The sequence below is a fragment of the Rhinoderma darwinii genome, chromosome 1 (genome assembly GCF_050947455.1).
Source record: "Rhinoderma darwinii isolate aRhiDar2 chromosome 1, aRhiDar2.hap1, whole genome shotgun sequence".
NCBI lineage: Eukaryota > Metazoa > Chordata > Amphibia > Anura > Rhinodermatidae > Rhinoderma > Rhinoderma darwinii.
In genome coordinates, this window is record NC_134687.1 from 76,666,498 (window position 1) to 76,810,676 (window position 144,179).

The 144,179-nt window shown below is 43.6% G+C and overlaps 1 protein-coding gene across 3 annotated transcripts; it reads right to left on the reverse strand.

Annotated features, from left to right (window-relative positions):
- Nucleotides 1-9,514: 9,514 nt before the first annotated feature.
- Nucleotides 9,515-112,358, reverse strand: NMU (neuromedin U). Of its 3 annotated transcripts, XM_075849614.1 has the most exons (10): nucleotides 112,129-112,358; nucleotides 58,073-58,128; nucleotides 54,944-54,988; nucleotides 54,792-54,851; nucleotides 53,573-53,602; nucleotides 53,426-53,476; nucleotides 31,883-31,957; nucleotides 29,726-29,779; nucleotides 27,339-27,377; nucleotides 9,515-10,011 (listed from the first exon to the last, which is right to left on the reverse strand). In XM_075849614.1, exons 1-9 carry the CDS (start codon nucleotides 112,283-112,285, stop codon nucleotides 27,342-27,344), a joined length of 564 nt encoding a protein of 187 aa, XP_075705729.1. In that variant the 5' UTR covers nucleotides 112,286-112,358; the 3' UTR covers nucleotides 9,515-10,011; nucleotides 27,339-27,341. The 3 variants fall into 3 exon arrangements, with proteins under 3 accessions (XP_075705729.1, XP_075705730.1, XP_075705732.1); XM_075849615.1 differs by lacking the exon at nucleotides 53,426-53,476 and having other exon boundaries at nucleotides 9,516-10,011; XM_075849617.1 differs by lacking the exon at nucleotides 31,883-31,957 and having other exon boundaries at nucleotides 9,516-10,011.
- Nucleotides 112,359-144,179: the final 31,821 nt, after the last annotated feature.

Genomic DNA, 144,179 nt, shown 5'->3' on the forward strand with positions numbered 1-144,179 from the left:
TATCTCTTCAGTTATATTGGGGGGTCTATAGATTACACCAAAAGTAATTTTTTCAGTGTTTACTTACCTTTGTAATTCCACCCACAAGGTTTCAACCTCCTCACAGTCTTCACCCTCTAATGTCTCATTTACACTCACCTTCATATCGCTTCTCACATACAGACATACACCACCACCTTTCCTATGTGCCCTGTCTTTCCGAAACAGTGTAAAACCCTGTAGATTTACAGCCCAGTCATGTGAAGAGTCCAGCCATGTTTCAGCAACACCAACTATATCTATATCTTCTTCCAGTATTAAGGCCTCCAGCTCCCCCATTTTGCTTGCTAGACTTCTGGCATTTGTGAACATACACTTTAACTTGCCTTTAAATGTTTCACTTTCACTATCAGAAATGTGATTATTTGACATTTGGGCCTTTTTATTTTCACTGCTGTTTTGTAACGAAAGGATCTCCTTATCTTGTTGCCTAGTCCTCTCCCCACCGTCTGTTTCTCCCCCCACCAATATAGTCTGACCCCTCTCTAACCTAACTACCCCTTTATTTCCTACATTGGCCTCCCTCCTCAGCCCTAGTTTAAACACTCCGCCACCCCAGCTAGAATTCTCTCCCCCAGCACAGCGGACCCCCTTCCATTTAGGTGCAAATCATCTGCAGAATACAGTTTGTACCCCAATGAAAAGTCAGCCCAGTGCTCTAGGAACCCAAATCCTTCTCCTCTACACCAAGACTTAAGCCATGCATTTAACTCCCTGAGCTCCCGCTGTCTTTCCTGTGATATGCATGGCACAGGCAGTATTCCTGAGAATACAACCTTGGAGGTCCTTCCCTTCAGCTTGTAGCCTAGTTCTTTAAAATTATTCTTAAGTCTCCTCCACCTACCATTTATTCTGTCATTGGTACCGACATGGACCACAACAGCTGGATCATCACCAGCCCCTCCCAGCAATTTGTCCACCCGTTCCACCACATGCCGAACCCTGGCACCAGGGAGACAGCAAACCATTCGGTTGATGCGGTCTTGGCGACAAATTATTCTATCCGTCCTCCTGATTATAGAATCCCCTACAACTATTAATTGTCTTGGCTTACCTGCATTACCATCCCGCCGACTACTAGCTGGGCTGTTCTCCCGGCTGTTAGGGAGATCAGTATCCACTAGGGCTGCCTTTTCTGAGACTGACACCCTCGCATCATCACCCAACCTGGCAATTTTGCTTGGAATGCCAGAAACCGGATCGGCCTTCCTTGTCTTTGACCCCTTTCTACTGCCCCTAACTACATTAACCCAGCTACTTACCTGATCCTGCTCACCCATGTCTTCACCCTCCAGTTCTAACCCACTAACTGCATGCTCCGTGAGCAGCAAGCTCAGCTCAAGATTGTCTATCCTCCTCAGTGTTGCATTCTGCTCCACCAGATCTCTAATGCGAGCTTCCAGGTGAACAACATGCTCACATCTGCCACAGAGATATTCACCCTGGAACTCCGGCTCCAGTCGTGTATACATATGGCAAACTGTGCACTGAAGAAAACCTCCAATCTTGCTATCCATTATCCAAGTTACACCAAAACAGCGAACAATTGTCAAAGTAAAAGAAAAGAAGAGTACTTACTGGGGCTTCAACTCCTCTTTTGAACTCCGGTTTTAGAACTCCACTTAGTTCACAAGCCACTTAAACCACCAAGCTCAGAAAGAGCAAGCTCAAAATGAGGTCTGCGGACTAATTTATACCACCTGTGTCCAGTTAACCCCTTCCCCCTAGCCAGCTGCTCAGCTGGAACGAATCTGTGTCCAGTTAACCCCTTCCCCCTAGTCAGCTGCTCAGCTGGATCGAATAGAAGTACAGCAACACAATCCGGTTTTAGAACTCCACTTAGTTCACAAGCCACTTAAACCACCAAGCTCAGAAAGAGCCACTAGAGAGATGAACTCTTGCCCAACTGTAGAATATGTGTTAGTTCCTAATGTATTTAAAGGGGCATTCCCATGTTAGAATGTTATGGCTTATCGCTAGGATAAGCCATAACACTATGACAAGTGGGGGTCCGAACTCTGGATACAGGGCCCAGCAGACAGTATCACACACATGTTAGGATTAGATACAGCAGTGCAGCAGAGAGTATTACACATGATAGGCTTATATACAGGGCCCAGCAGACTGTATCACACATGATCACGCAGCCTGTATTTAATCCTATCATGTTTGATACAGTCTGCTGGAGCCCTAGATTCCACATGATAGGATTAGATTCAGGGTCCCAGCAGACAGTATCACACATCATAGGATTATCTACAGGGCTCAGGACAGTATTCTTTTACTAACCCTCCTCCCTCCTGAATCGGATCTTCTTCATGTCCGGGTGCAGCGTTGGTCCTGACGCCATTCAGCGTCACCACGTTGTGCGCCGCACATAATATTGTGACAGTAAAAGACGTCAGGATTCAGTGCTGCACCCGGACCTTACTCGGGAGCGAGGTGTGCAAGTATACTGTTACTGTTTTAACAGGGGCCCGTGTATAGGGGTGGAATCCGGACAGTTCACCCCGATTCTCCTGAACCGTTTGTAAAAATTACAGCCGGTTCGGAGAATCGGGGTGAAGCGGGAACCTGGAACCGCACCCCTGCACTCAATTGTATCTGCGTTTTGGGGACGCGAATAATATTGATTCGTTTAGCGATGCCTGGTGTGGTACAGGATGCCTCGCCATTTGGTGATTTAGCAATGATGCAGCCAGCACGATGACGTCATTGAGCCGCTTCGTCTTTACCCTGGATGAGGCCTGGCATTGCTGGAGGATGGCGCAGGGACAGGTGAGTATGTAATGTTTGTTTTTTCTTTTTTAGTGGATAGTGTTGGGGGCACTATCTACAGGGGACTCTACAAGGGGCACTATCTACAGGGGGCCCTATCTACACGGGACTCTATGGGGGGGTCCAATCTACAGGGAACCTTATCTACATTGGACTCCACAGGGGGCACTATCTACAGTGGACTCTATGGGGGCCCTATCTACAGGGGCCTCTGTCTACAGGGGGCCCTATCTATATGGGACTCTATGGGGGGCCCTATCTACATGGGGCCTTATCTACAGGGGACACTATCTACAGGAGACTCTATGGGGGCCCTATCGACAGGGAGCTCTATCTACAGGAGGCCCTATCCACAGTGGACTACAGGGAGCTCTTTCCCCTTGAGCTCTATCTACAGGGAGCTCTATATACAGGGGGCACTATCTACAGGGGACTCCAGGGGGGGCACTATCTCTATGGGGGACACTATCTACAGGGGGCTCTATGGGGAGCACTATCTACAGGAGGCTCAATGGGGAGCCCTGTCTACAGAGGGCTCTATGAGGGGCACTATCTACAGGGGGCTCTATGAGTGGAATTATCTACAGGAGCATTGTGAGTGGCACTATCTACAGGGGGGCAGTGTGTGTGTGTGTGTGTGTGTGTGTGTGTGGTGCTTTACTTTACAGTGTTTGACACAATTTTATTCAGGGGCAGTGTATAGTACTATTATATTCATGTGGACAGTGTATGGTGCTATTATATTCAGAGTCACAATGTGTAGTACTATTATATTCAGGGGCACAGTGTATGGTGCTATGATATTCAGGGGCATGGTGTGTGGCACCATGAGAATTTTATCTTCGTTTATAGGTGCGGAAATGTTGGAAAAGTGAGGAGCCGAAGACATCTGAGCGGCAAACTCTGCAGAAATAGGTAGTGGCCAGGAGTGTTGTCATGGAGGTGTCGACTGGATGGAAAAGAAAAGAGAAAAAAACTACTCCAATATGAAAAGAGTCACTAAATTTAAATGTTTATTCTCCTGTGACTGATCAGTACTGTAATCACTGTATGATCTGCAGAGAGATGATGGGTGTATCGTTCTTTTTTGTGAAACAGCAACTCCCAGCATATCCTTACCATTGTTCAGGCAATACTTGGAGCTGTAGTTTTATGTTGTACAAGCTTATATAGCAGGGATTAAACTGAATTTGCAAATTATCTCTATACTGAGCTGTATTTTTGCTTGTGCTGTATTCATGTGCTGAGCGTGGTTCTGGTGATGTGTGTGTGTGCGTGTGTGTATATGTATGTATGTATGTGTATATATATATATATATATATATATATATATATATATATATATATATATATATATAGAGAGAGAGAGAGAGAAAAACATAGAACACAGTAACGGCACCCGGACTTCAAGGTAGATGAAAGCAGGGTGGATTTATTCACCTCAAATATACTGTATACTATATATATACTGAGCTTGGTTCTTGATACATGTACCAAGCTTTGTTCTGCTGCTGTATTTAAGTACTGAGCTTGGTTCTGGTGCTGTAGTTATGCACTGAGCTCTGTTCTGGTGCTGTGTATATGTACTGAGCTTTGTTCTGGTGCTGTATAGTTGTACTGAGCTTGGTTCTGGTGCTGTATTTATGTACTGAACTTGGTTCTGGTGCTGTATTTATGTACTGAGCCTTGTCCTGGTTCTGTATTTATGTACTGAGCTTTGCTCTGGTATTGTATTTATTTACTAGGCTTTATGTACTAAGCTTTGTTCTGGTGCTGTATTTATGCACTGAGCTCGGTTCTGGTGCTGTATGTATGCACGGAGCTTTGTTCTGATTCTGTATTTATGTACTGAGCTTGGTTCTGGAACTGTATATATATATACTGAGCTTTGTTCTGGTGCTGTTTTTATTTATTGAGCTTGGTTCTGGCACCATATCTGTGCATTAGCCGGGAGATTTGTTGCGTCATACTGCGCACGCCGCGCTGTCCTCCACCCTTCTGACGGTGCACAGCCTAACCTAATGGGCTGAGCACGCTTAAGATATTGAATGTAAGGTTTACTCGCTTCCCGACGCCCGCAGCCATGGATCCGTGAGTGCTGGTCCCCATCTCCTTCCTAGGAGACGCCAGCGCTCACTTCCGCTCCGGTCTGCTGTGTCCCGTAGGGTGCACGCGCGTGCACGTGCCCAGCCTTAAAGGGCCAACTGCCATGATTTCCTGGTCTATAAGAAGGCCCCAGGCTTTATGATCCTTGCCTGAGCGTTGTTAGTTTTCCCAGTCTGTCTTGCAAATGGCCCCTTCATATTTCTCGTTCCAGTTCTTACCCGTGCCTTGTTACCTGTTCCTGTATCCTGTGCTGTTCTTGTTTCTGTGCCAATAAGTGTCGGAGTCGTGTCACGTCCTGTGTCATCTGCCACGTCCGGAGGAATCTGCCACGTCCTGTGTCATCTGCCACGTCTGGAGGAATCCGCCACGTCCTGTGTCATCTGCCACGTCCGGAGGAACTCGCCATGACTGGCGCAACCTGCGGCACCTGTGTCATCCGCCACGTCTGGCGTTACCTGCTGCGCCCTTCTCCATCTGTACCAGAGCTGCGGCCACTGTCTGGACTACCCAGGTACCCTTGTGCGGGACATTGTATTGCTGGGGTTTCCTGTTGTTTGGCCAGCTGCCTCCCCGCTACGGCGGTACGGCCTAGTGGGTCCACTGACCCACCTCGTGACAAAGGGTCTATATGTAATGGGTGAGTTTCATATAATGGGTGTGGGTAGGTATGTAGACTTATGTAGTTATATACATAGTGTGGCAATCCAGTTTAAATATTCTGGACAAGGAATTTCTTAATCTAAAGTCTACTTTAATCTATGGTGTATTTGGAATATGGTAATTGTTTTATTTGATTATTAGAATAATTTTCCATGGCGCGATACAACGCAAAACCCCTCAACCCCACCCTGTCGACTATGTCTTTGTCTGCAAAATAGAGAACCTATTGTTAAAAATTTAAAGAATCCCACCCCTTCCTGTGTAGTTTACTACATAGGCCCCAGTTACTACAGTAACTGTGGAGAGAAGTGGTGCAGGGGGGGGGGGGGGGGGGCTTCAGGGCTCGTTCGCATTTGTGACCCCTATAGCTACGCTACTGAATATCTACCTTGTCTAACAAGTTCCATGAACTGAATAAAATTTCATCCTGATAGTGGTACAAAAAACATTTGGTTTACATGTTCTTAATTTCCCAATTTGATTTGTTTTATACATAAGTAAACAACTCGACGCTCTGTCAATGTGAGATAGTGTATTACATTTACATTGCATTGCTCAAACACACGGTAATAATTTTTTTTTTAAAGAGGAGCCCTAATGGCAAAACTGATTCAATGTGTTATACCTAATGCAGGGCCTGAGGGGGCTTTGCATGAAATAGGGATTTCAAAAATACTAAAGAGAGAATACACCGCCTCGTCAAACCCTTCACTAGGCATAACACCGTTTTCCCTGGAGTATTCTTTTAAAGACGGAATATTGAATCTATTTGTATTGGGGCCTCATCAGCCACAATATAATTATGCCTGGATCTTACCAGTGATGGAAGTACATGCTCAATTAATCTACAGGGTGGGCCATTTATATGGATACACCTAAATAAAATGGGAATGGTTGGTGATATTAACTTCCTGTTTGTGGCACATTAGTATATGGGAGGGGGGAAACTTTTCAAGCTGGGTGTTGACCATGGTGGCCATTTTGAAGTTGGCCATTTTGTATCCAACGTTAGTTTTTTCAATGGGAAGAGGGTCATGTGACACATCAAACTTATCGATAATTTCACAAGAAAAACAATGGTGTGCTTGGTTTTAACGTTACTTTATTCTTTCATGAGTTATTTACAAGCTTCCCTTTGTTTACAGCCATTGACATGTCGCAGAGGTTAACACGTGAGGAGCGGATAGAAATTGTGTTGATGTCTGGTGAACGCAGTACCCGGGTCTTTGCAGCAGATTTCAATGCAAGACACCCTACGAGACCACCCATCTCCCATGCTACAGTTTGCAAACTGCTTGCCAAGTTTCGTGAAACTGGTTCAATGTTGGATTTGCCCAAATGTGGACGCATGAAAACTGTCACTAATGAAGAAACATCAGTGGCTGTCCTAGCTTCATTCAGCAAGAGCCCACAGCGTAGCACTCGCCGCATGTCACTGGAGAGTGGCATCAGTCAAACATCCCTTTGGCGGATATTAGCTACTCACAAATGGCACCCTTACAAACTCCAGATGCTGCAGCATCTCAACGAGGATGACCCAGATCGGCGCACTGAATTTGCAGAATGGGCAAAACAAAAATTGGAACAGGACCCTCAGTTTACACAGAACATTTTGTTCAGTGATGAGGCAAACTTTTATGTGAATGGTGAAGTTAACAAACAAAACCACCGCTATTGGTCTGACACTAACCCACATTGGATAGATCCCTCCAAGACTGTTGGAACACAAAAATTCATGGTATGGTGTGGTATATGGGGTACAAAGATAGTGGGGCCATTCTTCATCAATGGAAACCTCAAGGCCACGGGATATCTGAAATTGCTACATGATGATGTGTTTCCCTCTTTATGCACTGAAGCTGGCATGTTCCCTGAGTTTTTCCAGCAAGATGGTGCACCACCACATTATGGATGTCAGGTCCGAGCATTCCTAGATGAACAGCTTCCTGGAAAGTGGATTGGTCGTCGTGGGCCAGTTGACTGGCCCCCTAGGTCTCCCGATCTGACCCCCTTAGAATTTTATCTTTGGGGTCATCTGAAGGCAATTGTCTATGCTGTGAAGATACGAGATGTGCAGCAACTGAAACTACGGATACTGGAAGCCTGTGCTAGCATTTCTTCTGCGGTGTTGCTATCAGTGTGTGAAGAGTGGGAGAAGAGGGTTGCATTGACAATCCAACACAATGGGCAGCACTTTGAACACATTTTATAAGTGGTCAGAAACTTGTAAATAACTCATGAAAGAATAAAGTAACGTTAAAACCAAGCACACCATTGTTTTTCTTGTGAAATTCTCGATAAGTTTGATGTGTCACATGACCCTCTTCCCATTGAAAAAACTAAAGATGGATACAAAATGGCCGACTTCAAAATGGCCGCCATGGTCAACACCCAGCTTGAAAAGTTTCCCCCCTCCCATATACTAATGTGCCACAAACAGGAAGTTAATATCACCAACCATTCCCATTTTATTTAGGTGTATCCATATAAATGGCCCACTCTGTATAATTTGTCTTCTGAACCCAGTGTAACATTACAATAGGAAAAAAGGAGTCAGGTTTACGCTATGTTCACACAGGGTGGATACACTGCATAAAAGCACACAGCGTATCCGCCCTGGCCGCCGCTGGGATTCCGGCCCAAAAAACGCCGGAAATTGTGGTGCAGTTTTTCATCTGGAGTGTACGCTGCGGAAAACTGTGCATAAAAAAAAACAAAGTTTGATACTTACGTAGCCATGGCTACACGGTCCCTCTGTTGTCCTGCAGGCCGGCCTCCTAGGATGACATTTCATCCCATGTGACCACTGCAGCCTGTCATCCCAAGAGGCTGGCCTGTACGAAGAAACACAGAATTCTGGTATAAGTATAAGATTTATTTTTCTTCTGTTGCATTTTTTTGTGGCGGAATCGCTGCTTTTCCGCCGCAAAAAAAAGCAACATCTGCTATTTGTTGCAGGTTTTACCGCCACATTGAATTGAGCGATTATGCATATACAATTGACATGCTGCGGATTAAAACACTGCAGGTTTTTTTCCCCCACTTTTTTGCCTGCAGCCATTGATTCTAATGCAAGGACCGCAGCCAAAAAACGCTGCAAAAAAACTCTCAAACTATTGCCACAGGTTTTTTCTGCTTTCCATTTATTTCTATGGGAGGTCAGAGGTGGGAACTGCGCGAAGAAAGAACATGCCGGTTTTTTCTTCGAGCGGCCAAAAGCCACCCTGAAAAATAAGTGCCTCTGTCTCCCATTGAAACCAATGGGGGGGGGGGTGATTTGGGCATTTCTTTTGCGTGGTTTCCAAATTTATCAGAGGTGTCTGCTATATGATAAATTTGATGCATCTAGTTAGACATGCTATAAACTTTTCTCTTTCTTATATCACCTATTCGTTTCTGCCAGATTTTTGGGCCACAATGTTGGCGCATTTTTGGCACACATTGTCGCATTGTAAGCCTTGCTTTTGCTAGACCATGCCCCTTACACGGTAAGTCACGTCCCTCTCTAGATCATGTAGAAAAAGGTGTCTAAACAGTTATTAACTGTGAGGCACAACATGTATGCCACAATTCTGGTGCATTTTGAGTAGTAAATCTGCCCCAGTGTCTCTATATGAGAGCAGCTTGTTAACGTCAACATGTTACTTAGAATGAAACAAGAGGTAGCAGCGCCCGATTGCAACTTTATCTTCTATTCACCCACACTGCAAAACTTGGCTGCAGACAGTCTTGGCCAAGTTATGAAAATATTCAAGCAATGCTGAAAGGTTCTTAGAACCATGGAACCGAAAGACGCCCATCATGAACCAAACGGTGGCTCTCGATGATTCCATCGTTTCTGCTTTTTATTCGGCACATAATTATAAATTGATGGTTGATGACCAGACCATTAAGTACATGGTGTTAACTTGTTAAACAGCAACTTCTTCTCATTTTTTAAAACAAAATGTAACTTTATTTAGCTTAGATTTTCACTACAATAAGGCATAAATAAAAAGAACATGAGCTGCATTAATCTGTTTGACACTAACACATGTAACATAACAGCAGTTTAAACAAAAAAAAAAAAAGAACAAGTCTAAAATAAAAATGTTTTTTAAAAACAGTGGTCAGAGAAGTGCATTTATTTACAAGACATAATAGACACATCTAGCAATACTTTCAAAGTGGCAGTATTCTGCATGCAGAGTTCTTCAACTGCACCTGTCATTAGTTATTTTCATTATACACCATAGTAATACACACTAGAACACTGAAAAACAATGTTTTAATATGCTTTTAATATAATTAAGAAATTAAAGAAAATTTGGCAGTATTAGCCAAAAAATAATTTATAATAATATCCTTTACATTCTATAGTGAAAGATTGTTACAGGTGTTTACATTATGGGGTGTCCAAGTCTTTGTAGGTAGGTTTTCATCAACTATCTGTAAGAGAATAATAACAATGTGGTTAAAGATATTTTTCTGTATTGTAATAAAATGGTCATAAAAATATTGTTTACTGCAACATTGTATTTGCGAATATGAAACGGTAAATATCGCTTACATTTTCTTTTAACAATGCCTTAAAAGTAAGCTTAAAGGGGTGATCTGGTTTAGAAAAAATGATTTTCAAATACCTTACTAAAGCATTCTGAGTTTAATAGAAAGGAGCACCTACAAAGAGCAAATATATACTCTGTGGGACCAAGCATGTCGGTGCATTAAATAGACAGATCAATGGTGTAATGCCTAATTTCCCCTGTGGTGGAGCTGCTGAGGAATTGAACACTTGCTGCTGAGTTCATCCACAGACTACACCGATTACTTTTGGTCTAAGCAGCAGCACATCCAGTGATCTGCTTCCTTCAGAGGAACCTTCTAACAAAATGCTTACAATGTATATTTGTCTACATGTATGCACTTGAAATATTATATTTTTTCTAAAAGTGTTGTCAGTTCCATTTTTAGTAATAATATTAGTATGAAGCTTTCCCTTTGGAAGCCGGGAACACGTGCAGTTTTGATGCAGTTTCTGGCTCAGTTTTGTCAGTTTTTAGCTCAGCCAAACACAGAAGTGGACACAAAAGAAAGGAGATGTGTCAGTCTTTTCTTTATACCTTTCCTTCCTTTTGGATCCACTTCTGACTTTGTCTAAAAAAACTGCATGAAAAATTACATTAAAACGATGTGTGAAATTCTGGCCTAAAGGGGTTTTATGTTAACAAAGCCTAATCACTTTACAATGAAAATTTTAATATTTCAGTTCCTCGCCATTTTCAAGATAATTTTTTTCAGTGAACAAAAACACTCCTTATATCCAGAAACTGAAAACCTGTACAGAGCTAATCCTGCTTACAGCTGAAAGGTCTATAAAACTGTATCAGACCTCATCATTTCTGATTGTTTGCTACATGTATGTACTGTATCAGTGTAGTAAAATGTATCAGCCTGGATTTCTTGAAAAGGCTTAACATCTTACTCATCCTCCTACCTCTATATTGTACCTTGCATGGGCCCCACTTTTCTTTCTAATATCCTGCGTACACTCCATTAACATTTGTATTACTGTATGCTGCATTGTTTTATAAATTTGTAAAAAAAAAAAAATATTACTGATAAATATGCCATAGCAAGTGAAGGCACTATATAAAATACAATAGTAATAATAATACAAAAATAAATATAAAATAATGTTTCTCATTCTTCATGAGAAACAAGAAGTATTCCGGTGGATTATAACGAGGGCGATCTGGGTGGTGGCCCAGGGCCTACTAAAGGTAGGGTTGCCACCAGACCGTTAAACCGCCAGCCCAGCAATAGCAAGTGCAGGTAATGTAGCATAATAAAATGTATGTGCGCAGTCAGGTTACTTCCGATTTGGATTGGATACTCTGCCTTTGTTAGGCCAGCAAATTCAGGACTAGGTCAAGTGTGAGATTAGTGAAGGTGGGTCATTGCAGCGGGCAAGGGAGCAAAAAACCAGAGACCTTCACATTCAGCAGTCAGTCATATAGTAGGCACACACTATCTGCCTGTGCAAACCTGAGAGTCAAAAGCAGAGATCAGAGGAGGAGGATAGTGACTGAGTTACAGTGTCTGTCTGAGGCTCCCTCAGCAAATCACACTCAGCACAAAACGCTACAAAAACGGCATGTGTAAATACACTGTGAACCTGGCCAGTACTTGTAGAAAAGGTAGCAATCCTAGCTGAAGGGCCCACAAAAGAAATGGCCCTCATTATAACAGATCACAGCACTGGGATACGGGTGGATTAGATTGTTGCAAATCTCGGCAAACTCTGCGTCAGAGCCTTGATGAGCAATGATCTCTATAGGGACAAATTAGTGCAGGACCTGCAAAAGGGCCTGCACACATATGGTCCTGAAGCCAGGGGGCGGAGATGCAAGGCTCCACAGCGGAGGATGAGAAGAAGACTGTGAAAGTGAGTGTAATGTTATGTGTCGATGTGTGTGATCTGGTCTTGAGTCTGTTGTTATTCTGGGGTCTGGTCTGGGTTCTGTGGTATGGGTTCTGTTGTTATGGTGGAGTCTGGTTTGAGGTCTGTATTTATTCTGGGGGTCCTGTGTCAGGCATGTATTTTTTGGGGGTTCTTATCTTGGTTCTGTAGTTATTCTTGGGTCTGGTCTGGCATCTGTATTGATACTGGGTTCTGGTCTGGGGTCTGTATTTATTCTCAGGTTCTCAGGTTTGTATTCATTCTGGAGTCTTGTCTGGGTGCTGTATTTATTCTGGTGTCTGATCTAGAATCTGCAGTTGTTCTGGGGTCTATTTTGGGGTCTGGTCTGGATTTTATATTCTGGGGTGTTTTTTTTCTGGGGTCGGGTCTGGGGTATGTATTTATTTTGGGGTCTTGTCTGGGTTCTGTAGTTATTTTGGAGTCTGGTCAAGGGTCTGTATTTATTCTGGGATCTGTCTTTCTAATCTGGGGTCTGGTCCGAGATCTGTATTTATTCTGGGGTCTCGTCTGTGTTCTGTAGTTATTCTGGGGTCTGTATTTATTGTGGCATCTAGTCTGGGGTCTGTATTCTGGGGTCTGGTCTGGGGTCTGTAGTTATTCTAGTGTCTATTTTGGGGTCTATTAATTTTGGGGTCTGTATTTATTTTGTGCTCAGCAGTCATTTATTCTGGGTTCTGTATTTATTTTGGGGTTTGGTCTGGCGTTTGCATTTATTTTAGTATCTGAGTATGAGGCCTGTATTTAGGAGTCATATGCACTACTTGTGATTGTGAAGGCATTAGGTTAGTGCTTATCGCACTGCTTCTCAGAATGTCCCTGATGTAACTACTCAAAAGTAGGCAAGTATGATGTGTGTGAGTCTATGTGTGTGTATATGTCGTACGTGTGTGTGCTTGTTACAAGTGTAAAGGCGGCCATACACCTTAGATAGCTGCTGGCCGAATGCTCGTTTGATCTGTGACTTTTCATTCCGACACCCCATACAAGTGCATGTGTACTCAGTGGGGAGACGTCCGCTGCCGCACCCCACTGACAGTGGTCTATCTTTTGCAAGAACAAAAGATCTTTAATTCCCCCGACATCTGCTGTCATGGGAGATTTGGGACACCGCCATACACAGAAGATGGTCGGCTAGTTTCCACCGAAATTGGTGGGTTTGTCCAACGTTCATCTGATGTGTATAAGCAGCTTATGCCTGTCCCTGACTGTCCCTTTGAGTGTTAGTGACCACACACCTGGCCTTGACTATTCCTATGGGTGTTCGTGACCACACGCCTGTCCCTATGAGTGTTAGTGACCACACACATTACCCTGGCTGTCCGAATAGCACTTTCAGCTCCGGTCAACCTAGTTGTGAACCACATATCGGGCCCCAGACAGTGCTGAAGAGTGAGGAGGTGAGTAAACCACTGGACAGCAGGTCCTTGTCTCAAAAATGTACCCATTAACTTCTATAGACCACCAGGGATGTTCTCATTAACCACTTCACTACCAATATTCACCAAAGATAGTATCACATACAGAGGAAGATTTCCGCTCAGGATAAAAATCAAATGTGCTACTTTAAGGTTTTGACATGGATTTTTCGCCAAATTTGACCACAGATTGTACCCTTTGCACTGAAGAGTTAAATCTAAGGCCACATCTGAGGCAAAATTCCATGACATGTAGGGCATGTACTATATACTGTGAATTTTTTTCAACAGCATACTGTATGTATAGAATCCATGTAAATTCTATCCACAATGAGTTTCAGACATGGAAATTTTCCCCTATGGAAAACTTCAAAGTATGAACATGTGTTTTGCCACAATTTTCAGGAACACCGCAGCTTTCTTTGCCAAAATTTCAAAAAAAATTGAGACTTGTGGACTGTGGGACCCCGCTTAAAAAACAGAATGGGGGCTGTCAACAAGTAGAGGCAGCTGAAAACTACACAATATGACTGCCAGAGGGCCCACATATGATTTAGGTAAGGAAAATATACAGTATATATCTGTTTGTGGAAATGGGTGCCTGTCTGCGTGTAAAAGCATGCCTGTTTATGTAGGATTATTAATATAAAATCATACCTGCGTATGTAGAAGTATGAGTGTAAAAGCATGCCTGTGTGTCTAGAAGTGTTGGGGAGGGTTCCTCCAGCTCACCTTATCGTAGATGTGTGGAATCGCGCACGGGTCCTCGTGTCGGCACACGTATAGATACAAGGAAGGACAAAAGAAATGGATCCAGCGCTGTGTCTTTTTGGTCTTTAAAATAGGAAACTATTTCCAAGTTTTATTGGGTTAATGAAAAAAATAAAAACTATAGTGATACAGATATTCCCAAAGTGAATGGAGGGATTGTGGCAGTATGAGCGGTGGGCAGTATGAGTAGCTGAGTACACACACAGCTACTTGGCTTGCAGAATTTAAGCTGTGGAACCCGCATCGTAATTCCGCAACAGAGTACAATACAATTCAAGTAAATGGAGTTTTAATAAAATTCATTGACTTACAGCATACAAAATCTGACGTTGATTTGGGTGAAATCTGCGGCCAATTCGGAGGGTTTTGAGGTAAATTCATTGGCATATTTTTTTTACACTATGTGTAAGTCCAGCCTAAAAGCATGCCTGTGTGCATGTACAGTAAAAGCTTGCCTGTGTGTGTGTAAAGGCATATCTCTGTAAGAGCACGTGTGAGTGTGTAAAAGTAGACTGTGTGTTTGCCTGAGTGTGTATGTGTGTGTAAAAACATGCATGTGAATGTGTGAGCAACTGTCTGGATCAGGGGTCTCAAACTCGGCCGGGTAAGTGGGCCGCATATAGAAAAAATGGGAAGTTGACGGGCCGCATTACTTTCAAATTTGATACAATACAAAATTATTGTTAATCAATTCGTTATTTGAACTACTATAACACTATATTACTATAATAATAATACTACATTACTATAATAATAGCGCTAGGTTTAAAATTTGAGATATTTCTCCACGTGCTTATTTCAACAATCCAGCTTTCCAGTTTAAGTGTCGCTAAATGCAGTCCGGCGGCTCAGTTAGCACACATGTCATGATTGGGCAGCCCCTTTTTAGATAGTGCTGCAGTGCCCTCGGTGGATGCTGCCGCAGTGCCCTCGGTGGATGCTGCCGCAGTGCTCTCTGTGGATGCTGCCGCAGTGCCCTCTGTGGATGCTGCCGCAGTGCCCTCTGTGAATGCTGCCGCAGTGCCCTCTGTGGATGCTGCCGCAGTGCCCTCTTTAGATAATGCAACACACCCCTAGATAAGGCCAGTATCCTCTTCAGATACTGCCACACACCCACTTGTAGATAATGCCACAGTGCCCTCTGTAGAGGCTGCCACAGTGCCCTCTGTAGAGGCTGCCACAGTGCCCTCTCTAGATGCTGCCACAGTGCCCTCTGTACATTCTGCCACAGTGCCCTCTGTAGATGCTGCCACAGTGCCCTCTGTAGATGCTGCCACAGGGATGTCAGGGGCTTGCCCAGAGCTGGAGTCCCGGAGCAGAGCCGCTTCAGGCACTCTGCCTGGGATTCCAGCTCTGCTCCTGACATCACTGTCCGTATATGGACAGAGATGTCAGGGGCAACCCCAGAGCTGGAGTCACAGGCAGAGCGCTAGTAGGCTCTTCCTGGGACTCCAGCTGTGCTCCTGACATCGCTGGGACTCCTGCTCTGGGGAAGCCCCTGACATCATTGTCGATGTATGGACAGCGATGTCAGAGGCTTCCCCAGAGTCCCGGAGCAGAGCCGATAATAGCTCTCTGCCCGGGACTCCGCTCTGGGGAAGACCCTGACACACTGTCCATATATGGGCAGCGATGTCAGGGAATTCCACAGAGTCCCAGAGCAGAGCCGACACCAGCGCTCTGCTCGGGACTCCGGCTCTGGGGAAGCCCCAGACATCGCTGTTCATATGTGGACAGCGATGTCAGGGAATTCCACAGAGTCCAGGAGCAGAGCCGACACCAGCGCTCTGCTCCGCTCTGGGCAAGACCCTGACACACTGTCCATATATGGGCAGCGATGTCAGGGAATTCCACAGAGTCCCGGAGCAGAGCTTGTACTAGCGCTCTGCCCGGGACTCCGGCTCTGGGGAAGCCCCAGACATCGCTGTTCATATGTGGACAGCGATGTCAGGGAATTCCAGAGTCTCGGAGCAGAGCCGATACTAGCGGCTGTGTGTCCCGCGGGCCGCAGATGACAGCCCCAGGGGCCGGATGCGGCCCGCGGGCCGCGTGCTTGAGGCCCCTGGTCTGGATGCTGGAGATCCTGAGGTTTTGTTTTTGGCACTATAATTTACTATTAGGCTCCTCTTACATCACATTTTACATATTCTTTCTCCTGTACGCTTTTTTATATCAAAAGGAGAATCAAAATGTGTCTCTTCTATCTTAAGTTACGCTCCAATCTCCCGAATGTGATGTAAAAGGGACCTTAGGCCCCATGCACACGATCGTAAAAACTCCCGTAATTACGGGCCGTAATTACGACCCGTAATTACTGGCCCATGGACTTCTATTGGCCACGGGTACCTCCCCGTATGCTTACGGGAAGGTGCCCGTGCCGTTGAAAAAGATAGAACATGTCCTATTTCAGGCCGTAATTACGGCACGGGCAGCCCATAGAAGTCTATGGGGCTCCCGTAATTACGGGTGACTACGTGTGTGCACCCGTAATTATGGGAGCGTTGCTAGGCGACGTCAGTAAATAGACACTGTCCAGGGTGCTGAAAGAGTTAAACGATCGGCAGTAACTGTTTCAGCACCCTGGACAGTGGCTACCGATCACAATATAGATAAAGCTGTAAAAAAAAAAAAGACGCTCATACTTACACAGGACTCCCTGCTTCTTCCTCCAGTCCGGCCTCCTGGGATGATGTTACAGCCCATGTGACCGCTGCAGCCAATCACAGGCTGCAGCGGTCACATGGACTACCGCGTCATCCAGGGAGGTCGGACTGGATGTCATGAGAGGGACGCGTCACCAAGACAACGGCCGGGTAAGTATGAATTTCTTTTACTTTTATTACGGAAAGGGCTGTCCCTTCTCTCTATCCTGCACTGATAGAGAGAAGGGCTGCTGATTAGTGCAGTGCAATTTTGCAGCCAAAAACATGGCCGTAAATACTGGTGCAATACGGGTCGAATACGTGTGACCAAGGACCCGTATTTATGCCAGTATTTATGGGTGGACAAAAATACGGTCGTGTGCATGGGGCCTTAGTTTGGGGCTATACACAAGGTGCATGAAGAAAGCAGTGCATTTCTTTGACTGTTGCATGCGATTTTCCCATAGATAATAGAACGCATGTGTGTAGTCACAGCACAGCCCCAGCCTTGTCCAGACATTGCTTAATCTTATTATTTGTTTTCTTTGGCAATGTGTTTTACACACATTATGACATATTACTGTAACTTAAATTGGTTATTTTACTGTGTCTATGTATTGAGCCTGGTTCTGTAACCAAATTGATGTACTCAGCTTAGTTCTGTTACCATATCTGTATCTATGTACTGATGTTGGTTCTGTTGCTGTATCTATGTACCAAGCTTAATTATATTACCATATCTAAGTACTGAGTTACTTAGTTCTGCTGTCATATTCATGCAGTAAGCTTGGTTCTGGTACAGTATATATGCAGTAAGTTTTGTTCTATTTCCGTATCAAAGCACTAAGGTTGGTCCTGGTGCTTTATTTATGCATTCGCCTTGGTTCTGTTACTGTATCTATGTACTGAGCTTAGTTCTGGTACCGTTTTTATACAGTAGGCTTGGTTCTGTTACTGTATCTATCTATGCACTACACCTATGTATTTATGGGGTGGAGCAAAAAGCTTGACTCACTGGAGATTTGGGGGGGGGGGGGGGCTACACTTTCCATACAGCCCAGGGCCCATGGTAACCTAAGGTGACATTCAGATGAACGTATCCGATATGCGTGCGTAAAAAACGCAGGGCTTTTTTACATTTCATGTCCGTGTGCCCTCAGTGTGCGTTGCATATTGGCATCAGTGTGTTTTGCATGTGGCATGTTTTTCCTGTCCTTTTTTCTATTTCTCTACATTTCTATGGAACTGATGCGTGAAACACAGACAGCACACGGATGTCATCCATGTGCTGTCCGTGGTTTTCACACACCCATTGACATCAATGGGCGACTAGGTGCACAAAAACGCACCAATATAGGACATGCAGTGAGTTTCACGCAATGGACACTCGCTGCGTGAAAACTCACGCATGTCAGAATTGCCCCATTGAAATGAATGGGTCCGTGTGCTGTAAGTTATTTCAACACACAGCACACAGACGAGTATTACACTCATCTGAATGAGCCCTTAATCTGCCCCTGTCTGGTTCATTAAATGGAGATAATACAATTAAAACATAATTTTAGGGTTACAGACAAAGCGAGCCTGCTCTCAATAAATAGCCAAACAGAACACCACTATCTGGCACGGTATAGACAGAAAGTCTGGACTCATACCCTGTTGTACACTAATCTAAACAAGAAGCTTAAATAGCTCAATGTATTAAGTGTAATGATACCCTACATCCTGTAGATGTAGACCGGCTGCAAAGTCAAAAATCATTAGATTGGCCATTTTTCATATTTTTTTTTAACACAGCAGTATACACGACAAATAAGGATAGGACACTTATTCAATAATCTTTTTCAGTGGATATTGATTCTGTACCCTTACACGATCAACATCCACTGGAGAAGATTGCTATCTAAGGACATGAAACTTTGCTGATTTAAAGAACTCTGCCTCTGTCCACATGACAACACTTCCTGTCCCTGTTGAGACTACGTATTTTAGGGCCCTAAGTCTCATAGCTACATATCGGAATCCAGCCTTTAGTTTTCAAGCACAGGTAAGGCTCTGTGCACATCTGTGTCATGGTTTCCATTTATAAGAGAAAACACGGTGCAGTGCTGGTTTCATCAGACCCAATTGACTTATAATAGGGTCCGTCGTGGTGGCCGTCTTTTTGAATGGAAGAATAACGCTGCAAGCATCGCCATACTTCCCATCAAATCTGATGGGATATGTGATGAGGCCTCCGATGTAAATGTGAACACAGCTTAAAGGGGTTGTCCACTTTTGAAAAACAATACCGCATTACTTATTAAATATTTATTAAAGTAGTTTTTAAATATACTTACCTTCTCAAAGTTGCAGATGTCTTCTAATTCCATCTAGTGTCACGTGACTCTGCCACCGTCGGAACTTTTCTCTTCTGCTGACGTCTCCTTCAATCCTGACTTCCGGACGAGCTCCTCTTCCTGTCTTCTTGCTTCTTCTCTTCTGAATGACGTCTTCTTCCCCTTGCGCCGACGCATGCGCATTAGAAGTAAGTTTATTGCGCCTGTGTTCGACGCATCCTAAGCCTCCTCAATACCCGCCCCGTTCTTTCTCAGATTACGTCACAATGCGAGCACTATTTTATTTTCATTTATGTTATCCCTCAGTGTTCGTATTGAGACGTAATCTAAGAAAGAACAGGGCGGGTATTGAGGAGGCTTAGGATGTCTCAAACACAGGTGCAATGAACTTACTGTTAATGCGTAAGCGCAATGAAATTGCTTTCATTGCGCATGCAGTAAAAATATTTGAAACACATCACTATATAAACAAAACAGCATAAAGCTGATTTAAATAAATAAAATTGTTTAAACTATAGTCAGGTGACAAAATTACAAGGCAGCAGCATTGCAATGGTTTTTGTTAAAAAAAAAAAAGTAGTGGAAAACCCCTTTAACCCCTTCACGATCAGCGACCTACTATTCCGTCGCGTTAATTGCATAGTTCGCGCTCAGCGCCGGAATAGTACGTCCTGGGCAAAATGCATCGCCATTTTCCCCCGGCATTTCAATGAGCTGTGATGCCTGCTGTTTCCGACAGCAGGCTATCACAGCTCAGTGTGCAGGGAGCAATCATAGTGGTCCCGCCTTCGCGATCGCTGCTATTGGTTAGTTAGTGACGACCGACCAATAGCAGCGATCGCATACATAATTTCCTGCTCTGACCTCAGATCCTGCCACACCCGCTCTCTGTTGGAGTTAGTTAGTCAAAGAGAGAGGTTGTGGAGAGAGTCAGTCCGAGCAGTTAGAAAAAATAACATAATTTACCAACTTGTATCCACTTCCCATTCCTGTCCTTGTGTTTCCCTTGTCATCCACGTTTTTTGGTCAGTGATCTCTATCACTGACCACTTTTGAGTCTTCAGGGCCACATTTCCCTGGTCCCTGAGGATTATTTTTTTTTAATTTTCTTTATAAAATATAATTAAAACAAAAAAAATGTACGTTTAGAAAGTCAGCAGATAGTTTAGTATTAGGGTTATTTAGTGTCAGGGAACCGTCAAAAAGCATAGTAAGATATAGCGTCAGAGTTGGGCAAGTTCTGGGGACTGCTCTTGAATGTGGGGCTTCTGAAAAAGCCGTCCATTAGGACCTACTGGAGTACAGACATGTTATACCACACCCCGATGTACAGCATAGCCATGTCCAGGATGCGTTATGAGGCAATACTTTGCTTCTTACATTATGCTGATAATGAGCAGTGAACACCCCGAAATGACCCCAGTTTTGACCATTTGTATAAACTGAGACCCCTATTAGACCATTTCAGTGCCCAGTTTGCCCAAGCATACACCCCCGAGAATTGTATTTCTATTGATGAGTCCCGGGTACCTTTTAAAGGGAGGCTTCAATTCCGCCAGTACCTGCCGAGTAAGAGGGTAAGGTATGGCGTGAAAATGTATAAGCTGTGCGAGAGTGCATCAGTGTATAGTACAAATTTAGAATATATGAAGGGAAGGACAGCAGTTTTTAGCCTCCAGAATGCCCCCCCTTACTGGGAATTAACACAAAAATTGTGTGGGATTTGGTGCGCCCACTGCTGGACCAGGGTTACCACCTCTAACTGGATCATTTTTATACCAGCGTCCCACTCTTGCAGTGCCTCGCTTCCAGAAGTACTGCGGCTTGCGGCACCGCTAGAAAAAACCTGAGAGGCCTCCCTAAGACTCTGCTTGGGCAAACACTCAGAAGGGGTGAGAGCAGGGCACATTCTAGAAGCAACATATTGTGTGTCACGTACAAGAACAAGAGAGATGTCCTCGTATTGACAACAATACATGGCCACACCAGTACCAGTACAGAGACCCCCAAACCAGACTGCATCCTGGGCTACAATAGGTACATGGGAGGGGTGGACTTGTCAAATCAAGTCCTGAAGCCCTAAAGCGCCATACAGAAAACGAGGGTGTGGTATAAGAAGCCGGCCGTGCACATCATACAGATAGCATTGTACAATGTGTACGTGCTATGTCGATGTACAGGCCAGACGGGAACTATCCTGGAATTTCAAAAGGTGGTTATCAAGAACCTAATGTTTAGGGACCAGGAAGGGGGGGGGGGCACCCAGTACTTCTGGAAGCGGGGCCACACGCATCGTACCACTGCAACTCTTTCCAGGAGATGTTCCCCAAACTGGCAAGAAGGGAAAAAGTCAAAAGAGGTGCAAAGTCTGTTATAAGAGGGGGATAAGGAAGGACACAATATATCAATGTGACATGTGTCCTGAAAAGCCAGGGCTCTATATAAAAGATTGTTTTAGAATTTATCATACATCCCTTGATTTTTAATTTACCCTGATGCACTCCGCACAGCTTATCCCCCTCATCTTTCCCTTCTGAGCCCTGCCGTGTGCCCAGGCAGCAGATAACAGCCACATATAGGGTATTGCCGTACCCGGGAGAACCCACATTACAGTTTATGGGGAGTATATCTCCGGTGGCGCATGCTGGGCACAATATAACGGACACTGAAGTGGCATATATATATATATATATATTTTTTTTATTATTTATATATATATATATATATATAAAATTGCAAATCTCACTCTGCACCATCTGCTGCGCATTATCTTTTACACAGTACCTGTGGGGTCAAAATGCTCACTACACCTCTAGATGAATGTCTTAAGGGGTGAAGTTTTTAAAATGGGGTCACTTCTCGGGGGTTTCAACTGTACTCGTACCTAAGGGGCTTCTGCATACATGACTTCGCACCAGAAAACTCCAGTAAGCCAAATGGTGGTCCTTTCCTTCTGAGCCCTGCCGTGTGCCCAGGCAGCAGATAACAGCCACATGTAGGGTATTGCCGTACCCGGGAGAACCCACATTACAGTTTATGGGGTGTATATCTCCGGTGGCACATGCTGGGCACAATATATCGGACACTGACATGGCATATCTATATATAGAAAATTGCAAATCTCACTGTGCACTATCTGATGCGCATTATCTTTTACACAGTACCTGTGGGGTATAAATACTCACTACACCTCTAGATGAATGCCTTAAGGGGTGTAGTTTTGACAATGGGGTCACTTCTCGGGGGTTTCAACTGTACTGGTACCTCAGGGGCTTCTGCATACATGACTTAGCACCAGAAAATCCCCAGTAGGCCAAATGGTGGTCCTTTCCTTCTGAGCCCACCCATGGGCCCAAACGGCAGTTTATCACCACAAATGGGGCATTGCCGAACTCAGGACAAATTGGGCAACACAATGGGGTATTTTATTCCTTGTGAAAATAAGACACTTTGACCCAAAACTACATCTTATTGGAAAAAATTTCATTTATTTTTAATTTCACAGCCCAATTCAAATATGTGCTGTGAAAATACTGTGGTGTCAAAATGGTAACAACAACCATAAATGAATTCCTTGAGGGGTGTAGTTTCCAAAATGGGGTCACTTTTGGGGGATTCCTACTGTTTTGGCACCTCAAAACCTCTTCAAACCTGGCATGCTGCCTAAAGTATATTCTAATAAAAAAAAAAGAGGCCCCAAAATGCACTAGGTGCTTCTTTGCTTCATGGGCTTGTGTTTTAGTCTAGGAGCACACAAGAGCCACATGTGGGACATTTCTAAAAACTGCAGAATCTGGACAATACATATTTATTAGTGTTTCTCTGGTAAAACCTTCTGTGTTACAGAAAAAAATTGAATAAAATTGAAATTCAGCAAGAAAAATGAAATTTTCTAATTTCTCCTCCACTTTGCTTTAATTCCTGTGAAATGCCTAAAGCATTAAAAAACTTTCTAAATGCTGTTTTGAATACTTTGAGGGATCTAGTTTTTAAAATGGGGTGTTTTATGGGGGTTTCTAATACATAGGCCCCTCAAAGCCACTTCAGAACTGAACAAGTACCTTAAAAATAAGGCTTTTGAAATTTTCTTAAAAATATGAGAAATTGCTGTTTATGTTCTAAGCCTTGTAACGTCCAAGAAAAATAAAAGAATCTTCAAAAAGCGATGCAAATCTAAAGTAGACATATGGGAAATGTTAATTAGTAACTATTTTGTGTGGTATAACCATCTGCCTTACAAGCAGATGCATTTAAATTCAGAAAAAGGCGATTTTTTTTCTACATTTTCTTAAAATTTTGCAATTTTTCACAAATAAACACTGAATATATCGACCAAATTTTACCACTAACATAAAGCCCAATGTCTCACGAGAAAACAATCTCAGAATAATTTGAATAGCATTGCGAAGTTATTACCACATAAAGTGAAATATGTCAGATTTCAAAAATGGGCTCTGAGCCTTAAAGAGAACCTTTCACCAGTCTTTTCACCCGAATTGGCAAGGGGGCGTGTCACTGCTATGGACAGTGTAAGAGCTGTGGAGAGGAGAGCGCGCTCTCATCTTTTCAGCTCTTGTGAGAGATCAGTCTTGTATTGTTTGCCGAACTGGCAAGGGGGCGTGTCTCTGCTACGGACAGTGCAAGCACTCCCCAGCTCTTACACTGTCTGTAGCAGAGACACGCCCCCTTGCCAGTTCGGCAGACAAAGTACAAGACTGATCTCTCACAAGAGCTGAAGATATGAGATCTCCTCTCTACAGCTCTTACACTCTCCGTAGCAGAGACACGCCCTCTTGCCAGTTCGGGTGAAAAGACTGATCTTCAAAGCTGAAGAGAGAGAAGTGTGCACATTCTCTGCTCGCTCTTGCTGTGGCACTGTCCATATCTGATTGGACAGTGTCACAGCCATAGTAACACGCCCCTTGCCAGTACACGCCCCGTTGACTGTTCAGGGGGTTATTTAAATATCGGGCGCCAAATATAACGGCATCGGTATCTAAATAACGGTAGGAGGTAGAAAAAAAAAGTGTCCCAGGGTTTGTGCAGCCCTCCCCATTACATTTTGCACTCAGCTGCACATGTATGGGGAGGTGAAAGGTTCTATTTAAGGCCAAAACAAGGCTGCGTCCTTAAGGGGTTAAGAAAATAAAAGACAACATCTGATTGGTTGATATGAGGCCCAGCGTCTATTGTGCTTTGGCAGTTCAGTATTGTCATGGAGATACAGGCACAGGAACTTTTCTCACAAGTAGCCTCTGATAAGTCAGCATAGAATTGAGATATTTAAAAAATGTCTTCACAAACTCGAATGTTCCTGTAATTCCCGGCCACCCCTCCATTGATTCTCCGCCTGGATGCAGTGGCCAGCGGCCGCCTCGCCAGGTAAGATGGGGTTAGGGGGACTCCTGTTCTGGTGATAGGTGCAGTTCCCAGAGTTTTGACCCGCATCTATTAGATGTGTGTATCACTGGGGTAATAACCAGGTATGCTTATGTACTTTATTTTCTTCTGAGGGCTGATGATTTTGTGTAGTAAAAGGCGTAAATATACAGTGTATATATAGTACCAAAAATATTTAAATGAAGCAGCACTTGTGTAATAAAGTGGTGTGTGCAAAGCAACTAGTGCTTAATCCACAGCTCAAAATACCATACAAGAATAAAGATTGCAGCACTCCAGCCAGGTCCAGCAAAAAAAAATAAAACAAAAATCGTTTTTTAAATAAGGGCAAGTTCACACAGAGTTTTTTCACATGTTTTTAGACGCGGAAACCGCGTCGGAAAACGCGCCAAAAAATGGCAGAAAATGCCTCCCATTGATTTCAATGGGAGACGGAGGCAGTTTTTCCCGCGAGTGGAAAAACCGTCTCACGGAAAAAAGAAGCGACATGCCCTATCTTCGGGCGTTTACGTCTCTGACCTCCCATTCACATCAATGGGAGGAAGAGAAAGCGTATTTCGCTGCGTTTTTTGCCGACGTCGCTCTATGGCTGCGGGCGAAAAACGCTGCGAAAATCGGCGTGCAGGTAGAGCAAAATCTGCCTCAAAATTCCAAATGGAATTTTGAGGCAGATTTTCTGCCTGCAAAAAACTCCATGTGAACCCAGCCTTATTAGAGCCAAGCAATGTTTCAGTTCTACCATGGAACTTTTTTCAATAAAGTGATACATGTGAACAAAGTATTTAAGACATGTGAGCTAGTTACATCATTAAAGGGTAACTAAACGTTTGACAAACTTCTGACATGTCATAGTGGCATGTCAGAAGTTTTGATTGGTGGGGGTCCAAACACTGAGACCCCAACCAATCGCTAGAACGAAGCAGCTGACGTGCTCGTGTGAGCTTTTCAGCCGCTTCGTGTTTGTTCGGCTTTTTTTGGAAATCAATGTATCGGAGTACGGACTCAATAGAAAGTCTATGAGCCTGTACTCCGATACATCGGCTTCCCCAAAAAGCCGAACAGAAACAAAGCAATTCAGCACTTATACGAGCGCTTCTGCCGCTTCGTTTTAGCGATTGGTGGGAGTCTCAGTGCTCGGACCCCCACCAATCAAAAACTTCTGACATGTCATTATGACATGTCAGAAGTTTGTTGAACGTTTAGTTACCCCTTAATAATAATTAAAACATTAAAGTGACAGTGCATACAATCACAGGAGTACATATACATCATAGATATGATCAATGTATAAAGTGCATAGTGTACATAAGGGCAGATACAGACGGACGTTGCGTTTTTGCGCGCGCAAACGCAGCGTTTTGCGCGCGCAAAAACCATTTGACAGCTGCGTGTGTCATCCGTGTATGATGCGCGGCTGCGTGATTTTCGCGCAGCCGCCATCATAGAGATGAGGCTAGTCGACGCCCGTCACTGTCCAAGGTGCTGAAAGAGCTAACTGATCGGTAGTAACTCTTTCAGCACCCTCGACAGTGAATGCCGAACACAATATACAGCAACCTGTTAAAAAAAAAGAAAAATTTCGTACTTACCGAGAACTTCCCGGCCATTGCCTTGGTGACGCGTCCTTGGTGACGTGTCCTTGGTGACGCGCCTCTCTTGACATCGGGCCCCACCTCCCTGGATGACGCGGCAGTCCATGTGACCGCTGCAGCCTGTGCTTGGCCTGTGATTGGCTGGAGCTGTCACTTGGACTGAATTGTCATCCCGGGAGGTCAGACTGGAGGAAGAAGCCGGGAGTTATCGGTAAGTCAGAACTTCGTTTTTTTTTACAGGTTCATGTTTATTGGGATCGGTAGTCACTGTCCATGGTGCTGAAACAGTTTAACTCTTTCAGCACCCTGGACAGTGACTATCTCCGGACGGCGCGTACCGGAAATTTTTTTGCCGGGTTCGGCCAAAACGAGTTCGGTTCGATTGTCCGGGTTCGCTCATCTCAAAGACACTCCATTTGGATGTTTGGAAACAGAAAAGCACGTGGTGCTTTTCTGGTTACATTCATCCTTTTGACAGCTGGTGCGCTGTTTCAGTCGGTTCGCACGGAAGTGCTTCCGTGCGACCTGCGTGGTTTTCACGCACTCATTGACTTCAATGGGTGCGTGATGCGCAAAATACGCGGAGATATTGAACCTGTCGCGCTTTTTGCGCAGCTGACAAACGCTGCGCAAAAAGCACGGACTGTCTGTACTGCCCCATAGACTTGTATTGGTCTGTGCGTGGCGCGTGAAAACCACGCGGCCCGCACGGACCGAATACACGCTCGTGTGAATCCCCCCTAACAGTGGTAAAAAAATATTAATAGGTCATTAATAGGTCATTACTAACTATTGTTTACATCTGTAGTGGAGGAGAGACAGCAATTCATTTACCAATCCATAGGGAATCATGGAGATCATGTGTAAACTTATGTGCAAATGTATTGGCTGTTCTTCCAAACGTTCTGATTGGTTGTACAGCTTAGCATGTTGATTGGCTCTATAGCTGAGCATGCTCAGTTCAGTTCTCAGAATTCCATTACACAGCACATGATCTCCTTGATTCCCTATGGATTGGTAAATGAATTGCTGTCCCTCCTCCACATGTTTTTAATATTTTTATCACTGTTATGTACACTATGCACTTGTGTTATATGCAAGAGAGAGAGAGATCTATACATATATAAATATACCTCTTAGCGGAAACCTGCTGATCTCCTTCCATTACGTGGCTGGAAGAAAAAAACAAATTGTATAATAAGTGCTACAGGTTACATGGAAAACTTTCTGATTAGGCAGGTAACGTACACATCAGTGACCAGCCTATTTTAGGCCCTAATAACGAAGCAATTTATTTATTTATTTTTTTCGTTTTTCTATAGTCGCATTCAAAGAGCTATAACTTTTTTATTTTTCCGTCGACATAGCCGTATGAGGACTTGCTTTTTGCGGGATTAGTTGTACTTTTTAATGGCACAATTTTGGGTATAATATTTTTGATTAACTTTTATTAACTTTTTTTTTTGGGGGGGGATAGAAAAAACCCTTGAAATTCCACCATTGTTCTATGCGTTTTAAATTCATGCCGTTCACTGTGCGGCGTAAATAACATGTTAACTTTATTCTATGGGTCGGTACGATTAAGACGATACCACATATGTATAGGTTTTTTATGTTTTATGACTTTTGTACAATAAAAACACTTTAGAACGAAAACTATTTGTTTCTGCATCGTCGCTTTCCAAGAGCCGTAATTTTTTTATTTTTCTGTCAATGTAGTGATTTTTTGGGCTTGTTTTTTGCGGGACGAGACGTACTTTTAATTGGTACTGTTTTGGGGACTTTTATTAGGACTTTTTTGGGGGGCAATGGAAAAAAACATTATTGTTTGAGTCATTACGGTCGAGGTGATACCATATATGTGTACTTTTATTTATTTTTTACACTTTTACTAAATAAAACCACTTTTTATGGAAAAAATTGTTTTATTTATTTTTTTACTGTAATTTTTATCAATAATTCCACATTAATTATTTTTTTTAGTCCCACTAAGGGACTTTACTATGCGATCTTCAGATCGCTGCTATAATGCTTTGGTATACTTAGTATACCAGAGCATTATTGCCTGTCAGTGTAAGGCTGGATTCACACGATCACATTAACGTCCGTAATGGACGGACGTATTTCGGCCGGAAGTCCCGGACCGAACACAGTGCAGAGAGCCGGGCTCCTAGCATCATAGTTATGTACGATGCTAGGAGTCCCTGCCTCTCTGTGGAACTACTGTCCCATACTGAAAACATGATTACAGTACGGGACAGTTGTCCGGCAGCGAGGCAGGGACTACTAGCATCGTACATAACTGTGATGCTAGGAGCCCAGCTCCCTGCAGTGTGTTCGGTCCGGGACTTCCGGCCGAAATACGTCCATCCATTACGGACCTTAATGTGCTCGTGTGAATCCAGTTTAACTCTGACAGGCAATCTATTAGGACGTGCCTCTGGCACGTCCTAATAGGCATATGCCCAAGGCAGACCTGGGGGCTTTTTTCAAGCCCCCGGCTGCCATGACACCACATCGGAGGCCCGCGATTGCATTTGCGGGCCGCTGATGGGTGACAGAGGGAGCTCACTGCCTATGTAAACAAGTTAAATGCCGCGGGCGCTATTGACCGCAGCATTTAACGGGTTAAACGGCCGCGATCGAAGTCGAACTTTGATCGCGGTCATTGGAGCAGGAGTCCGGCTGTCATTAGCAGCCGAGCCCCGGCTCCAGCCTGCATGGGACATCCGTGCAGGGCTTAGACTGGGCCGCCATGAAAAGGCAACAGCCTAGCCTAAGGCCCCTTAGTGATCGCCGTGAAAAGGTGTATTGGTGGTCACTAAGGGGTTAATGAGAAGTTTTATTTTTAGAACCTCATGTTAACAACCATATCGTGAAGTAGGAAACCGCTGAGGTTTCAAAAAAAAAACAAACATGTTTTGTATGTGGTTAGACTTAGATGACCAGGATCTGACAGAGTTTATAATATTTGTCTGGGGTTCGCTATTAACTCAAAGAAGTTTAGGGGGGCGTTAGGGCCCCTCATTCATACCATGTCATGCAGTTGAGGTATACTTTTTTTTAATTGCCAAAAAAACATATACTCTACTGTATGTAAAAAAAAAAAGGTATCCAATGGTATGAATTAGTTGGATACATCTGCCTGTTGACTTTTTTTTGCGTTATTAAATAGCATTGCAGGCCGCACTTAATGTTAAAGAATCTTTTGAACCATGCAAACATATTGGTATGTCACAGTATACATTTGTATGCTGTTTTTGATATACAAACATGGTGTGAACCCAGCCTATAGCTGGCCCTACACATTAGATCAAAGTTGGCTGAACTTTCTAAAATAATTCTAGTTCTTAACTGGTGCGGCTGCCCCTTTAATTCTAAGGATTGGTCATTATCAGGAAGCGATGGCAAGTCCTAGCCTCGAGTACTTCAGGAAATATCAATAAACCTGTTTCAATATCATAGACCACAAAGACTTTATTTGTATTATAAATTAATAAAGTATAAATTATTAACATACCCTGAACAGAAAGTAGCCCCTGCTTAAAACACCTCCTGGTCCCTGGACCTCCTCCTTGAGTAAAAAAAAAAAATCATGAGAAGTTAAATGCATATATTTGGGTTCACTTTGAATGCTGTATCTGTATATATTTACTTCCTTGCGTATGAGTTGTCAGACTGATTGGCATACCATTATAGAACTGTGCGAGCCACAAAAAGGGCAATAAAACGAAACATAGTAGTCTGTCATTTGATAGTATACCACCTAAGAAGAAATGCCATATTCTCACCTCCTCAAATTTATAGCAACCAGGTCAGTGTTAGATCCATGGAGACACAATGCACATATGCAACACAAACCCATGAATATTGAGATAAATCAACTATAAATGACATAATATAAAATATCAAATAAAAATATCTGTCTGCAGTCTTATATCTGGGTTTATAGTATACACTCGTATCCAAGGTCAACTGAATATGTAAGTTGACCATAGACTTAGGATAATTGTCGGCTCACTGATTATTTAGGCTGCTATCTTTGGTTAGCTTTAGTGTAAATACAATATGCAAAGGACATTTTGTGATGTAAAACGCCTTTTTCTCTATGGTTATACTGTACATATCATTGTCATAAGTATTCAATATAACAAACTGGCACTTTGGTTCACATGCCATGGTTATATTGCAGTGCAGCTTCTTTGCCACTTTCTTCCCCAGAACTAGGATAGCATTAAATGGGAAAGAGAGGTGTAAAGCTTTCTAATATATCTTGCTTCCCTTTTGGTCCCAATCTCTGTTAAAAAAACCTGAAATAAAACAAACCTGGAGGCAGCAGATAATTCTAAGGCTGGGTTCACACGTGTGTTGCTCTTTCTGTTGTTCTGATCCGTCAGAGAAGAACAGTTGGAAAAACGGAAGCGCCGGTTCCGTTGACGGATACCACTTGTGGCTGTCGGAACTCATTGACCTTAATGGGAAACAAGCATGCTGTGCTATTGTTTCCGGTATGCTTGGACGGATCTGTGATGGAGGCCCCTAACAGACCCTCCAACTCAGATCTGAAATAGGCCTTAGCATGCTGCAACCATGACCTGTGAACCCAGCCTAAGGCCTCATGCAGATGAAAGAAAAGGGTTATGGGAAACATTTTGACTTGTTCACTAATAACAGATACTAGAAGAGCATGAGAGGGACATGAGGGTCATAGGGGGTTAGCAAAGCTATACTATGACATAAATGTAAGTCCACAATTGACGAACAGAAAATTGAGAGTAAAATAAGAAATCTAAATGTTGCCGCTATGTTGTTGTGTATAAAGCTGGAAATCAGCCCAGGCCCTTGGTTACACAGAGAATTTTTGCTGATGCCCATTCACTATTTTTCCCTGCACAGCGATGCTCCTGACCACCCGCTGGCCGTGATGCAGTTCTCTGCACAGCTGGTGGCGGTGAGCGCCACTGTGCAGGCAAAAACATTGAAAAACTGTGGAGCTAAACCAGCACTGCAGCCCCTCCATTTAGGATTGAGGTCCCAGCAGTTGGACTCAGACCGAACAGAAAGTGATGGCATATCCCAGCGAAAAGCCATACATTTCTGTGATGGGAATAACCCTTTAAACATTGAAACGATCATTTGAGTTGCTTGTTTACAAAAAAAACAAACAAGTTGGGAATAATCTTAGATAACTGTTCACATTGTAAAAAAATGCCTGCCATTGACACGTGACTGCATCATATTTAAATATCACTATCATTGGACACTCTTCGTCAGTAAATCTGTTTCAAAACTAAGCGTATGGCTTCCTGGTCCGAGGCTCTCAGGCTACGTCCAGATGTAGCAGTGCTCTTTCCTTACATGCAGATTTTGTCTGTCAACACGATTTGAAAATTCACAGCACGCTCTGAAATCCATGGTGAATTTTCTACCCTACATATTGATGGGGAATTAAAACCCCAACCACATGTATCGTACGTACAGTACACTGTCATGGATTTTCGATGCGGAAGGCGCACCAAAAATCTGTGACAAATCTGCAACTTTTGAATATACCCAAATAATATGAGAATACAAGACATTAAAAATATAGTACATTAAAAGTTGTTAATGTGAAACATAACACTAACTTATGGCAAACAATGTGACAAAGCAAAAAAAAAAAAAAGATGTTACATACTTCAGATTTGAATCTCTTCATCCTCCTGTCATGAAGCTGAGGAACGAGTTGCAGCAAAGGATGCAGGACAGACGACTGAGAGGACATGAAGACAGACAAATGAGCAACAATGGACTCCTGGATGCACAGAATGTCTTCATCACCATTACACGGACAGATCATGCTGAACAAAAACACTGAACATGTTCCCTTACGCCAGGCAACCCAGAGGCACAAAAGATGATTTGCCAGAAAGTGTCAGTTCGCTGCTTTCATATCTGACCTGTACTACAAAAATGACAGCAGGAACCTGATTGGATGCTATGGGAAATATATTTGTCTTTGAAAAGGTTTTCAGCCTGTAGTACTTTGAGTGTTGTTTGCTTTTAAATCTGTCAGCAGCATGACACTGAGATGTGCCCATCGCATGTGCCACTGAGGCGGGACTTGATGTGCAAGTAGTCCTGCACTGCACGCTGCAAGCCCGCTCCTCTGCTCTGAGCTAGGCCGATCACTCAGAGCAGAGGGTGGCACTTGCGACCGCCCCGCCGGGGGATTAGAACTTTGGTTTCTTGGTCATGTAACTTGCATAGCCAATAAAAAAATTAACTTTAATGTGTCCTCCCCTATAGCACCCTGTCAGCTGTTTTAGAGCCTCAAAACAGATTTCCTTTAATAAATCGATTAGAATATATTATTGAATTACTTATATCACAATTACCTAATAAAGTTTTAATCCTTAAAGGGACACTAAATGTAAAGTCTGTCTTATATACGTATGATGTGCCGTTGAATGCAATCTTTAGTTTTCTATGAGCAGCCTGGGGAGAGACTGACTGTAGTGCAGGATTGGACTGGCCCACCAGAGCACCACGGGATCCTCTGCCACAATGATGGGACCCAAAGGTCCAGCAGAAGACAACCCCATTTGAAGTCGACTTTGGAGTCAATCATTTTCAACTAGGGTCTATATTGAGTTTATTCTCAAAAAACATATTAGAGTCAGACCATAATAATGACATCATTAATTGACGATGACGTGTGTGCAATAATAACAACAACAAAGATTACATTGCAATTAAATGTGGAGAAGTTCTTTATAGATGGATGGATTATAAAACAGAAAAATGTACAAAACAGTGACAGCCTATACTCAAAATGTCAGAAGTGACTACGATTCCCTAGTCACAAGGCCCTTTGTTTTAAACAGTTCTAGGAAACAAAGTGGCCAGTTTATTATGATTTGATGCAAATTTGAATGAAGTTTATTCCACAAATATTACGGATTTCAGGTTACTTGTGGGCGCCCACACATTTCTGCTGCAGCAGCCGCTGCAAAAGAAACACGTTATTACATTGTGCCCATTTATATAAATGGGTGGCCCTGTGACACATGGACGTGCTGAGTCCTCCAGAGCGAGAGCGCTCTTTGCAGCAGCAGCTCTCTGCTCTGGCTTATTAAAGGGATCTCAAGCAGTAAAAAACAGGAGTAAGAGAAAAAAAGAGAGAGACCTCCAGCTCACCTTGTTGTAATTGTGGTACCAGAGATAGTCGTGCAAGGATCTTCGTGTCGGCACACAGAAGGCAGGACCAGAAAAAAGGGAAGTTTGGATCCAGCACAGACGATTGAATAAAATGGAAAAGCTTTTTCCAAGTTTAATGTGCCAAGAAAGTTTTGGCTACTAAAAACAGGGGTGAAGAGCACGGCGTGCTATCCTGGTGGTGTAGGGAAGAAATGGTTGATGATGATTGTCTGAAGCCATGATTAAGGACGCTTGAAGCGTCAGAAACGCGTAGGCTTTCTACAATCATCATCAACCATTTCTTCCCTACACCACCAGGATAGCACGCCGTGCTCTTCACCCCTGTTTTTAGTAGCCAAAACTTTCTTGGCACATTAAACTTGGAAAAAGCTTTTCCATTTTATTCAATCGTCTGTGCTGGATCCAAACTTCCCTTTTTTCTAGTAAAAAACAGGGACTGAACTCCCTGGGGGGAATTTTTTAAAACTGGCATTTGATACGCCAGTCTTAATCTAAAAAACGCTAAATTAAATCTATACCTGGTAGAAGCTGGTATAGAATTGCGCCATAATTTACAGCAATTTTCTAGCGTAAATTATAGTAAATTTATCGGGATGCAGTGGCCCAGCCCCTATTCATTAAGCCCCGGACACTATTTTGAAATGTGCTGGAGGTAACGTAAAAGTTCAAAAGTGGAAAAAATATTGCACCAAAAAAATTGTTTTCGCACAAATTGCAACTATTCTAGTGCTTAATAAATTCACCCCATGGTCTGTGCTGGTAAACAGCTATCGGATGCCTGAACTGAGTAGAGGATTGTTAGACTTGTACAGATAGACAGTCGTGCAACACTCATAATACAGATAATCTGAATTAGAGACCAAGTCAGAGCCCTGCCTCTCATAGTGCACTCACTACAAGGCTGGAAATGACAGTGTATGAAGATGGGCAAAAGGTGGCCCAACAAAGTGTTAAATATTTCATTATAAAAAGGCCACTAGACAGCTAGATTAATAAATATATTATATTATTTACACTACAATATATATTATATCTGTGACTAAGTAAAACTGCTAAGCAGATTGGTATCCAAATATTGCAAATGAAAGACATTAAACTTCTAATAATAAGTACTACCCATCTTTCAATTAGTAACATACCAAAGAACAAAGTTTATAAGATTTTTTGTGAAGCGGAAACAAAACACAGTTAAAAAATATTCCAAAACAAAGGTCATAAATGATTTTTATCCGGATACTTTGACAGAAGCAATTGATAATAAAGCAGTCTTATAATTATTCGAGTAAGTCAGTTTAACAAGTCAGATATTCATGTGGACAGAGATCATCATTTAATTATTCTCTATATAAATATTTATTTTTCCCAGTATGCTCTGTCACATTGTACGAGCTGCGCCACTTAAATAGAAATTCTACAAATTCAAATCATCCTGGCTCCAGGCAATATTAATATTTAGCAGTGTTTGCATCGAGCAGGTACCCAGGAGAACAAATACTAACAAGGACGCCTTCAGACATCTGCCAACAGCATTGTGTTATACAGACAGAAAACACTCACATCTTGTTGTACAAAATATGAAGTGAAAAAATACAATTGCGCAATAAGCAAAACAACTTTTGTGTCAAGAATTAAATTTTAGGTCTTCTCGTTCTTGTAGGAGCTCACCTCTCCACAGACCTGCTACTCTCTACCTCATTCGCTTCCTTACATTTATCACTAGTCTTTCAGGATTTCAAGGACAATTCACACTCTGAACACGTCACAGGCAACTGCTTTACTTGTTGGACATTTATCCTCATTACAGATTCCATTGTCAGATGCTCATTACAATGGGAATGGTTTTTTTTTCAGGTGTTGCCCCAAACCAGCTGTTTGCTGAAGCCTTAAAGAAGACCTGTCACCTCTCCTGACGTGTCTGTTTGAGTTAATAATTGTATACCCCATGATAAAACAATTCCAGATCATCTTTTCTTAGAACTGTTCGTTCCACTGTTATTCCTCCTAGTAATATATGAATAAATTGACAACTGGGTGTTACCAGTTGGGGGTGTGTCCCTATTCAGAGGGAAAATGTCCAATCAGTGCTGACAGAGGCAGACTGCGTGGGGACACGCCCCTTTGACAAGGGGAATGGTAACACCCAGTGGTCAATTTATTTATACATTTCTATGAGGAATCACAGAGGAATGGCACAACGCAGAGTTCTAAGAAAATAAGTTCTAGAATTGTTATTTCATGGGTAGTACATTTATTTACTAAAATAGATATGTCAGGAGAGGTGACAGGTCCTCTTTAATATTGATGAGATGCCATCTTCAGACAACACTATCTTATATGTCCTATTAGATCACTTTGCGTAAAATCGAGGGGGGAGTTGTTGATCAGGCTTCGCCTATTACCTAATGCTATCTGTTGTCCAATATTTTCTATGGACAAAATGGATATTTCTCCTATGCTAAGAGATGGAAAATTGTTTTAATTGCTACAAATGCCCAAATAAGACATATGACTAAGGAGTGTCTGATAGCAGGCAACTGTTGTATGAAGTAGCTGTGCAAGGCAGTGAGTGGTAATAGTGAAGCGGGAAGCTTCTACTTTTGCAGGTAGGTGGAAGTGAGTTTAGCAGATTTGGATATTTACTACCATTAATTTTCTATTTTCCATTATCTTTTTTATCTTAATTTGTAAACACTGAAGGTTTTTAAAGGGGTTATGCAGATCATAACTTTACTCTATGTACAAGCAGTAGTACATCGATTACATAGAGTACAGCGGGGCCAGTCACATGAAAAAGAGTCGTGTCATCATGGAAGACTGTGCAACTAGACTAACAGTCCCCCGCCAGCGCTCTAAAAATCGATTAAAATCTCATAATCAGTGTGGCGGGGGACCGGAATGAATATTAGAGAGTGTACTCACATACTGTGGTGACTATACTGATAATACTTTTCAGTCCCCACATAACCCCTTTAATGAATCCAAAGGATAATAACCACAATAGTCCAATGCTTGTCTCATCTACATAAGATTCCGATTTAAGAGAAGCAACTAGCAACACTATTGGTATGTAATGAAAGTGAATGAATTACTGTTTCACCATCTGTTTTACTGTTTCATCCTTTTTTTTTGCTTCTGTTTATTCCTAAAGCATGACTATAAAGTGCATGTCTGTCAACACTTTCATCAGTAATACTACCTGGTAATGATTTAATTAGTTTGCGGCTCCCAGAGCAGTTGACATTTTCCTTGTATAATATACAAGTGTGGCAGAGCAGAACTCTAGCTTTCATGATGTACCCATGGCCGGCCTTAGCTATGTTCGACCAGTGCGGTCGCACAGGGCGCCAGCCGCCACACGGCAAGAGGGGTGCCAGCGGGTGTGTGTATCCCCGCGCCGTTGCAACTACCAGCGGGGATACACACAGGAACTGCAGTCGCCTTTCCACCAAGGCGCTTCTTCACTTAGTGGCCGTCGCTACCACTGTAGCAGCCATAGTGGCTGCTAGCGGTGACACCGGGCATGAGGGTGGTGTCGCCGCTAGCAGCCGCTGCGGCTGCTATAGCGGTAGCGACGGCACTATAGCAGAGCAGGGAGAAATCTCCCTGCTCTGCTGTCTACTAGCGCCACTGTAGCTTCCTGAAGGAGCGGAATCCCAGTGTGGCCGGGGATTCCGTTCCTGGAGCGCTGCTTGATGTTTCTGTCCATATATGGACAGTGACATCAGGGGAAACTCCTGAAGTGGAATCCCCGGTCACAGCATTGCAGACTCTATGACCGGGGATTCCACTCTAGGAGAAGCCAATGACGTCATGGACACAGACGACAGGAGCTTCTCCTGTAGTGGAATCAACGGTCATAGCGTCTGCAACGCTGTAGACGGGGATTCCGCCTCAGGATTTTCCCTGTTGTCACTGTCCATATATGGACAGAGGCATCAAGCAGCGCTCCAGTGCTGGCCGGGGATTCCGCTCCTTCAGAGAGCTACAGTGGCGCTATCTTTACTGGAAGGGGGGGTTGCTATCTACAGGGGGGCTGTGCGCTGTGTAGCACTACCTACAAAGGACAACTGTGCAGGAGCACACAAAATACCCAGCTTTCCCGAGTATCAAAAAAAGGTGTGGAAATAAACTAAGATATAACTTTTATTTAATCTAGCTAAAAAGATTAATCCTTTACTCAGACTAAATTAAAGTTATATCTTAGTTTATTTCCACACATTTATTTGATAGCTGGGAAAGCTGGGTATTTTGTGTGCTCCTGCACAGTTGTCCTTTTTTGAATGCCTATTGCCCGCCAGCTATCAGGGTCATTTCATAGTCCTTGCACTACCTACAAGGGGGCTGTGGTCTGTGTGGCACTACCTACCAGGGGGCTGTGGGCTGTGTGGCACTACCAACCAGGGGGCTGTGGGCTGTGTGGTACTACCAACCAGGGGGCTGTGTGGCACTACCAACCAGTGGGCTGTGTGGCACTACCAACCAGGGGGCTGTGTGGCTCTACCAACCAGGGGGCAGTGGGCTGTGTGGCACTACCAACCAGGGGGCTGTGTGGCACTACCAACCAGGGGGCTTTGGGGCACTACCAACCAGGGGGCTGTGGGGCACTACCAACCAGTGGGCTCTGTGGCACTACCAACCAGGGGGCTGTGTGGCACTACCAACCAGGGGGCTGTGGGGCACTACCAACCAGGGGGCTGTGGGGCACTACCTACCAGGGGCTGTTGGCTGTGTGGCACTCCCTACCAGGGGTCTTTGCCACACTTCCTACCAGGGGGCTGTGCGGCACTCCCTATAGGGGGCTGTGTGGCACTCCCTACAGGGGGCTGTGTGGCACTACCAACCAGGGGGCTGTGTGGCACTACCAACCAGTGGGCTGTGTGGCACTACCTACCAGGGGGCTGTGTGGCTCTACCAACCAGGGGGCAGTGGGCTGTGTGGCACTACCAACCAGGGGGCTGTGGGCTGTGTGGCACTACCAACCAGGGGGCTTTGGGGCACTACCAACCAGGGGGCTGTGGGGCACTACACACCAGTCGGCTCTGTGGCACTACCAACCAGGGGGCTGTGGGGCACTACCAACCAGGGGGCTGTGGGGCACTACCAACCAGGGGGCTGTGGGGCACTACCTACCAGGGGCTGTTGGCTGTGTGGCACCCCCTACCAGGGGTCTTTGCCACACTTCCTACCAGGGGGCTGTGCGGCACTCCCTACAGGGGGCTGTGCGGCACTCCCTACAGGGGGCTGTGCGGCATTCCCTATAGGGGGCTGTGCGGCACTCCCTACAGGGGGCTGTGCGGCACTCCCTACAGGGGTCTGTGCAGCCCTCCCTACAGGGGGCTGTGTGGCACACTCTACAGGGGGCTGTGTGGCACTCCTTACCATGGGCTGTGGGCTGTGTGGCACTCCCTACCAGGGGTTTTGCGACACTTCCTACCAGGGGGCTGTGCGGCATTCCCTACAGGGGGCTGTGCGGCACTCCCTACAGGGGGCTGTGCGGCACTCCCTACAGGGGGCTGTGTGGCCCTCCCTACAAGGGGGCTGTGTGGCGCTACCTACAAGGGGGCTGTGTGGCGCTACCCACAAGGGGGCTGTGTGGTGCTATCTACAAGGGGGCTGTGTGGCACTACCCACAAGGGGTTGTGTGGCGCTACCTACAAGGGGGCTGTCTGGCGCTACCCACAAGGGGCTGTGTGGTGCTACCCACAAGGAGCTGTGTGGCGCTACCCACAAGGGGCTGTGTGGCGCTACCTACAGGGGGAATCTGTGAGTGGGGGGCTGATGGTCATTTTACTGTGAGTGGTGGGCTGATGGTCATTTTACTGTAAGTGGGGGGTTGATGGTCATTTTACTGTGAGTGGGGGGCTGATGGTCTTCAAGTGGTTTCCACCTCTGACCTCCAATTGAAATTAATAGGAGGCAGAAAATACCTGCGGCGCCCGTTTGGAGCTTTTTTTTCCTGCGTCTTTTGCATTCGCTTCAACTGCTTAAAGGGAATGTGTTGCCAGCAAAACATGTTTTTTTTTTTTAAATTAACCCCTTCGCGCTCAGGTCAGTACTATTACGTCGCGCTAAGTACATCGTTCGCGCTCAGGTCAGTAATAGTACTGACCTGAGTAAACACGGCGCCATCTTTCCCCGGCGCGTGTCTGAGCTGTGATACCTGCTGTTTCCGTTCAATAGCGATCGCGGCTTCTTAGGGGTTAAGCTGCCATCGCCGGCCTGCTACACGATAGCGGGCCGCGATGGCTACTATGGCAACCAGAATCCTAACAATGGACTCTAGCTACGCCATCGATGGAAGCCTAGTGGGTCCCGACAAAGTCAGGACCCACTATGCTTGCTGTCAGCGAACAGCTGACAGCTCTAATACACTGCACTACGTATGTAGTGCAGTGTATTAGAATAGCGATCAGAGCCTCCTGCCCTCATGTCCCCTAGTGGGACAAAGTAAAAAAAGTGTGAAAAAGTAAAAAAAAGTTGTGTAAAAAATAAGAAAATAAAAGATTTAAAAGTAATAAAAGTAAAAATCCCCCTTTTTCCCTTATCAGTCCTTTATTATTAACCCCTTCCCTCTTTAGCCACTTTTGACCTTCCTGACAGAGCCTCATTTTTCAAATCTGACATGTTTCACTTTATGTGGTAATAACTCCGGAATGCTTTCACCTATCCGGGCGATTCTGAGATTGTTTTCTCGTGACACATTGGACTTTAAGATAGTGGTAAAATTTGGTCGATACATTCAGTATTTAATTGTGAAAAACACGAAAATATAGTGAAAAATTGCAAAAATTAGCATTTTTCTCAATTTAAATGTATCTGCTTGTAAGACAGGCAGTTCTAACACACAAAATTGTTGCTAATTAACATCCCCCATATGTCTACTTTAGATTGCCATTGTTTTTTGAACATCCTTTTATTTTTCTATGACATCACAAGGCTTAGAACTTTAGCAGCAATTTCTCACATTTTCAAGAAAATTTCAAAAGGCTATTTTTACAGGGGCCAGTTCAGTTGTGAAGTGGTTTTGAGGGCCTTATATATTAGAAACCCCCAAAAAGTCACCCCATTTTAAAAACTTCACCCCTCAAAGTATTCAAAACAGCATTTAGAAAATGTCTTAACCCTTTACACATTTCACAGGAATTAAAGCAAAGTAGAGGTGAAATTTACAAATTTCATATTTTTTTGCAGAAATAAATTTTTAATACAATTTTTTTTATAACACAGAAGGTTTTACCAGAGAAATGCAACTCAATATTTGTTGCCCAGTTTCTGCAGTTTTAGGAAATATCCCACATGTGGCCGTAGCGTGCTACTGGACTGAAGCACCGGCCTCAGAAGCAAAGGAGCACCTAGTGGATTTTGGGGCCTTATTTTTGTTAGAATATATTTTAGGCACCATGTCAGGTTTGAAGGGCTCTTGCGGTGCCAAAACAGTGAAAATCCCCCAAAAGTGACCCCATCTGGGAAACTAGACACCTCAAGGAAATTATCTAGGGGTGTAGTGAGCATTTTGACCGCACAGGTTTTTTACAGAAATTATTGGAATTAGGCCGTGAAAATTAAAATAAACATTTCTTCAAAGAAAATGTAGGTTTAGCGATTTTTTTTCTCATTTCCACAAGGACTAAAGGAGAAAAAGCATCGCAAAATTTGTAAAGCAATTTCTCCCGAGTAAAACACTACCCCACATGTGGTAATAAATGGATATTTGGACACACGGCAGGGCTTAGAAGGGAAAGAGCGCCGTTTGGCTTTTGGAGCTCAAATTTAGCAGGAATGGTTTGAGAGGCGATGTCACATTTACAAAGCCCCTGAGGGGATAAAACAGTGGAAACCCCCCACAAGTGACCCCATTTCGGAAACTACACCCATTGAGGAAATTATCTAGGGGTATAGTGCGCGTTTTGACCCCACAGGTTTTTTGCATAAATTATTGGAAGTAGGCTGTGAAAATGATAATCTAAATTTTTTCAAAGAAAATGTAGGTTTAGCTAATTTATTCTCATTTCCACAAGGACTGAAGGAGAAAAAGCACCGTAAAATTTGTAAAGCAATTTCTCCCGAGTAAAACAATACCCCACATGTGGTAATAAACGGTTGTTTGGACACACGGCAGGGCTTAGAAGGGAAAGAGCGCCATTTGGCTTTTGGAGTCCACATTTAGCAGGAATGGTTTGCGGAGGCCATGTCACATTTACGAAGCCCCTGAGGGGACAAAACAGTGGAAACCCCCCACAAGTGACCCCATTTTGGAGACTACACCCATTGAGGAAATTATCTAGGGGTATAGTGAGCGATTTGACCCCACAGTTTTTTTGCAGAAAATATTGGAAGTAGGCCCTGAAAATAATAATCTACATTTTTTAAAAAAAAATCTAGGTTTAGCTAATTTTTTCTCATTTCCAGAAGGACTGAAGGAGAAAAAGCACCACAAAATTTGTAAAGCAATTTCTCCCGAGTAAAACAATACCCCACATGTGGTAATAAACGGCTGTTTGGACACACGGCAGGGCTTAGAAGGGAAACAGCACTATTTGGCTTTTTGAGATCACATTTAGCAGGAATGGTTTGTGGAGGCCATGTCACATTTGCAAAGCCCCTGAGGGGACAAAACAATGAAAATGCCCAAAAAGGGACTCCATTTAGGAAACTACACCTCTTGAGGAATTCATCTAGGGGCGTAGTGAGCATTTTGACCCCACAGACGTTTCATAGAATTTATTAGAATTAGGCAGTGAAAATAAAAACAGTCCTTTTTCTTCAATAAGACGTAGCTTTAGCGCAAATTTTTTCATTTTCTCAACAAATAAAGGAAAAAAAGAACCCAAAATTTGTAAAGCAATTTCTCCCGAGTACGGCAATACCCCATATGTGGTCATAAACTGCTGTTTGGGCAAACGGCAGGGCTCAGAAGGAAAGGACCGCCATTTGGAGTGCAGATGTTGCTGGATTGGTTTCTGGGCGCCTGTGGGCCCAAAACAGTGGAAACCCCCCAGAAGTGACCCCATTTTGGAAACGACACCCCTCAATGCATTTACCAAGGGGTGTAGTAAGCATTTTAACCCTGCAGGTGTTTTGTAGAAATTAGTGTTCACTCGATGTTGCAGAGTTAAAATGGGATTTTCTTCCATAGATATGCCAATATGTGGTGCCCGGCTTGTGCCACCATAACAAGACAGCCCTCTAATTATTATGCGGTGTTTCCCGGTTTTAGAAACACCCTACATGTGGCCCTAGTCTTTTGCCTGGACATATGACAGGGCTCAGGAGTGAAGAGTACCATGCGGAGTGGAGGCCTAATTTGGCGATTTACAAAGTATTGGTTCACAACTGCAGAGGCTCAGATGTGAAATAATAAAAAGAAACCCCTGAGAAGTGACCCCATTATGGAAACTGCACCCCTCAAGGCATTTATTAAGGGGTGTAGTGAGCATTTTCACCCCACAGGTCTTTTCCATAAATGAATGCACTGCGGATGGTGCAAATTAAAAATTTATATTTTTCCCTAGATATGCCATTCAGTGGCAAATATGTCATGCCAAGCTTATGACACTGGAGTCACACACCCCAAAAATTGTTAAAAGGGTTCTCCCGGGTATGACGATGCCATATATGTTGAAGGAAACTGCTGTTTGGGCACGCTGTAGGGTTCAGAGCCGAGGGAGCACCATTTGGCTTTTGGAGAGCGGATTTTGCTTGGTACTAAATTTGTTTGAGTATTGCTGGTGTTTTATAATGTGGGGGTACATGTAAGCGGGGCGGAGTATATAAGGGGCATAGTCAGGTGGTATGAAAAAAAATTAATAATCCATAGATGTGTGTTACGCTGTGAAGCAATCCTTTCCACACAGGCCAGTGTCGCACTGATAAATGGTGTAATTTCTTATCCCCCTTTTGGTCCACACTCTGCACCTTTGTAGTTTGAGGAATTTTGCTGGGAAGTGTTGTCCTGGTATAATACGGGCACCGTCGCTTCCAGCGGATATGTTTGGGCCCTCCCTTTCCTGGTTCCCTAATTTTAGGTCCTTGATAAATCGCCTCTTCAAACAGAAGAAATGTTCCCCTCGGGCACAACTGCAGATTTTTTTATTTCCTGACTTATTGGAGCCATAACTAATTTTATTTTTCATAGACGTAGCGGTATGAGGGCTGGTTTGTTGTGGGATGAGCTGTAGTTATTATTGGTACCATTTTGGGGTACATGTGACTTTTTGATCACCTTTTATCCTATTTTTTGGGATGCCAGGTAAACAAAAAAATGCAATTCTGGCACAGCTTTTTTCGGTTTTTTTTATACAGCGTTCACCATGCGTTATAAACTACATGTTAACTTTATTCTGTGGGTCAGTACGATTCTGGCGATACCTAATTTATAGCATTTTTTTATGTTTTACAACTTTTTTCACAATAAAATTACTTTTGTAAAAAGAATGTATTTTTTTTCTGTCGCAAAGTTGTGAGAACCATAACGTTTTAATTTTTTTGTCGACTGAGGTGTATGAGGGCTTGTTTTTTGCGGGACGAGCTATAGTTTTAATAGGTACCATTTTTGGATACGTGCGACTTTTTGATCACTTTTTATTCTAATATTTGTAGGGCAAAGTGACTAAAAAACAGAAACTCTGGTAACGTTTTTTACATTTTTTTTTACGCTGTTCACCGCGTGCAATAAATAATACAATATTTTGATACCTCAGGTCGTTACGGTCGTGGCGATACCAAATACATATGGTTTATTATTATTTTTCAATAATAAAGGACTTGATAAGAGTAAAAGGGGGATTGTGTTTTATTTGATTACTTGAAACCTTTATTGTTTTCAAACTTTTATTTTTTGCACTTTTTTTTACACTTTTTTACACTTTTTCTCAAGTCCCACTAGGGGACTTGAAGGTCCAACGGTCAGATTTTTTTTTTTCTAATACATTGCACTACCTATGTAGTGCAATGTATTAGATCTGTCAGTCATTCACTGACAGCAAGCCGATTAGGCTTCGCCTCCTGGCGGGGCCTAATAGGCTTCCGTAATGGCAGAGCAGGAGACCATTGTGTCTCCTGTTGCCATAACAGCAGTCGCCAGTCCCGATTGCCTGTCAGGGCTGGCGATCTGCTAGTAACCGCTACGATGCAGCAATCGCATTCGATTGCTGCATCGAAGGGGTTAATGGCAGGGATCGGAGCTAGCTCCGGTTCCTGCCGTTACAGGTGGATGTCAGCTGTACAGTACAGCTGACATCCACCGCTGATGACGCCGGATCAGCTCCTGACCCGGCGCCATCTTGCCGGCAGCTACGGAAGCCGATCAGGCTCCGCCGCCGGGCGGATCTTGACCGGCTTCGGTGCTAGGCAGACCGGGAGGCCAGTATTAGGCCTCCGGTTGCCATTGCAGCCACCGGAACCCCGGCAATTTCATTGCTGGGGCTCCGATGAGCTGCAAACACCTTAAGTGCAGCGATCGCGTTTGAGCGCTGCACTTAAGGGGTTAATGGCGGGGATCGAAGCTAATTTCGGTCCCCGCCGTTACAGTCGGATGTCAGCTGTAAGATACAGCTGAGATCCGGTGATGATGGCACCGACTCAGTTTCTGAGCCGGTGCCAAACATTTGACGTACATGTACGGCATTTTGCGGGAAGTCAATGCTTTCCATGACGTACATGTACGTCAAATGTCGGGAAGGGGTTAATAAAAATATATAAATAAACAAATAAACTATACATAATTGGTATCGCCGCGTCCGTAACGGCCTGAACTACAAAACGATGTCGTTATTTATCCCGCTCGGTGAACGCCGTAAAAGAAAATAATAATAAACCGTACCACAATCACAATTGTTTGGTCACTTCATCTCCCAAAAAATGGAATAAAAAGAGATCAAAAAGTCGCATGTACCTAAAAATGGTACTGATCGAAACTACAGTTCGTTACGCAAAAAATAAGTCCTCGCACGGCTTTATTGATGGAAAAATAAAAACGTTATGGCTCTTAGAATAAGGTAACACAAAAAGTGAATGATTGTTTACAAAACGTATTTTATTGTGTAAATGCCATAAGACATAAAAAAAAACTATAAACATCTGGTATCGACGTAATCGGATCGCCCCGCAGAATAAAGTGAATATGTCATTTATAGCGCATGGTGCACGCTGTAAAAAAAATAGAATAAAAAACAATAGTAAAATTGCTGTTTTTTTAGTCACCACGCCACCTAAAATTAGAATAAAAACTGATCAAAAAGCTGCATGCGCCCCATGAAAACTACAATGGATTCCTCAAGGTCTCTAGTTTCCAAAAAGGGGTCACTTTTGGGGGGTTTCCACTGATTTAGCACCACAAGACCTCTTCAAACCGGACATGGTGCCTAATAAATTAAATTAAATTAATTAAATGTCACCTCTACTTTGCTCTAAATTCCTGTGAAACACCTAAAGGGTTAATAAACTTTCTAAATGCTGTTGTGAATACATTGAGGGGTCTAGTTTCTGAAATGGGGTGTTTGATAAGGGTGTCTAATATATGGGCCCCTCAAAGCAACTTCAGAATTGAGCTGGAAATTAAAAAATAAAATATAAATGAGGCAATACTTCGCTTCTTACATTATACTGATAATGAGCCGTGCCCACCCCGAGATGACCCCAGTTTTGACCGTTTGTATAAACGGAGACCCCTATTAGACCGTTTCAGTGCCTGGTTTTCCCAGCATTCACCCCCGAGAAGTGTATTTCTATAGATGAATCCCTGGTACATTTTAAAGGGAGGCTTCAATTCCGCCAGTACCTGCCGGGTAGGAGGGCAAGGTATGGCGTGAAGATGTATAAGCTGTGCGAGAGTGCATCAGGGTATACCAACAGATTTAGGATATATAAAGGGAAGGACACCAGTATTCAGCCCCCAGAATGCCCCCCCTTACTGGGAGTTAATACAAAAATTGTGTGGGATTTGGTGCACCCACTGCTGGACCAGGGTTACCACCTCTACCTGGATAATTTTTATACCAGCGTCCCACTCTTCAACTGCCTCGCTTCCAGAAGTCCTGCGGCATGCGGCACTGCTAGAAGAAACCTGAGAGGCCTCCCTAAGACTCTGCAGGGCAAAGCTCAGAAGGGGTGAGAGCAGGGCACAATCTAGCAGCAACATATTGTGTGTCAAGTACAAGACCAGGGAGATGCCACACCAGTACCCATGTACCTGTACGAGGTACCAGTACAGGGACCCCCAAACCAGACTGCATCCTGGACTACAATAGGTACATGGGACGGGTGGACTTGTCAGATCAAGTCCTGAAGCCTTACAGTACTTCTGGAAGCGGGGCCACAGGCATCGTACCAGGGCAACACTTTTTAGGAGAAGTTCCCCAAACTGGCAAGAAGGGAAAAAGTCAAAAGAGGCGCAGAGTCTGCTATAAGAGGGGGATAAGGAAGGACACAATATATCAATGTGACACGTGTCCCGAAAAACCAGAGCTCCGTATGAAAGAGTGTTTTAAAATTTATCATCCATCCCTTTATTTTTAATTTACCCCAGTTTTATTCGCTCTGATCCACTTCGCACAGCTTACCCCTCCTCATCTTTCCCCTCTGAGCCCTGCTGTGTGCCCAGGCAGCTGATAACAGCCACATGTAGGGTATTGCCGTACCCAGGAGAACCAACATTACAGTTTATGAGGTGTATATCTCTGGTGGCGCATGCTGGGCACAATATTTCGGACACTGACATGGCATATGTATAGAAAATTGCAAATTTCACTCTGCACCATCTGCTGCACATTATCTTTTACACAATACCTGTGGGGTCAAAATGCTCACTACACCTCTAGATGAATGCCTTAAGGGATGTAGATTTTAAAACAGGGTCACTTCTCGGGGGTTTCAACTGTACTGGTACCTTAGGGGCTTCTGCGTACAAGACTTAGCACCAGAAAATTCCCAGTAGTCCACATGGTGGTCCTTTCCTTCTGAGCCCTCCCATAGGCCCAAACGGCAGTTTATCACCACAAATAGGGTATTGCCACACTCAGGACAAATTGGGCAACAAAATGTGGTATTTTATTCCTTGTGAAAATAAGAAATTTTGAGCCAAAACTACCTCTTATTGGAAAAAATAATTTTTTTTTAAATTCACAGCCCAATTCAAATAAATTCTGTGAAAAAACTGTGGGGTCTAAATGGTCACAACACCCATAAATAAATTCTTTGAGGGGTGTAGTTTCCAAAATGGGGTGACTTCTGGTGGGTTTCCATTGCTTTGAAACCTCTGGGGCTCTGCAAATGCAACATGGCACCCGAAAACCAATCCAGCAAAATCTGGGCTCCAAAGCACACATAGCGCTCCTTTCCTTCTGAGGCCTCCCATGGGCCCAAACGGCAGTTTATCACCACAAATGGGGTATTGCCGAACTCAGGACAAATTGGGCAACAAATTGGGGTATTTTATTCCTTGTGAAAATAAGAAATTTAGAGCCAAAACTACCTCTTATTGGAAAATATTACATTTTTTTGAATTCACAGCCCAATTCAAATAAATTCTGTGAAAAAACTGTGGAGTCTAAATGGTCACAACACCCATAAATGAATTCCTTGAGGGGTGTAGTTTCCAAAATGGGGTCACTTCTGGTGGGTTTCCATTGCTTTGATACCTTTGGGGCTCTGCAAATGCGACATGGCACCCGAAAACCAATCCAGCAAAATCTGGGCTCCAAAGAACACATAGCGCTCCTTTCCTTCTAATACCTCCCATGGGCCCAAACGGCAGTTTATCGCCACAAATAGGGTATTGCCGCACTCAGGACAAATTTGGCAACAAAAAGGGGTATTTTATTCGTTGTGAAAATAAGACATTTTGAGCCAAAACTACATCTTATTGGAAAAAAGTTATTTTTTTTAATTCACAGCCCAATTCAAATAAGTTCTGTGAAAAAACTGTGGGGTCTAAATGGTCACAACACCCATAAATAAATTCCTTGAGGGGTTTTATTTATAAAATGGGGTCACTTTTGGTGGGTTTCCATTGCTTTGATACCTCTGAGGCTCTGCAAATGCGACATGGCACCCGAAAACCAATCCAGCAAAATCTGGACTCCTAAGAACACACAGCGCTCCTTTCCTTCTGAGGCCTCCCATGGGCCCAAACGGCAGTTTATCACCACAAATGGGGTATTGCCGCACTCAGGAAAAATTGGGCAACAAAATGGGGCATTTTGTTCCCTGTGAAAATAAGAAATTCTGATCAAAAATGACATCTTATTGGAAAAATTGGCATTCTTTTAATTTCACAGCCCAATTCAAATACGCGCTGTGAAAAAACTACGGGGTCAAAATGGTAACAATAACCATAAATGAATTCCTTGAGGGGTGCAGTTTCCAAAATGGGGTCAGTTTTGTGGAATTCCTACTGTTTTGGCACCTCAACACCTCTCCAAACCTGGCATGCTGCCTAAAATATATTCTAATAAAAAAGAAGCACCAAAATGCACTAGGTGCTTCTTTGCTTCTGGGGCTTGTGTTTTAGTCCACGAGCGCACTAGAGCCACATGTGGGACATTTCTAAAAACTGCAGAATCTGGACAATACATATTTAGTAGTGTTTCTCTGGTAAAACCTTCTTTGTTACAGAAAAAAAATAGAATAAAATTGAAATTCAGCAAGAAAAATGAAATTTGCAAATTTCACCTCCACTTTGCTTTAATTCCTGTGAAATGCCTGAAGGGTTAAAAAACTTTCTAAATGCTGTTTTGAATACTTTGAGGGGTCTAGTTTTTAAAATGGGGTATTTTATGGGGTTTTCTAATACATAGGCCCCTCAAAGCCTCTTCAGAACTGAACAGGTGCCTTAAAAAAAAGGCTTTTGAAATTTTCTTAAAAATATGAGAAATTGCTGTTCATGTTCTAAGCCTTGTAACGTCCAAGAAAAATAAAATAATGCTCTAAAAACTATGCAGATCTAAAGTAGACATATGGGAAATGTGAACTAGTAACTATTTTGGCTGGTATAACCATTTGTTTTACAAGCACATGCATTTAAATTCGGAAAAATGCTATTTTTTCAAATTTTTCTCTAAATTTTGCAATTTTTCACAAATAAACACTTAATATATCGACCAAATTTTACCACTAACATAAAGCCCAATGTCTCACGAGAAAACAGTCTCAGAATCGCTTGGATAGGTTTAAGCATTCCGACGTTATTACCACATAAAGTGAAATATGTCAGATTTGAAAAATGGGCTCTGAGCCTTAAGGCCAAAACTAGGCTGCGTCCTTAAGGGGTTAAACATTTAGTGTGTAGGTGATTAAACATTGTTCAAATTTGTTTTATTTTTTTCACGAGTCAGGAAATATTATAAATTAGATTCTAATTTATAATATTTCCCAGTGCTGGTCACTAGATGGAGCTATTCCCAAAATTGCAGCATTGCATGTGGTAAAGCAACCACATTGCTTTTTGCTGCAAAATTGGGAAAAAAGCACTTGCTCTAGTGAGCTCTGAGAATCCCCCCTCCTTTATCCTGGCTAGTGCCAGGATAAACGAGGGGATTGAACGGTCTAACCTCCTACACTGTGTGTCGCCATTTTTTGAGCTAACACACAGTGTAGTAGGTTTACATACAGTAGTAAACACACACAAACACAAACATACATAGAAATCTCTTACCTGCTCCTGCCGCCACGGCTCCCTCCGGCCCGTCCGCTCCGTCTGCTGCTGCTGGTCCAAGTGCACAAGTCCGGAAGCCGCGACCGGAAGTAGTAATCTTACTGTCCGGCCGCGACTTCCGGTCCACAGGAAAATGGCGCCGGACGGCGCGCATTTCAAATTGGACTGTGTGGGAGCGGCGCATGCGCCGTTCCCACACAGACGGCGTACACAGAAGTGGATGGGACGGGCCCCGTTCGCAGTCCCTATGGGACTGTGGCTGCCGTATTCCATGTCTGTATGTGTCGTTAATCGACACATACAGAAATGGAAAAAAAAATGGCAGCCCCCATAGGGAAGAAAAAGTGAAAAAATAGAAAAAAGTAACACACAAACACACAAATAAATAAAAACGTTTTTAATAAAACACTAACATAAAACTGACATGAAAATTTTTTTTGTGGTGACACTGTTCCTTTAAAGAGGCTCTGTCACCAGATTATCAAATCCCTATCTCCTATTGCATGTGATCGGTTCTGCAATGTAGATAACAGTAACATTTTTTTTTGGGGAAAAACGATCATTTTTGGCCAAGTTATGACCAATTTTATATTTATGCAAATGATTACGTTGTGAATAGAAGTGTTTGTTAGCATCATATGTCAGCATCATTCACTTCTATTCACAACGCCCAGCTAGTAAAACAAGTAAACACGCCCAGATGTTACAAACACAATACACGCCCAGTTGGAAATAAGAGAAAACACACTCCCAGTTGTCCATTAGAAAGGCTCATTTGCATAAATATAAAATTGCTCATAACTTGGCCAAAAATGATCGTTTTAAAAAAAATAAAATTTTTTACTGTTATCTACATTGCAGCGCCGATCACATGCAATAGGAGATAGGGATTTGATAATCTGGTGACAGAGCCTCTTTAAGAAAAAACACCAAAAAAAGTTCACACAACGCTGTCAGTTGCTGAAGGAATATTGAGGCAGATTTTTTTTTGCCTTACAAAAAACGTGTGTGAACATACCCTACGAGTGTAGTGCTTGTTCTTAGCCGTTTTCTGTCTTTCTCCAAACAATTTTTGGTAGGGGGGCCCTGAAGAAATTTTGTTTTTCCAGTGCTGCCTCGAGTCCGAAAAGGTTGGGAAACTCTGTACTAGGCTAAAGGGTCCCGTCATGGAGCAGCTCAGTTCGTCATGGGAACAGCGCCTAGGTGAGTACAATTTTTGTTTTTGTTTGGGGGCACTGTCTACAAGGGGGAAGTGCGGGGACTGTATGGCACGATCTACAAGGGGGAGGTGGGGGACTGTATGGCACTGTCTACAAGGGGGAGGTGGGGGACTATATGGCACTGTCTACAAGGGGGAGGTGGGGGGCTGTATGGCACGAGGTGGGGAAAGGAGGTGGGGAATTATGGCACTGTCTACAGGGAGGCTGTATGGCAAAATCTACAGGGGGCACTATACTGTGTGGGGGCGACTAAGCGGACATTATACTGTGTAGGGGTACTACAGGGGGCATAATACTGTGGGCACAATTAGAGGACAAAATACTGTGTCCTTGAAGGGATTGTAATATATTATTAAATATTATTATTATACTGTATGGGGGCACCAAAGGGGTATTATAATTTTTTATGGGACATTTTTTATTAATGATAGGGTGGGGCGCCGAAAGATAATTTCGCACAGGGCGCCATCTATCCTAGGGCCGCCCCTAGATGTACCAACGTACATGACGTCCCAAATCTGAACTATGAGGAGAGCATTTAGAGTATTTATGATCTAGAGTAAAGCAGTGCTTACCCAAATACTTATATTGAAAAAAGATCTCCCTAATATGATTCCATAGTAATTGGGGTAGAAAAAAGACCTATGTCTATCAAGTCCAACCAGGGGAATGGAGAGGACCTGGATGAAAGACAAAGTGAGGGGTAAATCTTGGAACACTATTTCCCCCAAATGAACCAGATGTTTTTTACTTATGATCTCTGTTTACTAGGAAGTACTAAATGTATTTGGTATGTTGCAACCAGCAGGTGGGAAGTGCAATATAATTCAGGCAGTGGGGACAATTCTGGACTTCATTACTCCTGCAGGCTTTATTGATGATGTGACAACAAGATCCCATAGGAGTTCTCCAGGAAGAATGACTACCAGTACCCAGCTCTGAATTTAGAAATACAAGGTAGGTAGATATTCCTGGATGATAATGGTAAAGTCTGGCTGGAGATATCACTACTGAGCTATATGTGTTTTTTTAAATATAAGGTTAAAGCATGGCTATACTTTGAGATGATTTCTCAGAATAAGCTGTCATATGTGTTTACATGAGGAATAAAACGACTTCTGGCCATTATATGACTTGTATTCTGCATTGTTTAGCAGTTCTCTGCTCTACAGACTCAACTTTTAATTCTTAGTTGTCTCTAAACTAGTGGGCAGAGCCTAACGGCTATCATGTCTTCCATACACAGCACACCGAGAAGGGGAGAATTTCGCTCTCCTATCTCTATCTATCACATATGTATAAAAGCTGCAGCAGCATGGAGGAGATTATACAGCAGTAATGAGCAGTGTAGCTGAGAATTCAGCACTGGTGTAAGAAATAACACCAGGAACCTGAAGCACGTCTGTCTCTATTTTTCTCCTCTCTCTTACTCTGCTACTGCTCTCCTCCCCCTCCCTTCTCCATGGACTTCTATGGGCAACTGTAACCTTATCCCTCAGTGAACTGAGAGCCCATCTTGTCTAAGACAAGACGGAGAAAGCAGTAAATGAAGTTAGTGAAGTCTAGGAAGGGGGAAAGGTGCCTGCTAAGTGGAGAAAGAGGCATTTTTCTCTAAAAAGATATGTTGAAAAGTTTCTTAGAATCGCTTATACTATTGATATATGCAAAGTTTGTTCAAAGTGCAAAGTCTATTTAATGGGGCCTACAGTTAACAAGCTGTATCCTGAATAGATTATCTGTTTGGATATATTTGTTATTAAGTTGTTAGACATTTTTAATACAAGACAACCAAAAGAGGGGCCTTATTGATTTTTTGTATTTGAAGCTATTATTGTTATCTTTCACTATGGAAAATACAATACATTTCCTGATGTACTGCGTCCTGTACCTATTACACATATTGCTTTTCTAGTGCTATTGATTCTGTATTTTCTTTAACTCATATGGTGTGGCCCTGGGTCGTATGTAATGCCTTCTTTCTAAAATTGATCCTGCAGAGAAGTAATATTAATATCATTGTCCTGTATTGCACACTTTCCCAGATGTCTAACAGGACACCGTAGAACTTCTATTATCTTACACAGCACAGGATGTGAAGCTGATGTGAGTTATAGTTTGGAGGTTTTTTCCCCCCAAAACTGCAACTTACCGTGTTGTCTGAGTTTCCTGAGTCATGAGTCTTAGAATAATGAAATAAGAACTGTGCAGAAAAGAAATTAAGATGCTATTTTACTTTACAAAAAGTTTATCAGGTAAGGACATCTTCACAATTTTAGTGTCGTTTCGCAAAACTCACCCTTTTAGATTCATCTTTTTCCTCTAGGCCCTGTAAAAGAGAAACAAACAATAGCTTAAAAAAAACTTTTTTTTTAAATATTGGGTTAAATATATATTTAAGTATATACCAGCAGGGTAGAAAAATCAAATGAGGTTTTCCACCTAAACTAATACGAACAAAAATTATATTAATACTGGAGTAAGAGGTTTGAGTACTCATGTTTTTTGTGTCCTCAGCTAAGTACATACTCAGCCTTGAAGGGGTTGTCCAATCTGATAGATAACAACTGAAAGTGTGCTCCTGCTGAAACCCCCGTTGTCAGCTGTTACCTATGGGAGAAACGGTGAGCAGCCATACATTTCTCATGCCGTGGTTATTGCAGGAGAAATCTGTTATGTCACACCTTGAAATGAAGAGGGAGACACTCTTCGCAATGACTCCTTGTTTGGCTAATAGAGGGGGATCCCTAGTAGGGTACCCACTATATGACTCCATATTCCCTAATGGAGCATATGGACAGGGAAAATTTACTGATTATTTGAAAGTATATTGTCAGGTAAATCTATTTGCCCAGGAAGCACTCAGTTTGCATCTGAATTAGCCACTTAATGCAATTTTTTATTTATTTTTATAGGAAACCCTCAGAATTTCAACATTTCCAAACCTTGGTGTGTCTACTGCCAGACTTTCATCTCAGCTTCCGCGCAGACTGTCATAATGTCACTCACACACATTGTATGTTTTTTATTCCTTGGATTTAACTGCAGTGTGGGTCACTTTGACAATCTGCACCTACATGATGTAGATTGTGCATTGAAAATCCACTGATGGAACATATGAGACTGATGATGGATCTATAACATAATCTAGAAATAAAGGATTGCCCCAAAAATGACTTGGAAAATGTCAATTAGATATGGCACAAACATCTTATTGACGCACATCCAGATATTTTTATAACTTGCATTCGTTATGATGGAGAATGACCACGCATGAGCATCCACCTCTCCATTAATGGACGGCACCAGCATCGTCCTTTGCTCAGGATCAAGCAGGTTCAACATCTGGGATAACTCGGAATCAGGCATCATATGTATCCGCTGAGAATGCATCCCAAATATTGCAATCCAGCATTATTTCCATGTTTTCTGATCATGTGATATATCCACTTATATGAGTTTTGTGTACAGTTTTAGCTAGCCCCTATTAATACAATGTTATGAAATGTTTTGCTTACCTGTGATTTCTGCAGAATTTCCATTACCATAAAGCAAAGTTCTTCTAGAGCACTTGACACCTGCACCATAAAAGACAGGACGTCCCGTCAACTTACAGCTCTATTTTTATACTGTAGTCAATGGAAAAGATAATTAATAAGAACTCACTCACCGCAGGCTGGGAATCTGACAGCACAGCAGAACATGCATCATCTATCTGTAGATATAAGAAAATCACAAAACAAGAATAAAAAAATGTAACCTGCTGACTGTCAGCAGTTCTGTACACAACACTGTTAGGAAAATACACTTACATTATTTAACAGCGAAAAGAGATGTCTGATCCCAGATGGTCTGTACTTAGGTAATACTAATGTTATTACACTTCAGGTCTGTCAAGTTGTTTAAAATTTAATTCAGTCTGTTTTATTGAAAAAAAAAAAAAGCTGAGTGACAACCAATATGGCTGCCATTACAATTCCCATAGGGGTTGCCGAGCTTTGGCAGACTTTTTTTTAAGGGATATCTGCTTAGGCCCCATGCACACGACCGTAAAAACGCCCATAATTACGGGCCCATAGACTTCTATTGGCCATGGGTACCTTCTGGTTTGCTTACGGGACGGTGCCCATACCATTGAAAAATATAGAACATGTCCTATTTTTTTATTTTACGTGCCGCGCTACTATACTTTATAATGGGAGCACGGCCCATAAAAAGATTACGGGCACGGTCATGTACATGAGACCTTAGTTGGCAATAAAATATCCACTGCTCCCATACTATTGTATAATTTGACAGATCTGTCATTAAAGGTCTTAGAAAAACTAGGTTGCAACTTTCCCATAAACAGATATAACACAGAACTGGATGCCTAAACTGTGCTTTGGAGGCTGCATAAAAAAAATGTAGACATAATGTGAAGAACTATATCTGCAGTGTAACCCCAAGATCAACAATAATTACCCCTTTATAAACTGCTGCAGCGATATATGTGGGGCAGCAGGCTGTTGTATTGTCTCTTTGTACCTGGAGACTTTTCTACTCTATTATCATGGAGATCGTTTCCTTTTTTTGTATATTTTGAGTTCCTTATATGTCACATTATTTAGCTATTTGTAATATTGCTCATGGCGCTTTCTATATGTGATGGGTTTTAGTACATGTATTTTTTAGGTCTTACATTGGCATGTACTGTATGCACACAGCATTTATACGTTGATCTTAGTCATTTTTATTGAATGGTGATCATCTTATTTGTACCTTGTACATACTAGTCCATGTACGGTATGCCTTTTCAATGGTTCATACTACAGGGGGTCACTCCACTAGACTGGATCCCTGCTTAGTAGTTTTTATCTTATAGTAAATATTGTATTTTGTGAATCTGTAGGTGTGCATGTTTTTTATGTGTAGTATAACCACAGTAGTTTCTTCTGTGACACCTACTAGCATCTCTGTGTCTTGTACCGTTACCTGCTTTCCTAAAATCTCTTGGTGTTCTTCATACATTTTATCTATCTACTACTGCAAACTTCTTCAAGGGTTGGCCATCTTCCAGCAACAATTCATTGCCCCATACGTCCAGTATTATTATAACAGAGTAGATGTGCCCCCTCAGCTACTGAGGCCTATAACAGCTGCTGTTTCTGTGACCCTCGTAGCTACACCCTTGGAGGGATTCCAGTAATAAGTATCTATTAGGGAATGGTTGGTTACTTAGTTCCCTAATACATTAGTGTTGTTTAATCAATGGTGGATATGTTCTAGCATTACAAGTTTTAAGATTGAGGAACTTAATATCATACTATAAAGAAATGTCTTTTTTATCAGTAGTCACATGCCCAAGAGTGATAGGACCTTAAAGGAACAGTGTCACCCAAAAAATATTTTTAATATCAGTTTGATGTTAGTGTTTTATTAAAAACGTTTGTATTAATTTGTGTGTTTGTGTGTTACTTTTTTTTATTTTTACACTTTTTCTTCCCTATGGGGGCTGCCATTTTTTTTTCCATTTCTGTATGTGTCGATTAACGACACATACAGACATGGAATACGGCAGCTCCAGTCCCATAGGGAATGCGAACGGGGCCTGTTCCATCCACTATGGTGTACGCCGTCTGTGTGGGAACGGCGCATGCGCCGCTCCCACACAGTCCAATTTGAAATGCGCGCCGTCCGGCGCCATTTTCCTGTGGATCGGAAGTCGCGACCGGACTGTAAGATTACTACTTCTGGTCGCGGCTTCCGGACTTGTGCACATGGAGCAGCGGCAGCAGACGGAGCAGACGGACCGGAGGGAGCGGCGGCGACTGGAGCAGGTAAGTGATTTCTATGTATGTTCGTGTTTCAGTGTGTTTTACTAGTGTATGTTAACCTACTACACTGTGTGTTAGCTCAAAAAATGGCGACACACAGTGTAGGAGGTTAGACCGTTCAATCCCCTCGTTTCTCCCGGCACTAGCCAGGATAAAGGAGGGGGGATTCTGAGAGCTCACTAGAGCGAGGGATTTTTTCCCAATTTTGCAGCATAAAGCAATGTGGTTGCTTTACCACATGCAATGCTGCAATTTTGGGAATTGCTCCATCTAGTGACCAGCAATGGGAAATATTATAAATTAGAATCCAATTGAATCCAATTTATAATATTTCCTGACTCGTGAAAAAAATAAAAAAAATTAGAACAATGTTTAATCACCCACACACTAATTGTTTAACTAAAAAAAAAAATACATTTTTTGCTAACAACACATTCCCTTTAAGAAATATATGAAATTGTCTTCCCTTTGTACGAATAGTTATATGTTAAAAGCATGTCTTCCTTAATAGCAAAACTTATATCTGCTTTTTCTACTTTTACTAGGAAAAGACAGTTCAGCCATAGTCAGCCATGTTGGAGATTGTAGAGAACTGTATTTGGTCACCAAGTCACCCAGGCTGGACACAAATATACACAAACTCTTCCCTGCTCTTTCCTTCCACTTTTCTTTCTCTATGTCTGGCAATATTTTGTATAATACTGCCATAGTCAAACCCTTGTGCCTTAGAACACAGGGGCAGGGATCTCTGAAAATTGAGTTAGGATTCCCTTTATGACAGGCCATATGCACCGTAGAAACTCCTACTCCTTATGTTCCATTAATTGTAATGGAAGGAGGGGTCAGACAGAAACAGCAATAGTAATATGGAAAAATGTGCCATTTTTAAATAAAAAAGTGATGTACTAGTGCATCCTGGGAAAGAAACTAACGTCGTGGAAATATGCTTTTAGCTCCAAGAATAAAATTAGATATGAACTTACCCCATTCCACAACTGCAGCTCTTCTGCTCTAAGCACAGAGGAAGAAAATGGGGCACCTGTAGGACAAATTTAGTAAGTGACATAAAATATTTGTAATGACTAATGTATATAAAATTTAATATTTCAGATCTGCAAAAAGAAGCAACACCATTGTTCTGTATGAATATCTTCTGCATGATGGACGAAGTGGTGCCAATAAATGTAAGGGTATGTTCACACGACCTATTTTCAGGCGTAAACGAGGCGTATTATGCCTCGTTTTATGACTGAAAATAGGGCTACAATACGTCGGCAAACATCTGCCCATTCATTTGAATGGGTTTGCCGACGTACTGTGCAGACGACCTGTTATTTACGCGTCGTCGTTTGACAGCTGTCAAACGACGACGCGTAAAAATACAGCCTCGTCAAAAGAAGTGCAGGACACTTCTTTGGACGTTTTTGGAGCTGTTTTCTCATAGACTCCAATGAAAACAGCTCCAAAAACGGACGTAAAAAACGCTGCGAAAACGGCGTGAAAACGCCGCGAAAAATGCGAGTTGGTAAAAAAACGTCTGAAAAGCAGGGTCTGTTTTCCCTTGAAAACAGCTCTGGATTTTCAGACGTTTTTGTTGACTACGTGTGAACATACCCTAAGGGCTACCTGCCCGAAACAGTATAACTATGCTTGAGTTGGTAGAAATTGATGTAATGTCTTTTTTGAGCTACTATAGAGGTATGCATTTTGAAATACAGTTTCCAGTAGTACAATACTGTCTAAAAATGTATGCCCACTAGAGGCCATACACTATATGATAGAACATTAATAAGTACACCATATCTATGAATATATTGCTACATTTTTTGTGCTGCATTCCCATTTATGTTATGACGGTCTAGACACGATTAAGGATACAGTAAATTCTCCATTAAATGTCATCTGCTTAACACAGCAAGAAGTGCAGCGCCGCCTTAAAAACATTAAAATAGACAAGCGCCGGGTCCGGATTGTATACACACCTGCGTTCTGCAGGAATTAAGTACTGTGATAGACAGACCCTTATTTTTGATATTTAAGGATTCTATCATGACTGGGTCTGTTCCACAGGACTGGCGCATAGCAAATCTGGTGCCGATATGCAAACAGGGTTCAAAAAGTAAACCTGGAAACTATAGACCTGTAAGTTTATCCTCCATTGTGGGTAAAATATTTCTAAAACATGCTATTCTCGAGTATCTCAATAAAGATAAACTGTTAACGCAGCGACAGCATGGGTTTATGAGGGATCGGTCCTGTCAAACCAATCTGATAAGCATCTATGTGGAGGTAAGTTCTAGACTGGACCTGGGTAAGGCTGTGGATGTGGTGTATCTAGACTTTTCAAAGGCATTTGATACTGTGCCACATAAAAGGTTGGTATCACAGGCGTAGCTAAAGGCTCATTGGCCCTGGTGCAAGAATTCAGCTTGGGCCCCCTACCCCTCCCCAACACCATAAGACCCTGCACACCCCTATGCCCAGCCGCCTTGCCCGACGGACCCCATGAATGCCTCCACAGTATAATGCTGCCCCCACAGTATAATGCCCCATAGCTGCCCCCCACACAATATAATGCCCCCCATAGCTGCCCACACACAGTATAATGCCCCCGATAGCTGCACCCACAGTATAATGCCCCCATAGCTGCCCCCACAGTATAATGCCCCCATAGCTGCCCCCACAGTATATTGCCACCCATCGCTGCCGCACACAGTGTAATGCCCCCCATACAGTATAATGCACCCCATACAATATAATGCCCCCATACAATATAATGCCCTCAATACAGTATAATACCCCCATAGCTGCCCCATACAGTATAATGCCCCAATACAGTATAATGCCCTCCATAGCTGCCACATACAGTATAATGCCCCCATACAGTATAATGCCCCTATAGCTGCCCCATACACTATAATGCCCCCCATACAGTATAATGCCCCCATAGCTGCCCCATACAGTATAATGACCACCATAGCTGTCTCATACAGTATAATGCCCCCCTTAGCAGTCCTATACAGTATGATGCCCCCATATAGTATAATGCTCCCTCAGCAGCAGCTACCATATGAGCCCCCCTCCCAATACCCAGTATAATGCCCCTATATGTACATAATAGGAAAATAATAACATAATTACTTACCTATCCCTGTTCCCAGGATAGGTGGAGGAGATCATTCTCCTCCTCTGCACTGTGCGGTGAGTGACTCGGCGCAGACAGGCGTGATGACGTCACTGCATAGTGCCCGCCTGTGCCGAGCCGTATTGAAATGAACTGTATCTGCATCCTGAGGACGCAAAAACAGTTGGAAGCGCAGTCAGCAACGGTGTCAGTGGTGCGGCAACGAGGGGCTCGGTCGCAACTGTGACCGTTGCGACCCCTATAGCTACGCCACTGGTTCGTATATAAAATGAAAATGCTGGGACTGGGGGAAAATATGTGTAATTGGGTTAATAACTAGCTCAGTGGGTGGTTATTTCAGTATTTGCAGATGATACTAAGCTCTGTTAAGTAATGAACAGAGCAGGATAATATAATACTACAGAGGGATTTGGGGAAACTGGAGGTTTGGGCAGAGAAATGGCAAATTAAGTTTAATGTGGATAAATGTAAAGTTATGCACTTGGGCTGAGGAAATACATTTTACAATTATGCAATAAATGGTAAAACACTGGTTAGAACTGCTACTGAAAATGATTTGGAGATATTGGTGGACAGTATATTTACCTTTAGCTGCCAAAGCCAGGCAGCTGCTGCCAAGGCAAATAAAATCATGGGATACATCAAAAGAGGCATAGATGCTCATGACAAAGAACATAGTTTTGCCTCTGTACAAATCACTAATCAGACCACATATGGAATATTGTGTACAATTTTGAGCACCTGTGTATAAGAAGGACATGGCTGAACTAGAACGGGTGCAAAGAAGGCCGACCAAGGAAATGAAGGGAATAGGTGGATTGCAGTACCAAGAAACGTTATCAAATTTAGGACTATTCAGTTTAGAAAAAAGACGGTTTAGGGGCGATCTAATTACAATGTACTAATATATAATTGGACAATACAGAGATCATTCTAATGATCTTTTTACACCTAGGCCTGTAACAAGGACAAGGAGGCATCCTCTACATCTAGAGGAGAAAATGTTTCACCACCATCACAGATGGGGATTCTTTACAGTGAGAGCAGTGAGACTATGGAACTCTCTGCTACAGGATGTTGTGATGGTTGATTCTTTGAACAAGTTCAAGAAGGGCCTTGATGCCTTTCTTAAAAAATATAATCTTACGGATTACGAGTACTAGATTCTGGAGATGGGATGTTGATACAGAGATTTATTCTGATTTCCATATTTGGAGTCATGGGGGAGTTTTCACCCTAATGAGGCAATTGGCATCAACCTCATGGGGGCTTATAGGTTGGACGACTTGATTGACCTGTGTCTTTTTTCAACTTTATCAACTATGTAACTTGTTCCATCTTACTAGTTTTACCACCAGTCTAAGTAATGTGTAAAAACTGAGATTTACTATGTGATGCAAACACTAAACTGTGTAAGATCTAGACAGCGTAAACTTAGACCAGGCAGTCAGAAGATGCGCCAAATTTATCGCTGTATGATAAATTTGCTGCCTCTTGCTAGACAAGTTAGACACTTTTCTGTTCCTTATACCAACTCTTGGTAGGTTTAGTTTCTGATTAGCGCACTTTGTCGCATTTTAAGCAACACCCCCTTCACAGCTAAGTCACGCACCCTTTTTGAGACCATTTTTAATGTGTCGAGTGAGTCACAAACATCTGTTCCTAAATTAGTCTAAATTAATCCACCAAAATGTAGTGCATTTTTCGATGTATTCTAGATGCAGACACTGTAGTTGTAATGTCCGTGGCTGCGGGCTGTCAGCTTCAGCCTCCCGCTGACAGCCGCAGCCACGAGTCGGCAAGCGCTGGCCCCAGCCTCCTCCTCAGGAGACGCCAGCGCTTGCATCCACTCACCTCCGCTGAAGCCCACAGGGTGCGTGCGCACGCTCGTCCCCGCTCTTAAAGTGGCAGCGCGCGCACCGGACATCATGAACGACCTTTGACCCATGAGTACCCTGGGCTATAAGAGGGGTCCAGCCCCCTAGTTCGATGCCTGAGCGTTGTTGTGTATTCCTAGTCTGTCTATGCAAATTGGTCCCTTAGTGTTTCCTGATCCCGGTGTTTCCCGTTCCTGCTCCTGTTCCTATATCCCGTGCTTGCTATTGCCTTGCTGTGCCGTGCTTGCCATTGCCGTGCTGTGCCGTGCTTGCCATTGCCGTGCCGTGCTGGATACCACGCTTGACTGCCTACGCACGCCTGTCGTCACCTGCTTCCTAGCTTCTGCCAAGCTACTGTCCGTGCTGCCACAGGTACCCTCTATACGAACTATAGACATTGTCCTGCACCCTGTTGGCCAGCTGCCTTACCGCCAAGGCGGTACGGCCCAGTGGGTCCACAGACCCTTCGTGACAGTACGCTCAGGCCATGGACCCCGCTGGTCGGTTCAAAGTTATGACGACGACGCAAGAGATGCGAGCGGATATGCTGGACCTTTGGTCCCGACAGGACCAACTCCTCCAGGCGTTGAACATTCTTGCACGTCGGCCCACAGTTCCCCTGGAGACATCTTTGGCTGTTGCCTCAGTTAATGGACGGCCTCTGCCTGATCCCATCATCTCTAAAACCAAGCCGTTGAAGCTCCAGGTTGGAGTACTTCATTCTGAATTTATTTCTTTCCTTGTTTTGCCCAAGGCCATCAATCCTGTTCTGCTGGGCCTGCCTTGGCTTCGACTACATTCCCCAGTCCTGGACTGGAATTCTGGAGAGGTTCTCCCAGTGGTGTAGCTATAGGGGTCGCAGCGGTCGCAACTGCGACCGGGCCCCCAGCTAGGGGGGGCCCGCAGGCCCCCCTCACCACAGTAGCACAGTAGCGCTACAATGATTCCTCTGCATTGCTGGGTCCCTGCTGGGGTACAAAAGAGACCCAGTAATGTATTTTAAAGCATTGGTGGCAGCTCGGCGGTGAAATAGTCATTGCACGGAGGGGGAAGACTCTTGCCCGCCCACTGTGCTGTCCAGCCAATCAGCTCACTTCTAGCTGTTTCCCTCTTCCTCGTGGCCTGTGCAGAGGGAAAGGAATGGCTACAGCAAGAAGATCGTGTGCATGTCTGCTCCTCCCAGGAATCCTGACTCCTGCTGCTCCCTGACCCCACACCCGATGTATGTAAGTAGCTGCTAGTAATGCAGCTATTAACCCCTTCATTGTGTGTAAGTCTGTCATGCTGAGCAGTCACACTTCAGGGCTGACTGTTTAGCATAACAGACAAAGTCTATCTATCTATCTATCTATCTATCTATCTATCTATCTATCTATCTATCTATCTATCTATCTATCTATCTATCTATCTATCTATCTATCTATCTATCTATCTATCTCATATCTATCTATCTATCTCATATCTATCTATCTATCTATCTATCTATCTATCTATCTATCTATCTATCTATCTATCTATCTATCTATCTATCTCTCTCTCTCTCTCTCTCTCTCTCTCTCTCTCTCTCTCTCTCTCTCTATCTATCTCAAAAAGAATTTGTAACACATAAAAAAGCTAAATAATTCTTATACTTACGTTTCCGGGGTCCAGCGCTGGAGCCACAATGTCAGCGAATGGGCCCTATCTATCTATCTATCTATCTATCTATCTATCTATCTATCTATCTATCTATCTATCTATCTATCTATCTATCTAATATCTATCTATCTATCTATCTATCTATCTATCTATCTATCTATCTATCTCATATCTATCTATCTATCTATCTCATATCTATCTATCTATCTATCTATCTATCTATCTATCTATCTATCTATCTATCTATCTATCTATCTATCTATCTATCTATCTATCTATCTATCTATCTATCTATCTCTCTCTCTCTCTGTCTCTCTCTCTATCTATCTCAAAAAGAATTTGTAACACATAAAAAAGCTAAATAATTCTTATACTTACGTTTCCGGGGTCCAGCGCTGGAGCCACAATGTCAGCGAATGGGCCCTATCTATCTATCTATCTATCTATCTATCTATCTATCTATCTATCTATCTATCTATCTATCTATCTATCTCATATCTATCTATCTATCTATCTATCTATCTATCTATCTATCTATCTATCTCTCTCTCTCTCTCTCTCTCTCTCTCTCTCTCTCTATCTATCTATCTATCTATCTATCTATCTATCTATCTATCTATCTATCTATCTATCTATCTATCTATCTATCTCTTATCCAATCGCGGTGTGTCGGCGATTCACAGAGTGAACAAGTGACCGGAATGAAGGGGAAGCAAAGCTCGTACGAGCACTGCTCCCCCTTCAAAATAGCTGATTAGCCGGGGGTCCCGGCAGGTGGCTGCTAGGCACTGTATCTAAGCCAACCACATGGTAGGCTTACATACATGGCCCTGTGATCCTGTCTGCTGGACCCTGTATCTAAGCCTACAATGGGTGTTACTAATGTTTTTTTTTGTTTGCTTGTGTTTTTTTGCAGGTTCGGTCATTGGACTACTTTGGATTCGAGGACTACTTCGATGACAGCTTTTTTTATTTTGAATAAAATGGTTAATGAGGGTTGTGTGGGGGCGACAATTACGAAGGCGGTTGTAATAAAGTTTAAAAAAAATACAAATATACAGAAAAAATATTTTATTGAAATGAAAAAAAAAAACACAGAACCCTCATTAATCATTTTATTGAGAATATAAAACGGCGCCATCAAAGTAGTCCAATATCCGAACCAGTAAAAAAACACAAACTCAAAAAGAATTTGTAACACATAAAAAAGCTAAATAATTCTTATACTTACGTTTCCGGGGTCCAGCGCTGGAGCCACAATGTCAGCGAATGGGCCCTGTATCTAAGCCTATCATGTGTGATACTGTCTGCTGAGCCAATGTATCTAATCCTATCAATATCTATAGGGTTGTAGTGCTATAGATATGCTGTCTCATATATATGTATATATATATATATATTGCCCCTGATATTTTAAGACCTTAGTAACGCCCCTGGCTGCTAGTGTTGCATCATTGAGTTACTTAGGAGACCCATTGATGCAGCTGAAAGCTGTGGACCGTCGACCATGAGAAGAAATTTGGGGGGGCCCAAGAAGAACTTTTGCACCAGGGCCCATGAGCCTTTAGCTACGCCCCTGGGTTCTCCAATGGGGCTCCAAGTGTCATGGTCGTTGTCTGTTGCAGATCCATCCTGTCAAGCCTCCTCTGCCTCAGTCGTTGGCGGGACTGCCTCCCCATTTTGCTCAGTATGCAGATGTTTTCAGCAAAAAGGAGGCTGAGACGCTGCCTCCACATCGGACCTATGACTGCCCCATTGAACTGGTCCCTAATGCCTCTCTCCCCCGTGGACGGGTATATCCTCTCTCCTTGCCTGAGTCTCTATCCATGTCGGCCTATATCTAGGAGAATCTGGAGAGGGGTTTTATACGAAAATCTTCCTCCCCGGCTGGGGCTGGATTCTTCGTTAAAAAGAAGAATGGATCCCTTCGTCCCTGCATTGACTACCGGGGCCTCAACCTGATCACAGTCAAGAACAAATACCCGTTGCCGCTCATCTCTGAGCTGTTTGATCGCATACGAGGGGCCAACATTTTCTCTAAGCTAGACCTGCGTGGGGCTTACAATCTAGTCCGGATTCGCCGGGGTGATGAATGGAAGACGGCATTTAACACCCGGGACGGGCACTACGAATACCTAGTGATGCCCTTCGGACTGTGTAACGCTCCCGCAGTGTTTCAGGAGTTCGTTAATGATATCTTCCGGGATCTACTCTATGTCTGTGTTGTTGTTTATCTCGATGATATTTTGATTTTCTCCCCAGATCCGACGACTCATCGGAGGCATGTCCGTCATGTTCTACTACGATTGAGGGAGAATAATTTATACGCCAAGTTGGAGAAGTGCGTCTTTGAGAAGAGTTCTCTGCCCTTCCTGGGCTACATCATCTCGGATCAAGGCCTCAAGATGGATCCTGAGAAAGTGAAGGCTGTCCTGGAGTGGCCACGTCCCCAAGGCTTAAGGGCCATACAGCGGTTCCTGGGATTCGCCAATTTCTACCGGCAGTTTATTCCTAACTTCTCTTCTCTGACGTCTCCCATCTCGACCCTTACCAAGAAGGGTGTGAACGCCAAAGTGTGGACTCCAGAGGCAGAGTCCACATTTATTAGCCTCAAGAGAGCCTTCACTTCAGCCTCGATCCTCCATCATCCTGACGTATCTCGGCAGTTCTCACTGGAAGTGGACGCTTCCTCTGTTGGTGCAGGCGCACTTCTGTTCCAGAGGAGCTCCAAAGGAAAGGCTACAACTCTAGACTGTTTTCTTCTGCTGAGCGCAATTACTCCATTGGAGATCGGGAGCTGCTGGCCATCAAATTGGCTCTGGAGGAGTGGAGACATCTTCTGGAGGGTGCTGCTAAAGATGTTCTGGACTTTGTCTCTTCTTGCACGGTGTGTGCCTCTAACAAAGTGACTCACTCCAAGCCTGCCGGTCTGCTTCAACCTCTGCCTGTACCCAATGCCCCCTTGCAGCACATTGCGATGGACTTCGTCACAGACCTTCCCCCCTCAGCAGGATGTAACACTGTCTGGGTGGTGGTAGACCGGTTCTCTAAAATGGCTCATTTAATCCCGCTGACCGGCCTACCTTCTGCTCCTCGTCTGGCGAGTCTCTTCATTCTACACATCTTTCGCTTGCATGGCTTGCCTCTTCACATCGTGTCAGATCGGGGTGTTCAGTTTACCTCTAAGTTCTGGAGAGCCCTCTGTAAACTCTTGGATGTGAGTTTGGACTTTTCCTCTGCCTATCACCCCCAGTCCAATGGGCAAGTCGAGAGGATCAACCAGATCATGGAAAATTATCTCCGCCACTTCATCTCTTCACAGCACGATAACTGGGTACAGCTTCTTCCATGGGCCGAGTTTTCTGACAACAACCACACAAGTAAGTCCACCACTTCCACTCCGTTTTACATCGTGTACAGTCAACATTCCAGAGTCCCTCTTCCTGTATCAACTTCATCTCAGGTACCCGCTGCTGACTCTGCATATGGGGACTTCCTGCAAATCTTGCAACAGACCCGGTCCTCTATTTTGCTGTCGGTAGATCGCATGAAGCGAAAGGCAGATACTAAGAGAGCCGCCTCAGTATCTTCCTGGGACTAAAGTCTGGCTGTCCTCTCAGAACATTTGCTTGAGGTTGCCTTCATACAAGTTTGCTCCCAGGTTCCTTGGTCCTTTCGAGATCCTGCAACAAATCAACCCTGTCTCCTATAAGCTGTGGCTGCCTCCTACCCTCAGAATCCCTAACTCCTTCCATGTGTCCCTGAAACCAGTGGTCCTGAACCGCTACAGCAAGACTTCTAGTTCCACAGTTGCTTCCTGCGGTCCTTCTAATGTATTCGAGGTAAAGGAGATCCTGGACTGCAAAAGGGTAGGAGGAAGGACTTTCTATTTGGTGGACTGGAGAGGGTTTGGTCCTGAGGAGAGGTCCTGGGAGCCAGCAGAGAACCTCAGTGCTCCTGCTCTTATTAAAAATTCCTCTCTCACTCTGGCCCCAAGAAGAGGGGGCGTAAGAGGGGGGATACTGTAGCGTCCATGGCCGCGGGCCGTCGGGTTTACTCACCTCCCGACGCCCGCAGCCATGGATCTGTGAGCGCTGGTCTCCGTCTCCCTCCTAGGAGACGCCAGCGCTCACTTCCGCTCCGTTCGGCTGTGTCCCGCAATTAGGAAATAGTCATCATCATCAACTGCCACGATTTCCTGGTCTATAAGAAGGTCCCTGGCCTTCTAATTCTTGCCTAAGCATTGTTAGTTTTCCCAGTCTGTCTTGCAAATGGTCCCTTAGTGTTTCCCGTTCCTGTTGTTACCCGTGCCTTGTTCCCCGTTCCTGTTTCCCGTGCTTTGCCTTAGTGTCAAGTCGTGCCACGTCTAGAGGAATCTGCCACGTCCTGTGTCATCTGCCACGTCCGGAGGAATCCGCCACGTCCTGTGTCATCTGCCACATCCGGAGGAATCCGCCACGTCCTGTGTCATCTGCCACGTCTGGCGCAACTTGCGTCTCCTGTGTCATCCGCCACGTTTGGCGCCATCTGCTGCACCCATCTCATCTGTGCCAGAGCTGCGGCCACTGTCTGGACTATCCAGGTACCCTTGTGCGGGACATTGTATTTCTGGGGTTTCCTGTGGTTTGGCCAGCTGCCTACCCGCTGCCCCTTCCTGACCGCTACGATGGAGAAGCAAGTGCCTGTCGCGGTTTCCTCAATCAATGCCAGATCCACTTCTGCTTGTATGCTAGGACATTTTCGTCTGACGGCACCAGGGTCGCGTTCATCATGTCTCTCCTCACCGGAAAGGCCCTTGCATGGGCAAACCCTGTCTGGGAGAGACAAGGACCAGAGACCCGTGACTTCCCTGCCTTCCTTCGGACGTTTCACATGGTGTTTGAGAAAACCCCCGGCCGGGTCTCATCTGCAGCGGCTTCTTTGATTGACCTGCGCCAAGGAGACACCTCCGTGAGTGAATATTCCATCCACTTCCGCACCCTGGCGGGAGAACTCGCATGGAACAATGAGTCTCTGGCGGCTGCATTCTGGCACGGGCTATCTTCCAGAATTAAAGACGAACTTGCAGCTCGGGATCTGCCGTCTACCCTGGATGACCTCATCCTTCTCTCTTTCCGGATTGATATGCAGATCCGTGAACGCCTCCAAGAGGTTCAACGGGAGGGAGCTCTTCCTAGTCTTGGCCCCTACATCGCAGCAACCCCTGCTGTCCTCTGATGCCGATCATCGTCCTGAGAAGTCGGTAATAACAGACCGTTATAAGCTATCCACCCAAGAGAGACTACGCAGACGCACATATGGACTTTGTCTTTATTGCGGCCTCGAAGGCCACCTGGTGCGCCTGTGTCCCCAAATGTCCCAAAACCTAAGGTTGCTTGGAGTAACGACCCTGGGTCAAGATGGTCTTCCGGCTAAACTATCCATACCCGTGACTATAGTGGTCTGCGAGAGAACGCATCAGGTCTCTGCTTATCTGGACTCTGGATCCGCTGCTAATTTTATCCGAAGAGATCTGGTGGATCGTCTGCAATTACCCACCACCCCTCTGGAGAGCCCATTGACCGTTGCCTCAGTGAATGGACTACCTCTGCCAGACCCAGTTATCGCTGTGACCAAGCCGCTAAGGCTCCAAGTGGGAGCTCTTCACACCGAACTTCTGTCGTTCTATGTCCTGCCTTAAGTGGTTAACTCTGTGTTGCTAGGCCTGCCTTGGCTCCGACTGCATGCCCCAGTTCTGGACTGGAATTCTGGAGAAGTTCTTCAGTGGGGCCCGGAGTGTCAGGGTCGTTGCCTGGTGAGGATCCGTTCGACTCAGCCTTCGCTGCCTTGGTCACTGGCAGGATTGCCTGGTCATTATTCCGCTTTCTCGGACGTCTTCAGCAAGAAGGAGGCGGAGACTTTGCCCCCATATCGGGCGTATGACTGCCCTTTTGAACTGCTACATGGTGCATCCCTTCCCCGTGGTAGGGTATATCCTCTCTCCTTGCCAGAGACTCTGTCCATGTCCGCCTATGTGAAGGAGAACCTAGAGAGGGCCTTCATACGAAAGTCTTCCTCCCCGGCAGGAGCCGGGTTCTTCTTCGTCAAGAAGAAAGATGGCTCTCTTCGCCCTTGCATCGACTACCGTGGTCTTGACCAGATCACGGTGAAAAATAAATATCCGCTGCCACTGATCTCCGAACTATTTGATCGAATACGTGGTGCAAATTTTTTTTCCAAACTAGATATGCGTGGGGCTTACAACCTAATCCGGATTCGCCAGGGCGATGAATGGAAGACTGCATTTAACACCCGTGATGGACACTATGAGTATCTTGTAATGCCCTTCGGCCTGTGTAATGCTCCCGCGGTCTTCCAGGAGTTTGTGAATGACATTTTCCATGACCTCCTATACGTTTGTGTTGTAGTCTACCTTGATGACATCTTGATTTTCTCCCCAGATCCGGTGACACACCAGAGACATGTCCGTCAAGTTCTGCTACGGTTAAGGGAGAATCGTCTGTACGCCAAGTTGGAGAGGTGCGTATTTGACAAGGATGCTCTACCCTTCCTAGGCTACATCGTCTCGAATCGAGGCCTCGAGATGGATCCTGAGAAGGTGAAGTCTGTCCTGGAGTGGCCACGCCCCCAAGGCTTGAGGGCTATAGAGCGCTTTTTGGGATTTGCTAACTTTTACAGGCAGTTTATTCCGAACTTCTCTTCACTGACTTCTCCCATCTCTAAACTTACTAAGAAGGGTATGAACACCAAGGTGTGGACTCCCGAGGCAGAGTCTGCATTCAATAGCCTCAAGAGTGCCTTCACGTCAGCTTCTATCCTCCATCATCCGGATATCTCTCTACAGTTCTCGTTGGAGGTGGACGCATCCTCTGTCGGTGCTGGTGCACTCCTGTTCCAGAGAGGTCCCAAGGGCAAGTCAAGGGTATGTGGATACTTCTCTAAGCTCTTCTCTTCCGCAGAACGTAACTACTCGATTGGGGATCGGGAGTTACTGGCCATCAAATTGGCTCTGGAGGAGTGGAGACATCTACTAGAGGGCGCAGCTCACCCGATCTTGATTTTTACGGACCACAAGAATCTGACCTACCTCCAGACGGCCCAACGGCTGAACCCTCGTCAGGCCAGGTGGTCACTGTTCTTTGCTAGGTTTCTGTTTGAACTTCATTATCGCCCGGCCGACAAGAATGTGAGGGCCGATGCCTTGTCCAGGTCTTTCGAGACAGAAGACACCATTGAGAATCCACAGAATATTATCGACCCATCCTGTATTGTCTCAGTCAATCCCCTGCAGTTTGGAGACATTCCTCCTGGGAGGACTTTTGTGCGCCTGGCTGATCGTGGAAGAATCCTCCGTTGGGGTCACTCCTCTAGACTGGCAGGTCACGCGGGGTTACGTAAGACCCGGGATTTAATTGCTCGTCATTTCTGGTGGCCCACGCTGGCCAAGGATATTATGGACTTCGTTTCTTCCTGTGCTGTATGTGCAGCCAACAAGGCCACCCACTCCAGGCCTGCTGGCCTGCTCCAGCCATTGCCTGTGCCCAATGCTCCCTGGCAGCATATAGCGATGGACTTTATCACGGACCTGCCTCTCTCTGCTGGATGCAGTACTGTCTGGGTAGTGGTGGACCGATTTTCGAAGATGGCCCACTTCGTTCCTCTGACCGGTCTTCCTTCCGCTCCTCAGTTGGCAAAGTTATTTATTCAACACATCTTCCGCCTGCACGGCTTGCCACAGCATATTGTGTCCGATCGGGGGGTTCAGTTTACCTCAAGGTTCTGGATAGCCCTCTGCGGACTTCTTGGCGTAAAGTTGGACTTTTCTTCTGCCTACCATCCTCAGTCTAATGGTCAGGTCGAGACGATCAACCAGATTTTGGAGAACTACCTACGCCACTTCATCTCCAAGCAGCATGATGACTGGGTGCAGCTGCTCCCATGGGCGGAGTTCTCTTATAACAATCACACCAGTGAGTCTACTAGGAGTACTCTGTTCCGCATTGTCTATGGCCAGTATCCACGAGTTCCTCTACCGATGCCTGATGCTTCTGAGGTACCCGCAGCTGACTCCACGTTTAGAGACTTTTTGCAGATCTGGCAGCAGACTCGATCCTCCATCCTAGTGGCAGTGGACCACATGAGACGGAGGGCTGACACAAAGAGAAGAGAGCCCCCTCGTTTACTTCCTGGCACTAGGGTCTGGCTGTCGTCCAGGAATATCCGACTGAGGGTGCCATCATGTAAATTTGCCCCCAGGTTCCTCGGACCATTCGAGGTCCTGCAGCAGATCAACCCTGTCGCATACAAGCTTCGGCTGCCTCCCAACTCCTTCCACGTCTCCCTCCTGAAGCCTGTGATCCTAAACCGCTATTCCAAGACTCCCAGCCCTGCGGTTGCTCCCAGCGGCTCCTCGGACATCTTTGAGGTCAAGGAGATCTTGGACACCAAGAGAGTTAGAGGAAAGACCTTTTATTTGGTGGATTGGAGGGGGTTTGGTCCCGAAGAGAGGTCCTGGGAGCCAGAGGAGAACCTCAATGCCCCTACTCTTCTAAAGAAGTTTCTCTCTCGCTCCGGTCCCAAGAAGAGGGGGCATAAGAGGGGGGATACTGTAATGTCCGTGGCTGCGGGCTGTCAGCTCCAGCCTCCCGCTGACAGCCGCAGCCACGAGTCGGCAAGCGCTAGCCCCAGCCTCCTCCTCAGGAGACGCCAGCGCTTGCATCCACTCACCTCTGCCGGAACCCGCAGGGTGTGCGCGCATGCTCGTCCCCGCTCTTAAATGGGCAGCGCGCGCACCGAACATCATGAACGACCTTTGTCCCGTGAGTACCCTGGGCAATAAGAGGGTTCCAGCCCCCTAGTTCGATGCCTGAGCGTTGTTGTGTATTCCTAGTCTGTCTATGCAAATTGGTCCCTTAGTGTTTCCTGATCCCGGTGTTTCCCGTTCCTGCTCCTGTTCCTATATCCCGTGCTTGCTATTACCGTGCTGTGCCGTGCTTGCCATTGCCGTGCTGTGCTGTGCCGTGCTTGCCATTGCCGTGCCATGCTGGATACCACGCTTGACTGCCTACGCACGCCTGTCGTCACCTGCTGCCTAGTTTCTGCCAAGCTACTGTCCGTGCTGCCACAGGTACCATCTATAGGAACTATAGACATTGTCCTGCACCCTGTTGGCCAGCTGCCTTACCGCCAAGGCGGTACGGCCCAGTGGGTCCACAGACCCTTCGTGACAGTAGTTAATCTACCCATTGTATCAAACAACATTGGGGCAGTTTTACAAATGTATTTGCGTCTAGAATATGCTGTAAAATGTGGCACGTTTCTGGCGCAAGATGTTGCATCAGGTTTTACACCTATTTATTAAACAAATGCGCCAAACAGAAACAAATGTTTGTGCCTAACTAGAGACTTTACAGAAGTGTCTCCAAAAGGGGGCATGACTTCAGAAGAATGGATGGGGCTTAAAATGTGCCATAAGGGCACCACAATCTGACCAAATCAAAAGGTATAAAAAAAGAGAAAAAGTGTCTAACAGGTCAAGCAAGTTGTGCCAAATTTATCATAGAGCATGCACCACTGTGATAAATTTGGTGCATTTTTTTTGACTGCCTGGTATAAGTTTACGCTATCTTAATCTTACACAGCATTAGTAAATCTACCCCAATTTTGTTACATCATTCTATTATCCCAACCAGTTGCAGTGTCACAGAGTGGAGTCAAAGGGGCAAAGTGGCAGTTACCTTATGACATTAATAAGACCATATGTAAATAGGGCATTAACACAAAATGTGAACAGATTTGGATATTGATGACAAAGTCAATAATATTTGTACACAAGGATTTGGAAGAATATCATGAATATTAAATACATTTGTAATATCTATAGAGTATCACAAAGTATAAAGATATACCGGTATGTATGTGTTCCAATGTCACAGTTTATAACATCAGTAAACCATACACAAATTTTACTGTTAGAGGCAGCGCTATAGGTGACAAATCAAGCTCCTGTTAGATCAGTCTACCATTACCTGTATTTCAATTAGACAACCCTTGCTATCAATTATCGGGTATTCTTTAGCAAATCAATATTTTATCTAAGAACAAGTCTACCTTTAAAGTAGACATTTCCAGTAGATGTCCCTTCATAGTCTATCATTCCTATTTAATAATTTTATCTGCAAAGTTTAATGTTGCATTTAAATGTTGTGTTAAGATAACTACACTTTTAAAGAGGTTTTCCCAAAATGTACAATTATCACCAATCCACAGGATTGCCATAGACTTTGAATGGAGCGGCAGCGACATTGAATGGGAGAAAAGGCTGCAATACCCATGAATCGCCGCTAAATGCGTGTCGACGATTCACAGTGAGCAAGAAGAAATGAAGGGAATGCTCGTACGAGCGCTGCGCCCCCTTCAAAACAACTGATCGGCGGGGCTCCCGAAAGTCGGACCCGACCCATCAGCTATTGAAGGCCATCCATTTTTAGTGAATGGAAAACCCCTTTAATAATTGGGCACTGATTTCAGACCAGGAGGCCTTTAACCCTTGCCCAAGCTCATTTTGGCCTTCAGGACCAGCCCCATTTTTGCAAATCTGCCGTGTCATTTTATGTGGTAATAACTCTGCAATGCTTTTACCTATCCAAGCAATTCTGAGATTGTTTTCTCGTGACATATTGTACTTTATGTTAGTGGAAAAATTTGGTCAATACATTTATTTGCTTACTTGTGAAAAACACCAAAATGTAAAGAAAGTTTGCAAAAATTATGATTTTTCTAATTTTAAATGTATCTGCTTGTAAAACAGATAATAATACCAAACAAAATAATGACTATTTCACATATTCCATATGTCTACTTTATGTTTGCATAATTTTTTGAACATTCTTTTATTTTTCTAGGACGTTACAAGGCTTAGAACTTTAGCAGCAATTTCTCACATTTTCAAGAAAATTTCAAAAGGCTATTTTTCAAGGACCAATTCAGTTCTGATGTGGCTTTGAGGGCCTTATGTACTAGATAGACCCCATAAACCCCATATTAAAAACTGCACCCCTCAATGTATTCAAAACAGCATTCAGAAAGTTTCTTAACCCTTTGGCTGGGTTCACACTACCTATTTTCAGACGTAAACGAGGCGTATTATGCCTCATTTTACGTCTGAAAATAGGGCTACAATACGTCGGCAAACATCTGCCCATTCATTTGAATGGGTTTGCCGACGTACTGTGCAGACAACCTGTCATTTACGCGTCGTCGTTTGACAGCTGTCAAAAGACGACGCGTAAAAATACAGCCTCGTCAAAAGAAGTGCAGGACACTTCTTTCAGACGTAATTTGAGCCGTTCTTCATTGAACTCAATGAAGAGCAGCTCAAAATTTACGGCTGTCAGAGAAGCCTCGCAAAATGCGAGGAGGAGCATTTACGTCTGAAACGAGGCAGCAGTTTTCTCCTGAAAACAGTCTGTCTTTTCAGACGTAAATGACAGCTAGCGTGTACACATACCCTTTAGGTGTTTCACAGGGATAAAAGCAAAGTAGAGGGGAAATTTACAAATGTAATTTTTTTTGCCGAAATTCATTTGTAATAAAAAAAAATCTGTAACACAGAAGATTTTACCAGAGAAATGCAACTCAATATTTATTGCCCAGATTCTGCAGTTTTTAGAAATATCCCACATGTGGCCCTAGTGCGCTAATGGATTGAAACATTGGCCTCAGAAGCAAAGGAGCACCTAGTGGATTTTGGGGCCTCCTTTTTTTAGAATATATTTTAGGCACCATGTCCGGTTTGAAGGGGTCTTGTGATGCCAAAACAAAGGAAACACCCCAAAAAAAACCACATTTTGAAAACTACACTCATTTTATATAATATCATTTTTACAGGCTCCTGTAACAGCACGATTACTGTTCCTGTCCGTTAGTCAGCTGTAATTACTAATTAACATTTGGCATCGTATATTGAACGCCCTTATTTTTTTTCTAGGATGTTAGAAGGATTATAGGTTTAGCAGAAGTTGCTCACATTTTCAAGAACATTTCAAAAGCCTCTTTTTTTTGGGACCAGTTCAGTTCTGAAGGGGTTTTGAGGGGCCTATATATTAAACCCCCCCATTAATCACCCCATTTTATAAAAACGGCAACCCAAAAAACAGCATTTAGAAAGTTTCTTAACCCTTTAGGTGTTTCACAGGAATTACAACAAAGTAGAGGTGTTCATTTTTTTTGCAGAAATTTCATTTAAATATTTTTTTTTTCTGTAACACAGAAGGTTTTACCAGAGAAACACAAATCAATATTTATTGCCCAGATTCTGACGTTTTTAGAAATATTCCACACGTGCTCTAGTCCGCTAATGAACTGAAGCACAGGCGTCAAAGCAAAGGAGCACCTAGTGGATTTTGGGAACTTCTTTTTATTAGATTATACTTTAGGCACCATGTCAGGTTTGAAGAAGTCTTGTGATGCTAAAACAAAGGAAACACCCCAAAAAAGACCACATTTTGAAAACTACACTCACAAGGAATTCATCTAGGGGTGTAATGACCATTTTGATCCCACAGGCTTTTCATAGATTTTATTAGAATTTGGAAGTGAAAATTAAAACTTTAATTTTTTACAATAAGATGTTGTTTTAGCTAAAAATATATATATATTTTAGCTAAATTTTTTTCATTTCCACAATGAATAAGGGAGAAAAAGCACCCTAACATTTGTAAAGCGATTTCTCCCAAGTACTGCAATACCCCATATGTGTTCATAAACGGCTGTTTGGACACCCGGCAGGGCTCAGTATGGAAGGAGTGCCATTTGGCTTTTGGAGCTCAAATTTGGCTGGAATGGTTTGCGGAGGACATGTTGCATTTGCAAAGCCCTTGAGGGGCCAAAACAGTGGAAACCCCCAAAAAGTTACCTCAATTGGGAAACTACACCCTCAAGGAATTTATCTAGGGGTATAGTGAGCATTTTGACCCCACAGGTGTTTTGCAGGAATTATTGGAATTAGGCCGTGAAAATTTAAATTAAATTTTTTCCAATAAAATTTAGGTTTAGCTAAAAAAATTTCCATTTCCACAAGGACTAAAGGAGAAAAAGCACCCCGACATTTGTCTCGAGTAAGCAATACTCCATATGTGGTCATAAACTGCTGTTTGGGCACACGGCAGGGCTGAGAAAGGAAAGGCGCCCCATTTGCCTTTTGGAGCGCTGATTTTGCTGGATTGTTTTCTCGGCACCGTGTCACTTGTGCAAAGTCCCTAAGGAACCAGTACAGTGGAAACTCCCCAAAAGTGACTCCATGTGGGAAACTACACCCTTTGAGGAATTCATCTAGGGGTGTAGTGAGCATTTTGACTCCACAGGTGTTTGCATATGGTAGGGCTCAGAAGGGAAGGAGCACCATTTGGCTTTTGGACTGCAGATTTTACTGGATTAGTTTCTGGGCGCCGTTTCAAATTTTTAAAGCCCCTGTGGGATCAAAACAGTGGAAACCCCACATACCTCACTTTGTAATCTACACCCTTCAAGGTATTCACTTAGGGGTGTAGTGAGCATGTTAACCCCACAGGTGCTTTCCAGAAATGAGTGTGCACTCAATGTTGCAGAGTGAAAATGGCAATTTAAGCAAGATATGCCATTTCAGTGTCCAGTATGTTGTGCCCAGGGCCCTGCCATTCATTCAGGCCCCTGCCGGAATGACTTGCCCTGCCGTTCAGCGCCTCTTAACGACGCAGACATTGTTCAGCTCCAGCAGACCTGCTCAGAAGAGAGCAGGCCTACATTGCAAGAGGACGGTGTGGGAACGGGATCAGGTGAATATGTAAAGTTTTTTTTCTCTTAAATGTGTGAGTGGGATTGTCAACAGGGGCGGCTCTATCTACAGGGGGCACTATCTACAGGTGTGGCTATATGTGGGGCACTATCTACAGGGGGGCTATATGTGGGGCACAATCTACAGGGGGGCTATATGTTGGGCACTATCTACAGGGGGGCTATATGTGGGGCAGTATCTACAGGGGGCTATATGTGGGGCACTGTCTACAGGGGGTGCTATATATGGGGCACTATCTACAGGGGGGCTATATGTGGGGCACTATCTACAGGGGGCTATATGTGGGACACTACAGGGAGCTGAATGTGGGTCACTTTCTACAGGGGCTACTATCTACAGGGGCATCTATGGGGCTACTATGTACAGGGGGCTCTATGGGGGCACTATCTACAGGGGATTGTATGGGGGGCACTGTGTGTGTGTGGGACACAGTGTATGGTGCTATTATAATCAGGGACACAGTGTATGGTGCTATTAAAATTAGCGGTGCAGTGTGTGGTGCTATTATATTTAGGGGCGTAGTATGTGGCACCATGAGAATTTTATCTTGGTTAATATGTGCAGAAATGTTTGAAAAGTAAGAAAATGAAGACATCTGAGCGGCAAACTGCAGAAATGGGCTGTGGCTGGGAGAAGTCATTATAAAAATCTGGAGCGGATGGAGAAGAAAAGAGAAAAAGAACAACTAGAATCTGAGAAGAGGTCACAAGTGAGTTACTTAATGTAAATCTTTATTCTGCCTCTAATCAGTACTGTAGTCACTGTATGATCTGCAGCGAAATGATGGGTGGTATGATAGGTTTTTATTTGTGAAACAGTAACTCCCAACATATCCGTACTATTGTTCGGGTCATGCTGGGAGCTGTAGTTTTATGCTACACAAACCTATATGGCAAGGGTTGCACTAAATTGAGCTGTATTTCTGCCAGTGCTTTATTTATGTACTGATTTTGGTTCTGGTGTTGTATTTATGTACTGAGCTTTGTTCTGGTGCTGTATTTATGTACTGATCTTGGTTCTGGTGCTGTATTTATGTACTGAGCTTGGTTCTGGTGTTGTATTTATGTAGCGAGCTATGTCCTAGTACCGTGTATATATACTGAGCTTGGTTCTGGTGCGTCATTTATGTACTAAGGTTGGTTCTGGTACTGTATATATGTACTGAGCTTGGTTCTTGTGTTGTATTTATGTACTGAGCTGGGCTCTCGTGCCATATGTAGCGTCTATGGCTGCGGGCCTTCGGGTTCACTCACCTCCCGACGCCCGCAGCCATGGATCTGTGAGCGTTGGTCCCCATCTCCTTCCTAGGAGACGCCAGCGCTCACATCCGCTCCGGTCCGCTGTGTCAACCCACATGATTTCCTGGTCTATAAGAAGGCCCCAGCCCTTCTGATCCTTGCCTGAGCGTTGTTAGTTTATCCCAAGTCTGTCTTGCAAATGGTCCCTTAGTGTTTCCCGTTCCAGTTGTTACCCGTGCCCTGTTACCTGTTCCTGTATCCCGTGCTGTGTTCTTGTTCCTGTGCCTACTACTGTTGGAGTCGTGTCCTACTGCACCTTCTGTCGTTTGCCATTTCCTGTGTCTTCTGCCACATCCAGTGTCTTCTGCCACGTCCAGTGTCTTCTGCCACGTCCTGTACTGCCCGCCACGTCTAGCGCAACCTGCTGCACCGAACTCCATTCGTGCTGAAGCCACAGCCACTGTCTGGACTAGTTCAGGTACCCGAGTGTTACGAACTGCTATAGACTTTCATATAGACTGTGACCTGGTCAGCTGCCTCTCCTCTATGGCGGAGCGGCCTAGTGGGTCCACATACCCTGTGACAGTACGCTCAGGCCATGGAACCCACTGGCCAGCCCAAGACCGCAGTCCAGAAGATACAGTCGAAGATGCATGAACTTCGCACACATCAGGATCAACTCCTTGAGGCTGTAAATTCTATCATGATCCGTCTGGATCTACTCACTGTTCCACCTCCGGTTCTTCCTCCTGAGGCTTTTGCTGTACCACTGCCTTTTGCTCCTCCTGTTTGTTCCGGATCCACAGTTCCTCTGCCTCTTCCTCCTCGCTATGACGGTGATCCCAGAGCATGTAGAGGATTTATTAACCAATGCACGGTTCATTTTAGGCTACAGGCTCATCTCTTCCCCTCCGAGGAGGCCAAAGTACCATTTATCATCTCCCTTCTTGCTGGCAAGGCCCTCGCATGGGCGAACTCAATCTTGGAGCAACAAGGACCTGTATCCTCGGACCTAGCCTTGTTCCTGCAGTCCTTTCTGCCGCAGCCACTCTGTTGACCCTCAAGCAAGAGGATTCCACAGTAGGGGAGTATGCTATCTCCTTCCGTACCCTAGCAGCCGAGCTGGCATGGAACAACGAGGCACTGGTGGCGACCTTCTGGCAGGGACTGGCTTCTCACATCAAGTACGAAATGGCGGCCCGCGACCTTCCTTCTACCTTGGATGCCCTCATTCTGTTAGCCACTCGGGTTGACATGAGAATCTGGGAGCACACTCAAGAGGTTTGACAGGAGAGCCGGGTCCACAGACCAGCACCCTCGGTCCAGAGACCACTATTGCCTTCCCCTAGTGCGCCACCTGAAGAACCCATGCAGGTAGACAGAGTCCGGTCGTCTGAACATGGAAGCAGCGCAGACGCTCCTCTGGACCATGTATGTATTGTGGCCTTAAGGGTCATTTTGTGCGCCAATGCCCACAGAAACCGGGAAACTCCAGTACCTAGGGTTGGTTGGAGAGGCAACTCTAGGTGGGACGTCTCTAAACGTTAAAACCTCTTCCAAATTATCGATTCATGTGGCCATCGTCTCCGGAGGGACGTCACATCCCTCCTCCGCCTAGCTTGACTCCGGAGCAGCTGCTAATTTCATCCAGCAGGATCTAGTGGATCGTTTACATCTACCCACCGTTCTTCTGGAGAGACCCCTGGCTGTTGCCTCTGTAAATGGTCTACCATTGTTCATCACGGAGCTGTTGACACTACGGGTCAGAGCTCTTCACTCAGAGCAGATCACCTTCCCTGTACTACCTAAGGCTATCAATCCTATCCTGCTGGGTCTGCCATGGCTTCACCTAGACGCCCCGGTTCTTGACTGGAGTTACGGAGAGATTCTTCAATGGGGTTCCAGATGCCATAGCCATTGCCTATCACAAGTACGTCCTGTTATGCCCCCTCTGCCTCAGTCACTCTCCGATCTACCATCTTAGTATGCCAGTTTTGTGGATGTTTTCTGCAAGCGGGAGGCTGAGACGTTGCCTCTACATCGGAATTATGACTGTCCCATTGAACTGGTTCCAAATGCTTCTCTTCCCTGTGGACGGGTATATCCTCTCTCCTTGCCGGATACTTTATCCATGTCAGCCTATATCAAGGAGAATTTGGAGAGGGGTTTTATACGAAAATCTTCCTCCCCGGCTCGGGCCGGCTTCTTCTTTGTTAAGAAGAGAGACGGATCTCTTCGACCCTGCATTGACTACTGTGGTCTCAACCAGATCACGGTCAAGAACAAATACCCATTGCCACTTATATCCAAGCTGTTTGATCGCATACGAGCAGCCCAAAAATTTTCTAAGCTAGACCTGCGGGGGGCTTATAACTTAATCCAGATTCGCCGGGGTGACGAATGGAAGACGGCATTTAACACCCGTGACGGGCATTACGAATACCTAGTTATGCCCTTCGGACTGTGTAACGCTCCCGCAGTCGTTCAGGAATTTGTTAATGATATCTTCCGAGATCTCCTCTATATGTGTGTTGTAGTTTATCTCGATGATATTTTGATTTTCTCCCCAGATCTGATGACCCATCGGAGGCATGTCCGTCAGGTTCTTCTGCAACTAAGGGAGAATCGCTTATATGTCAAGTTGGAGAAGTGCGTCTTTGAAAAGAGGTCTTTGCCCTTTCTGGGCTACATCATCTCGGATCAAGGTCTTAAGATGGATCCTGAGAAACTGAAGTCTGTCCTGGAATGACCACGTCCTCAAGGCCTGAGGGCCATACAGCGGTTCCTGGGATTCGCCAATTTCTACCAGCAGTTTATTCCAAACTTCTCATCCCTGACTGCTCCCATCTCTACCTTACCAAGAAGGGTGTGAACGCCAAGGTGGGGACTGCAGAGGCAGAGTCCGCGTTTATTAGCCTCAAGAAAGCCTTCACTTCAGCCTCGATCCTCCATCATCCTGACGTGTCTCGGCAGTTCTCATTGGAGGCTTCCTCTGTTGGTGCAGGTGCACTTCTGTAACAGAGGATCTCCAATGGAAAGGCAGTAGTATGTGGCTATTACTCGAGACTTTTTTCTTCTGCAGAGCGCAATTACTCTTACTATTGGGGATCGGAAGCTCCTGGCCATCAAATTGGCTCTGGAGGAGTGGAGACATCTTCTAGAGGGCGTAGCTCACCTCATCTTGGTTTACACTGACCGCAAGAACCTTACCTAATCTTCAGTCCGCTCAATGACTAAATCCCCGTCAAGCCAGGTGGTCGCTATTCTTCACCCATTTCCAATTTGTGCTCCACTACCGTCCCACTGACAAGAATGTGAGGGCCGATCCCCTTTCCAGGTCTTTTGAGATGGATGACACAGTGGAGAACTATCATAGACCCATCCTGCATTGTCACTGCTAAGCCTTTGCAGGTTAGAGACATCCCTCTGGGGAGGACTTTTGTTTGGTTGGCAGACAGGAGAAGAATTCTCCGCTGGGGACACAGTTCTAAACTAGCTGGGCACGCTGGTGTTCGTAAAACCCGAGACCTGATTGCTCATCACTTCTGGTGGCCCACACTACCTAAAGATGTTCTGGACTTTGTCTTTTCTTTCCCGGTGTGTGCTTCTGACAAAGTTACTCACTCCAAGCCTGCCGACCTGCTTCAACCTCTGCCTGTACCCAATGCCCCCTGGCAGCACATTGCGATGGACTTTGTCACAGACCTTCCTCCCTCAGCAGGATGCAACACTATCTGGATGGTGGGGAACCGGTTCTCGAAGATGGCACATTTTAACCCGCTGACCGGCCTACCTTCTGCTCCCCGACTGGTGAGTCTCTTTATTTAGCACATCTTTCGCTTGCATGGCGTGCCCCTTCACATTGTGTCCGACCGGGGGGTTCAATTTACCTCAAAGTTCTGGAGAGCCCTCTGTAAACTCCTGGATGTGAGATTGGACTTTTGCTCAGCTTATCACCCCCAGTCCAATGGGCAAGTCGAGAGGATCAACCAGATCATGGAGAATTATCTCCGCCACTTCATCTCTTTACAGCTTGATAACTGGGTGCAGCTTCTTCCATGGGCCGAGTTCTCGTACAACAACCACACAAGTGAGTCCACCACTTCTACTCCGTTTTACATTGTGTACAGTCAAGATCGAGTTCCTATTCCTGTGTCGACTACATCTCAGGTACCCACTGCTGACTGCATTTGGGGACTTTCTGCAAATCTGGAAACAGACCCAGTCCTCTATTTTGCTGGCAGTCGATCGCATGAAGCGAAAAGCGGATATAAAAGGGAAGAGAGCCGCCTCAGTATCTTCCGGGTACCAAAGTCTGGCTGTCCTCATGGAACATTCGTTTGAAGGTGCCTTCATGCAAGTTTGCTCCCAGGTTCCTTGGTCCTTTTGAAATTCTGCAACAGATAAACCCTGTCTCCTATAAGCTGCGACTGCATTCTACCCTCAGAATCCCCAACTCCTTTCATGTGTCCCACCAGAAACCTGTGGTCCTGAACAACTACAGCAAGACTTCTAGTTCCACAGTTGCTCCCAGCGGTTCTTCTGCTGTGTTCGAGGTGAGGGAGATTCTGGACTACAAAAGAGTAGGAGGAAGGATTTTCTATTTCCTCTCTCATTCTGGCCCCAAGAAGAGGGGGCGTAAGAGGGGGGAAACTGTAGCGTCCATGGCCACGGTCCGTCGGGTTCACTCACCTCCCGACGCCCGCAGCCATGGATCTGTGAGCGCTGGTCCCCATCTCCTTCCTAGGAGATGCCAGCGCTCACTTCTGCTCCGGTCCGCTGTGTACCGTAGGGTGCGCGCGCACGCTCGTGCCCGCTCTTAAAGGGCTAGCGCGCGCACATGAAAACAATCATCATCATCAACCCACATGATTTCCTGGTCTATAAGAAGGCTTTCTGATCCTTGCCTGAGCGTTGTTAGTTTATCCCAAGTCTGTCTTGCAAATGGTCCCCTAGAGTTTCCCGTTCCAGTTGTTACCCGTGCCCTGTTACCTGTTCCTGTATTGCGTGCTGTGTTCTTGTACCTGTGCCTACTAGTGTTGGAGTCGTGTCCTACCTCACCTGCTGTCGTTTGCCACGTCCAGTATCTTCTGCCACGTCCAGTGTCTTCTGCTGAGTCTTGTACTGCCTGCCACGTCTGGTGCAACCTGCTGCACCGACCTCCATCCGTGCTAAAGCCACAGCCACTGTCTGGACTAGTTCAGGTACCCAAGTGTTACGAACTGCTATAGACTTTCATATAGACTGTGACGTGGTCAGCTGCCTCTCCGCTACGGCAGAGCGGCCTAGTGGGTCCACATACCCTGTGACCGTGACACCATATATATGTATGAGCTTTGTTCTGGTGCTGTATATATATGCTGATCTTGGTTCTGGTGCTGTATTTATATATTGAGCTTGGTTCCTGTGCTGTAAATATGTCAGAAATTGGTTCTGGAGCTGTAATTATATATTGTATTAAAATATTGATAATAACAAAATTGCAGGGCACAGGAATGGTTTTCAATTCAATGTATATTTAATGAGAACCTGTCAGGTAGTTTTAACCCCTTAAACCACCACCATGCGGTAATATATGACCTGACAATATTTCCAAACATTCCCCTGTATGTTTTTTTCAGATACAGCAAAATCTATAAAATCAACTTTTAAAACGGTGCTCACGGGAAAAAAGCTGCATGACCTTTCTTGCCGCGGTTCCATCTCTGACCTATTGAAATCAATCGGAGACAGAAAAAAACGTGGCGCTAGTTTCCGAGCATTTTTCACAGCGTTTTTTGCCTGCATTGCTTGCATTAGCTACAATAGCCACGAATGTAAAACGCCAAAAAAAAACGCGCCAAAAAAGCACAGATAGTTCAAAATCTGCCTCCAAATTCCTGAAGGAATTCTGAGCCTGATTTTTTCTGCCTGCAAAACACTCAGTGTGAACAGGGCCTTAAAGTTCTGTAAATGTGTCAGTTAATATAATCCCCAACAATATCTCAGTATTAAAGATGTATTGAAAAAAAAATCGCAAGTCATGTGTATTTTTACATATGGGGTTCTGGAATACATTTTTATATTATTGTTTTCCAGACTTGGTTTGCACAGTTCACTTTATCATGCCATGTATCTGCCATTTCCAAGATCTTAATGGGTTTCTCATCAGCAGCGGTCTCAGAATTTGTGTGCAGGGCTATCTAAGATAGAAGCCACATTATAGAACCTTGTTCAGCACATAATAAAGTGCCTGCTCGCTAGTGCGGAGAGAGTTTTATGTATGAATCAGGACTGAAGTAAGCATGGGGTAGCACCCCAAATATTCATCTATGCAGGGGCGTAACTAGGAAAGACTGGGCCCCATAGCAAACTTTTGACTGGGATAGTGTAGATAGTGCCTTTTTTACAGCCCCCCCTGTAGATAACGACTTACAGCCCCCCTGTAGATAATGCCATACAGCCCCTCCTGTAGATAACGCCATACAGCCCCCACTGTAGAGAACGCCATACAGCCCCCCCTGTAGATAACGCCATACAGCCCCCACTGTAGAGAACGCCATACAGCCCCCACTGTAGAGAACGCCATACAGCCCCCTGTAGATAATGCCATACAGCCCCCCTGTAGATAACGCCATACAGCCCCCCCTGTAGATAACGCCATACAGCCCCCCCTGTAGATAACGCCATACAGCCCCCCTGTAGAGAACGCCATACAGAACCCCCACTGTAGATAACGCCATACAGTCCCCCTGTAGATAACGCTATACAGCCCCCTGTAGATAACGCCATACAGCCCCCCTGTAGATAACGCCATACAGCCCCCCTGTAGATAACGCCATACAGACCCCCCTGTAGATAACTCTATACAGCCCCCCCCCTGTAGGTAACGCCATACAGCCCCCCCTGTAGGTAACATACATCATACAGCCCCCCCTGTAGGTAACGCCATACAGCCCTCCCCTGTAGGTAACGCCATACAGCCCCCCCTGTAGGTAATGTCATACAGCCCCCCCTGTAGGTAACGCCATACAGCTCCCCCTGTAGGTAACGTCATACAGCCCCCCCTGTAGGTAACGCCATACAGCCCCCCCCTGTAGGTAACGCCGTACTACCCCAACCCCTCAAAAAAATACGACCTATAGTGTGTCCTACAAAAGACATGTATCCCCTATCCACAGGATAGGGGATACATGTGTGATCGCTGGCAGCGATAGGGAGAACGGGGGACTAAAAGTTCCCCAATGTACTCCATGACTAACCTCTGACTTCCGGAGTCTGCGCAGCTCAATAAAAATGAAAAGAGCGCTGGTCACGCATGCGCACAAGCGCGACCGGCGCTCCATTCATTTCTACGGAGCTGCCGACACAGACCCCGGAAGTCCGAGGTTTGTGATGGAGAACTTCAGGGGACTTTCGGTCCCCCGTTCTCTCTATCGCTGCCGGCGATCACGCATGTATCCCCTATCCTGTGGATAGGGGATACATGTATTTTGTAGGAACAACCCCTTTAATGGCAGAGCGGGGAGATACCTTCCTGCTCTGCCATAGTGTTCAGTGGCGTCGCGCTGTAGCAGCCATAGCGGCAGCTAGCGGAGCCTCCGGCCATGGTGGGGGCCCGTGCCGGCGGGTGACACGGGTCCCCTCATGCCGCGGGCCCCGTAGCAGCCGCTACGGCTGCTACGGCAGTAGTTACGCCACTGCGTCTATGGAGAAAGGATGATATGAATGGTGCATAAAATGTATTAGTTATGCCATGCACTAGTGCCAAAGTGTGAACCTGGTCTAACTTTACTTTACAGACATTCTTATGGAACACCATAATATCCCCTCCTTTTCTTTTCAATTATTTTTGTTATTATTTTTCAAAGAAAACAACAGATTCAGGAAATACAATTTGCAATATATCATGTAAAACAGACAATTTGTAAGGAGTCATGAACATAATGTCCAGTTAGTTAATGACAAAACTCATAAATGCAGCTAGGTATGTTAACATGGTATTATATTTAACACTTCTTTGCAGATGAAAATAGATAAATTAGGATTCTGTAAGTACACCTGTGTTAGGAAGCTATAAGATATGACATGAATCAGGAGGATAGGGGAGGAGGGGGGTACAGTAATAGAGGAAAGGTAAGTGGGAGGGGGGAGAAGTAAAGTAATCTTTTGCAGATGAGATATTAAATTATATTTTACCAGAAAATATAAAGCTGAAGAATTGTCTCCATATAATAAGGAAAAGGCAATCAACAATATCGCCTCCTATTGCGGCTCATATGCCTCAATATATGCACATCAATTACCTTTATTTATTAGCCTATGGTTCATAATCGCTTCGTCCTTGCTGATATAATGGAAATCAGCTCCCCATGCACTGACTTCCTCCTGGGCTTACAACAGTCAATATAAACATGAAGCAGTATGCCATCATATTTAATGGTGGGAAGACCCCTTTAAACAGCCAATGCTAGGGGGACAATACTGAAGATCAATTTATACAGCTCATATTGAACTCCAAAATAAATCCATATTCAGTTAGCTCCATAGCCAGCATTTTGTCTTTCCATGGGGGATGTTTATCTATAGTATGGAAGCAATCATACATTTAGGAGTTGGTCAAATTGGCAGAAATTGCAAAGGTCTAAAAGCGCATGTCAAGATACATTTGGTGTGACTTTCTAGGTATATTAGATTATGTTCTCTTCCTTGGCGCACCTCATAACTGGTGTACAATTACATGAATATCTTAAGTCAAAGGACCAGAAGGTTTTTTTTTTTACTTCTCCCTCTCCTCCTGAGTGGTCAGGTGCACATTCAAATATAGTTTGTTGATTTGATAAAGTATAGGGATGTGACTACTATGTCTTAATTTTTTATATAAATTTTTGTATATCTTTATGAGGTTGCAGTATCTGTTACAATGGCCTCAGGTTACAATATTTTCAACAGACAATGGTCTTTCCTAAATCATTGTAACTTGAAACAGAATTCAACATACAATGCACAGACACTACCGATCGGAGGCACATGCGATTGGTTGGAAGATCTACCCAATCAGCATAAACATTTCTGGTAAAATACCTGTATTACTGAAGTGCATGCTAGCGGCGCCTCTTTACAGTACAATACAGTACTACATGTACTGTACTGCTCTTTACCTGCGAAGATGAGCTGCACCTTCGGACACCAGGTTAGGGCGGAAGGATTTTATTTTGCTGGTAGACTGTATACTGTACAGGACTCTGAAGAAAGTCCTGTCCTCATCATAGAAAGTGATTTGCAACTTCCAGCAGCTCTCTCTGACTTTTATATTTAAAGACTTGCTTTATCTGTACTAGATATCTGCTTATTTGTCTTTAAACGTAATTTTTTTTTTCATATTTTGAGTTCACATTTGGGGCTTTGAAAAACTATTACTCATTTTCCATAGTAATGGAAAATTAAAAACACATAAAAAGTGTCTAAAACATATAATAGATTTGGCGCTCTGCATTTGTAATCTGTAGTCAGAAGAAAAATATTCTCCGGTCCAGGAGACTAGACGTCCATTGTTAGTGCGGCTCATTTTACATACTTGCCTGGTTCTAACGGACTAATTATCCAGCAACTCAATATTGCTCATCTTATGATCATTTCATTTCTGTATAAATTTATTAAATTGACAATCTTTGCATCTTTTTGGGTAAATTCTCCATGGACCTAAGATTTATATAAGTATAGATGAATGTAATATTAGAAATGAAAGCTGAGACTAATTGTGCTTCCAGTGTAACTAGAGAACTGTAAATCGTTACCTTCACCATCGCCTGGACAAACAGCGCTGACCAGATCCCAATTTATTTTATGACTATAACTAATTCCCCTGTGTGCGTACCTGGGGGAAACTTCAACACACTCATGTGCTACACACTGCCAAACTTAAGAGGATAATTATGTAAAGTAAAGCGGAGGTATAAATCCTGCACTGATACTCTTAATTCATTATTTCATTTGGTTACAGTTTATTGCTGAGATTATTTTAAACATAATTACATAAGCGCATGCTGATTTTATTACTACCATGATTAGCTCAGCTCCTGGAATCAATGTCTTACACCAATTCCAGGTTCTACAAGCCAGAGCAGAAAATAACATTTGGCAACTCGTAACTCATATACTAAATAGACAAAAGTGTTGGGACACCTAGAGGAGCTTTTGTGACATGCCATTCTACAATATAGTTCTATATACACAACACCAGAACCAAGCTCAGTACATATATACAGCACCAGAACCATGCTAATTACATATATACAGAACCACAACAAAGCTCATTACATATATACAGCACCAGAAACAAGCTCATTACATATAAACCACACCAGAACAAAGCTCATTACATATATACAGCCCCAGAACAAAGCTTAGTACATACATACAGCACCAGAACAAAGCTCAGTACATATATACAGCCCCAGAACAAAGCTCAGTGCATATATACAGCATCAGAACAAAGATCTGTACATATATACAGTGCCAGAACCAAGCTCAGTACATATATACAGCACCAGAACGAAGCTCAGTACATATATATATATATGTATATATATATATATATATATATATATATATATATATAGTGGCAAAAACAAGATCAGTACATATATACAGCACCAGAAGCAAGCTCAATACATATATACAATACCAGAACAACGCTCAGTACATATATACAGCCCCAGAACCAAGCTCAGTACATAAATACAACACCAGCACAAATACAGCACAATTTAGTGCAACCCCTGCCGTATAGGCTTGCACTAAATTGTATACAGCTCCCAGCATGGCCCAAACAATGGTAAGCCAGTACCAGAACCAAGCTCAGTACATATATGCAGCACCAGAACAAAGCTCAGTATATATATATATATATATATATATATATATATATATATACATATATATATATATATATATATATATATATATATATATATATATACATACAGTACTGGGACCTAGCTCACTACATAAATACAGCACCAGAACCAAGCTCAGTACATATATACAGCACCAGAGCAAAGATCAATACACAAATACAGCACCAATTTAGTGCAAGCCTTGCCGTATAGGTTTGTGCAGCGTAAAACTACAGCCACCAGCATTGCCCGAACAATGGTAAGGATATACTGGGAGATGCAGTTTCACAAAAGAAAATCAGACCACCCATCATTTCGCTGCAAATCATACAGTGTCTACAGTACTGATTAGAGGCAGAATAAACATTTACATTAAGTGAATCACCGGTGACGTCAGATTCTAGTTGTTCTTTTTCTCTTTTCTTCTCCATCCGATCCAGACTTCTATGATGACTTCTCCTGGCCACAGCCCATTTCTGCTGAGTTTGCCGCTCAGATGTCTTCAGGTTCTCACTTTTAAAACATTTTTGCACCTATAAACAAAGATAAAGTTCTCATGGTGCCAGACACTACACCCCTAAATATAATAGCGCCATACACTGCACCTCTAATTATAATAGCACCATACACTGTTTCTAACACACACACACACACACACACACACACACACACACACACACACACACACTGTGCCCCCTGTAGATAGTTCCCCTATAGAGCCCCCTGTAGATAGTGCCTTACATAGATCCCCCTGTAGATAGTGACCCCCACAGAGCCCCTGTAGATAGTGCCCCACATACAGCACCCTGTAGATAGTGTCCCACATTTAGCCACACCTGTAGATAGTGCTTCAAATATAGCCACCCCTGTATATGGTGCCCTACATGTAACCCCCCTGTATATAGTGCCCCACATATAGCCCCCTCTTAAAATAGTGCCCCACATGTAGCCCCCTGTAGATAGTGCCCTACATATAGCCCACAACCTGTAGATAGTTCTCCACATATAGCCCACCCCTGTATATAGTGTCCAACATATAGCCCGCCCCTGTAGATAGTGCCCTACATATATCTCCTGCCATAGTGCTCCACATATAGCCCACCCCTGCATATAGTGCCCCGCATATAGCTAACATAAAGTGCTCCATATAAAGCCCACCCCTGTATATAGCCCCCCCTGTAGATACAACCCACCCCTGTATACAGTGTCCAACATATAGCCCATCCCTATAAGTAGTGCCCTGCATATATCTCCCCCTATAAATAGTGCGCCACATATAGCCAACCCCTGTATATAGTGCCTCACATATAGCTCCCCCTATAGTGCTCCACATATAGCCCACCCCTGTATATAGCACCCCCGTAAATAGAGCCAACCCCTGTAGATAGAGCCCCCCTGTAGAGGTCACTCACATTTTTATTAGTATAAAAAAAATAATTTACATGCTCACCTTAATCCCGTTCCCACGCCATCCGGTGACAATGCAGACCTACTGTCTTCTGAGGAGGTCTGCTGGGGTTGACCGAAGCAATCCCTGACTTCATCGCGCCACTTGCGTCTAGGAAAGGTGCTGATTGGCAGGGCAAGTCATATGACTTGCCCTGTCAATCAGCACCTATTAACGATGCAAGCGGGGCAAAGAAGCAATCTCGCCACATGAGTCGTTGAAAGGCGCTGAATGGCCGGGCATGAGACGTACCCAGCCATTGATCGCCTATAGTGCAGGAGGGGGTAGCGGTGGCTGGTTTCAGTGGCGCCGCCGCCCCCTCAGAGAGGCAGCAGTCCGCCGTCATGGATGGTGTGGCCCTGGCAACCCCCCACCTTCGCTCTTAGTTGTGCCTGGGGCACATGCCCCACCTGCCCCCTAGCTACGCCCCTGAATTCTAAATCCATAGGTATTAATATGGAGTTGGTGTCTCCTTTGCAGCCAAAAATGCTTCCACTCTTCTGGGAAGGCTTCCTACATGATTTTGGAGTGCGTCTGTGGGAATTTTTGCACATTCATCCCACCACATCCACAAAACCATTAGTGAGGATGGACAAGAGGGCCTGGCTCACAATCGGTGTTCTAGTTAATTCCAAAGCTGTACGATGGAGTTGAGGTCACTGCTCTGTGTGGGCCAGTCAAGTTCTTCCACACTAAACTCACCCAACCATGCCTTTATGGACCTTGCTTTGTGCACTGGGGCACAGTCATGCTGGAACAGAAAAAGATATTCCCCAAACTGTTCCCACAAAGTGGAAAGCATACAATTGTCCAAAATGTCTTGGTATGCTGAAGAATTAAGATTTTACTTCTCTGGAACTAAGGGGCCTAGGCCGACCCCTGAAAAACAACCCCACAGTATTACCCCTCCTCCACCAAACTTTACAGTTGGCACAATGCAGTCAGGCAGGTAATACTCTTCTGGCATACACCAAACCCAGACTCGTCCATCAGACTGCCAAATAGAGAAGGGTGATTCATGACTCCACAGAACACGTTTACACTGCTCCAGAGTCCAGTGGTGACGTGCTTTACACCACTCCATCCGACACTTGGCATTGTGCTTAGTGATGTCAGGCTTGCATGCACCTACTCGGCCATGAGGAAACCCATACCATAAAACTCTAAGCTCACTGTTTTTGTGTTGATTTTAATGCCAGAGGAGGCTTTAAGCTCTGCAGTTATTGGAGTCATCAGAGCGTTAGCGACTTTTATGCACTATGCGCCTCAGCATTCCGCGACCCTGCTCTGTAAATTTACGTGGCCTCCACTTCGTGGCTGAGTTGCTGTGGTTCCCAAACACTTCCACTTTGTAAATTTTACCACTTACAGTTGTGGAATATCTAGGAGGGAAGATATTTTACAAACTGACTTGTTACAAAGGTGGCGTCCTATTACAGGACCACACTGGAATTTAGTGAGCCTTTTTTATCAAAGGCCTAGTGTTAGAGTGAGAACAAATATGGATGTATCTGGATCCTTCCCCTTGGGACGTGGTACCCATCAGGGATGCCCACTTTCCCCATTACTGTTTGCACACGCAATTGAGCCTCTGGCATTAGCCGTACGTCATTCATCTTCAATACAAGGTATCCCTCAAGGTCCTATAAATGAGAAAATATCCCTATATACGGACGATACACTGGTGTACTTGGCGGATGATGGTCCTTTGCTGTCTCCTCTTCTACAACTGATTGACAGATTTGGGGCCTTCTCGGGGTTATCGGTGAATTGGTCCAAATCGGTTATGTTTCCTCTTTCTACTGGATATCACTCCCAGCAGAGCCTCCCTGTTCTATTACAGATAGTATCTCAATTTACATGCCTTAGGGTGTGGGTTTCCCTTAACTTACTATGCTATCATGAACTGAACCTGACCCCCTTAGTGGCCTCTACCAAAAAACAGTTAAATACCTGGAATAATCTTCCTCTTTCCTTATATGGCAGGATTCATCTTTTTAAAATGATATATCTCCCTAAGTTTTTATATCTACTTCATGTTTGCCCAATTCTATTACCCAAACAATTTTTTGGACAGCTAGATGGTATTTTACGCTCGTTCTCGTGGCAGGGGGGGCACTCCAAGGTTTAGCCTACAGGACCCTAAACGAATGAGGGGGATGCCGACACCTAACCTTTATCTATACTACGTGGCATCACAGCTGGTACTGGGGCACTGGTGGACTGACATTGATCTAAGTAATGCGGCCACTGCGTTGGCAGGAGCACATATGACTTCCTACAAGAGTCTTACAAATTTATTATACTGGTTTAAATCCCCGTGTTATGCGCCACTCTCGTTGCAGACTGTGGCTAGTGCCTGGCGGACGGCACACGCCTTACTAAAAGATACTACAGTTTCCTCTTACTCCCCCAGGATACCACTATGGAACAATCCCAGGTTGTCTCACCTTGTGTCTCTGCCGGTTGCAGTGTTGTGGGCTGGGGTGGGGGTCCGGTTTCTGGGTCAATCGTACTCTGCATATAGTGGTTTTATATCCTTCTCTGAGCTTGAGGAACGGTTTGGGGTCTCGAAAAAGGCATTCTTTCATTATCTCCAAATTACATTATGACTGTGTGACCCAGTTCGGCTCTGTTTCACCTACTCTGGGCTTCTCTAGAGTGGAGGACCTTCTTGGCGCTCCAGACCTTCCAAAGACTTATGCCTTGTTGTTAACTTCTGAAAAAAGGCCATTTGATAGGGCATTTGCGGGGTGGAGGAGAGATATTCCTGACTTGGGGGAGGAGGAGTGGAGGGAAGTAGAACTTTCCTTCTTTGACACTGTTATCAGTGTAAGGGATTTCCTAATTTAGTCGCGCTTCATTCATCGTATATATTATACACTGGTTAGACTCCAGAGAATTGGGGCCTCCGTTTCGGATAGATCCTTTAGGTGTCAATCTGGTGTCGGAACATACCTCCATTGTATGTGGCTATGTTCTAGGATATCGCCATTTTGGTCTGAGGTAGTGGAGTTCCTTCATGTTCAATTTGAATTCCCTCGGCTACTCGCCCCTCAGATGTGCCTCTTGGGCATTAAGAATGAGATTGTACAAGGCTATTATAACAAAATATTTTATCACTTTACTTTGTTTTGTGCTAGGAAGGTTCTGATTATGGTGTGGAAAGCCACGACGTGTCCGAGTTTGGAACACTGGATACAATTAGTAAATAAATATATACTTTTGTATCAAAAATTGTACCTCAACAGGAGATGCCCTGACAAATTTGGAAAGATCTGGTCCAGGTGGTTGGAGACCTCAGACACGGCGATCTAATTCTTGTTTACATTACTGGCTGGGATGGGATCAATGTGGGAAGAATGGAGCGCTAGGTTGAATAGTGTATGAATGTGTGTTTTTTAAGTTGTTGTTGAGCAATGACTGCAGTCACCTTTATTTTCTTATTTAACCGCAATGTATGTACCTTGATGTGATATTCCTTCCTCTACAAACTGCCAACTCAGGAATGTTAATGTATTATATATAATGGTGCCTTGTTTGTTGCCAACTAGTTTTTTGGTTGATAATTATGTTGTGCTTGTATTTACTTGTACTATTGAAATGGAAAAAAATAAAACCTTTAAAAAAAAAAAAGTGTGGCAAAACATTGTGCCCACTTTTTCGTAACATTTTGCCTTGAACTTCTGAATGTGTTAGGATTTTGAGGAGGATTCTGGAAGGCTAATATCTATTCCCAAATTCTAACAGATCTTGAGGAGGATTCTGGAAGGCTAATATCTATTCCTAAATTCTAAAAGATCAGCATGCTAATACCTGAGCCCACACAGTCGTAAGTAGTTACTGAAGATAGAACTTTTATTAATAAGACACTAAAGGAAGCATTTACAATTGTAAAGTGAAACTACTCTTTCTAAATTGGTACATTCTTCTCATACTGGCAAGTAGTACCTAATGGTGAGAAAAATCATGCCAAATTATGGCTGCATCAACATTTATATATACATAGTTAATGGTGCAGCATAGTCACTGGCCAGTCTTCTTAACAGGTGAATCAAAGGAAGTGTAAACTATTACTGAACAAATCATATGACATGAAATGATAGACCTAAATTTAATAAGGCACTTTTGGCTAACCTACTAGGCCTAACTTTCCAATTTGAACATCAAATCATGCTGCAAATAATGCCACAATACAAATATTGTAAGCGTAGCTCTCGAAAAATATGGTGTAGAATGATAAATTTTTACATGGATGCTTTTGCACCTTGAAAATATAATATTACTAGTTATGAGTACTAGATTCTGGAGATGGGACGTTGATCCAGGGATTAATTCTGATTGCCGTATTTGGAGGCAGGGAGGAATTTTTTTCCCTAATGAGGCAATTGGCATCAACCTCATGGGGGTTTTGACTTCCTCTGGATGAACACGGTAGGATTATAGGTTGGACTTGATGGACCTGTGTCTTTTTTTCAACCTTATCAACTGTGTAACTATATAACCTATGTACTGTTACTTATGTCACCAAATACTAATAGAGATGTCTCAGTAAGTTGTCAATCAGGAGGATGATGAATGGGAGTACAGTATATGGTTATTTTAAAACTCAGTAATTACTTTCAAAACCTTTTTTTTAGATGGAGATTGGCTTTAACTGGTTGACGACGCGTGATGAGTATGCTCGTTGTGAGCGACAGGACGTTGTCGCTTCAGGACCAGCATACTTGCCCGTGCAATTACGAGCGGGGCAACAGCAGTAATACACAGATGCAGCCCAGCTCTAATAGCGGAGATCGGAGGAAACTCTGATCCCCGCAATTAACCCCTTGACGGCCTCCGTCGTGCTGGTATAAATCAGGAAATCTTTTTTTTTTTTGAAGGATGGAATAATGTAGTAGACTACACTTTCCATCCTAAGGGAACCCGCAAAAAAAACAAAAACGCATGACATGCGGTATTCTTTTTTTTTACATGGGAGCCTATGTGTAATGGAAGCCACTGTATGGCATCTGTTACAGGTATATGTTGAACGTATACCTTGGGGAACATTCCCAGGGTTGGTATCCCAGGGAAGAGCTCTGGCCGGGGACTACGCAGTTTAAAGCCCCTGACATCACTATCCATATATGGACAGTGACGTCAAGGGTTCCCTCTAGGAGCGGAATTTCCAGCCAGAGCGTTGCTGATGCTCTGGCCAGGTATTAGGGCATCTCAAAGCCCCTAACATCACTGTTTCATTACTGGTTGATTCTGGAGAGAGAAAAGGGAGATACTCTATCATAAGGGGGATACCCTATAATAAGGTGGATTTAAAAGCAAGGGGCCCATATACTGTTCATCGAAAGGAACCCTCTATTGCCTATGTCCGCCCATGAACTCTTATAAAAATATTACAGTTTAAATAACATATATGATTACAGATAACAAGTAGGAATTTATGTTTTGCAGCAGTCGAACCAATATTGTCTACAGCTGAGGTGACCCATGTAATAAGCAGTGCTAGTTGGCTAAAGTCTTTTACTAAGATCTATGATTCTACATTGCACCTGTAAACAATCTCATTTATACAGTTAATTTTATCCTAATTATCCACATTAAGGCTGCTCAGGGCTAGAACCTGCTGACAGTGTACATGGCTTGACAGTGTCAGTATGCAGAAAATCATTAACATGTTGATGCATTCACATCTTGTCCTCTATAAATACATAGATTTGACAGTAAATATAAAATATCAATCCAATCAATTACATTTTCATAATGGTGCAATATAACATAATAATATATTTACATAGATACTGAATATGTGCATATAAAGTCGTTATTTATATAGCATTTGCTTGACAGCAGAGGCGTAACTGCAATATCCTGGAATCAAATGCAAAATCTGTAACAGAGCCCCCACCTACCAAGTGCCATTAATAATACTGGTGTCTCCTTATGTGTCAGAGGGGCTTTTGAGCCCCCCAGGCTCGAGGGAACTGGCGAATGCTAAAACTTGAGCCCCTATAGTTACGCTTCTGCTTGAGAGATTTTACTTAAAGGGGTCCCACCATTAGATATATTCACAAAAATGAACAATGTCTGTCATTGAGTCCGTAAAGAGTTATGACATTTATTTACATAGTATAACAACACCTGGTGTTCAAAGTGTATAGCAATGTTCACGTCCACCTACTGAGCTGAGTGCTGGTTGTCGCATGCTCAGTCTCTCCCCCCACAGCCAGGTCTCTGCATAGTAATACTCTATTCACTGCAGAGCAGCCAATAGAAATAGCTTTCTGCCCTGCATAGAGCAGACTATAGAGGTCACAGTATATATCATAACTACTCTGGATCCCATGTTATCTATCTGCATGGAAAGTAAGAAAGGACTATATTTTCAGCTGCCATAGGGGGGGAGGAGATTCATTCTGCTAAGACCCCTCCCCCACAAGCACAGATTAGCAGCTGCACCTAGGGAGACACATGGAAGCAAAAAAAGTGAGAAAAGTATAATTACATGCTGGAAACACTGCAAATTACTTTAAAGGAGCTATTAACAGCATTTCAGGACTTTTGGTATGAAAAATATTAATAAGAAAACAACTTTAAACCAGATAATCAATTTAGTAATCAATAAGGAGTGACATTTCTGTATTAGTCCTGGGCATCGGTGCTCAGACTTCTTATTTGTGGAAGGTGTTTTAAAGAGGCTCTGTCACCACATTATAAGTGCCCTGTCTCCTATATAAGGAGATGGGCGCTGTAATGTAGGTGACAGTAATGCTTTTTATTTAAAAAAACGATCTATTTTCACAACGTTAGGAGCGATTTTGGTTTATGCTAATGAGCTTTCTTAATGCCCAAGTGGGCGTTGTACAGAGGAGTGCATGACGCTGACCAATCAGTGACCAATCGGCATCATGCACTCCTCTCCATTCATTTACACTGCACTAGCAATATAGTTATATCACTATGTGCAGCCTCATACACAAACCCTAACATTACTACAGTGTCTTGATAATCAATACACATGACCATCCAGCCTGGACGTCATGTGTACTCAGAATCCTGACACTTCTGACTCTTTTTTGTGAGATTCCGGCAAGTGAAACCAAATCTCGCGAGATTACGGAGCTAAACGAGATTTGGTTTCACTTGCCGGAATCTCACAAAAAAGAGTGAGAAGTGTCAGGATTCTGAGTACACATGACGTCCAGGCTGGATGGTCATGTGTATTCATTATCAAGACACTGTAGTAATGGCAAAGTAAGAATTTTAATGGCAAAAGTCCTGTAATGCTGTAAATAACTATTGAATTTGCAAGTTTCTAGCATTTAAAAATACATATTTTAACATCTTTTGCTTCCCTTTGTCCCCCTTAGGGCTTCTACTAATCCTTGCTGCTGGGGGAGGGGCTCTGAGCAGAATAAGGCTCCTTTTCCCTCTGGCAGCTGACAACATAATTCCTTTTTACTTACCCTACAGAAGTAGTCTTCTCAGCTATACCTCCATGCTACTACAGAGGCACTGCTCCTTCCCTGACAAGCATGGCAGAAATCTATTTCTATTGGTTGCTCTGCAGTGAACAGAGGATCACTATGCAGAGACCTGGCTGTGGGGAGAGAGACTAAGCATGCCTATCCACAGCACTGAGAGCAGTACATAGACGTGCACATTGCTATACATCTTGAGCACCATGTGGCGCCATACTCTGTAAGTAAATGTAATAACTCTTCACTGGATAATTTTTTTTAATGAGTTTAAATACAAAACGTGTTTATCATTTGTTGCTTTGTTTAAATAAACATAACATTATTCATGGGATAACCCATTTAATCCCATGCAGTCACTCTTTATTGACATGAATGGGAATGATGGACAAAGTGCCAAATGGGAATACACACGGACTGTTCACAACCAGTGGTCATGTATAAAACTCAAACTGATCAGGGTCTGCATAGATCCATGTTTCAAGACAATTCTTATTGAGGTGCTTTAACACACTTCATGGGAAAACCTCTTAAAGGAGTATTTAGCAAATAGGCAAGCACCCAGCTTGCCAGGGAGTCCTAGATGAGTTTATCGACTGTATAGCCATGTGCAGGGGTAATGTACAAGGGTATTATATAATATCAGACTAAGCAATTTTATATACGTTTAATGTTCTAAAAGTGCTGTGAACTTATTATTGTGTTGGTAAATCCATTTGAAGTGTGAAGGAAAATATGCTGAATTGTGGCATAATGATCTGCTTAAAACCTCTACTGTACCTCAATACATGAACTTGATGGCTTATAGTGATTATGGCTTTTATATTTGGATTACAAGGAATATTGCCAGGGGCGTACGCAACTTCCCTCGAACTTTCAAGTACAATACTGGGTCCCTAAAGTAACCCATCGATGCAGCACTAGCAGCCAGGAAGGTTGTTACTGTCTTAAAAGATCAGGGACTCAAGCCCTAACTCATATGTTTTGCTTTTCCCTCAAAACAAAAATATATACATCTGAGACAGAATAAAACTTTTATAACATGGCAGGCCTACAGTGGCGCAGCTCTAAGTATGTATGATAGTATACTTTAATAATGAAGTCTTATAGCAGCTCTACACATTGAAAAGGGAATACAAGAAGACTGTATGGGAAAAGAGGGGGGGGGGGGGGAATCCTCCAGCTCACCATTTGTAGACTTTATCCAAATAGCACTCGCATCCCCGCACGGCCAGCGGTCCAATAGTAGAGACAAGGAAGAGACTGTGATCCAGCGCTTGTGCGTAATTAAAAGGAATCTAAGTTCCAATTTTATTGAAATTCGAGTTAAAAATATAAGTTCAAAGTACTGAAGGGTGTATCGCAATTATATTTCACCTACGCATTTCAGACACGTGCAGTGTCCTTCATCATGGCATATGATGAAGCAGCTCTACCCATTGAAAAGGGAATACAATACAGTTGTATCCAGTGACTTACAGGTGATGTCTTGTCCAATTTCCCTTTTCTTCTTTATCCAGGCCTGACCGCCATGATGACTCCTTCCAGCCACGACTTGTCTCTTCACACAAACTGCTCATTATGCTGCTAGCCCCAATGGCCCTCTTAGTGCCCCCACACAGTAATAGTGGCCCAATTGCTCGCGGGAAAAAGACGCCTCCGCCTCCCATTGAAATCAATGGGAGGCATTTTTGGGCCGTTTTTGACGAGTTTTTTGGTGCGGTTTCCGCGTAAAAAAACTAGTCAAAAAACTCTGTGTGAACATAGCCTTAGACTCAGTTCACACACTATGGTTTTGTAGCAATTTTTTTTGCGAATTTGATGCAGATCTCCTCCATTTGCATTACAAAGGGAAAATCTGCATTGAAAATCTGCGGCAATTCCGCAACAAAAAAATAATAGAAAAAAATATCAGAGTGAGATCACCAGAAAACTTTATAGGTAGACTAAACCATTTTCAATTCTGGGCATACTGATATGGGAGCCCAAACATGGGCACTGGTAAGAAATTTTAAGCACATTGACCACCTGGCTCCTGGAATTTGTCAACCTCCGATAATACTGGTTTTATAATATCTGTTGATCTGCCGATTGCTTGATCCCTGGAATGTACAGTAATATTAGATGTTTTAAAGAGGCTCTGTCACCAGATTATAAGTGCCCTATCTCCTACATAGTCTGATCGGCGCTGCAATGTAGATAACGTCCAAGAGAAGGTGTATGGGCAGCACAGTAGAACAAAAACCTCCAGGGCATAAGGGTGCAGGCCTCCAGGGATCCGACTTGTAAATCCCCAATGGTATACAAATGTGAGGAGAAAGAGGCAGCACTCCAAGGTTCAAAAAAGTAGGTAGTTTATTCACCCATCAGTGAAAAAGGTGCAACGTTTCAGCTGCTCAATGCAGCCTTTGTCTAGCAGCTGAAACGTTGCACCTTTTTCACTGATGGGTGAATAAACTACCTACTTTTTTGAACCTTGGAGTGCTGCCTCTTTCTCCTTACATTAGTAATGTAGATAACAACAGTGGTTTTTATTTTGAAAAACTATAATTTTTGACCAAGTTATAAACTATTTTAGATTTATGCTAATTCGTTTTTTAATAGACAACTGGGCGTGTTTTTACTTTTTACCAATCACACTGTAAGGGGGGATTCACACGAGCGTGTACTCGGTCCGTGCGGGCCGCGTGGTTTTCACGCGGCACGCATGGACCAATACAAGTCTATGGGGCAGTACAGACAGTCCGTGCTTTTTGCGCAGCGTTTGTCTGCTGCGCAAAAAGCGCGACAGGTTCAATAACTCTGTGTATTTCGCGCATCACGCACCCATTGAAGTCAATGGGTGCGTGAAAAACCACGCAGGTTGCACGGAAGCACTTCCGTGTGAACTGCGTGTTTGCGCAACAGCTGTCAAAAGGATGAATGTAAACAGAAAAGCACCACGTGCTTTTCTGTTTCCGAACATCCAAACGGAGTGTCTTTGCGATGAGCGAAGCCGGACAAGCGAACCGAACTTCACCGGGTTCGGCCGAACTCGTTTTGGCCGAACCCGGCAAAAAAATTATCGGTACGCGATGTCAGGAGATAGTCACTGTCCATGGTGCTGAAAGAGTTAAACTGTTTCAGCACCATGGACAGTGACTTCCGATCCCAATAAACATGAACCTGTAAAAAAAAAACGAAGTTCTGACTTACCGATAACTCCCGGCGTCTTCCTCCAGTCTGACCTCCCGGGATGACAATTCAGGCCAAGTGACAGCTCCAGCCAATCACAGGCCAAGCACAGGCTGCAGCGGACACATGGACTGGCGCGTCATCCAGGGAGGTGGGGACCGATGTCGAGAGGCGCGTCACCAAGGACGCGTCACCAAGGACGCGTCACCAAGGCAACGGCCGGGAAGTTCTCGGTAAGTAAGAACTTTTTCTTTTTTTTCAACAGGTTTTTCGATATTGTGTTCGGCATTCACTGTCGAGGGTGCTGAAAGAGTTAGCTCTTTCAGCACCTTGGACAGTGACGGGCGTCGACTAGCCTCATCTCTATGATGGCGGCTGCGCGAAAATCACGCAGCCGCGCATCAGACACGGATGACACACGCAGCTGTCAAATGGTTTTTGCGCGCGCAAAACGCAGCGTTGTTTGCGCGCGCAAAAACGCAACGTCCGTCTGTATCTCCCCTAACAATCACGCTGTTCAGTGAAAGAAGCTGGGCTGATTGGTCACTGATTGGTCAGGGTCATACACTTCTCTTGACAACGCCCAGTTGGTAAAAAGTAAAAACACACCCAGTTGTCTATTAAGAAACTAATTAGCATAAATCTAAAATTGTTTATAACTTGGTCAAAAATGATAGTTTTTCAAAATAAAAACCACTGTTGTTATATACATTACAGCACCGATTCGATTATGTAGGAGATAGAGAACTTATAATCTGGTGACAGAGCCTCTTTAAATAGGTAATATTAAAAACAAATGAATATTAGTCATTGTAAGGGTACAGTCCTTATTCTACCGATCATAGTCTGATTCCTTATTTCCTTACTACATGTTCAAATAGACAAGAACAAGACCTAATTATACAATACCAATGCATACTCCCCCAAATAAGCAATATACTTAAGCTTGCTACAAATACTTTAGACGTACTGTACAAGGATCACTGTATGACCACAAGTGACACGGTGTCAGAATGTTAAGGGGGTTGTCTCCCCAGGAAAACCCTTGTCCATACAACCTGATAGGGCATATGGATATCATAGAGTGAGGTCCCCATGCTTGGGACCCCCCACTATGAGCCAGAGTGGCTTCCGTTCTGGAAAATTGACTTGTCCATGATCTGGCTGGCCGCCATTTCATACTATACAGCGACTGCTGCTTCTCCAGGCAAAATCGGCTGTTTTTGTTAGGCGCGGTTCCAATATGTTAGGGGCTGTCTATGCTTAGACAACCCCTTTAATTATGTATGACTCCTCCATAATGGAATCCTCACAATGAGCTGTTATCACTGGGTGAGCCAGTTGACTGCTTGATCCTTTCTACTGCAGAGGAAATGAAGCATGGCATAATGCCCATGAAATACAATGCACATTAATGCACAAACGCCAGCAGTACTTTAGTGAGTGAGAATTGCTATTTGCAGTGGCTTTCCACTTTTGGCTAATAGGAAGGGGTCCTGATCAGGGGACCCTCCCCCCACCGGCTAATATGCCCTTTATTGAAACCTTTGAGCATGAGGAAGTTACAATCCGAAGTGGGAGGAGAAACAGTAAGCAGTATTGTAACGGCCGTGGTCACAGACTGCAGACTCCTTTCATCCTGCCGACGTCTTCCTCCCCGAAGATGCCAGCACATGCGGCCGTCCTGTCCTGCAGTGACCACTAGGGTGCGCGCACGAGCTCATTCCTGGCCTTAAAGAGCCAGCGTGCACAAATGTTAACAATTAACTAATTACTCCCAGATCACCCTGGACTATAAAAAGTGCCTTGCCCCTTCACTTCTTGACTGAGCGTTGTTTGTATTTCTCTGTTAGCCTTTCAAATGGTCCCTAGCTGTATCCTGTTCCCTGTTTTCCCGTGCCCTGTTACCTGTATCCTGTGCTGTATGTGTTCCTGTGCCATCTCTAGTGTTGGAGTCGTCTTGTGCTGTCTACTACACCTGATGACTTACACCACGTCTGGTGTCATCTCCCATGTTTTGCATCACCTGCTGCCAAGGTCCCATCTGTGCCATTGCTACTATCTGGACTATTACAGGTACCCTTGTGCTTTACATTGACTTGGTACTCTATTTGGCCAGTTGCTACCCCGATACGGCGTGGCGGCATAGTGGATCCACATACCCACAAATCGTGACAAGTATAGGACAAAGGCCCCCTGCACACGGCCATAGCCATAATCCCTGTCCGTGTATGGGAGCTGGGTCTGTAAAATAAAAAAAAGACATGACCTATTTTTTACGGACGTTTTCTACGACTCGGATACCTTCCCGTAAATATACGGGAAGGTGTCCGTCGGCCATAGAAATTAATGTGTCCGTAATTACGGTCTGTAATTATGGATGAAATCTATGCTGATGTGCATGGGGCCTTATCAGTGCTGACTTCTGACAAAAAGTTGCCCACAGGAAACAATCTGGTCAAGGGGTTTAAATGATATGTGAAAAGCAATTTATAGCCTCCACATTGGCACTGCATGTGGATAGAGTATGATCTCTAGTTTGACAATATTAGACAATCTGTAAAGATGTGAAGGGGCCTCCTTCTTTTACAAAGTATATATCAGCTCCTATACCTTTGGTGACTATATAGAAAAATATCTGTATTTCTCAGTTCCTCTATTTTTATATATATTTCAATCTATTAGAGATGATATTGAAATCAGGCACAGTTATCAATCAAAGCAACCTGCTTTATTACTTTATAATCTACTTGACTTAGAACACAGACTTCGGTCGTAAAGAGAGATCTATCCTTCACATTTTCCATTTGGCATCCCAATAAAATCATATATGGAAAAGAATAATGGTATGATCTGTTTGCACATTATATTTTATTGAGGCTGCAAATTATAAGGTTTGGGAGACATTAAAGGTTCTTAATAAATTTGTATTAAAATTCTACTATGCTAAAAAAAAGTTATATTACACATAATCGATGGGGAAAAAGAATTATCCCATACATAATACAGCTGAAGCTGAAAACATTATGTAAGATGTCAGTTCTTCACTACACTTTAGCATGTAGCTTGTCCACCATTCAGTATATTAAATATACTCTACCCCCACCACTAAATAAGTGAATCATTAACAGTATAACGTTCCACTCCTGTTCTTACTGCTAAAACAAATCTAGAATCTCAAAATAAACACATAATTTAAGTTAGAGCACAGTTATACATAGTATACACGATTGGATATATTCACTCCTCAACACCAAGAAGAAAACGTTTTTGAATTGTGGAAATCACAGGATCAATAGACATGTTAAAGATATGGAAATTATAAAAAAAATAGAAACAAAATATTCCAAACATCTAAACATCTTGATTTATTCAGTATCGAGTATGTGATATACAGAGATACATTCACTTACACGCCTTGGCATCTTATCAATGAGGTTAGGAATGTTATGCCACGCTGAATGTACGTGGGCATGCAAATCATCAAGATCGGCTGCTATGTGCCTTTACAATTGCCCACCGATGACGTCCCAGATATGCTCGATTGGAGACAAGTCCGGAGACACTGCAAGCCTTGGTAGCACGTTTAGACCACGCAGGCTGCTCACAGTAGCACAAGCAATATGCGGCTTGGCGTTGTCCTGTTGAAAAACGGCTTCTGGGACACTGCTGTACCACTGGTTCCACGACCAAATCAATGTAACGCTAAGCTGTTAGTACTAAAATGAAGACTAGAGGGGTCCGGCTACCATACATTATGCCACCCCACAACATAATCCCGGGAGTAGTACCGGTGTGACGTTCCCTTGTGAAGGCCTCTTCATGGTGTTGCCCACGTGGTCTCCAGACCAATCTCCAGCTATCATTGCATCTAAGATAAAAGCGGGACACATCACTGAAGAGGATTGACCTCCATTCCAGCCTCCATTGCCGTCTTGCTATGCACCATGATAACCTTTGAGAGCGGTGGCGAGTGGTCAATGGAACACCTGCAGCTGGACGTCTGGCTCGTAGTCCAATGTCGTGCAAACGCCTTCTGATGGTTTGTGTCGAAACTGAAGACTGCCCTAAGCTTGGAATGTGACGTCCAATTTCAGTTGTAGTACATAATGGATCACTACGCGCAATTCTTCCAATCAGACGATCCGTCCTTGCAGAGGTTTGCCTCCACGTACCTCTTACTGTCATTCCCTTTAGTTGTTATTCTCCCAACCTCTGGGACACGACATGTTGAACAGTGCTGACATCTCAGCCTAGGAGCATAGCGATCTGCCGGAGTGATAAACCAAGGTCTCTCAGTTCAAGGACTCTGTCCCTCTAAGTTTGTGACAAGTGGCGATAATTGGCACATCGACGAACACGAGGTATCACACAATCATCCGACACCACTTTTGAGGTCTCACATGGCTAAAAAACCTCTGCTTTCAATCTGGCTTTTATGTCTCCCACATGCTACAGATTGGAGCTGGTTGCTTGAAAATGTGATCATTTGCAGATCTTAGCAACACCTGCTACTTCCTCGATTTGTACAACCTTACGGCTTGTTTTTCTTGGTGTTGCAATTTCAATGTTGAGGAGTGTACATGTACATCACCAGGTACAGAGAAGAGATTTTTTCTTAATCCAGCAGCTTGAATACATTTGGGTTAATGTTCGTGATCAGAGGCCATACCAGGTGACAAACCAAACCTGCACATTCCATCATCCTATATGTAAATATACATACAGTCATAGTAGTCCCTCCCAAAAATTAGGGAGCAGTATTGACCCATCATAGTAAGGATCATGGATTACTGTGGGGAATGCACCAAACATGCGCATGAGAATCAGAACTAAAGGCTTAAAAGATGATAGAAACTAGAGGTAACATGTACCTCCATGACATGATACTCCCACAGTCCTCCCAACATCATTTCCCTGCTGTGCTGGGAAACCACATATACTGTAGGAAGCAGTGATCCAAAGATAGTGGTAGACTGCAGTATTAAATCAGTAATTTCCTATAACGATAATTCCAACCCTTACCAAATTGGAAAATGTTAAACAGCTAAAATCTCCATGTGTGGCAGTCCCATGTATGTTGGGAGTACATGCGCTGATTCAATAACGTGAAAAGAGAGTGTTTTAGCCCATAGGTTTCATTAGTAGACTATTTGGTGATAAGGATGCCTATTCAAAACTTCCAACACAATAAACTTAATCCAGACATAGTGATCTATGCTTCCTGTGCTTTACTTATTCCTTATTACATTTCTGTGCTATGTTTGATTTGTTCTGTATACAGGGCACTATGGAACCCCCTCTATACCCTGAGATAGAGAATTATACATTGAATATATTGCTCCCTCCCAGGCAAGCAGTCGCTTTCACAGAAAGGACATTAAGTTTTCTGACTTTATGTAAACGCTGTGTAAATGAAAAGTTCTACAACTTTATAATATCATTTAGAGCATATTTATTATGTACTGTATGCTTTGCGCAAAAATTTTGCGACTTTAGTCCTTTTACGCTGCCTCCGGCACTTTTCAAAAAGTGCAAGAGGCCTTTTGCAGCCTGACAAATTTACTATAATTGACACTAGAAACTGGTGTAAATAATAGTGTAGATTTACACCAGCTCGCAGCTGGCATAGGTTTTTCTTTCAGGCTCACGGACGGCCTCAGATGCACCTCATATATTAAGAGACGTGCACCTCTTAATAAATTAGGCACATCTTACTCCAGCGATCTTTATATTAAGACTGGCATATGAAACACCAGTCTTAATAAAACTGGCGGCCCTTTGTGTTCTATTCCTGACCATTTTTAAGATATCTGTTTGCTGTCAGTGAAAGAGAACTCTTTCGTTCACATTCATAGACTGTAAACACATATATAACTAGTCCTGCTCTTAGCTAAGAAGTGGCGCACCACAGCCTCAAGCGGTACGCCAGTAGTAAAAAATAACATCTAGGAAATCCCTAGCGCCCCGCAATGTTTCATTACTGGTTGCTAGGGCACTGACGTGTGAGCCGATGTGCTTACAGAGTAGGCACGTTGGCTCAGGAAGTCTGCCCTCCTCTGTACGCCCCGCGCTGTTACTGTCCTGCTACTGCCTGTGATGCTCGTTTCTCTCAGCCGCCCTTATTATTCTCCTCCTCCTCCTATACAGGTCTGTCCAGGGAGCCAGGAGGGGGTGGCAATCTAGTTTTGTTAAGCCGCTGCAGTAAAAATAATTGTTATGAAGAGGTATCTGGCTGGCACTTTGTATGGGGTATTTGGTCGACACATTCGTATGAGGGTCTGTAAACAAGGGGGTTGGACAGGTCTGGTGTTTTTGATTTTTAGGGGGTCTGGTTTGGGGTCTGTATTTACAAGGGGATTTGGTGTATCGTCTGCATATATAAAGTAGGTCTGGTCTGGTGTCTGTATATACAGGGGGTCTGTAAATACAGTGATGGGTCTAGTCTGATGTTTGTATGTACAAGGGGGGGGGGGTCTGTCCTGGAGTCTGTATAAAGAGGGGTCTGGCCTGGGGTCTGTATCTTTATTCAGGGGGTCTGGTGTGTAGTCTGTATTTATTTTGCGTTCTGCTAAAGGGGGTCATATGTACAATTTGTGATACAAATGCCGCAGGTTGGGGGTATATCCTATATAAATGGATGGGGCATAAAGCAAAAATGTACCTTCTAAAAAGTATGATTCAGTGTGAGTTACAGTACAAGAAACAGAGAGAAAAAAGATAATTTTATAGAAATTTCAAAAAAATATTCAAGCGCCTGACTGCATCCGTTTTATCCTCAAAAAGTAATTATCTTTTTTTAATCTGTAATTTTAACCGTCAAATAACATTTATTTTGCTTTAAAACTGCTACAATAACAATTATCTCTTTATTTTGTTAGCATTTATAACTGATCGTTTCCTGGAGGGGTACTCTTGGAAGTTGGAACTTTTTGTCAGTATGGGCACAGACTATATGGAGAGTTGGCCACAGTCCTCTCTGTTCACAACTATGGGAGTTACAGCTCTTTCCCATACGCCCATAGACCTAAATAGTGAGAGACCCAGGGGTCAGGGGACCCCTGTTCCATCAATATTGGAAGCAGCAGCCTAGGATTGAGTGTAACTAAAAGGGGTTTTAAGGGGTTGTCCACTACCGGACAACTGATGAGCTATCCACCGGATAGGTCATCAATATATCATCTGTGGAGGTCCAACACCCGGACTCCACACCAATCATCTGCTCCGTTGGCCTGCGGGAGCCGGATGTCATTGCACTTGATGCAATGTATGGAGCCGGAAGTAGTTGGCTCTGTAGATTTCATAGCGGCCGTGCTGCCGGACTGCATCTCTGCTCCTATTCACTTGATTAGGAGCAGAGCTGCAGTACTGCAGGTCGGTCGCTATTCCGTGGCCAGAGCCAACTGCTTCCGGAATGGAGGTTCGGTGCCCGGAGACATCGGAACAGCTGATCGGTGCAGGGTCTGGGTGTCAGACCCCCACAGATCATATACTGATGACGTATTCGCTGGATAGGTTATCAATCATCCAGTAGTGGACAACCCCTTTAACTTTACTGCTTTACAAGGACCAGGAATTTTAAGCATCTAGTGATCTTGGGCAGCCATTTCTTTGAATGTCTCTGCAGTGGAAGCATCTGCCTGTCTGTGAGAAAGCAATATACTCAACACGTATCAAGAACCGATTTCTCTAGGAACCTTTATTTTTTGCTTTATCGGCAGGGCATAATACAAGGCACTGCTGACTAGTCCCCTTAAACCTTTTTATTTGCACTGGTTGATATGGTTCATCCTGTAAATTTTTATTCAATTGTTTTTATTGGTTTTATAGTATATACATATAACCAGGCACTTTAAACATCTGCAATGTACTGTATCTCCCAGATTGGCCAGTTTCACCAGTAATGCAATACTGTCCTCTCACGTTTACCCCTTATTTCCTTGTGCTGAATATACTACAGTAATTCATATTGAAGGCATTTTAGTAATACATAGTGTAACTCAATTGGGGAAATTAAAGTGAAACATTGAGTACAGTGACATGTCCTGGGTGAAACTGCGTAATAGATTAATCTCACTATGAATATTGAACATTAACCAATTATTCCAATATCATAGAATCAATACAGGCAAGAACTGATGAGTTTGTCATTTGGCATATCTTATATTATGATCTGTAATTTTACATTAGCCTGCAAGTTACTTAAAACATTTTTTTAGAACACAATACAATGTAGCTCCAAAGAAGTAAATGACAAATTCAGCCCTGCTACATCTAAATGCATAACTCACAATTCACCCCTTAATGAAGTAATACAGATGATATGCAATTGCTATAATTATTGACATACATACTGACCTAACATCTATATAAAGGTAATAGAATTATATGTCTATGTACTAGTTATATTAATTTTAAGTTATAAATAGTTGTAGAGTAAATTGATATATATATTTCATATATATATATATATATATATATATATATATATATATATATATATATATATATATATATATATATACCTTATATGTTACGATATGTATATCTATATTTATAATGTGAGCAAACATATATCTATATACATCTATATATATATATCTATATGTATATATATATATATATATATATATATATATATATATATATATATACTTCCATCTTAAGCAAACTTCTGTGCTCCAGTCCACGAAGTGCTGGCCTCTAATAATCACATTTTACCCAGCTGCCAGTCCCCACTTTCTCTGATGCATGGCATTTTAATGAGCAGTATTTGGAGAAAACCAAATTATAAGAACAGACAGGAAAGAGGAGCTCTCCATGTGTCTATTCAGAGGTCAGTAGGTTGTGCAGTGTCAGGAAATCCAGTAAGGGTATGTTCACACGGCTTAGCAAAATACGTCTGAAAATATGGAGCTGTTTTCAGGCGAAAACAGCTCCTGATTTTCAGACGTTTTTGTAACAACTCGCAATTTTCACTGCGTATTTTACGGAAGTTATTGGAGCTGTTTTTCAATGGAGTCAATGAAAAACGGCTCCAAAAATGTCCCAAGAAGTGACATGCACTTCTTTTTCACGGGAGTCTTTTTACGTGCCGTATTTTGACAGCGACGCGTAAAATAACACCTCGTGGGAACAGAACACCGTAAAACCCATTGAAAGCAATGGGCAGATGTTTATAGGCGTAATGGAGCCGTTTTTTCAAGCGTAATTCGAGGCGTAAAACGTCCGAATTACGTCTGAAAACAGTGCGTGTGAACATACCCTTACAAACACACAGGGTATCTGACAGATGGCATGTGGACTCCATTGAACAAGACAGACACAATGGGTTGATATCTACATTAGTACATTTTTAGAGCTGTTGGAAAAACCGCCAAGAAGTAGCCTAATATAAAATATACTCGGATCTATAAAAGTTAACTACCTATGCCGTGTAACTAATAATGAGTCCAGTAAACCCCATCAAATATGTCTATGTGACATTTTATAGCTTATGTGAAAGTCCTACCAATTCATAGTAACCCTAATACCATCCACAGGTTACATAGTTATACACCACAGCAATGCCAACTGAAGAAGAAAGGGCGCTGGCTGGAAATGTATGCTGAGACTTGTGGCTCCACTTCAGATGTGGATTATCTAACTGAATATAGAAACCATCAGGAATCTTTGTTAGTGTCACTCAATCTCTTAAAGGGTTATTCTAATCTTAGACATTTATGGCATAAATGTCTAAATGGTAATAACCCTTTAAAAAACGGCAAGTCCCAGCAAGCCTCCACCTCTAGTGCTCCTCATACCACAGGTTGCATAGTTTTACAGTACAGCTCCTAAGATAGGTTGCCAGCGCATGTTGAGATTTGTAGTTCCACATGAGATATAGCGGTCCGATTTATAAAAAAAACATAAATACCACATTAAAGCCCATCAGGTATCTCAGGTATAACTCAATTTTTTGTCCCAGGAAGGTCCAAACTGTAGTAACACTAAAGTTAAAGTTAGCCACCTGTTGCTTAGTTTTGTCTAACTCTAGATTACATGAACAGAAATAAACCCTTCAGTATATCCATATGTGTCTCTCCATCTCTCATGTAACTACAGATCCTAGCAAACAGTGTATCCTGATGACAATGAGTTACAGCTAGTGCTGCAATGCTAAAGAAAGAAGAATGCAGGAGGACAGGCCATGCTGGGACTTGTAGTTCCACAGATGTGTCTGCCAATGATTTATATGCAATGCAATAATGAAATGCAGAATAGTGTAAGAATACAGAAATCCAGAATAACTGTTAAAAGACATGAAGGCACCTGTTGCCATTTGTGATCATTACCTTCACAGATGCTTGTCCAAGATACTAAAATGATGAGAAGGAGCAGCCCACACGCTGAATGCCCCCTGATGCTGTGCTGGTGGCACTTGTTCTGGGTTGTGTCTTCATTGACCTTCTGCTTAGCCAGCTGCCTCTTACAGGAGCTGGGGCTCAGCATGGCACAGACTCCACTAACTCTAGAATAAGACGCAGCACTGAGGATCCCTCCACCTGCAGTACCCAGCTTCTTATAATGTGAACTCCGGTGCTGCGCAAGATGCTGGGCGCTTTTATAGTGTAGCCATGTGGAGAGCAGAGCAGATCGCGGTGCGCACGAATAGAACTCGCGTCATCAGTACATCGCTCTCTGCCCACTCTGTTTAGTGCATCACTGACAGCGCAGCTCAGAGGCGCACATGTGGCGCTATGTGTCCAATTGTTCTCAATCTGTACTGACTCTTGTCATCACATCAATAACTAAGAGTTTCTCTCGGAAAAATTAGATTAAAAAAAAACTCATTAAGACAGTGTGGAGTGGAAGTTTTCAGTGGTGCACTGTGCCCAGATATACCGTACTACATACAGTATTGACATGGTCTTTTGTGAAAATTTGGGATAAGTTCACAGCAGATCAATAATTATTGGAGCACCAGCCCGATCTGATCGCACAGTTATCTAGGTGGACAGGTCCATGACGCTGACATGGTGCTGTATTCGATCATTACTGATGGTTCTTGTGATCATTATGTTCATCCACACTACAAGGCACATGGTTATTTAGGCACCAGTGCTGCTATATTTCTAGTTTATTGCCAACACTTATTATTCACTCAAGTAATTGGAATGGATTGTTAATGTTGAATTTCTTGCAGACAGAATTCACCAATGTTTGGTACTTATTGGTTTAACATCTATAAGATTTATGTATCTTTTTTTAAATAAAAAATAAATAAAGTATAGTATTTTTATTAGCTGAAAAAATAAACTAAAATCATAAAATCAGAATGTTTATTGAAAATATGAGCATCTAAGGCCACGTTCACAAATACAGGATTCTGACAGGTGTCTAAATCCCGACAGAATCCACTAACATTCTGCCTGCATGTGAATGGGGTATTTTTTTTTACCCCATTAAAACATTGAGGAAAATATCTTGGCAGAATAATGAATACACTGTGGATTTAAAAATTCCCAGCATGTCCATTATTGCTTCGGATTCCACGCTGAAAAGCCATGGATTTGCTCCATTGAATTCCAATTGGGACTAATCTGTATGCGGATCTGCTGGCCAATCTACGGCAGAGTTCTGAGTGTACGCTGGGGGTTTCTGACGCAGATTTACTATAGCAAATCTGTGCCGTGTGAACATACTTTTAAAGGATATGGACACATTTGAACCAATTATGAATTTATTTTTTTTGTATTGCATTGCATGCACTTTTACAAAAAAAATTAATATTTTTTAAAATTATTTTGTACTATACAAATTGTTTTAAATGATATTATACAGAGTATGTGCCTAGTTAGATAACGTGATACAGGCTTAGCAACATCAATTATAGATGACTAAAACTGCCCTTTAGTGACATTTGACTTCGAATTGCTGTTGGTCTTGTTAGATCCAGCAACTTTGCGCTCACAACAGAATCCTGTGATCACCGGATTGTCATGTTTAGGCTTTGTTCACATCTGCGTTGGAGACTCGGTTAGGGCATGCCCACACGTGGCGGATTTCCTCCGCAACTGTCCGCATTAATGCCGCACAGAATCTGCGTTGCAGATTCTGCGGCGGATCTGCCCAAAATGTGCAGTAAATTGATGCGGACTAGCTGCTGCGGACTGCGGTAAAAGTGCTTCCCTTCTCTCTATCAGTGCAGGATAGAGAGAAGGGACAGCACTTTCCCTAGTGAAAGTAAAAGAATTTCATACTTACCGGCCGTTGTCTTGGTGACGCGCCCCTCTTTCGGCATCCAGCCCGACCTCCCTGGATGACGCGGCAGTCCATGTCACCGCTGCAGCCTGTGATTGGCTGCAGCCATCACTTAGACTGAAACGTCATCCTGGGAAGCCGGACTGGAGACAGAAGCAGGGAGTTCTCGGTAAGTATGAACTTCTATTTTTTTTACAGGTTGCTGTATATTGTGATCGGTAGTCACTGTCCAGGGTGCTGAAACAGTTACTGCCGATCGCTTAACTCTTTCAGCACCCTGGACAGTGACTATTTACTGACGTCTCCTAGCAACGCTCCCGTAATTACGGGAGCCCCATTGACTTCCTCAGTCTGGCTGTAGACCTAGAAATACATAGGTCCAGCCAGAATGAAGAAATGTCATGGCAAAAAAGCAAGACACATCCGCAGCACACATAACATGTGCATGACAGCTGCGGACTTCATTGCGGAATTTAGAATCTCCATTGAAGTCAATGGAGAACTTCCGCCATGAGTCCGCAACCAGTCCGCCACTGGTCCGCAACATCCATTGTATGCTGCGGACACCAAATTCCGCACCACAGCCTATGCTCCGCAGCGGAATTTTCAGCCTCGTCTAAACAAAGCCTACTAAAAAGAAGTGGAAGGCAATGGAGAAACGGCTCCGCTGCGGATTAACGCTGCGGAGTGTCCGCAGCGGAATTCAAGAGCAATTCCGCCACGTGTGGCTTTGCCCTTAAGGGCCTCCGTCGCAGATTCGTCCGAGTTTGCCGGAGACTTCCGTAGACAATAGTGCAGCATGCTGCGCTATTGTATCCGGTAAAACGACGGGCACCCTGACGGAAATATGACGGAACCTATTAAAGTCAATTAATGGTGTCCGTCATGCAACAGAACCGTTTCTTCCGTTATTCCCTTGTTCTGCTCCTCTGACAGGGCAGAACAACGGATTAGCCTGACGCAGGTGTGAACATAGCCTAAGCAATTAATTCTACTAAAAAAAATCAGTGTGGAATAATGATTGTGTGGATCCTCATGCCATTCTGAGGCAAAAATCAAAAAGAAGAATAGCAGCATTTTTTAAGTTTTGGGGATTGTATATTCTGCTAGAAGCTGAATATCCCTAGTGGCCCTTTTATTTCTTTGTTTTTTATTCCTATCTATTTTTCTATGGTATAAATTAATCTGAAAGTGAATGAATAGAAAGAAAAGTTGCTGTAAATCTCCTTCCACCCCCTCCGCTGTGCTCGAAACCATTATTTTTAAGGAAAAACATTTGTATTAAGTATTGACAAATCCTGGATTCACCTCCCTTTCTCTGGCAGCAAGACCTAGTGATCTAAATGCACCTCCATCCATTACCCCACAAGAGCATAGAGATCGGTTGGTGTCACCTGCCATATTTTTTGACACTTCTTTCATTAGGAAATCTCTTCCTAATGAAAGATTACATTTTTTATTATTTTCTTTTTAAAACCAGACTGAAATGTGGAAAGCAGGTGTGTGGGTCAGGCCCATAATTTGCTTTAGGGTCTAAAGGTCTATAGTTAAAGGGAATGTGTCATGTTTACAGTTTTTTCCCCCCAGTAATGTAGATAAGCAATTTAAGCAATTTTATTATGTCTTTTATTTTATTTTTTTATTGTAAATTTTTTCTAAATTATGTATTTGATCTAAATCTGTGAGCCACCCTATTAAAGCAGAGCTCATAGTGACTGAGCATACTTTTGAGGAAGCACAGTACTATAGCTTGCTTTGTGACACCCACTGTGCAGGTATAAGAAATTGACAAGAGATCCATTGTGCTAGGTATCTATAGTGTTAAGTTTCCGTTGAGATATAGTTATGAGTCATGAACCACAGAGGTCAAGGGGAATCATATAAAAAAAATCTAATTAGGGCCCGCTGTCCTGGTTCATGCCATAACCTTCTCCCAAAAAGAGAGCACAGCACTTGTTCACCACCCATGGCATGTTGAATGAAAGCTGGCATAACCCCCATTGTTGGTTTTCTCTTCTCGATAATAATATACACAGATTCGTCCTTCCTTACTTTTCATTTTATTTCAACATATCCTGAGATGTGTGGCGCAAAATGATCAGCTTTGAAAAAAAACAGGATTTTGTGGTATTTTGTCATCATATGTCTATGCTAGAGGTATCTATGTATGGTTTTTCACGGGAGATTTGTATCCATGTTGGACCCAATTTCATAGATCCCTCATAGACTTGAGTATATTGAGGCCCCATAGAAGTACATTGATTTAAATACAGCCATGTGACGGCCGTTAAAAAAATGTCCGTCACACGGTCGATTATCCTGTTCGTGTGTAATGACCGGGGGGTAGGGAAACGGACAAGTGAGCCCTAATCTACCCGCCACTCTGTCCCTGCCTACTTGCAACGACCCGCCCTAGGCGACGGGGTACAACTGGGCGGCGGTCCCTGCACTCAGTAAGTGCACGACAAACACAACAAACATACAAGGGAATACAAGCAAGGGAAAGGGGCAGTTGCCCACGGCAACACCGTGAGCAACCAGAGTGGTGAACGAGCCGAGTCAAGCCAGGAGTGTGCGAGGTACCAAACGAAGAGCAGAAGAGTAGTCAGTAAGCCAGGGTCTGTATGGAGCAGGAACAAAATAAAAGGAGCTGTAGCTGGGCCAGGAAACCACACGAAAAAGAATAACAAGCAAGGAGGAACAGGAAATGCAGGTATAAATAGACAGAGGGCGGGAGCTAGCTGAGTCTGGCCAGGCTGCGATAGGCTCTCCCACTCCTAAGCCTGAGTGGTGGAAGCTGGAGTCAGTCTCAGGGATGTAGATTCAGGTGCTGACTGATTAATTAAGGGAGTTAACCCCGAAGCTGTGCCTGGCAGATCCTTTACAGTACCCCCCCTTTTATGAGGGGCCACCGGACCCTTTCTAAGTGGACCTGGCTTACTGGGGAAACGCAGGTGGAACCTCCTGACCAATACCCCAGCGTGAACATCCCGGGCGGGTACCCAAGTCCTCTCCTCGGGCCCGTAACCTCTCCAATGGACCAGGTACTGGAGGGAGCCTTGGACCATCTTGCTGTCCACAATCCTGGCCACCTCGAATTCCACCCCCTCAGGGGTGAGGACGGGAACAGGAGGTCTCCTCGAGGGAGCCAAGGACGGGGAGCAGCGTTTAAGGAGGGAGGCATGAAACACGTCGTGTATACGAAAAGACGGGGGTAACTCCAGCCGGAAGGAGACAGGATTGAGGACCTCAATGACCTTATACGGCCCAATAAACCGGGGAGCAAACTTCTTGGACGGAACCTTGAGACGCAAGTTCCTAGACGACAACCACACCAGATCCCCGACCATAAACAGGGGGTTAACAGAACATTTTCTATCAGCCTGAGTTTTTTGTACGCTCTGGGACGCCTCTAGGTTCTTCTGAACCTGGGCCCAGACTGTGCACAGTTCCCGATGAACGACCTCTACCTCGGGATTGTTGGAACTACTAGGTGAAACGGAGGAGAACCGTGGATTAAACCCAAAATTACAGAAAAAGGGAGAGACCCCTGACGAGTTACTGACCCGGTTATTAAGGGAAAATTCGGCGAGGGGAATGAATGAGACCCAATCATATTGACAGTCAGAGACAAAACACCTTAAGTATTGTTCTAGAGATTGATTAGTCCTCTCCGTTTGACCATTGGTTTCAGGATGGAAGGCAGAGGAGAAGGACAGATCAATCCCCAACTTCATACAGAAGGCTCTCCAAAACAATGAAACAAATTGTACCCCTCTGTCCGAAACAATATTGACAGGGACCCCATGGAGACGCAGGATGTGTTTGACAAACAAGGTAGCCAACGTCTTGGCGTTGGGTAGTTTCTTGAGGGGCACAAAGTGGCACATCTTACTGAAGCGGTCTACCACCACCCACACCACCGACTTGCCTTGGGATGGAGGCAAATCGGTGATAAAATCCATGGAGATATGTATCCAAGGTCTCTGGGGAATGGGCAACGAACGCAGTAAGCCCGCTGGTCGGGACCTGGGAGTCTTGGACCTAGCACAAACCTCACAAGCGGCGACGTAGGCCTTAACGTCTTTAGGCAACCCAGGCCACCAATAATTTCTGGTAATGAGGTGTTTGGTACCCAGGATGCCTGGATGACCAGATAGTGCGGAGTCATGATTTTCCCTAAGTACCCTTAGCCGGAATTGCAGGGGAACAAACAGCTTGTTCTCAGGAAGGTTCCCGGGAGCTGAACCTTGAGCAGCAGCAATTTCAGAGACTAAATCAGAATCGATCGAGGAAATGATTATACCTGGAGGCAAAATACAAGCAGGATCTTCCTCCGAAGGAGGGCTGGCCATGAAGCTACGCGACAGTGCATCAGCCTTAATATTTTTAGACCCAGCCCTATAGGTAACCAAAAAATTGAATCTGGTAAAAAATGACGCCCATCGAGCTTGTCTCAGGTTTAGCCTCCGGGCAAATTCTAGGAAAACCAGATTCTTGTGGTCGGTAAGGACCGTTACCTGGTGTCTAGCCCCCTCCAGGAAGTGGCGCCACTCTTCAAATGCCCATTTAATGGCTAAGAGTTCGCGGTTGCCAATATCATAGTTACTCTCAGTTGGCGAAAACTTCCTGGAGAAGTAGGCACAGGGGCGGAGATGGGTGAGGGACCTGGTACCCTGGGACAAGACAGCCCCCACTCCCACCTCAGATGCGTCAACTTCCACGATAAATGGCTCCATTTGGTTGGGCTGAACCAGCACCGGGGCCGAGATAAAGCACTTCTTAAGGACCTCAAAAGCCTGGACAGCCTCAGGAGGCCAGTGGAGGAGATCAGCACCTTTGCGAGTGCGGTCCGTAAGAGGCTTAGCGATGACTGAGAAGTTAGCAATAAATCTCCTATAATAATTAGCGAACCCCAAAAAACACTGTAACGCCTTCAGGGAGGCAGGTTGGACCCATTCCGCCACAGCCTGAACCTTGGCAGGGTCCATGCGGAATTCATGAGGAGTGAGGATTTGACCCAAAAATGGTATCTCCTGTACCCCAAACACACATTTTTCGGTTTTGGCAAACAGTTTGTTTTCCCGAAGGACCTGGAGCACCTTCCTGACATGCTCAATGTGGGAGGACCAGTCCTTGGAAAACACCAGTATGTCATCAAGGTACACTACAAGAAATATCCCCAGGTAATTTCTCAAAATCTCATTTATGAAATTCTGGAAGACCGCAGGGGCATTACACAACCCAAAGGGCATGACAAGGTATTCGAAATGGCCTTCGGGCGTGTTAAACGCAGTCTTCCACTCATCCCCCTCTTTGATGCGAATAAGGTTATACGCCCCCCGTAGATCCAATTTAGAGAACCATTGGGCCCCCTGAACCTGATTAAAGAGATCAGGAATCAAAGGAAGGGGATACTGGTTCCTTACCGTGACCTTATTCAGGCTACGGTAGTCAATGCATGGCCTAGGACCACCATCCTTCTTCCCCACGAAGAAGAAGCCAGCACCTACCGGAGAAGAAGAGGGACGAATGTAACCCTTGGCCAGGGATTCCTGGATATACTCTCTCATGGCTTCACGTTTGGGACAAGAAAGATTAAATATCCTACCCTTAGGAAGCTTAGCTCCTGGTACCAATTCGATAGCGCAATCGTATTCTCTATGAGGAGGTAACACTTCGGAGGCCTCCCTAGAGAAAACATCAGCGAAGTCCTGAACAAACTCGGGTAGCGTATTCGCCTCCTCAGGGGGAGAAATAGAATTAACAGAAAAACATGACGTACAACATTCATTACCCCATTTGGTTAGCTCCCCAGTATTCCAGTCAAACGTGGGATTATGCAACTGCAACCAGGGAAGGCCTAGAACCAAATCGTACGATAATCCCTGCATCAACAGTACAGAGCATTGCTCTAAATGCATGGAGCCAACAAGGAGTTCAAAAACAGGGGTATGCTGTGTAAAATAACCATTAGCAAGAGGAGTGGAGTTGATACCCACTACCGGGACAAGTTTAGGCAAATCAATCAGAGGCATAGCAAGAGACATAGCAAATTCCACAGACATAATATTAGTAGAGGACCCTGAATCCACGAAGGCACTGCCGGTAGCAGACCTACCACCAAAAGAGACCTGAAAGGGAAGCAAGATCTTAGTACGTTTCCTATTTACTGGAAATACCTGTGCGCCCAAGTGACCTCCCCGATGATCACTTAGGCGCGTAAGTTCTCTGGCTGCATTCTTACGCTTAGGACAGTTGTTCACTTGATGCTTGTCATCCCCACAGTAGAAGCAGAGACCATTCTTCCTGCGGAATTCTCTACGTTGTTGGGGGGACACGGAGGCCCCGAGTTGCATAGGTATCTCTGAGTCTTTCCTGGAGGAACGAAGCAACGGAACTTCTGGAGGCATCATGGGGGAGTCGGAGGAGAAAACACATAAACGTTCATGTTGTCGTTCCCTGAGACGTCGGTCAAGTCGTACCGCTAAAGCCATAGCCTGGTCTAGGGAGTCAGAAGAGGGATAGCTAACTAGCAGGTCTTTCAGGGCATTCGACAGACCCAACCTAAACTGGCACCTTAAGGCAGGGTCATTCCACCGAGAAGCTACGCACCACTTCCTAAAGTCAGAGCAATACTCCTCAACAGGTCTCTTACCCTGACGTAAGGTCACCAGCTGACTCTCGGCAAAGGCAGTCCTGTCAGTCTCGTCATAAATAAGTCCGAGAGCAGAAAAGAAACAATCAACTGAGGAAAGTTCAGGGGCGTCAGGAGCCAAGGAGAAGGCCCACTCTTGGGGCCCTTCCTGGAGCTGGGACATAATTATACCCACCCGCTGGCTCTCAGAACCTGAGGAATGAGGCTTTAAACGAAAGTAAAGCCTACAACTCTCCCGAAAGGAGAGAAAAGCCCTCCGGTCCCCTGAGAACCGGTCGGGCAACTTGAGGTGGGGTTCAAGAGGTGCGGTGAGGGGAACTACCAAGGTAGCATCAGGCTGGTTGACCCTCTGAGCCAGGGCCTGGACCTGTAGGGAGAGACCCTGCATTTGCTGAGCCAGGGTCTCACGGGGGTTCATAGTGGTGTCAGGGACCAGGGTAGACTAGGTATGGGCTTGTTATTATCTAATGACCGGGGGGTAGGGAAACGGACAAGTGAGCCCTAATCTACCCGCCACTCTGTCCCTGCCTACTTGCAACGACCCGCCCTAGGCGACGGGGTACAACTGGGCGGTGGTCCCTGCACTCAGTAAGTGCACGACAAACACGACAAACATACAAGGGAATACAAGCAAGGGAAAGGGGCAGTTGCCCACGGCAACACCGTGAGCAACCAGAGTGGTGAACGAGCCGAGTCAAGCCAGGAGTGTGCGAGGTACCAAACGAAGAGCAGAAGAGTAGTCAGTAAGCCAGGGTCTGTATGGAGCAGGAACAAAATAGAAGGAGCTGTAGCTGGGCCAGGAAACCACACGAAAAAGAATAACAAGCAAGGAGGAACAGGAAATGCAGGTATAAATAGACAGAGGGCGGGAGCTAGTTAAGTCTGGCCAGGCTGCGATAGGCTCTCCCACTCCTAAGCCTGCCCGCCTGAGTGGTGGAAGCTGGAGTCAGTCTCAGGGATGTAGATTCAGGTGCTGACTGATTAATTAAGGGAGTTAACCCCGAAGCTGTGCCTGGCAGATCCTTTACATCGTGTGAGTATGCCCTTAAGAGTTATAGTAGTCACCGCTCCTAAATGGTAAGTGCTGTAAATAGTACTATTATAATATTCCAATGCTAAATTTAAAACATCAGGAAATTATCTTTTTTCCATCTAAAAAAAATAAATATAAAAAAAAGAGAATGGGTTCCAGCTTTTCAGGAGAGGCATATGGCGTCATAAGGTTACATTGGCGACAGGATAAATCACCTGCCCGTACAATCTTTCCCTCCGTCACATGTAAACTTCTGGTAAGAGACGCAGACTCCAACATCACTCGGGGTACTCTTTACTTCTTAAAGTCTTAAAGGGCACATGTCAGCAGCATTTCACCTATTAAACCAGCAATACCTGGTGGTAGTGTGTGAAAAATAATTTCTATACAACCTATAATTGTCTTCTTAGTCGGCTCTGTAGCTTTAGTATTCAGTTTTTTAGTGTTCCCACACCGTATGCTAATGAGCATAAAAGAGTCAAATCTTCGTTTGAAAAGAGTCAAATCTTCGTTTGGAAAGAGTCAAATCTTCGTTTGAAAAGAGTCAAATCTTCGTTTGAAAAGAGTCAAATCTTCGTTTGAAAAGAGTCAAATCTTCGTTTGAAAAGAGTCAAATCTTCGTTTGAAAAGAGTCAAATCTTCGTTTGAAAAGAGTCAAATCTTCGTTTGAAAAGAGTCAAATCTTCATTCCTCAGTCTTTCCGAGTTTACCCCACCTCCTTACTTTTGGTTGTCAGCTCCTCGCCTTCCCCCAGCACACCAAATCCCGTGCTTGTGCATTGATGTCCTCTTCTGGTGTGTGCGCACAAAGGGACACCGGATTATTACGATAAAAGGCGCAGACCATTATTTACAGTCGGAGGAGGAGTTTGGGAGAGGGGATAACGGCAATGAACTTTTGACAGCAGCGGCCAGTGATGGATAAGTAAAGTTCAATAGGTGAAATGCTGGTGACAGGTTCCCTTTAAGTTTTATTCCCACTATACAAAATCAAGACCTTCATTGTGACATTCATGTATTGTTGAGTGTTTTCCTGGTTACATGTATCTATTGTGGAGTTCATCTAAGGCTGTATTCATATCTGCATTGAAGGCTCCGTTAGTAGCCTCCGTTCCAGATTCCATCCAAGTTGGCGGAAAAATAGCGCAGCTAATGGGTCAATGGAGTTTGTTGGGTGCTGTTGGTGTCCATAACAAGACAGATCTGGCACTGATGTTATTTTCATTTTTTTCCATTCTTATCAGGGTTGTGGAGTTGGAGCTGTTGTGTCGTAGTCAGTTTTGGGTAAAGTCGCATTTGGTAGAAATGTTCAGAAATTTTATTACAATAAATATATTTTATGTTCTGTCTAAGTAGCCTGAATATTTACATAATGGTGATGAAAAGCCTGATATTACCATTTACTACAGTAATACATGAGCTATTTATGAGGGAGTGAGAGCCTGAGTCGGACAGTGGGAAAATAGAGTAGTCATCATAGTCAGAAGTTTGGCTTACAGCCCTGGTTCCTATATTGAAAACAGAAAAATAGAAATAGCAACGCAGGTGTGAACATTTTAGTGTTCTCTGCTGATGCCATGATTTAAGGGTCTTTTTCACGGACCAATGACCATTGGCCCGTGTAAAAATGGCCAGCGATCAGCCGACAAACGAGCAGCTGATGTGGCCGTAAAAGTCATTGTTGTTGGTAAACAGGGAATGTGCTGCCAACAATTATGCACACTGTATGGGGATGAACGATCTTGTTTCTCCCCATACAGTACAAACGAGCGCCTGTCAACATGCTATATCGTCGATCGGCGCCCGTTTACCGGCATATATCTTCCAGTGTAAAAGGAACTTTACTCGACTGAGAGTCTGAGACTTGTTTTAAAGTGGATATGTTACTAGTTTATTAGTGCCCTATCTCCTAACTAATCTAATAGGCACTATAATGTTGAGAACTACAGTGTAATTTTTTTTAACATTTTTTATTATTTGCAAAGTTGTGTGCATTTATGTGTGCTATACTTGCGGTGACTCTTTCTTTTCACTCTGGGCGGTGTAATGTTTTCTGTGTGATTTCTGTCCAATCAGCATCATACAGTTCTCCTCTTTCCAGCCCACCAACACAGCGTGATCATATGGTATACAGCTTCCTTTCCCGAATGTGTTTTCAACTGGTGATACCTCCAGTTGTTTCACAGCTAGAACTGTGGCATATGAAAGATTAGAATCTCATCTTTCATATGCCACCAGAGCCACTGTTCTAGGTGGCCCACAGCCCGAGATACAGCTATTTTAAGTGATCCCCCCTCCCTCCAGCCTCAGTCTCTCACATTGTGTGAAGCAGCTTCATGCTGAAAGGACAGCGTCAGAGGCTGTGAGGGAGCTCTACCTCAGGAGAATCGCTGGTGTTGAAACCCACTTGTTCTTGTAGCTCATAACATTTAAAATAATAAACTTTTTGGGACACAATTTTCACTAGCATTATCAGTGTGACAGCGCCTATTAGATTAGCTAGGAGATTGGGCATTACTAAACTAGTGACACATCCTCTTTAAGAACAAGATTGCAACATAGTGAGAAATCTTACAAGACCAAAAGTAGAATGTAGAAAGACTAAATTCACAGTGCATTAGAAATGGTCCAACCGATCCTGCTGTATATGCCTATAGAGTTACATGCCTTTGCCATTGATTTCCCCAAAAAAAGAATACATATACTAAAATGTTTTATTTCATACAGCTGTATTGAAAATCAAATTAGACTGTACTTTTCAATACAGTTGAGGCTATGGGATCTCAACATATATTGGCCAAACGTATGCCAAAAGGACTCTTTTATAATTTGTTTGTCAGTTAATGTCCATGGCCATGTTAGTGTATAGGTCGGGAGATTTACACAGTGTGCACACAGACCGTGCACCACAGATGTGTGAATTGTGCCTAATAAAGTAAGGCTGAAAACAGACATAGTCAATCTGGTTTAAACTATTATCCCGCAATGTTGATCCAGAGGAATGCAAAACAACTCCCACAAGGCAGAAGCCAAGTTTCCAAAAAATCCTTCTTGACTCCAAATATAACAATTTTCACAGAGCCAAACAAATGTAACGGCTTTGGTAGGCCAGATAATAGCCAGTGGTTACATAAGAAAAACATTTAGTCATAGAAAAAAACGACTGATCAAAAAAACTACTCAATAAAATGTAACTTTTACTTCATATTGATAAAAAAGGAGGTTGGGCTTTAAAAAAGAGGGTGGGTCAAAAAATGCTATAGGGAAAACAAACTGACCCTCTACTCAAGGGACAGCCCCAACCTCCAACCTATACCCTAGACGCCCTGTTAATGGCCTATCCGATTTAATAGTCTAGAGAATGGGTGGGGTGCAAACACATGGAGATTTGGTGTGATACTAATAGGTTAAAAAAACAAAAAAAAAACAAAACAGCAGTTCAGTATTCAGATAAATAACATATTGGCCTGACAGGTTTATCATGAAACCACAAAATCAAAAAAACAAAAAACAGATTGCCACCTGGATAACTGGTGCAACCTGGCAGAACAGATGGATCAAGGAGCTGTTATAATGTATAGACTGCCCAATGCACTGCGATGACATATAACTCTTACCTGCAGCCTCTGTCTCCTCTCTGCTCCCCCAGCGTGTCTGTATTTGTGTCTTTCTCACTCTGCTTCCTCCTCCTGCTCCCACTCCTCCTGCTCCCCCTCCTCTCTCCATAGACTTCCATGGGCAGCAGGCCGATCTCTCCCATTCTGTTTCTGATCCCTTCTCCTGCTCCCCCTCCCCTCTCCATAGACTTCTTTTATGGGCAGCGTGTCTTTGTCTCTCTCACTCTGCTTTTAATTCCTCCTCCTGATCCTCCTCCCCTCTTCATAGACTTCTATAGGCAGCATGCCTCTCTGCTACTGCTCCCCCTCTCTTCTCCATAGACTTCTTTGGTCTGCATGTCTGTGTCTCTGTTTCTTCATCTGCTCAGTCTTCCTCTTTTCCCACACCTTTACATTGACTTCGATGGCCAGTGTATCTGTGTGTATCTCTCCCTCCACCCCCCCCTGTTCCCTACTTCTCTTTCTATAGATTTCTATGGGCAGTGTCTGTGTCTCTCTCTCTCTCTCTCTTTGCTACTGTTCCCTCCTACTGCTCCCCCTCCATAGACTTATATGGGCAAGGTGTCTGTGTCTCTTTCTCCTCCAATTGCTCCCTTCTGCTCCTCCCCCACCCACTCCATAGATTTCTTTGGACAGGCTGTGAAGAAATATCACTTTCTGCAGTCGATCTCCTCTGCTCTGTAACTAGAGATGGACTTTGCTTGACAGCAGGGGTTGGATGGCTACAGGAATGAAGACACCTTTGCATGGATAAAAACAACTACATTTTAACAGTAAGTAAATTATGAAGTTGATCTATATCAGGTATCATTCTAGATTAGCATAAGTTATTTGAAAAGTTAGTGTCCATTTAACCATCACAATATCTTCCAGTAGAGAGTTCCATGAAGTACAGACAACTGGATTTAATTAAATCCAATATATATATATATATATGTATATATATATATATATATATATATATATATATATAGATATATATATATATATATATATATATATATATATCTATATATATATAGATATATATATATAGATATATATATATATCTATCTATATATATATATATATATATATCTCAACTGTATATATTAAGATAATTATTAGACAATTGTCACATAGGAAAAGTGTAATACTTGGGATGTCTTTTCAAAACCACCTAAACTGGAAATCGAATAGTAATAAGGATGTGCAGTATTCCTGCAAACTACGTAAAATTTATTTCATCAAATCATTACAAAGAAAAAAACAGTCAATTAATGTTTAATTATGGGTGTTGTGTTTCTGACCAGTTTGTTAATATTTAGCCTCTTTTTCCTGTAAATCCCCTCTGTCATAAACTAATATATTTATCCATGTGTCACTAAAAGCAGTGTCTCTTCCTTTAGGTTTTTCCACATTATGAATCATGTAACAATGTGAATGCTGACGTGACTTTTAAATTCCTTTACTCATACAGAATGCTGGCTGGTAGGAATCTGGCATATTCTTTATAACTGCATATAATGTGAATAGATGAGCTTATATCATAGACTTAGAGGCTGCTGCATGCATGCTGTATGCAGTATGTATCACTTAGGTCTCTATTTGATTATGTCATTGGTAAACTCTATTGTATATACTCTATCTCTATCGTTGCAAAGTTGATTGGTAAGTTTTGGATTACATCTCACAAAACTACCAAGAACAAAAAATACACAGGTGCAGTATAGCCAGATTGGCATAAATACCCAATCAAGCCATGGCTTCAGTTCTTATCATAAATAATAAGTTACAGTGGACATTTAATGTAATAAAATATAGAACATTTGGTAGGACCCATTCTGAGTTTTGCAATGAGGCCCTATATGCACCCCATAGGCCATCTCTCCTCTTATGGAGAATACTTTTGCAAAATTAAGACACTGTGAGGTATTTCCTATAATGAAGACAACTTAGCAAAAGTCATTTACTCCATATGACAATCAGCATTAGCCATATCAATGAGATCTTATACTGATAACATGATATACATTTCTTTCATTTTCCATACCTTGGCCATCATTACTAGAGCTATGAAAGAGTATTTACCCCCCTGTGGGAAGTACTTTATCATTGTATATTTTCATATTTACAGAATGTATTATAAACCAAATTGTATAAACACCCACTCATGCTTTACTGCGGGGAATCCATTATCTGAAAAACAGTTGGCCAAAACAGACAATTTAGGACTTATTCATACAAGCCTGTTTCTCATCAGCATGCTCTCGGTTTTAACAAAGGGCAGCACACTGATCAATGCAATTCAATGGGGCTAGAAACACATCTGTGTTTCTTTACAGACCGTGTGCCCTTTGCAAGAAACTCACTACGTGTCCTATTCTGGCTTGTTTTTGTAGACCAGACTCGCTTATTACAGTCTATGAGTGCATGGAAAAAACGGACAGCTCACGGATGACATCAGACACGGATGAAAAACAGACAGTATACGGCTGTCTATTTTTCATGAATCAGTTGCTAAAGAAATGCAGAAAATAAAGTAAAAGTGAAATCAAGAAGTGTTTGCAGAGGAGAAACACGGGCGTGAAAAACGGATGACACACGGAAACCACACTGATGCAACACGGACCGTTACATGCATGAAAAACCCGTAATTGGACGTACTCATTTGAATAAGGCCTAACAAGGACACACAACTGATATCGAAGTAATTCTCATCCAAGATTTAGCATTTGTAACGTCTGTGGCAGGTGCCGCTCCTGTTGGCCGTCCCCGCCACCGGGTTGATTACCCCTGCCGCTGGCGTCCTGGCCTATGTGTCCTGTGTCCTGCCTCTCCCCAGCGGACACGAACGCTTACGTGTTTCTGCTCCCCGCTGATCTTTTCTCTCTCCTTTCTACTGCGACTAGTCCTGTGTACCACAGGGTGTGCATGCGCTCCATTGCAGAATCTTTAAGGGCCAGCGCGCGCACACTCATATCATTCACCAACCAATCCCAGATGTCCAGTACATATATAAAGCAGATTCACTGGTCACATGAAGCCTAAGCAACTTTGGCTTAACAATGTTTGTTCATGCGGAGGTTCCATTATTGTATCCTGCTCAGTATCTATTACGGCCTGTCTCGACCCTTTGACCAGATTTGTCTCTGCACAGACTCAGGTTGCCCTGACTTCATTCAGACCCTGCCTGCCCTATTCCCTAACTCTTCGGTGTATTTCACCGTTGTCTCCTGGTCCATTCGGCCACCTGCTATTCATAACGGCACCGCCTCAGGAGGTAGCGACCTGGTAGTCTCCCCGCATCGAAAACCACCCTTAGACGTGGCCCAAAGTCAAACTGGTTGTATAGCACCGTGGGTCCACAACCTGCTGGTCATTACAGAATTTCTGTGAATGTAGCCTGGTCACAATTGTAGAAAATAGCCTAGGGAATTATATTGTCTCAACAAAATTTTCAATAAGGCTAATGTTATCTTCAGTTTTTCTTCAGTCCTGAAAAGTTTCTCTCTTGATAAGAATCGTAAAGCATTGATCAGTTAATAAAAAAAGGAATATAAAGAGAATGGCCTAACTAACGATGACCTATTAATTCTGAACTGGTAACGTTACAGGGTTAACAATAACTTGCTTTGTATTGTTGAGTTCATGTAGAACAGTTCACTACAGAATAATCTGATTTATATCTTCATTTTGTAACATTATTGTTTAATATCATTACATCATTGGCTGGATTTAAAAAAAAGGAAATCTTAAAGATGCACTCCAGCAATTTTATTTTTCTACACCTATCATGCTAACTCACCAGCAATATTCGACTGCGCTATTGTTTCCGCTAAAAACATGGCAATCTTACGGAACGGAAACAAATGGAAACCATTCGCAGCGGAAGCATTACCATTGAAATCAATAGTAATGCAAACGGAAGCTATGGTTTCCATTTGGCTTTCCATTCGTCTGTTCCTCTGATGGAAAGGTCTGACGAAACTCATCAACGGAACCCGACCCTGATGTGAACGAGGCCTTAGGCAGCAAATATTCCTTATGCCACAACGGAATGTTGTAAAGTATTGCAAACAATAATGTGTTTCTTTAACTATGTACCGCAGAAGATTTAAAAAAAAATCAAATATGACAAATGCTATGCCCAATAAAGAACAATTCATTACACAAACACGTTTAGGATTACCTGACATGTTAATAGCACTCCCTGTTGCCTGGGCAAAAAACATGCTCTTCATTGAAAATCGTTCCTATTAAAGGAACACTAAACTAAAAATAAGTGATGAGAAGAAAAACTGACCCACTGCATTTCTTGGTATGTTCCTGAAACAGTCTTGTAGAAATTGTGCAGAGATTACAGGTGTTAATTTACTCGTGATCCCTTCCATTTTTGGCTGGCACACAATTACATGAGGGTGGAGTTTATCATTCCTGCTCTCTAAGGCCCTATACACACGGCCATGGCCGTAATCACGGGCCGCGATTGCGGGCACGACCGGCCGCCGACGGCCGCCCATATTTTCAGACCGTGCTCCCATACATAGTATGTCCTGTCTTTTGCAGTACACTTCTACGGCCTGGACACCATCTCGTAAATAAACAGGAAGGTGTCCGTGAACAATAGAAATGAACTCGTGTGTAATTGTGGACCATAATTGCTGACCGTAATTGTGGTCCGCAATTGTGGACGATTTTTACGACCGTGTGCGTGAGGCCTTATTGTTGATAGAGCAGTGGGGAAGGCTCCTTCTGCAGCCAGGTGTTTTACAACCAATTAGGGGCCTGTGAGAAGGTGGAGCGGGGGATTGACTGATCTCCTGTGATACATAGAGAAGATTTATTTATACATTTCTCCAGGTTTTTATTGCAATATGAGATAGAATGTAAGGCAATGGGGCCTTAAGCCTAGTGGCCACATGGGATCACGGTGCCCCCCCTTATTATTATTATTATTGTTTAAGTGGTATGCTCCTGTGTTTCCTTCCCTATCCCACCCCCATTTTATGGGGGTTTCTTGGTACTTACCTTTTTCTCTAAGTTTATTGGCCTAGGTTGTTACCAGGAAGAACGCTGGATTCTTCTGGAATCTGGGTGAGGCAAGCTGTGGATCTCCATGATTGGCAGCAGCTGTTTTCGGTGGGAAGGATCTGGAGCAGCGCCAAGTCGCTGAATTTTTTAGTGGGTTGTCGTCCATTTAAATATGGATGGTTATATTAATAATAAAAATACATTTGAATTGGTCTATTTGGCTTAAGTCTTATGACTAAGCCCTTTGTTTTATGAGTTTTAATTATTTGCTATTTATGTTTGTTTTGGTAACCATTAACCTCTTCCGGCCCAATCACTTACAGTTACGTGATGGGCGCTAATGGGTTAACACATTCTCGCGTAACTGTACATGATGGTGATGGAGCAGTCTCAGAATGTTACAGCTGACATTCTGCTGTAATTGCCAGGACCGGAGCTAGGCTTCGATCCTGCCGATTAATCCCTTAGATGCAGAAATCAAGTGCCTATGTGGTTTCTAGCCTGTCGGCATCCCTGCTTCGCGGTCACCGGGATGCCAGTGGTTGCTATGGCAACCAGAGGCCTAACAATGGCCTCCTGGTCTGCCAAGCACGGAAGCATTTTAGGCCCCGCCTGGAGGCGGGGAATTAAAGGTTTACTATCAGGGCCAAGAAGAACCTGAGCCTGCGTCATCATTCGCGGGTGTCAGCTGTATATTGCAGCTGATATCCCGCTGTAATGGCCAGGATTAGAGCTAGCCTCCGATCCGGCTGAATAACCCCTTAGATGGTCGCTGCATCTAGGTGGTTAGATCACACCCAATGGTTGCTATGACAACGATCAGCACCCGGGGAGTTTCTGATGGTTGCTATGGCAACCGGAGGCCTCCTGGTCTGCCTAGTATCGGCGTGTCCGTAACCACCCAAACTATAAAGATATCATGTTATTTTCCCCGCACTGTGAACTCCGTAAAACAAATTAAATAAAACACTCTTCCACAATCGCTGTTTTTTGTTCACCACCCCTCCCAAAACATGGAATAAAAAGTGATCAAAGTGTTGCATGGTCCCAAAGTTGTACCTATAAAAACTACAGCCCGTCCGGAAAAAACAAGCCCTCCCACAGCTTTTCAAGAATAGATATTGGGATGCACTCCTCAATTAGTTGGTGCGGTGCTAGTAGGGTAGGGACGAGGATCCCATTATATGGAGAAATATATAACCCCAGCGCACACATTGTGTGTGCTGGGTTATATATTTTTCCCACAGCTTTTGACGGAAAAATAACAAATATATGGCTCTCAGAATATGGTGATACAAAAAATAAGTGAGCTTGAGAAAAAAATGCATTGAGGGGTGCAGTTTCCAAAATAGAGGTCACTACTTGGGGATTTGTTTTACTATTTGACCTCAGAGCCCTGCAATTGTGGGTCAATGCTGTGTATATCGCCAAAATAGACCTCAAATGTGCACTGTGCTCTTCAATTCTGAGCCCTGTCATATGTCCAGGCAAATGATAAATGCCTTAAGGGGTGTAGTTTCCAAAATGGGGTCACTTCTCAGGGGTTTCTACTGTACTCTGGTACCTGAGGGGCTCTGCAAACGAGACATGGCGCCCGTACACCAATCCAGCAAAATCTGCGCTGTAAAAGCCAAATGGCGCTCCTTCTATTTTGAGCTCTGCCATGTGCCCAAACAGTGGTTTAGGGCCACACATGGGGTATTGCCATACTCGGGAGAAATTTAGTAACAAATTGTGTGGTCGTTTTTCTCATAGTACCCCTCGTGAAAATAAAAAATTGGGAGCTAAAACGATAAATTTTTGGAATTTTTTTTTTTTTCATTTTCACTGCCTAATTCTAATAAAATATATGAAACACCTGTGGGGTCAAAATGCTCAGTCCACCCCTAGATGAATGCCCTGAAAGGTGTAGTTTCCAAAATGGTGATACTTCTCAGGGGCTCTGCAAATGCGACATGGCGCCTAAAAATCAATCAAGCAAAGTCTGCATGACAAGTAGTGCTCCTGCCATTCTGAGCCCTGCCATGTGTCCAAACAGAAGTTTATGACCACATATGGGGTATTGCTGTACTCGGGAGAAATTGCTTTACAAATATTGGGTGCTTTTTCTCCTTTATTCCTTGTAAAAATTTGAAAATTCTATGTATTTTCAGAAAAAAAGTAGATTTTCATCTTCACAGACTATTTTCAATAAATTCAGCAAAAAAATAAATAAACGTGAGGTCAAAATGCTAACTATACCCCTAGAAAAATTCGTAGTGCAGTGTAGATTCCAAAATGGGGTAACTTTTGCCGTAATCAGTAGAAATTGCTTTACAAATGTTAGGGTGCTTTTTCTCCCTTATTCCTTGTAAAAATGTGAAAAGTCTATGTTTTTTCAGAATTTTTTTTCTACATTTTTACAGACTAATTCAAATAAATTTAGCAAAAAAAACTGTGGGGTTAAAATGATAACTATTGACCTAGATACATTCCCTGAGGGGTGTAATTTTCAAAATGGGGTCACTTTTGTGGGGTTTCCACTGTTTTGGCACCACAAGACCTCTTCAAACCTGACATGGTGCCCAAAATATATTCTAAAAAAAAAGGCGGCCCCAAACTCCACTAGGTGCTCCTTTGCATTTGAGGCCTGTGCTTCAGTCCATTAGGACACTAGGGCCAAATGTGGAATATTTCTAAAAATTGCAGAATCTGCCCAATAAATATTGAGTTGCCTTTCTCTTGTAAAACTTTCTGTGCTACAGAAGGAAAATGTATTACAAATGAATTTCTGCAAAAAAAAAAATTACATTTGTAAATTTTCACCTCTACTTTGCTTTAATTCCTGTGAAACGCCTGAAGGGTTAAAACACTTTCTAAATGTAGTTTTAAATACTTTGAGGGGTGCAGTTTTTAAAATGGGTGTTTTATAAGGGTTTCAAATATATGGGCCCCTCAAAGCCACTTCAGAATTGAACAGGTCTCTGAAAAAATAGCCTTTTGAAATTTTCTTGAAAATGTAATAAATTGCTGCTAAAGTTCTAAACCTTGTAATGTCCTAGAAAAATAAAAGAATGTTCAAAAAATGTTGCAAACATATGGGAAATGTTAATAAGTGACTATTCTGTGTGGTATTACTATCTGTTTTGCAAGCAGATACATTTAATAAGCAATGAATTTATCAACCACATTTTTCCACTAACATAAAGTCCAATATGTCACGAGAAAACAATCTCAGAATCGCTTGGATAGGTAAAAGCATTCCAAAGTTATTACCACATAAAGTGACACGTCAGATTTGAAAAAATGGGGCTGGTCCTGAAGGCCAAAACTAAAGGGTTAATAAATACTGCGGCCTTATTTATTCCAAATGATATCTGGTGTCTTTATTTATTTATGTTTTTTATTATTATTATTATTATAATTATTTTGGTTTATTATATGAGTAGCGCCTGTGATACCATGGGACGGAAAGTGTCAAAGATTAGGGAGGAGTTACTGTGACTTTGATATTTTTGTTTATGTCTTTTCTAAATTTAGTGCTCCTATTTCGCCACAAGAAATTATACAACTGCAAGAGTTTAGCCAATTGTCAGTGAATAACAGACTTACCAGAGTAGAGGGAACGTTTTTCTCTTCTAGATTCTTGATAGCATTATATACATCGATCAATAAGTGCTATTTGTACACAATACAGAATGGGCAATAAAGTGACAGGAAGGCCAGTACTGGGTCAGATTAGCTCTAATTGTAAGGCCTCATGCCCACGTGTTTTTCCGTCCGCAATTCACTCAAAAATCTGCGGGTGAATTGCAGACTCATTTATTGCTATGGGCCCTTGCACACGACCGTGGTTTCCACTGTCCGTTCATTGGCCGGGAGCCAGGACCGCAAGATAGGACATGTCATATTTGCGGTCCAGACTCATTGAAATTAATGTGTGCACGGTTCGTGAATTGCGGGCGGCCCGCGGATAACACTCTCTGCCGCAATCATGGGCTGTGCACACGGCTACAGTTGTGTGCATGAGGCCTTAGAATTGCATATCTTCTATATCTGGGACTTCTTTAGAAGATCTTTCAGCTCTCCTGACATGTTTGTTTTAGTAAATACTTATCGTTCTAATAAAATAATAATTCTTAAGCATCTTGAGGATTGTGCTTTTTCCTCCATTTCTTCTGGAAATGTATGAATAAATTCACAAATGGGTTTTACCATTCTCCCTTTTCAATGGGGTGTGTCCCTACATACTGATTGAACAGTGTAAGGGGGGATTCACACGAGCGTGTATTCGGTCCGTGCGGGCCGCGTGGTTTTCACGCGGCACGCATGGACAATACAAGTCTATGGGGCAGTACAGACAGTCCGTGCTTTTTGCGCAGCGTTTGTCTGCTGCGCAAAAAGCGCGACAGGTTCAAAAACTCTGCGTATTTCGCGCATCACGCACCCATTGAAGTCAATGGGTGCGTGAAAATCACGCGCACCACACGGAAGCACTTCCGTGGGACGAGCGTGATTCGCGCAACAGCAGTGAAAAGGATGAATGAAAACCGAAAAGCACCACGTGCTTTTCTGTTTCCGAACATCCAAACGGAGTGTCTTTGCGATGAGCGAAGCCGGACAAGCGTACCGAACTTCACCGGGTTCGGCCAAACTCGTTTTGGCCGATCCCGGCAAAAAAATTATCGGTACGCGACGTCAGGAGATAGTCACTGTCCATGGTGCTGAAAGAGTTAAACTGTTTCAGCACCATGGACAGTGACTTGCGATCCCAAAATACATTAACCTGTAAAAAAAAAACGAAGTTCTAACTTACCGATTACTCCTGTCTCCTTCCTGCAGTCCGACCTCCCGGGATGACACTTCAGTTCAAGTGACAGCTCCAGCCAATCACAGGCCAAGCACAGGCTGCAGCCAATCACAGGCTGCAGCGGTCACTTGGACTGCTGCGTCATCCAGGGAGGTGGGGCCCGATGTCAAGAGAGGCGCGTCACCAAGGACGCGTCACCAAGGACGCGTCACCAAGGACGCGTCACCAAGGCAACGGCCGGGAAGTTCTCGGTAAGTAGGAACTTTATCTTTTTTTTTTACAGGTTTTTCGCTGTTGTGTTCGGCATTCACTGTCGAGGGTGCTGAAAGATTTAGCTCTTTCAGCACCTTGGACAGTGACGGGCGTTGACAAGCCTCATCTCTATGATGCCGGCTGCGCGAAAATCACGCAGCCGCGCATCAGACACGCATGACACACGCAGCTGTCAAATGGTTTTTGCGCTCGCAAAACGCTGCGTTGTTTGCGCGCGCAAAAACGCAACGTTCGTGTGAATCTCCCCTAAGAGTGTGTAGGTAAACAGAGAGCAATTGTGACCCTGCTTAGTCAGCAGGTAAAATATACAATCAACACAGGAATGCCTACAGGCAAGCAAAAACCCTTATTTCCTGACTACCCACAATTTATTAGGAAAATAAACTAACAAATTTTATTAAGCTACGTGTAGCAAAGAGACAGACCACATAAACGTCAGTTTAAAATTATCACTGTCACAGTGCCGAAGTGAAAGTGAAAATCAGCCAGCTGGAAGGCTCGGCAAATCATTCAAACGGCCAGGGTGAATACTGACTGAATTGGAGTCAGTTTGCAAGATAGAAGCCACACTTAGTGAAAGGCATCAAATTCGGCTAGGACAGGAATTAAAAACACACTTTAAAGCCCCCCCGACATGTTTCCCTAACTAGTAGCGTCCTCAGGGGTACATGGGGCTAATGGCGACGCGGCGAGAAAACAGAGACCTTTATGGCAATGTGGAGTGACGTAAATGGAGGGCGTGTATACGAACGGGCCACCAATCAACCACTTCAGGACAGCGCAAAGACCAGATGAAACAGCCCGGCCAATAGAGATCATCCTATTGAAGAGCCAATAGGAGGCAACGAGCGACATGGACATACTGTCGATAAGACCAATTAGTTAGTGAAGACACGCATGAGCAGTAGGCCATAGCAGGGACTTAGAAAAGTGCTGAGAGAAAACACCACTACATCAGGGATCAGCGCAAGCGCCGTAGCTGACAATACGGACATAGAGTAGACGCCCCGTGATATACTCCCTCAAGATAGCCGCGCATGCGCCATGGTACATAATGGGCACTTAGAAAAATGATGAGCACTATGGCAACAGCAGAAAGCATTGCAAGTCGGAGCAAGCGCCGTAGCTGTCACTCCGGACTTAGAGCAGGCACATAATGATATTATCATAATAGCAACACGCGTGCGCAACAATGTCCACATCGGACTTAGAAAAATAATGGTAAAAACAGAGTCGACATTGCCTGCTTTGGTATGGGAAAGGTGCACAATCGCAACATGACATGATAGGGACTTAGAAGAGTATAGACAGCCACTGAAACTTGACAAACCGGCATGTGCGCCGTAAATGTCAGCTGGCCCCTAACACAGAGAATAGTGATGTCCCCCGTTTTTGCAGGGGACGCCCAATCGGGGCTGAAGGAGCAGTCCACACTATATACAACTGTACAGTACAATCAGAGGGGAACACAACGATACATAATCAGACAAAACAATCTGAATAAAACATAAATGTCAAGAGTGTCAAAAATGTCCCTCCCACTCTCAGTCAAGAACCCTAGTGCCCACAGCCCTCCTTTTTACCCATAATGGTGTACCCATCAATGATAGGTATATCCAATATCCCAGTAATGGACTGAAATACCGGCCTCAGAAGCAAAGGAGCAACTAGTGGATTTTGGGGCCTCCTTTTTTTAGGAATATATTTTAGGCACCATGTCAGGTTTGAGGAGGTCTTGTGGTACCTAAACAGTCGAAACCCCCCCAAAGTGACCCCATTTTGGAAACTACACCCCTCAAGGCATTTTTCTAGGGGTATAGTTAGCATATTGACCTCACAGTTTTTTTGCAGAATTTAGTGGAATTAGTCTGTGAAGATGAAAATCACCTATTTTTCTGTGGAAACATAGAATTTTTTCATTTTTACAAGTAATAAAGGAGAAAAAGAACCCCAAAATGTGTAAAGCAATTTCTCCCGATTACGGCAATACCCCATATGTGGTCGGAAACTGATGTTTGGACCCACAGCAGGGCTCAGAAGGGAGGGAGCGCCTTTTGGATTTTGGAGCGCAGATTTTGCTGGATTGGTTTTCAGTGCCATGTCGGGTTTGCAACGCCCCGGAGGGACCAAAACAGTGGAAACCCCCCAAAAGTGACCCCATTTTGGAATCTACACCCCTCAAGGTATTTTTCTAGGGGTATAGTGAGCATTTTGGCCCCTCAGGATCTTTTTTAGAGCTAAGGTGACCAAAAAACAGTGATTTTGGCGCTTTAAATTCTTTATTTATTACAGCGTTCACCGTGCGCAATAAATTACGTTTTAATTTATTGTGCCGGTCGGTACGTTTATGGCGATGCCATATGTGTATAGATTTTTTTAAGTTTTGCAGCGTTTGCACAATAAAATTAAGTTTCTATAAAATAATTTATTTTCTGGGACACGCTATTTTGAGCCGTAACGTTTTTATTTTTTCGTCAAAAAAGCTGTGGGAGGTCTTGTTTTTTGCGGGACGGGTTGTAGTTTTTATTGGTACCATTTTGGGGTAAATGCGACTTTTTGATCACTTTTTATTCTCTATCTTGGGAGGGGTGGTGACCAAAAAATAGCGATGCTGACAGTTTTCCGTTTATTTTGTTTGCGGCGTTCACCGTGCGGAAAAATTAACATTATAGTTTCATAGATTGGGTCGTTACGAACGCGGCGATACCAAATATGTGTACTTTTATTTAACGTTTTCATTTTTTCCCTATAATAAATGACTTATAGGAAAATAAAACCTTTTATTTTTACACTTTTATAAAACATTTTTATTAACTTTTTTTTACTTTTTACACTTTATATTTTTGTTTATTAACTTTTTTTTTACTTTTTACACTTTATTTTTTTTACCTGCAGCTTTGATCGCTGCTAGAATACATTACACTACCTAGGTAGTGTAATGTATTCCAACTGTCAGTGTGACGTCACAGTCACTCTGACAGTTGGTCTACGAGGATCAGCAGAGGCTGATCCTCATAGGCTGACATACATGGCAGACTTGGGGGCCGTTGTCTGGCCCCCGGGTGCCATCACAAGCATCAGAAGCCCCCACGATTGCATGGGGGCTGCTGATGCGCTACAAACCCGCTACATGCGGAGATCGCAATCGAGCCCCGCATGTAACGGGTTAATTGCCGAAATCAGCGGCGATGAGCCGCTGATCGGCAACACTGGAGAGTGTCAGCTGTCGGGGACAACTGATCTCCAAGTTCCCGATGCACACTGTCGCCGACAGTGTGCATCGGGAACGGCACAGTGACTTTCTGTCACTCTGACAGGAAGCCTATCAGGACCAGCCGAAGGTTGGTCCTGATGGGCTTCCGTCCATGGCAGACCCGGAAGCCATTGTTTGGCTTCCGTTTGCCATACTAACTATCGGCAGACCCCGCGATTTCGTACGGGGGTCTGCCGATATGTTAGAAACCCCTAAAATTCGGCAATTGCACCCGATCGCCGAATTTAAGGGGTTAATGCGCCGAAATCAGCGGCAAAGGACCGCTGGCCGGCAAGAGGGGAGTGTCAGCTGTCGGCGACAGCTGACCTCCCGATTCTAGGTGCACACTGTCGCCGACAGTGTGCACCGGGATTAACTCAGTAACTGTACGTCCTCGTGCGGGAAGTAACCTCCCGCAACGACGGACAGTTACGTCCTGGTGCGGATAGGGGTTAAGGGAATGTGTCACCAGAAAATTACCTATTGTTTAAATCAAGTTTTTAGGTAAAATCTATTGTCTAAAAAAAAAATTATTTTTTTTTCTGTCATTATCTAAATTAAAAAAACTACTGAGGAAATCTTGCAGTTTTCACTCTGGCCACTGAGCCTCACAATAGACTGACACTTCCTGTTCCGTAGAGATCACTTCTCAGCAGTCATCTCATTATCATCACATTCATGATTGCAATGTAAGGTAATACCTCTATATAGATATTAAAGGATCCACCATTGACAATAGATGAAGGACGCAGCTTCCCTTCTATCCCTTCTGCACAATGACCTCTGCACCCGTCACAGATCATGCCTAGAAAACTCTCCCAAAGAAGTCAATTGGTCAGCTCCAGACTATTGTTTCCTATAGTCCATGTAGCTGCTAAAAAGCATATCTCTAAATTCTGTTAGTAGCTCAGGCAAGATGGCTGCCCCATAACCATAAACAAAAAATATCATAAAGATATCTACCATAAAAAAACAGATTAGAAAAAAAGGAATATGTTTCACTATATAGTGTTAATAGGTAAAAAACAAAAATATACATTCCCTTTAACCCCTTTCCCTTAACTGCAGCCACTTTTGACCTTCCTTACGGGGCCTCATTTTTCAAATCTGACATGTCTCATTTTATGTGGTAATAACTTTTGAATGCTTTTACATATCCAAGCGATTGTTTTCTCATGACACATCGTACTTTATATTAGTGGTAACATTTGGCTGATACATTCAGTATTTAATTGTGAAAAACACCAAAATTTGGATTGTTTTCTTGTGACACATTGTACTTCATGTTAGTGGTAAAATTTGGTCGATACATTTAGTATTTAATTGTGAAAAACACCAACATTTAGATTGTTTTCTTGTGACAGATTGTACTCTATGTTAGTGGTAACATTTGGTCTATACATTCAGTATTTAATTTAATTGTGAAAACACCAACATTTTGCTTAAAAATTCAACAATTTGTATTTTTAAAAAATTTAAATGTATCTGCTTGTAAAACAGATAGTTATATCACAGAAAATAGTTGCTAATTAACATTTCCCATATGTCTACTTTAGATTGGCATTGTTTTTTGAACATCCTTTTCATTTTCTAGGACGTTACAAGGCTTATAACTAGCATAAATTTCTCACATTTTCAAGAAGATTTCAAAAGCCTATTTTTTTAGGGACCAGTTCAGTTGTGAAGTGGCTTTTAGGAGCACATACATTACAAACCCCCATAAATCACCCCAATTTAAAAACTTCACCCCTCAAAGTATTCAAAACAGCATTTAGGCGTTAGGCATTAACCCTCTAGGCATTTCACAGGAATTAAAGGAAATTAGAGGTGACATTTTTCACTTCCACATTTATCCATTTTTTTCTGTAACACAGAAGGTTTTACCAGAGAAACAATTTTTAGAAATATCCCACATGTTGCCCAAGTGTACAAACGGACTGCACAGGCCTCAGAAGCATAGAAGCACCTAGTGGATTTTGGGGCCTTCTTTTTGCTAGATTATATTTTAGGCACCATATCAGGTTTGAAGAGATCTTGTGGTATCAAAACAAGGGAAACACCCCAAAAAATGCCCCATTTTGAAAACTACACCCCACGAGGAATTAATCTAGGTGTGTAGTGAGCATTTTGAAACAATTGGTGTTTCATAGATTTTATTAGAATTGGGCCGTGAAAATGAAAAATTTAATTTTTCACAATAAAATGTCACATTTTTTATTTCCACAAGGACTAATGGAGAAAAAGCACCCCAACATTTGTAAAGCAATTTCTCCCGAGTTCAACAATACCCCATATGTGGTCATAAACTGCCGTTTGGACACACGGCAGGGCTCAGAAGAAAGGTGTGCCATTTTGCTTTTGGAGCTCAAATTTAGTTGGAATGGTTTGTGGAGGTCATGTTACATTTGCAAAGCCACTGAGGGGCCAAAACAGTGGAAACCCTAAAAAAGTGACCCCATTTGGGAAACTACACCCTTCAAGGAAATGATTTAGTTGTATAGTGAGCATTTTGACCCCACAGATGTTTTGCAGAACATTTTAAATTAGGGCGTGAAAATTTAAATTTAAATTTTTTCAATTTAATTTAAGTTTAGCTAATTTTTTTTCCACAAAAACTGAAGGAGAAAAAGCACCCCAACATTTGTAAAGCAATTTCTTTCGAGCACGGCAATACCCCATATGTGGTTATAAATAGTTGTTTGGACACACGGCAGGGCACAGAAGGGAAGGAGCGCCATTTGGCTTTTGGAGCTCAAATTCAGCTAGAATGGTTTGCAGAGGCGATGTTGCATTTGCAAAGCCCCTGAGGGGTCAAAACAGTGGAAACCCCCCCCAAGAGTGACCCCATTTAGGAAAGTACAACCCTCAAGGAATTTATCTATGGGTATAGAGAGCATTTTGACTCCACAGGTTTTTTGCAGAAACTATTGGAAGTAAGCCGTGAAAATAAAAATCAATATTTTTCCAATAAAAAGTAGGTTTAGCTAAATGTTTTCATTTCCACAAGTACTAAAGGAGAAAAAGCACCCCAAAATGTGTAAAACAATTTCTCTCAAGCATGGAAATACCCCATATGTGGTCATAAACGGCTGTTTGGACACATGGCAGGACTCAGTAACAAAGGAGCGCAATTTGGCTTTTGGAGCTCAAATTTAGCTACAATGGTTTGTGGAGGCCATGTTGCATTTGCAAAGCCCTTGAAGGGCCAAAACAGTGGAAACCCTAAAAAAGTGACCCCATTTGGAAAACTACACTCTCAAGGAATTTATCTAGAGGTATAGTGAGCATTTTGACCCCACAGGGTTTTTGCAGAACCTATTGGAATTAGGCCGTGAAAATGAAAATCAAATTTTTTTTCGAGTAAAATGTAGGTTTAACTAAATTTTTTTAATTTCCACAAGGGCTAAAGAAGAAAAAGCACCCTAACATTTGTAAAGCGATTACTCCCAAGTACAGCAATACCCCATATGTGTTCATGAACGGCACTTTGGACACATGGCAGGGCTTATTTTGACCCCACAGGTTTTTTGCAGAATTTTTGGAAGTAGGCCATGAAAATGAAGAAGCGCCATTTGGCTTTTGGAGTGAGGGTATGTTCACACACACTGTATTCAGACGTAATTCAGGCGTTTTACGCCTCGAATTATGCCTGAAAAAACGGCACCATTACGCCTACAAACATCTGCCCATTGCTTTCAATGGGTTTTACGATGTTCTGTTCCCACGTGGTGTAATTTTACGCGTCACTGTCAAAAGATGGCGTGTAAAAAGACGCCCGCGTCAAAGAAGTGCATGTCACTTCTTGGGACGTTTTTGGAGCCGTTTTTCATTGAATCCATTGAAAAACTGCTCCAATAACGTCTGTAAAATACGCAGCGAAAAACGCGAGTTGTTAAAAAACGTCTGAAAATCAGGAGCTGTTTTCAGGTGAAAACAGCTCCGTCATTTCAGACGCATTTTGCTACTGCGTGTGAACATACCCTAAGGATTTTGTTGGATTGGTTTGTGGGCGCCATGAAGCTTCAAAATATAAATGGGTTAAATAAATGATACAATTAATAATCCATGGATGTGTGATAAACTTTGAAGCACTCCTTTATGCACAGGCCAGGTTTGTCGGGGCAGATTTCGCACTGATAAATGGTGTCTCTTCTTCTCCCCCTTTTGTGACACACTTTGCATCTTTTTTGGGTCCTCCCTTTTTTACCAGTGGAGGCGATTTCACTTGGAAAGTGTTGCGCTGGTACAGTATGTGGACCATTACTTCTAGAAGTACTGGTGCCCTCCCCTTCGTGGTTCCCAAATACAAGGGCCTTGATAACCACCTCTTGAAACTGAAGGAATCTCCCTGTCCGGCCTGCACTTTGGGATAGCACGTGAGCTTTATACAATGCCATCTGAACCATGTGCACGGCCAGCTTTTTGTACCACACCTTTGTTTTCCGCATGGCACTGTATGTCTTCAGTACTTGATCAGAGAGATCAACCCCACCCAGGTACTTAATATATTCCAGGATACAATCTGACTTGGGGCTCATCGTAGTGCTACCTCGGAGAGGGACAGGGGTTCTGCCATTACCGTGTATTGTCCTTATACTTGACAAGCAACATGTTCTCGCTGTTTAGTGCCCTGCTTTCTCCCTTTCTTAGTGGTTGCCTAATCAAAGTTCTAGGGAGGCGTCTCTGTTTTTTTGCACACAGTGCCGCATGCTCCAGTACTTCTGGTGTAGGGCAGTTAAATAGTGGGATGCTGGTATAGAAGTTATCCAAGTAAAGGTGATAATCCTGGTCCAGTAGTGGGTGCACCAAATTCCACACAATTTTCCCACTAACTCCCGGGACGAGGGGGCATTCTGGGAGTTCTATATTGGTGTCCTTCCCTTGTACATTTTAATTCAGTACCTCACCTTCTTGCTGGGCAGGTACTGGCAGGAATTTTAGTCTCCCCTTAAAATGTACAAGGTACTCGTCTATTGCAATGTTCTTTCCGGTGGTGTATGATTGTTCAAATTTGGTGCAAAAATTATCAATGACTGGCTTGATTTTGGATAGATGGTCATATGTGGGGTTGTCACAGGGTGAGTACTGTGCAAAATGTTATTTCAAAACGTGTCCGGGGCATTGCAATGCGGTATAATCGGGCGCTATATAAAAGATCAATACTCTAGTTTTGCCTAATCCCTGGCTTTTTTTACTAGGTCAATATACACAAGACCCCAAAATTTTATCATCTCCGCTGTATCTATGGGGGTCCACCTAGCAAATTATGACCTCGGGTTTCGGGCTAAAAGTTGGCTGGATGTATAAATTTGTCTGGGCTTAAATTTACAAAATTCTCAGTGAAAAAGACCTTGAAAAAGTCAATTTCTGTGAGGCCTGCAGTCTAAAACGGAATTCCTGAGCTGCCTATGAAATCTCAGGGGCGAGTTCCACATAGTATCCCTCATTTGGGGGGTTTCCTCAGCTGTTGTACTGGTGCGCCTTTCATCATTGGATGAGGATGAGG

What these genes read in the sequence shown, in the direction of transcription:
- NMU (XM_075849614.1), bottom strand. Translation starts at nt 112,285, where the DNA reads ATGCTGAGCCCCAGCTCCTGTAAGAGGCAGCTGGCTAAGCAGAAGGTC. An exon ending in AAATTCTGCAGAAATCACAG is followed by an intron (nt 53,603 to 54,791) that starts GTAAGCAAAACA and finishes TCTCTTTTACAG; the next exon opens with GGCCTAGAGGAAAAAGATGA. An exon ending in AAAAAGATGAATCTAAAAGG is followed by an intron (nt 53,477 to 53,572) that starts GTGAGTTTTGCG and finishes TTTTCTGCACAG; the next exon opens with TTCTTATTTCATTATTCTAA.